The sequence below is a fragment of the Balaenoptera musculus genome, chromosome 5 (assembly GCF_009873245.2).
Source record: "Balaenoptera musculus isolate JJ_BM4_2016_0621 chromosome 5, mBalMus1.pri.v3, whole genome shotgun sequence".
Taxonomy (NCBI): Eukaryota; Metazoa; Chordata; class Mammalia; order Artiodactyla; family Balaenopteridae; genus Balaenoptera; species Balaenoptera musculus.
The window spans coordinates 67,509,208-67,653,386 of NC_045789.1; the positions used below are offsets into that span (position 1 = coordinate 67,509,208).

The 144,179-nt window shown below is 42.6% G+C and overlaps 1 protein-coding gene across 3 annotated transcripts; it reads left to right on the forward strand.

Annotated features, from left to right (window-relative positions):
* The first annotated feature begins 557 nt into the window (after nt 1–557).
* USP46 (ubiquitin specific peptidase 46) lies at nt 558–63,381 on the forward strand. Of its 3 annotated transcripts, XM_036852940.1 has the most exons (10): nt 9,316–9,346; nt 9,801–9,823; nt 27,055–27,135; nt 29,621–29,834; nt 31,256–31,485; nt 45,563–45,639; nt 53,169–53,252; nt 55,338–55,535; nt 58,800–58,878; nt 59,721–63,381. In XM_036852940.1, exons 1-10 carry the CDS (start codon nt 9,331–9,333, stop codon nt 59,820–59,822), a joined length of 1,104 nt encoding a protein of 367 aa, XP_036708835.1. In that variant the 5' UTR covers nt 9,316–9,330; the 3' UTR covers nt 59,823–63,381. The 3 variants fall into 3 exon arrangements, with proteins under 3 accessions (XP_036708836.1, XP_036708835.1, XP_036708837.1); XM_036852941.1 differs by lacking the exons at nt 9,316–9,346; nt 9,801–9,823 and adding an exon at nt 558–738; XM_036852942.1 differs by lacking the exons at nt 9,316–9,346; nt 9,801–9,823; nt 58,800–58,878.
* Nucleotides 63,382–144,179: the final 80,798 nt, after the last annotated feature.

Genomic DNA, 144,179 nt, shown 5'->3' on the forward strand with positions numbered 1-144,179 from the left:
CAGGAAAGAAGAACAAATGAAGACCGAAAGCGGCCCCCTATCCCCGGCGACGTGCCTCGCTTCCCCGGCCCGAGGGCAGCCCCTTCCGCCGGCCGACACCCCAGGCGGGCGCGGTCCCTGCTTCCCGGGCGGTGCCGCGGGCCGGAGGAGGCCGCCGACGCGTCGGGGTCCGCGCGGGGGACCTGCGGCAGCCGCGCGAGCGAGGGCCTGGCCGCGCATTCCAACCCGTTCAGAGTGAAGCAGGACATCAGAAGAGAAAAAGAAAAAGGCCGAGCCGGGGTGGCCGGGGGCGCGGGCGGGCGGAGGAGGGAGGAGGAGCCGCGTGGACCCGGGCCGGGGCTGGGGCCGGGGCCGGGTCGGGGCCGGGCGCGCGGCGGGAGCGCTCGGGGCGCGGGCTGCACGCGGCGCTCGGGCCGCCCCTCCTCCCGGCGCCGCCGGCCGCGGCCCAGGCTCCCTCGCTCCGCCACTCCCCGCCCCTCCGCTCTCCCTCCCGCCTCCCGCCTTCCCCGCCCTCCCCTCCTCCTCTCCTCCCTCCCGGCCTCCCTCTCCCAGCCAAACTGAAAGCCGGACCCCAGGCCGCCTCCCCGCCGCCGCCGCCGCCGCCGCCGCCGCGCCCGGCCTCCCCGCGAGCGCTCCACCATGGCCGGTCCTGTTTTCACCTTATAAAGATGGCGGTGCGGGATCGCTGTAACCTTTAGACTAATGACTGTCCGAAACATCGCCTCCATCTGTAATATGGTGAGTGGCCGCCGCCGCCGCCGCCGCCTCGGGGGTCGCGCCCCAGGCGCGGCGAGGCGAAGAAAGGGAAACCCGAGCCGCACGCCCGCCCGGCGGCCGGTGGGGGTGGGGGCGGCGGGGGCGGCGCGGCGCCGCCAGAAGTTCCCGGCCACCGGGCTGGGCGGGCCGGTCGCGGCCCCGAGCCCCCCGCCCCCTTCTCGGCCCCGGGACCGGGGACCCCGCTTGCCGGTCCCCGGGCCGAGCCGCTGCGCCTCCGCCCTCGGGTTGCGGTGGAAGCGTCTTGCGGGGGAGGCAGAACCCGGACGTCCCGGGGGACCGGGTTGGAGGAGAAGCTGGTGGGAGGGGGGGCACCCATCCTGTCCTTGCCACAGATAAAGCCCTGCCAGACTCCCTGACCGCCCTCATCTCATTTTTGAGTTAACTCCTTAAACTGTATTTAAGATTCACTTTGCAGAGGCAATAGGTGTATCTGGTGAGATCTGAAATGTGATAGAGCTGTAAAAAAGTGCAAAATTGTGGTTAGGGAAGTGAACTTCTACCTGGTTTAGGAAAGCACGACATTTGCTTTGGATGCCTCAGTTTTCCCATCTGTGAAAGGGGGACAAGGTTATAAGGTAGTAACAATTAGAGGCCCTAAGGGTGGGGCCGGCTGGGGGCGTGGAGGAGGTCTCCAGGATTATCCTGCCTGATCCACCGTAGACCCAAGCGCGGACTGGTGGGCGTGGACACAGCAAGGGGACCTTGCTGGGCTCCGATTTGGACTGGGTCCATGACGTGGTGATCACTTTAACTTGGGTTTCTCCCATTGCTTTCCCTTCGTTTTCATTTTCTGCAGGAACAGCCTCCAGCCCTTGAGTCCCCAGGGTGCATCCTGCTGGTACCTCTACTTGTCAGAGCCTTGGAGAGCACAGCTCGCCCCCTGGAGTAAGGCATTGCCTTCCTGTGCAGGATGAGAGAGTGTGTGCTTTGCCTTGGCTCTCCAGGGTTCCCCCGCCTCCCATCAAGTCTCCCCTCCCCCCGGCTGAATGGAACACATGCTCTTTTAATGACAGTTTGGGGGAACCTCCCTTGAAGCTAATAATACAGGCCACTAAAGGGAATCTGAGGAGGCTTGATTGAGAAGCCTGGGAGTAAGGTGATCTGGCTGCCCTTCCCCCATCACCAAGCTTTATAAATCTTCTGTCCCACATTCTGTTGCAAGATTAACACATGGGAAAGGAGCATTAAGGAGCCATGTGTTAGCTCAGGGGTGGAATCAGAACCCACTGGTGCTGGCTTCAGTTTTCAGCACCGTTGGACACGGCTACCGCTGTGGTCGGCAGAGCAGATGCTGGGCCTTCCCAGAGTGATAGCTGCAAAGGTATTGGTGCAGGACCAGATGTGGTGAGTGGTGAGTGGCACGTTTCCATTTCCTCTCTGCCTTCCTTCTCCACACAGAGACAGGTCTCCTGCTCCTTCCTGTCGAGTGGCATTAACGTTGCTTGGTGTAGTGAAAAGATGATGCCTTTCTTCTCCGTCTCTCTGTCTGCTAAGACCAGCTCCTGAGGGGAACTCTGAAACCAGAGCATCTCCAATACTCTCTTTTGTGCCTGCTGGGGTGGCCTCGGGCTTACAGGGCAGTGAAGCTCTTGGTGGTGTTCCTGTCCTGCTTGTGTGTGGCGACACCTCTCTGTATTGAAGCAGGCTGGAAACTTGAGAGCTAGCATGTCCCAAGATGAAGTCAGTCCCTTTTTTTTTTTTTTTTTTTGGCCCTCAGTGCAGTTGGGGCTTCTTGGCACACCTGAGTAGAATGTCACAACCTGTTTCCAGTAAAACTTGGCCAGGGAGGCAAGCTGTAGGGAGGACGTGAGAGGAGCGGGCTAGCACTGTGTCTGGAAAGTTGGCGCCTCTTATGGAGTCCCTAAAAAGGCACCAAATTTAGGGTCATCACCCAGGTGAGGTGAGGAACCAATAATTCATAACTAGGGGGGTCTTACGTTTCTGTATGGACACTGTGCCTGGAGTAAGTGATATGAAGAGCTTGGGCTCTAAAGTCAGACTTCCTGGGTTCAGTGACCTGCTTCTAACATATACTAGCTTTTTGTCCTTGAACAAGTTGCTCTCTCTGCTACTTTCCTTATCTATAAGAAGGGGATGATAATGGTTCCTACCTCATGGGACTCTTGTATTAAATGAGTTACTGAGCCTAGTATGTAGCAAGTACTCACTGAGTGTCAGTTGTTATCAACATCATCTTTCTCATTATTATGTCATCTTCAATGGTTTAAAGGACAATGGGTTTGATGTCTTCTTGTACCTGATGGAAGCAGCCACTAAGATAACCCACATGTTCATTTATGCAAACCAAGCTGACTGCAGTATAGGCAGGCTGGGATGGGAATCCTTAACTCCGCCCCTTATAAAAGGCTGCTCAGGTCATCCTGGCCCCTCCCAGTCTTGCTTCCCACAGAGGAGGCTCTGTGATGAGGAGACTGCTGTCTTTTCACTTGATCAAACATACATTTTCATTGGACCTCTCTTTAGATTCTTCACTTGATGATGAATTGTTTCCAGGTAGGTTTTCTATGGGTCTCTCCTCACTGTTTCTTTCATTTCTCTCTGGGGCTCTTACTGATCCTTCCCACTCCCAACTCCATTTGGTCCCAGCTGGTCTGAGTCATAGTAAGAATGAGTGGCAGTTTTTTTTTTTTTTTTTAAACAGGTCATTTGGCATATTTTAAACAGGCTGATGTGTGTCCAGAAAGAGTGTTAAAAGATATCATCCTTCTAGGTAAGACTTGTACAAACCAAGACCTAGCATTGAGAAGTGGATTTGTTTCATCCAGCCGACAAGAAAGGACCCAGCAGAGCAGGAAAAACCTTGTCGCAAATCCTTTGTGTGATTGAAAAATAAACACCTTCTCTTTTCCCCACACTTCTTGTGCCAGTTTTAGATACAGGGGTTGTGGAAAATATTCACATCCCTCCACTTGTCCCCTACCCCCCTGAAGTTTTATAGTCCACTCGCAGTTTAATGCGAGTTCCCATTTGTTTTAATTTCACTTCGTGTGAATTCCTGCCATAGTGATTCTTGATCAACCTGCTTAGGGCTTGTCAGCTTAGCCACACAGCATGTCTGGTTCAGAGATAGTAAAGCTTGTTTGGCTGGTGTGTTGTAATTTTTAAAATGTACTAGCTGCTACCAAGCATAAGGAAATGTTCCTTGTTGATAATCCTCTGATTTTTGTCCAGACCAATGGATTTAACTTCCTACATATTTTTATGGCCCTACAAATGGAAGGTTTTTTGGGGGTAGATTTTCTGTTTGAAGAGCCTGAGGAATTTTCTAAAGAGGAAGCATTTGTTAGGAGAAACCAAATGTGCCCTCTAGAAATGTGACTTGTACTGATGCAAACTGGCCTAAATCATCAAATCTTAATTTCACATGTTAATAGCGCTGTAAGATGTGCCATGGAAGAAATGCTGTGTGTCAAATAGATTACATTTTGTTCCTGAAAGTGGCCATCTGTTGAGGACCTTTATATTAGTGTTGGCACATATTATGTGCAGGTACTTAATTGAATGAGGTGAGCCCCTGTCCCCAAGGAGCTCAGTGGTTTCTTATCTTGTGGGTAAAACATTGGTAAAGATGAAACAATTTCAATACAGTGTGGTATCCGCAGGGATAAAGGTTGAACAAAATCTCAGAAGCGTTTCAGTGGACTGATGAACACAGCAGGATGTTTCTGTAATATAATTTGCATTTGACTCAAGTTTGACTATTTTTTTTATTTTATATGAGGACATGATTACAGTCAGCGTAACTTAGAACTGGAATCTGTGCCATTGAGTGTCTCTCCAGCTAAACCTGAGTCTAATGGTGCCTCTGGACAAATTGTTGTATTTCTTGGGACCTTAGTTGTTTTCCTCAGCTTGTAAAACTGATATATATATTTTTGGTTGTCAAAAACTTCTTAGTGAGTAGTAGTTTCTGGAGTCTTTACTTGAGTGGCTAACTACTTTGTTTAAAACTGTGTGTTGAATTTACCAGATATTACCATTTCAGCATTCATTGAACCACCCCAGGATATTATTGGACACCACTATGAGTGTCAGATTTGAATTCTTGTAAATAGATGAAGTCACCTTGATATGAAGGGGAAGTAAAATTAGTAAACATTTGTAACAAAGCTAGAGGATTTTTATAGAGATCACTTTATGTTGCTAAGTCAGTTACTTATTTGAGGCAAGTGTTTTGAGAATAGTTGAAAAAAATTTTTTAAGTTATTTAAAAATATGTAAATCTCAAAATTTGGAAGAGATAACTTGCTTCTTCCTCTATTACTGTTACTCCTTCCCGTTGTCAAAGATAATTGGACATCGTAAGTTGAGTTTAATATATCAGCTCGGAGAGGTTAAGGTCATGTGTGAGCGTCTCCACTGATACTTGTCAGATTTAGAAATTGCAGCCTGAGGTGGCATGGGTTAATGTTTAAAGAAAAATTCTGTTCTTCTGGCCTCTCAGATCTAATATGGAGGTTTGTGTTGGGTTAGGACCTAACAATTAGGTCTACAGATTCTTCTTTGTTTTTCTTGGAATCCTAAGGGAAAACAAAGCTGAATGACAATATTTAGTTAGAATTAATGTGATACCATTTTCTGGATATCAACTATGTGTGTTCCAGTTCACCCAAACAATAAAACCTGTTTATTTATTTTTCATTAATGTGGAATTTTGGTGTGTTTGGGTTGTAACTGAAAGTAATTTTCAGTTTTGATTCTCTTGAGCAATTAAGAGAAAATTGTCTAGTTCACGTCTTCCCCCTCCCCCTGCCCCCTGCCCCAGTCTGTCTAGTTAGTTTGAATGAGTTGAGGTTTTATGATGGTATTTAATTCTGTGGTATCATCAGAAAGGTATCTCTTGGTGGTTTTATCTCTGGCCTACCCGCGGAGCCAGCCCAAAGCAAATCGATTGGGAGAGATGTAAAAAAATAGTGTCGTTTAGTCTAGTTAACTTTTCTGGCCTAAATATTTTAATGTAACTTCTTACAATAAACCTTCAGTTGTGGTGGAACCAAATGCTAGTCTAAGGGTTTGAAAGGCCTTGCTGATCTTTTAAGAGAATAGGCCACCCCAAAATGAACCAGCAAAAACGTTTCTTGAGGCAAATAAATTCTGTGTCAGCAACCAGCCCCGGCACTAAAGGCTTTTTGGAATATTTCTGTTCTGGAATTGTGGCTTCGAATTTTGGGGACGTCGTAAGTCCTCTCCATGGAATTTTACCACAATTCTGAGCATGATTATTTGCCATGGATAGTTTGAAGAGTGAGAGGGGAACCCTGTTGGTTCTCTAAGCTTTCCATTTGTAGGTTCAACCTTCCTCCTGCCCATCAAGTTCCTTTTTTTAAAAAAAAATATTTAGGGCTTCCCTGGTGGCGCAGTGGTTGAGAATCTGCCTGCTAATGCAGGGGACACGGGTTCGAGCCCTGGTCTGGGAAGATCCCACATGCCGCAGAGCAACTGGGCCCGTGAGCCACAACTACTGAGCCTGCGCCCTGCAACGGGAGGGGCCGCGATAGTGAAAGGCCCGCGCACCGCGATGAGGAGTGGCCCCCGCTTGCCACAACTAGAGAAAGCCCTCGCACAGAAACGAAGACCCAACACAGCCATAAATAAATTAATTAATTAAATAAATAAAGTAGCTATTAATTAAAAAAAAAATTTATTTATTTGGCTGCGCCTGGTCTTGGTTGCGGCATGCGGGATCTAGTTCCCTGATCAGGGATTGAAGCCGGGCCCCCTGCGTTGGGAGTGTGGAGTCTCAGCCACCGGACCACCAGGGAAGTCCCCATCAAGTTCTGATTCCACTGTCAGAACCCCCCAAATGCTTTCAAGTAGCTCAGACTTGGGACCCTTTTTCTAGGTGGTGATAAATTTCAGGCATACAGAAAAATATGGAGACTGATAAGAGTGAACACCCAGTATCTTCCATCCTGTGAAGAAATAAAATACTACAAATACAAGTGAACCTTTCCCCATCTCATTCCCTTCCCACCAGACAATGACCACTATTCTGAATTTGGTGTTTATCACATGTTTTTATACCTTTACTAGATATGTAGGTATTCATAAACCAGATTTGAGTATTGCTTCCTCATGTTTGTAATGCTGAACAGTTCCTTCTCAGTTTGCTTTTGTTTAAATAATTTTGAGGTTTATCTATGCAAACACATGTAATTCTAGGTTATTTTAACTGCTGTATAATATTCCATCACATGAATGTGCTACAATATATTTATTCATTTTATTGTTGGATTTAGAATTTTGTGTGTGTGCCGTGACAGTTTTAAACATGTCTCCCTGTGCATCTGTTTAGAGTTTCTCTGTGGTGCACACCTAGAAGGGAAATGGCTGGGTCAAAGGAAATGGGCATCTTTGACTCTAATATATTGCCTTATTTCCCTCCAATTTGCATTCCAGCCAGCAGGTTTGGGAGTTTCAGTTGCTCCACATGCTTGCAGACACTCAATATTGTTAGATTTAATGTTTTGCCGGTCTGATGGGTGTGAAATGATATCTTTGTGGTTTAAAATTTGCAATTTCTTGTTTTCTAGTGAGGCTGAACATCTTTTCATGTGTTTATTGTGCTGGGTTGTTTTTTTTTTTTCTTTCTTTTATTATTAATTTTTTTTAACATCTTTATTGGAGTATAATTGCTTTACAATGGTGTGTTAGTTTCTGCTTTCTAACAAAGTGAATCAGCTATACATATACCTGTATCCCCATATCCCCTCCCTCTTGCGTCTCCCTCCCACCCTCCCTATCCCACCCCTCTAGGTGGTCACAAAGCACCGAGCTGATCTCCCTGTGTTATGCGGCTGCTTCCCACTAGCTATCTGTTTTACATTTGGTAGTGTATATATGTCAATGCCACTCTCTCCCTTCATCCCTGCTGGGTGGTTTTTATTTTTTAATTTTATTTAAAAAAACCTTTTTATTGAGATATAGTTGATTTACAATGTTGTGTCAGTTTCAGGTGTGCAGCAAAATGATTCAGTTATACACACATATATATATTGTTTTTTAGATTCTTTTCCATTATAGGTTGTTACAAGATATTGAGTAGAGTTCCCTGTGCTACACAGTAGGTCCTTCTTGGTGATCTATTTTATATACAGTAGTGTGTATATGTTAATCCCAAACTCCTCATTTATCCCCCCCTCCACCACCCTTTGTGCTGTTTTTTTTTTTTTTCTCTCTTTCTTCTTTTCTTTTTTCTTTTTCAGCTGCACCGCACGGCTTGTGGGATCTTAGTTCCCTGACCAGGGATTGAACCCGGGCTCCTGGCGGTGGGAACGCCGAGTCCTAACCAGTGGACCTCGAGAGACGTCCCTGTGCTGGGTTGTTTTATTATTATTATTTTTTTAATTTTATTTATTTATTTATTTATTATTGGCTGTGTTGGGTCTTTGTTGCTGCACGCGGGCTTTCTCTAGTTGCCGAGAGTGGGGACTACTCTTCGTTGCGGTGCACGGGCTTCTCATTGCGGTGGTTTCTCTTGTTGTGGAGCACGGGCTCTAGGTGTGCAGGCTTCAGTAGTTGTGGTGCTCGGGCTCAGTAGTTGTGGCACACGGGCTTAGTTGCTCCACAGCATGTGGGATCTTCCTGGACCAGGGCTCAAACCCCTGCATTGGCAGGCGGATTCTTAACCACTGCGCCACCAGGGAAGCCCTGGGTTGTTTTAAATCCAGGGGCTCCAGAGCAGTTTTCCAGGGCTTGAAAGTCAGAATTGCGGTGTTGGTTTCGTCTGCACGTAGGGAAAAGGAAAATGAAGGGGAGCATCAGGGAGACCAAAGAAAAAGTCAAGCAAGATAAGGATGGAATGGAAGATAGAGGCTGAGGACATGATAACAGGGTGGGGGAAACGTAGCAAAAGGATTATAGACTAGAATGGAGAAGATAGTCTTGAGTGTTGAGAGGAAATTTGGGATCTTTTACTGTGCTAGCCAGGCCTCAGTTCAAGTTACATCGTCCATGCCTTGTTTAATCGAATTTGGCTTTGGTGAAAATCGTGTCTGGGGCCTCTGCCGGTGAGAATAGCAGCAAGGCTGGACCTGTGGAGCTTTGTTTACCCAGTTGCTTTTTGAAGTTCTTTTAGAAAGGCAACGTGAAGTTATGTTCTTCTTCCTGAAATACATTTCTTTGTCCTTCAGGTTAGATACACTGTGCAGGAAACCAGTTTTTATCAGGATCTGCTTGAATGTACTTGTGGAATTATGATCTCAAGTATTTAGAAAACATTCCCTGTGCTTTATTTTAATTTTCAGAGTATGATGAATGTCACCTTATTGAACGCAGACACGTATGGTTTTAAAAATATGAGTAACATTAACTTAAAAAATATACTTGAGTGGTTCTTCGGTGTACGAAAGAATTGTGCCCACAGGTGCATTCTTTTATTAAAAATTCAGCCTCTGGGTTTCTGCCCTCAGAGATTTTGATTAAGTAGGTCTAAGGCAGGAAACCTGGAATCTGCATTTTAATAAATATTCCCTCCTCTTCTCACTCCCTCTTCCTTCTGTTGCAGGTGAGCTAAGGATCACAGTTTGAGAAATGTTGCTTTCCTTGGGTAATAACCTTGGCCTCCTAAAAAAAATATATAGCTTATAGAAATTATCTGCCATGTGAAAGGTTTTTTTAAATCTATATAAAATTATTTAAGGTAGTAATTTAACTTCAAGAGCTATAGATCATTGCCATTCTGTAGATGTATTTCCTGATATTAAATAGTAGAGTTTTATTGCTTTATGTTCCTATAACAGGGATTCCCAACCCTGGCTATATATCACACCCCCTGTGAAGCTTTTGAAAGAAATTTTAAAGAAGTTAAATCACAAAACATTAGCACCCAAAAAAGTATGGAAAAAAAGAATGTAATTTAATATATGTTATATACCCAAATGCCAACCTTCAGATTTAACAGACTTATACTTTAATCGTATTTGGTTAAGATCATTTTTTAGATATGCTACTTTAAAAACACCGCTAACCACCCCTATCTCTTTCCTATCCCCTTCTCCTAGAACTGACGATTTTCCTGAAGATGGTATGTGTTTACCATGCAGGTCTTTATACTTCTATTTATGAATCCATAAGCAGTATATCAGTGTGTGTAAAACTGTATAGCCTTTGTGACTATCTTTTTTCACTCAACAATTATATTCGAGAATATGTTGACACATGTACATCTATTTATTTTCTATTTATTCATTCTAAGGGCTCTTTAACAGTATTTTTTGACTTCACCATGGTTTACTTATTCATTCCCTTATTTAGGGACAGTTGGATAGTTTCCAGAATATTCTGTCTGGAAACAGTGCTGCAGTGAATGTTCTTGTTCCTGTCTTCTTTGCACACATGCCTCCATTTCTCCAGGATATAGTCCTGGAAGTGGAAATGCTGCTCTTAGGATACGCTCACCCGCAGCTTCCCTAGATATTGTCAAATCGTTCTCCAAGGTAGTTGCATGAATTGGAGCTTGTCTGATAGGCAGCACCTAGGGCTTCAGTCTCAGTTTCTGACTGTATGGAGGTGTAGGTAGGTCTGGAGTGGGTTTTAGGCACTTGCATTTTTTCCTTCAGTGCCACCCTTGATTCTGATCAGCACCCAAGGTTGAAAAAACCACTGTGTTACACTGGCAACCCCACGAGGGCAGGAGCTATGTTTATCTTATTCACTGGGAATTTCCCAGCATTCAGCACAGTGTGGTAGATTCACAGTAAATAATTATTGGATAAATGAATGAAGAGATGCAGCATGGGAGAATGGAAGGATTGCCTTGCAGTAAAGCAGTGCTCCTCAAATTGTCTTTTTTTTTTTTTTCCCCCTGTCATGCCGTGCAGCATGTGGGATCTTAGTTCCCTGGCCAGGGATCAAACCCGTGCCCCCTGCAGTGGAAGCATGGAGTCATAACTATTGGACCGCCAGGGAAATCCCTTCTCAAATTGTCTTGTCTGCAGGAGTTACCTGGGGGTCTTGTTAAAATGCAGATTCTGATTCAGTAGGTCAGGAGTGGGGCTCAGATTTTGCTTTTCTAGCATCCTCTCTCATGACCAGATGCTCCTGGTTTGGGGAGCACACTTAAGACCCTAGGGAGAGGGACTTCCCTGGTGGCACAGTGGTTAAGAATCCGCCTGCCAATGCAGGGGACACGGGTTCGAGCCCTGGTCCGGGAAGATCTCACATGCCACGGAGCAACTGAGCCTGTGCACCACAACTACTGAGCCTGCGCTCTAGAGCCCGCGAGCCACAACTACTGAAGCCCGCGCGCCTAGAGCCCGTGCTCTGCAACAAAGACAAGCCACCCCAATGAGAAGCCCGCGCACCACAACGAAGAGTAGCCCCTCCTCGCCCCAACTAGAGAAAGCCTGTGTTCAGCAACGAGGACCCAATGCAGCCAAAAATAAATAAATAAATAAATTAATAAAAAAAAAAAAAGACCCTAGGGAGAAAAGGAAAACAATTTCTTTTTTCCATACAGCTCTAAAGTGGAGCACTTTGGGGTTTAAAATCCTGCTTGGTAAATCTCAAGGCCTGTTTCCCCATCTCTTTCCAACACAAAATAGCGTGATGAAATACCCTCCTCACAGCTTTTTTTTTTGGAGAATCAAAGGATATCTTGCCTGCGGAAGCGTTTTGTGAGCTGTGATGCCCTCACGCGTATTACTTTTTCATAATTCTCTTTTAGCGAATGAACATTTTCCTTCAGTTTGTTCAAAGCACAGAGCTGTTGGTATTGCAGGAGCCCATGGGATCCTTTCATTTCGACCTGCCATCTACATTTAGTGGGCATTTTGGGAAACATAGGATTGGGGAAGGAGGTTGGGCAAGAGCAGAGGCAAAATTCATCAGATGGTGCCGTTCTGACTGCGGGTGCTGGGGAAGTGGGGGTCCCTTCTCACTGTTTCTTGAGTGTGAAGGGCTAGAAAGAGGTCATTATCTCTCCCAGTCAGCTCTCCAATTTCTTCCGCAGGTCAGACACTTAAAGTGAGAGGGGGCACGCTCAAACTAATTATTCGATACTAATTGATCTATAGGTGTAATCAGAGCTCTTCAGGGCAAACTAGGCCTGTGGTCAACCCAAGGTTAAGCCACCACAGGACACTGTCGTTTAGATACAAGTTTTCAGGATGCTTTGCTAACTGGGGTCCTGCCTCATCCATCTGAGAGAGGCCGGGTGGTGTGGAGAGTGGAGGGCGGATGAAAATAAAATAAATACAAATAAAGTGACATTTAGAACTCTTGTGTATTGTGTGCTGGGGTTTTCCCAAGCTTCTCTTCCTCTAGAGAAAAGCCACGGACTGGATCCACTCCCTTAGACCAGTGATTCTCAAGTGTCAGTTTGTTGCCCTTCACGTTTTCATTGTTATCTCAGAACCACCTGAACTTATTTATTTAGTAGCTGTCCTTAAATCTGTTCAGCTTCTTTTAATTTGGCCTCATTCTGTGCTATGACATCTGGGAAGGAACGGGTTTGATGCGCTGGTTATGTGCTTTTTTAATACATATCAAAAGCGTAGCTGCTAAAGTTAAAAATGTTCATATTCGTGCCACCTAAGATTGTCTCCCCTCCCTTGGGCATTCACGCTCTGTAGTTCCGGAGACGTCGGCTCAGATAAGAGGTTCTTTATGGTGGTTCACCTAACTGGCTCTTGGAGGAGCCCTGTTAAACTGGTTTGCGGACGGCAGGCTGGCGAGCTTCCTCCCGAGGCAGGTCAGCGTGTGGATGGGATCTGGCTGGTCGGGCGTGAGAGCTCACCATCATCCACCCTGTCGGAGACTCTGCTTCTCATCCGTGGCATGTGGGTGATGAGAGAACTTCCCTCCCTGGGGCATTGTGGGGCGTAAGTGGCATCATTTGTGTCTAGCGCTTAGCCCGGTGCCTGGCCATTTTATTGCAGTTTTCTTGTAGAGCCCCCTCCTTCCCACGAGCAAAGGAGTCCAGAGGCTGTAGTGGAAAGAGCCCTGATCTCGGGATCCGAGGTCCCGGGTTCCAATCCTGATCCTGCCACTTTGTCGCTTTTGTGGCATCGGGCAGGTGAGTTAGGTCTCTGGGTCTGTATGAGAGCCATTCCTCCTGGTGAGCAGTGCCGAGAAGATGAACTTAGCATGTTGTAAGCTCACTGTGGCTTCCAATCTGAGACAGGCCCGGGGAGGGGAAGTGCGTGGAGCAGACAAAAGGAGGAAGGAGCTGTGATTTCCGACTGACGTGCTGTTGGAAGACGCAGGACTGAGGGTGTGTGGCAAAGCTTCTGTAATCATCAGTCAGGATACTGTGTTTTTCCTTTCCTGGTAACGAGGGCACATCATGTAGTAAACGGTTTTCAGTCATCCGATAAGCATAAACATACCCTCTTGTGTTATCTGGTGTACAATTAGGTATTCCTAACAAAAACACGTGAGGCGGCTAAGCTCAGTTTCTTCCTTTTTAAAAAGAATTTTTAAAGAAAGTTTTTGAAAATGTGAATATGAGTTACATGGTAGAAATTTTAGATTGTACAAAAGGATGTATGTTGCAGTTATACCCAACATCCAATTCTTGTCTCTGGCATCCAGCAGTATTTGCTGTTTCTTCCACTTCTATTCAGAGGTATCTTATGCATACCCAAGCAAGAATGTTTATATTTCTCTCCTAGTTTTTTTTTTTTTTTTTTTAATTTTATTTATTTATTTTTGGCTGTGTTGGGTCTTCATTTCTGTGCGAGGGCTTTCTCTAGTTGCGGCAAGCGGGGGCCACTCTTCATCGTGGTGCGCGGGCCTTTCACTGTCACGACCTCTCTTGTTGCGGGGCACAGGCTCCAGACGCGCAGGCTCAGTAGTTGCGGCTCACGGGCCTAGTTGCTCCGCGGCATGTGGGATCTTCCCAGACCAGGGCTCGAACCCGTGTCCCCTGCATTGGCAGGCAGACTCTCAACCACTGCGCCACCAGGGAAGCCCTCTCCTAGTTTTTAAAAATGCAAATAGTGCTTGTAGCATATACTGAACAGTCTTGATCTGCCCTTTGCTTTTTGTATCTTGGAGTTGGGTCTGTGCTAGTATATAAAGAGCATCCTCATTCTTTTTTTATGGCTGCAGAGTGTTCAGTTGCCTGAACATATTGAATTCACTTAACTAGCCCCCAACTGATGGGCTTGAAGGTAGTGTTCCAGTCTTTGTTTTTTTACAAACAAGGCTGCAGGGAACAACTTTGTCCCTACGTCATTTTGCATACTTTGGGGTGTATCTTGTCAGCTGACTTCCTAGAAATGGATCTGCATTTGTAACTTTGATGCATTTGTAACTGCCAAATTGCCCTCCACTATCAAAATGTGTGACTCTTGTAGCCCACAGCCTTGCCAAAGTCGGGTGCTATCCAAAAGCTTTTTTATCTTTGCCAGTGGGGGAAAAAATGGTGTCTTGGTATATTTTTAGTTTGCATTTCTCATATTAGGAGTGAGCTTGAGCAGCTATTCACACATTTCAGAAAACAAGCTCAATTTCATTTAACTGTTTTGCTGTTGGCAATTATTTTCAAAGTCTGTAGGGAAGGACCAGTTTTATTTTTATTTTCAATCTGTCACAGACTGATACTTTTGTAAAATACAATAAAACATTAATTGCAAAATGGAATAGAAACCTCAAAGATGCTTAAAACACCAAGTCCAGTTGTTTTATTACTAAACTCGACAGGTGCAAACTTACCCGGTCCATTCATTGTACACGTTTTCAGTTTCTGAACTTTGCTCCCGGGCAGAGCAATAACGCTTTGAGCAGTACCGCTGTGAAGACCTCCTGCTCCCTCTCTTTTCTCCCCTTGCCATCCTGTCTGGGGAGGGGAGAAGAGAGCACAGAATTTTATATTTTATGTTTCATAATCAATACATTACAGGGTGGTTTCAGTACATTAGACTAAAATATCTCTGATAGTGCAGTACCGATGCAAGGGCAGGGATTCCACACTGTGAGGTGGGGATACTGCTGTCCTGGTTTTTCACTGATGAAGACCTTGAGCTCGAACTAGAGAGGGGGATGAGGGAAGTACTTGAAATCACCCTATTAGTTAAATTTGAGGACTTGGCCTCTTTGACCTGGGGCTTTGCCAGGACCCTGCGACACCAATGCTGCCTTTCAGGGAAACGATGAGAAGGGTCCCTTTGGGTAAAGTAGGAGCTTAAGAGACCTCATCGTCGAGGAGGCAGCTTGGTGCCTTTGCAGAACACTGGGTTGGGAGTGAGGTTCTTGGTTCCAGGTCACTGAATCCAGGGACTGGGTAAATACTTCCTCCTCTGCCTTCCGCTAGAAGACAGACCCAGCTCTTCGTTCTCCTTTTGAGTTGAAATGTCATCTCTGCCTGAGGACTTTGTTATGCTGCGTCTAGCCACAAAGAGAGTTGTTTTACAAGCCAGAGGCTCTAGCTGCTGTTTACTGTCCTTCCTATGGTGACTTGGGATCATTATGTGTCCCAGGGTCATCTTTCTTCAGTTGCAGGCATTTTTGCTTCTGCGTTACATCATCAAGTGAAGTCACGTTGAGGGTTTTTCCAGAGTTGTTTCTCTCTCCCGAGTATCGTATAAGGCATGGAAATGACGTGCTATCCTGGTACAGAATGAAAATGCCCTTTAACTGCCTTCCTGTGGAAGCCTGCAGGGAGGCAGAGGAGCACTGTTGAGCCAGGAGTTGGAGTCGTGATGGTATTAAGATTGCGGGTTCACAGCTGACCTCTGCCTCATACTAACACTTGACCTTGGCCAGTTACTTAACCTCCATTAACTTCATTTCCCTCACTTATGAAATGGGGATAGTGAGTGTGAGCGTGTGACTTACCTGGAGGGAGGGTGTCAGTGTTGCTCGATGGGACCAGGTGATGTGCGCTCTCTGAGCAGGACGGGTGGCATTCATAGCCCCTCTGGGTATTGCCCGCCCGTGGTTAGGTGATGTGTGATGGCCAGCAGCCGAAGAGGACACTCTCAGAAGCAGTGGCCCTCTGCCCTGTCTCTACGCCTGCAGCTAAGGAATTACTAAAATTTTGTATGAATGAGAAGACCATCTTCTCTGACTTGTGGTCAGGAGCTCAGGCTCTGGACCAGAGTGGCCTGGGATTGAGTCCTGGCGCTGCCTTTACGGGCTGAGTGAGCCCGAGCAGGTTCCCTCTGTTCTTGCATGAGTGGCATGGGGACAGTAAGTGGGACTGTCTTGGTTGGCAGACAGTGGAGTCGATGAATACAGAGACGTGAGGTTCTCTGAACAACGAGCGGCACATACTGCTTACCCTGTTTACCAAGTTTATTTAGTCAGCAAATTTAGTAAGTGCTTTTGTATGCCAGATGTTCTGCATGGTCCTAGGAGACCAGTCAGTCATAACCCTGTCCTCATAGAGTTTATGGTCTAGTGTAGGGGTTGACAAGCTTGTTGGTAAAGGGCTCAATGGTAAATATTTTAGGCTTCGTGGGCCATGGTATCTCTGTTGCAGCTATTCAACTCTGCTGTCGTACTGTGAAAGTAGCTACCATAAGTAAATGAGTGATCGCAGCTGTGTTCCAATAAAACTTTATTTACAAAAACAGTTGGTGGGCCACATTTGGCCCATGGACTGTCATTTGCCAACCTGTGGTCCAGTGGGAAGACAGGTGTTAAACAGTCACAAATAAGTAAGTTATTACAAATTGTGATTAGTTGTATGAAGAGACACACGGGATTCTGAGAGAGGGAAGGGTCAGGGAAGGTAGCTTTGAAGAAGTGACATTGAAGGCAAATGCTGAGTAGGAGATGGGGACGGCTCTGAGGGGCCAGAGAACTGGCCACACTAGTTCTGAGCCAAGAGGCTCAGAATTGCAATCTGCATTTCTGTCTCTGTAGAGGCACAACAGATGCTTTGCCAGTTTCTTTGGATAAGAAAATAATGGCAGTTTTTTCCCTGATATATAATTCATACTACTTCTCCCCACTCACCCTTCCCAAATAATCCCAGCACTGAGAGATGAACTGTATTAACACATTTTGTTCTGCATACTTCTGGTGGGTCCTTTCTCTTTCTGTTCCTTTTTTTTTTTTTTTTCTTCTATTGTCAGTATGTATCCAAAAATTTAGAAGTTAGGGAAGTGAGAGAGCACATTTTTCTAGTATTAGGTGTAAAATGGTTTACTTCTTAGAACTCATTTCTGCTTTTTCATCTTGTTTTCGCTTTCTCCTATTTTAAACAGTATTATTTTCTTTTCCTATTTGGCTGGATAAAAATCCACAGCCTGAAACCATTTTGAAAAAAAAAATCTATTTCCTCTTGACTACATCTCAAGTTTCTCCTGATTTTCAACCTCAATTTTATATTCTCTTTAAACAGGTTGCAGTGTTCTGTGGTGATTTTACAGAGAAGGACACCTGTGCTCCTCATTCTAGAATATTTTGAATGGTGCCTCAGAGGTAGGGGTTTACCTGTATAACTCTGTGACCCCTTCTATTCCCTCGGTTTTTCATTCCTGCAATTCTGGGGCTCTGAGGGGACCCTGCCACCTTGAGAGTCAATATTGTGTAGCGCTTGGGAGCATACACTCTGGAGTCAGATGGTGTGAGTTCAAACCTAGTTCCAGTACTTATTAGCTGTGTGAACTTGGATAAAGTTACTTACCCTCTCTGTGCCTCAGTTTTCCTATCTTCAAAATGGAGACAACAATGACATCCACCTCACAACATTATTGTGAGGATTAAAATGAGGAAAATATACATCAAACCCTCAGAGCAGTGACTGGACACAGTAAGTGTTATTTTTGTGATGTCTATTGTTATTACTAATCATGGCTGGAAGCCAGTGACTGTAATTCCTCCTTAACCACCCTTGAATTCTGGCGAGTGGCTCCTGACTCATCCTGAACTCTTGAGCTGCATTACTTCATTTTTGCTTCACTTTCTCCTTAAGGCTCTAGGAATGACCTTTTGTCATCAGCAGTCTGGGAATACTAGTGCTTTTGAGAATTAGTCCTCTATGTACTTTTGCACTTTGAAAACGTACTTGATAAGTAAAATAGCCTTTTTTGAATATAGACTTAAAACGTAGTTTTAGCAACAATATTCACCTCCCCTGTCATATATTTTAATTCATGGTTCATAATCAGTGACTTTTTCTCTGTGTACTTAGAAATCCTGACGTGTTATTTCGGGCCTTTCTCCACTTTGTACAAACTTGAAAGAGATCCTGCCTGCCTTAGGATGCAGAATTGGGGGAGGAGGTTTACGTTTCTGGGCCTTGGTTTTTTTCATCTGTGGAATGGAGCTGATCTCCAAGACCCCTTCCTGGTCTCTGTTTTTGGTTTAGGCTCCTGCATATAATACAGTGTTCTCATTGGTTTTCTTTTTTTTTAACATCTTTATTGGCGTATAACTGCTTTACAATGTTGTGTTCATTTCTGCTGTATAACAAAGTGAATCAACTATATGTAGGCATATATCCCCATATCTCCTCCCTCTTGCCTCTCCCTCCCACCCTCCCTATCCCACCCCTCTAGGTGGTCACAAAGCACCGAGCTGATCTCCCTGTGCGATGCAGCTGCTTCCCACTAGCTATCTATTTTACATTTGGTAGTGTATGTATGTCCATGCCACTCTCTCACTTCGTCCTAGCTTACCCTTCCCCCTCCCCGTGTCCTCAGGTCCATTCTCTACATCTGTGTCTTTATTCCTGTACTGACCCTAGGTTCTTCAGAACCATTTTTTTAGATTCCATATATATGTGTTAGCATACGGTATTTGTTTTTCTCTTTCTGACTTCCTTCACTCTATATGACAGACTCTAGGTCCATCCACCTCACTACAAATAACTCAATTTCATTTCTTTTTATGGTTGAGTAACATTCCATTGTATATATGTGCCACATCTTCTTTATCCATTCATCTGTCAATAGACACTTAGGTTGCTTCCATTTTTGGAAATAAATAGTGCTATTATAAATAGAGCTGCAATGAACATTGTGGTACATGACTCTTTTTGAATTATGGTTTTCTCAGGGTATATGCCCAGTAGTGGGATTGCTGGGTCGTATGGTAGTTCTATTTTTAGTTTTTTAAGGAACCTCCATACTGTTCTCCATAGTGGCTGTATCAATTTACATTCCCAGCAACAGTACAAGAGGGTTCCCTTTTCCCCACACCCTCTCCAGCATTTATTGTTTGTAGATTTTTTGATGATGGCCATTCTGACCGGTGTGAGGTGATACTCTCCTTGGTTTTTGTAGACCTAGCAGTGCCATCATTCTGATTATATCCTCCTGGGCAAGAATCTGTCTTCTTCCCCCCCTCCCCCGAAGGAAGACATTCTAACGTGTTTTCCTATAAACTGCTTTTAAAATTGCTTTAAAAGAAATGCCTTTCTATACCCGTCTTATACATTTATGATTCATCCTTCCCAAGTTGTTGTTATTGTTGGTTTTGTGTTTTTGTAGCACCCCCTTGGCAGTCACACAGTTGCTTTCAGAAGTGCTGTGAAGAGCTAGCATTACAGTCTTGTGGTTGGAACTTGTCCCAGCCCAGATTCTATTTTTTAATAAAGTGCGGTGCATTGTTTTCAAAGGTTACCAAATTTTTTACTGACGAAAATGAGAAGTGTGTTTCTTACACCTCCAGACCCTGTGATTTACTGCTGTAGATCAGTTTTTCGTTCAGCATCTGGTCAGTTATTCTCAGCGCCTCCCGTTTGCCTTACGTGTCGCTGTGCTTGGTGCCCGCAGTCGAACTGGAGGCTCTTGGGTTTGCAGCACACCTTGCAGTTTACATAGTGCTGATAATGGTCCCCGTTTTGTTTGATTCTCTCTGCCACCTGAGCCATAGGCAGGCTGAATACCCCACCTCTCAGCCAGGAAGCTCAGGCCAAGAGAGGGGAAAGCAAATTCATACTGGGGGGGAAAATGGCCAAATAAAGCTCTGAGTTGTGTGCTGTGGGCCTTAGATAATGGGTCTGCAGGATACTAGTTTGCTAACTTTCTTTTACATTTTTTATGACAAAAATAATACATGCTCATGGTAAAAAATTTGAACAGTTGAGAAAACAAAAAGCCCCCGGTGGCCTTGTCATCTGCCAGCCCCACTCCTAGACACTGGTGACAAGCGTTAATAATTGCTCAAGTGTTCATTGTAGAATTTCCATTAGAATGTAGGTGTTGAAGGCAGGCCCGAGCCGCTCTGTCCCTTTGTGTCCCTCAGAAGTAGAGTCGTGCTGGACACGAAGAGGGCTCAGCGTCTGCTGCTTGAAAGGAGGACATTTCCAGTAATTGTCCTGTGCACACACTTACTCTCTCACACGTTTTTATTGATACTTATCGCTGTATCTTGGACAAATTTTCATAGCCATACCTATAGAGTAGCTTTACTTTTTTAAGTAGCTACTTGGTATTCCATCCTATTTATTACTGTAATTATTTAACCAGTTATTTCCAACTTTTTCCTCTTGCAAACCTTGCCGGGGAGGACCATCTGAGATGTTGCCTGCTGATAGTTCCTTCAGTATCCTTTTTCCATCTCTAACTTTGGCTGGTTATAGAGCCCATTTGCCAGGCTCCCCTGGCAGCTAGGTGTGGCCGTGTGGCTGGGTGAGATTCTGGCCATCAGGATCATGGGCAAAGGTGATGCATGCGACTTCCAGGAACATTCTTGGAAGGGAAGGCGCGGTCTCTCCCTGTCTTGTCTGCTTCCCCCTGGCGGAGGTTGTTTGATGATAGGGGCTGGAGTGACCATGTTGGTCCCCAAGATACATTCTTGAGGATGACAGAGCAACAAGATAAAAGGAGCCTGAGTCCCCGGCCCTGCAGAGCTGCCGTATCAGGCCTGTGCTGCTTCCTCTTGAACTAAACTTCCGTCTTGTTTAAGCCAGGCCTGGATTATTTTGGTCCTTGCTGTAGTCTCTGTATCTTTTCTACCTGTGTGAGTATAGATGTGGAACAAATTGCTTCAAGAAGAATTGCAGGATTGAAGGATGTGCTCGTTTAAAATTTCGATTTATACTGTCTAGTTGATCTTTAAGCTCCCACCATCATCATCTCATGAAACATTCCCCATCATGTGTGTGTCCTTTTATCATACAGAGATTTACATTTAACGTAGAGAACTCCAAAATCTGTTAAAGATGCACAAAAATTCATGTTACCAATGGAAAATGCTAGCATGTGAAGCAAGAGTTTGGTTCCAAATGTCAGTATCAGTGACATTCTGTATCCATGGTAAGGAATTCCTAGGGTGTATATTTATAAAGGGGAAGGGAGAATGGGGAAATGGAAGAGGGCACCATGTAGGCCTCACTGAACAGTAGATCGGGAGAGCTCGCACACCTGTGTCCAAATGATCATGGACATGGAAGCAACTCGCACAGCCCTAACCATCCCCATCTATGCATGCATCCATCCAACCAACCATCCACTCATTCGTCCATCCATCCATCCACCCACCCACCCACCCACCCAGCAGGCCTGGGCCTAATCTGTGCTAGCCTCTGAGAGTGCAGTATTAAGCAGGTCAGACATAAGTCTTTGCTCCTGTGAGACATGTAGTTGAGGGGATAGGACAGATATTAATAATTACATAAATAAGAATTGGAGTAAACAGTGTAAGGGAGACAGTATGCTATGAGTGGAGAGTGGAGGTTGTTGGGGGAGGGGTGTGTTAGTTTCCTGTTGCTGCTGTAAAATAGGACCACAGACTTAGCAGCTTAAAATGACAGGAATTTATTCTCTTCAAACTCTGGAGGTCAGAAGTCCTAAAATCAAGGTGTCGGCAGGGCTGCACAGCTTCTGGAGGTTCTAGGGGAGCCTTTTCCATTTTCTAGGGTCTGCCTGCACTCCTTGGCTCTGGGCCCCTTCCATCATCAAGGCTGGCAGTGTAGCATCTTCCGGTCTCTCTCTGAACTGTGCTTCTGTCGTCACATCTCCTCGCTGACTCTGATACTCCTGCCTCCTTCTCATGAGGACCCTTGATGACACTGGGCCCATTGAGGTCATCCAGGATAACTGCCCCCCCCGCCCCCAATCTCAAGATTGTTAAATCAATCATACCTGTAGAGTCCCTTTTGCCACATAAGTTAACATATTCACAGGTTCCAGGGATTAGGGTGTGGACATCTTTGAGGGTCCATTATTCTGTCCATTACAGAGACTACCTGAATCTAGGGGTGGCCGGTAAAGAATTCCCTGAGAAGGATGATAGGGTACAGCCAGGTGAAGAAGCAGGGGAAGAGCATTCAGGTGATGGACGGGAGGGAACTTGAGGTATTTGAGGACCAGAACAAAGGCCATCCTAGTAGGCCAAGTGTATGAGAGAATGGGTGGCAGGAGGTGACACTGGAGACAGCAGTGGAAGTCACTGGAGCATTTTAAAGCAGATTTGTATTGAGAAAGAGCAGTTTTGCTGCCATGTTGATGGTGGGGTTAGAGGTGAGCAAGGCGGGTGTCGGAGGCCATTTAGGAGGCTGTTGTAATTCAGATGAGAGATGCTGGCGGCCTGGTCTCACTGGTGGCAGGAGGTTCAAGAGAAGCAAAGGGATTTGAGAGATTTAAGGAGAGAGAATCGGTCAGTAGTATGCTGTGGTGGATGGGTGTCGAGTGTGGAGGAGGACGTAAGGCGTGGCCCTCCGGTTTGGGGTAGAGTGATTTTGAGGGCCTGTGAGACAAGCAAGTGGAAATGGGTCTTCACCCCGCCTGAATGAGCTCAGAAGTGAGCTTTCTGGGATGAAGGTGAAGCGTTGGAAATGGTTGGCACGTAGCTGCTGATTGAAGCCTGGTTATTGCCTGGACTCTACAGAAAGAGGCATGGAGGGAGGGAAGAGGGCCTTAGATAGCACCTGGAGAAAGCCAACAGCTAAATGTGTCTTCCTGAGGTGACCATGTGTGGAGCTCATCAGGGGTAGAATCCAGAAGGGGTTATTTTGAGGAGAGTTGGGGAGGTGAGGAAATAGAGACAGGTCTTAGCGAGTATTATGGAAAACTTCAGATGTATTGTATTAGTTTCTATTGCTGCTGTAACAAGTTACCGTGAACTTAGCGGCTTAGACAGCACAAGTATATTACCTTATAGCCTGGAGGTCACAAGTCTGAACTAGGCCCGCCCGGGCTAAAATGAAGGCAGTGTGCGGCTGTGTTCTTCCTGGAGGCTCTAGCTGAAACTGGTTTTTTTGTTTTTGCCTTTTAAGCTTCTAGAGGCTGCCTGGTTCCTTGGCTCCTGGCCCCTTCCTCTGCCTACAGAGGCAGCGAAGGCAAGTTGAGTCCTTCACACATCATAGCGGTCCGGTCTGTTGTTCTGCTCTGTCTCCCACTTTTAAGGATGCTTGTGATTACGTTGGGCCCAACTGGATAATCCAGGGCAGTCCCCCTATTTTAAGGTCAAATTAAGTCCTGATTAGCAAATTAAGTCCTTCTACAATCTAAATTTACCTTTGCCATGTAAGGTGACATCATCACAGGTTCTGGGGATGAAGACCTGGGCATCTTTGGGAGAACAGTACTTTGCCTGTAAACATATATGTAAAAGTATAAATGGAATAGTATAATAAGCCCCACACGCCCACCTCCCACTTCTCCCCACTGGATCATTTGAAATAAATCTTAGAAATCATCTGATTCATTTGTAAATGTGTCAGAATAGACAATTGTTTAAAGAAGTTTAGCTATGAAGGGGAGGTGAGAAAGAGGGCGGGGACTGGAGAGGTGGGAAGAAGATGTGTATGTGTATTTTTAACATGAGAGACACGGAGGCATGTTAAATTCCGCCAGGCAGGATCTAATAGTGCGGGAGCAGTTGACCTGCACGAGAGCGAGGTCTCCGTCATTGAGAGAGGTAGGCGCATAGGTTTGAAGGTTTGAGAGTGTGAAATTAGGAGAGTTCCTCTCTGCTGGCTTAACGTGTTTCTTTTTCTTCTTTTTCCTGTTGAGTGGGAAGCCAGTGAGAGGGGCAGAGAGGTATAGAGTTTTGAGGCGCTTGGGGAAGTTTGGAAATGGTCGCTGTGGAGTGGAGAATGAGTGCATCAGAGAGAAAGGCTCTTGGAATGTGGGGACGTGGGCCGCTTGAACTTGGTGAGTTCGAGCGAATGCAGTCAGCCTGAGGTGCGACTTCTCCCCCCTAGCACTGCGCATCTGTCTGGGCGTATGTTCAGAGAAGGTGAATAATTTGGTTCCCATTGAGTGGGTTTTTTTGCCAGGTGGTGTGAGCAAAGGATAAGGTAAGGGGTGTTTATAAGAGCCACTGACATCATGATCCATGGGCTCTAAGCTGAATGAGAAAGGAGCGGAGCGACGGGTCCTGGCGGGTGTACGTGTGGCTGTGATGGGATGAGCCGGCAGACAGAGAGTCCAGCCTGGCTGGGTTTTGGGGTGGCGACCAGATCCGGGGTGCGTCTTTGGGAGTGGGTAGCTGGAGTGGAGTGAAATAAAAGACAGCTAGAAAAGAGAACATGAGTTGCTGAGAGAGCAGGGTATGGGAAGGCGCCGCCACGTGGATCCTGAAGCCACCCAGCACGATGGCAGGAGGCAGGGTGTAAAGGTAGGTTGTCGGGGCCTGGAGGGGTCAGGCGAGACGAGGAGAAAGGAAGGGGTTTGTACGGTGCTGGGAGGCACGGGCTGCAGAGGGTGGATGTTTTGACGAGATGGGTGACAGTACAAGGGTGTGGAAGCGACTCTGGGGATCAGAGCCCGGTTGACCTCCCCTCCTGACCCTTCCAGACCTTGTGTGTGCGGGGGCTGTGAGAGGGGATGAGCAGACCTGACCGGAGGGAGGGCCAGGTTTCACTGAAGACACGGCCAGCTCACTTTCTTCTCCCCCGAGCTGTGCTGTGGGTGCTCCTGCCCTGCTACCTCCATGGTATTATCATATTATTATAATAATAATTATTATTATCTTATTCCTCCCACTCAGGGTATTATTCCTCTTAAGCACAGCCCCTGGGTCACTGTACTTAGCCTGAGTCACAGCAAGCCACCCCCCACCAGCTCCCTCTCCAGTGGGAAAATATTAAGATAGAAAAAAGCACTCCATCCAAGAATTCCCAGATAACAGAAGTCATGGATTGAATCTTTAGATTTAATGAGATCTGTCTCCATGTGCTATACTTTTATATCTGACATTCCTCCTGGGCTCTAAGCCATATATTCTGATGTTGTTTCAAAAATGACTGTGGGTATATTTAATACACATTATTTACATCGATTTATGATTGAGATGTAGCTTTTTTTGGGGGGGGGTTATTTATTTTTATTTATTTATTTATTTTTGGCTGTGTTGGGTCTTCGTTTCTGCGCGAGGGCTTTCTCTAGTTGTGGCAAGCGGGGGCCACTCTTCATCGCGGTGTGCGGGCCTCTCACTGTCGCGGCCTCTCCTATTGTGGAGCACAGGCTCCAGACACGCAGGCTCAGTAGTTGTGGCTCACGGGCCCAGTTGCTCCGCAGCATGTGGGGTGTTCCCAGACCAGGGCTCGAACCCGTGTCCCCTGCATTGGCAGGCAGACTCTCAACCACTGCGCCACCAGGGAAGCCCCGAGATGTAGCTTTATTGAAAACTTTTAGTGATTTTTGTCTATACCATAAAATCCTGGCTTTAATATAAGTACTATTTTAAAAATTCAGCCTGTATATGGAGTCACATTGTTGTGAAGGCAATGAAACCCTGTCTCCCCCGCCCGCCGCCATGAAAAGATAGTGAAACTGTTGTGCACAAAGATGACCGCTAAACTCAAGGTCTCCGATGACGGGTAAAGGAATTTAGGTTGGTGGAACAGTATAGTGGACCTAGAAAACAAGTGGAAACAAAGGATATTATGATAAGGGGATGGAATGTACTATTTCTGCTGAGATTGTGTTTGCTTAGAATTGAGTTATTCTGCATTTCATGTTTGCTTGTTGACACGTGACCATTTTAACTGGTCCTCAGCCCACCTTTTGGCCATTTCTTTCTGTGATGGGAGATTCTAGTTATATGAACCCAGAATAAGTAGCAGCAGCAGATTTAGTTTTTACAAAACATAACAGTCTCTTTTTAAAATACCTGTCTCCCAAATCTCTGAGATTCTGTGAGCTGTGAGTCTTCCGTGATAGCCTGAGGACGTGAGAAGCTGTAGAATGATGTTAGAGCCACGGGTATACATGGGGCCTGTGGTCCTACCCACCCCCAAACTACTCACCTGATTGGACTGAACTTTGTTCGCTTTTCCTAATCCCAGCAGACTCCTCCAGGCCTTGCGGGGGGGCAGTGATAATCAGTGTGCTTTTGCCAATGACCCCTTGGCCCTTAACGGGGCTCAGTAAATGGTTTTGTCATAGGATTGCTCTGCATAGCATTTGGTTAAGACCGTGGGCTCCCAAGTCTGACTCCTGGCTTCAAGTCCTGGCTCTGCCACTTACTGATTGTGGTCTTCGGGCAGGTTCTTAACCATTCCAAGTCTTAAGTTCCTGTCTGTTAAATGGGGATTACGATAGTAAGTACTTACCTAATGGGATGTTGTGAGAATAAATAGTGCAGTTCCTGGCATATAGTGGGAGTACCCAGGAACTTATTATCATCATGTTGGAGTGTTGAACTTGAGTACACATGGCTTACCAATTTGATGCATTTGGGAACTGTTAGGTTTTAAATTGTATTTCTCCATTATTTACAATATTCCTTGGACATTTCACTTTCTCAGTAAGGCCCCCCCGACCACCCTATTTAAAGCTGCAATGATCTACCCTCCACTCCTTCCCCCTCCATGCCTCCCCTTCACCCCCTACTCCCTGGAGTCCCCACCCTCATTTCCTGCCTTGTTTTTCTTCACTGCACTTGTCACCTTCTGATGTACTGTCCAGTGTGTACTTGCTTTTTCTTTCAGCCTGTCTTTGTCCACTGTTCTGTTGTCAGAGCCTAGAATAGTACCTGGTGCATAGTGGGTGCACGGTAGATAAATCTTTATCAGGATGATGCTGTTGACTTTGAAAGTGGTGGTACGATTCTATACACCCGTAGTATGAAAGCTACTGCAGCTGGCTGAGCTTAGAATGTTTTATTCGGAAGTTCTGAGTGATGATTTGCTGATTTGCCTGTCCCAAACCTCCTTTCCTAATAGAAGATAATGAAGCCGGGTAGAACAGGTTTGAGGGGATGATGAGGTTGGATGAGGAGAGGAGTAGGCTGATGTCATTACCTCAGCTACGGTTTACTTCTGACACCTGTTCTTTCAGCGTGACCGTCACCAAACTCCAGGCCACCCGGGGAGATGCTGGTCTCAATAGTGGCCTCTCTCAAGTATCATTTTGCTTTCTTGTCTATTTTACACACAACAGAACTTTTGTTATTTTCCTCTTTTAGGGCACCAATGCCTCTGCTCTGGAAAAAGACATTGGTCCAGAGCAGTTTCCAATCAATGAACACTACTTCGGATTGGTCAATGTAAGTATTTTAAAATGTACTATCTTAATCAGATGTTTTAGAGTTCTTGAAGCAACTCCATTCCCATTTTCGTTATTATCAAGCTTTAAATAACCGTTCATACTCCTTGGTTACCATACGTGGCAAATATTGGGGTGGGGGAAATTTAGTCCAGTTTTTGAAAGTATGAGTTGCCCCAGAAGAAAGTGTTTAATTAGTGCATTATCGGGTCAGAGTCTCATTTTTTCCCCTGTGCTTTAAAAGATTTCTTTTGCACACATACATTTCACAGTGATATTATTAGCCTTCGTAGCAATATCTGCTTTTGTATGTTCTCCCTTCACCATCTGGGTGGGCTCCTTGGTAGCTTTGTTTCAGTATGCATCAGTTCAACCAGAGCATCGAAAGAGTTTCCAGCTCATCACCAGTAGCTACTTAACAGCACAACTTGGTATTTGAAGCATGGGTGGGGAGTCAGGGGAAAACTGGGGCCACTTTATCTCAAGATCCCTTGGCCTCATTTTGCTTGTGCTCAGCAATGGTTCCCTTGTAAATGGCCATACCTGCCAGGGCCTGTGTCCTAGACAAGTTGATTATGACCAAGTAGTAAGGCAGTATTGCCCACCACCCTCATGAGCTTTCTTCCCCACCTGATCCTTTCTCTCTGGGGTGGAGGATTTAAGTGACATCCGGTGTTAACTCATAAGCACCTGGTTTTCTGGAACAACTGCTCTGAGTGTGGTCTGTCAGTTCAGGTGTGATAGGTGGTAATTTCCACTGGGACTATTCTCTGAGTGAATGCCGCCTGTGGGATAATGGAGTGGACGTTGGCTTTGCGGTAGTACAGACCTAAGTCTGAATTCTGCCTATGCCGTTCACTAGCTGTGCGATCTTGGGCAAGTCACTTGACCTCTCTGTGTCTCCATTTCCCCCTCTGTAAAATGGAGATCATAATGGTTTCTCCCTCTTGGCCTATAATGAAGGATCCATGAGAACTCCTATTGAAGGTACTGACATGAGGCTGAGGCACACTGTGGACACTCGGTAAATGTTAGTTCCTTTTCTTTCCCAGACGTTGTCCACTGGCCCAGGGCCAAGTGTTACTAAAGGGTGTCCGGGTGAAGGTGAGGTACTGAGTAACAGAGAAAAGAATGGTAGGAGGAGGCCACAGTACTGGAATATAGGACATTGTGTTGATGACATACTGACTCCTAATTTTAATGCAGTTTTTTTAGGCATAGTGCAAAAGGCCTCTTGCTTAAGCTCTGTGAGGATAGTTATGCAAGTTGCTGGAATTCTACCTTGTGCAGGGAAAAGACAAGTGCAGACTATGGAGGAAAAAAGAACTAAGGCCATCTCCTAGTCTGTGGAAGCATTGTGCGACCTAAACTTATTAATAGTTTCATTTATGTTTATTTCGAATGGTAATTCATGGAAGTTACAGCTTCTCTTTAAAAAGAGGTTTGTCTCATTACGTAATTGTGTCAAAGTAGATTAAAATATATAAAAATAGGAAGTGTTCTATCTTAACATACGTAGAAATGTCACGTTAAGGATGGTGGTGCATCTGCCTTGCTCTTGGGCAGACGACACACAAGCCAACAACCAATCTTGAGATGTTCATATTCTATTTTAATCTTACACAGCAGTTAGTAATCTGTTATTAATCTTCTGATTTCCTTAGATCGTTTTCCTTTGCATTTTAATGTGCATGAAAAATTCTAAAGTGAATGTCTCAGCTACATGTTCACCCACAGAGTTGGTTACATAGTCAGTTGAAAACCAGGGAGATGATGACTTTTTCCCTCGTTAATCATAATCTTGAGTATCCGTGGCTTTTGAGAGGTCAGGATATTACTCTGTAGGCCCTAATCAGATTGCAGGAGACCAGGAACTAGGTGGTACTATTGTATTGAGACAATTGCTACTTTGGCAGAAATAAGATTGCTTTGGAGAAAGTGAGGAAATGTGGTCTGAAGCCAATGGCAGGCGTGCTGGAATCTTGAAAGAGAGAAACTAAAACAAGTTCCCATTCGGTGAAGACTGTTTTAGCTGAGCAAGTGGTTCCTAGTTCCTGGATTTCTTTCTGATTGGGATTTTTATTTTCCCTGTCATAGGAGTTTTGATGTGTTGCCTGTGACATCTTTTGTGTAGCCAGCTGCTTTTCTGCATCTCGACATCATGTCGATTTTTTTCTTCTTCAGTGTCTCTCTCTTTTTTAAGCACCAGAAAGTTTCATTAGATTTTTAAAAATCAAGGCCGAGTGCTTCTTATCATTTTAGAGACTTTTATGGGCTAGAGAGCTACCAGGCTTGCATATGCTAGCATTCATTTCCCTGGTGGTGTTCAGAGTGGCATACTGGTCTTCTACCACGGTGAGCAGGGCTGTGACACGCGGAATCTGGGCTGGTTCACACGGAGGGTGGCCCTCTCCCTCGCCCCACCTGGTTCGGAGGTGGTGCAGCCCCGGACCCTGATTTGAACCATCCCTGTTGTCCTTTGGCAGTTCGGAAACACATGCTACTGTAACTCCGTGCTTCAGGCCTTGTACTTCTGCCGGCCCTTCCGGGAGAATGTGCTGGCATACAAGGCCCAGCAAAAAAAGAAGGAAAACTTGTTGACGTGCCTGGCAGACCTTTTCCACAGCATCGCCACGCAGAAGAAGAAGGTTGGCGTGATCCCACCAAAGAAGTTCATTTCGAGGCTGAGAAAAGAAAATGGTGAGTAGCATGGAGACGCATGGGTTTCAGGCTCTGAAATAAGGAGAACTGACAGTTCTGTATATCCTCAAAACGAAACCTTTTTTTTTTTTTTAAATGGGAAAATAGTATGGCCAACTACTCAAATATCATTTGAAAAGATATTTCTCCTTTACCACCCAGTATATAAAACAAAACTGGATTAAAAATATACTTAAAAATTCAAATTTATCATTCCATTTTGGAATGACCTTTTCTTTTTGCTCCACGTTGGAAGGAGTTTTTTCTGGGTAGGATCATTGTAAGAGGAGAAATTGCCCAAGGCAGGACACTGATTGGAATACATAGGTTGATGCAATAATTGAATAAAATAGTACTATCTTATAAACTTGTCATAAGTGATTAAACTAAACGCAGATTGTCTAATCAGAGCCTCTGCTGTTTTAAAAATAATACCTTTGATTTTTACTTGCCTAACTAAGTTGAAGGATATCAAACTGATATTTTTCTGTGATAAAAAATGTCCTGCTGTCACCTGATTTTCTTCTTTTTTTTCTATATTCTTCTTTTTGTGTGTGAGAAGTGGTGGTAGAGATGAGGTTATTCCAGAAGTTTTGCATGGGTAATTTTTATGACTATAGAAATATTTGATATGGCAACTTGTGTTTAGCCTAGATTTCAGCCTTACTGCAACAGACTTGCACAGTTAATCAGATGTTTGTTTTATAAAGTCTCATTTAATTTGATTGCCGTCTTTTGAAGTTGTTGTAGTTTATACACACCAGAATAGAAATAATCTGAGAAGGAAGCAGAGCCCTCCCAAGTCTCCTTGTGAACATGATTAATAATGAAGTTTCACAGCTGCATTCATCTCTTGATTGTTTGTCCTTATGGCAGGGAACAGTAACAGGCTGCTGGAATCTTTTGTATTTGGTTTCAGAACACTATCAGATAGATACAGTCTCATGTATACCCCTCATCTCCCTTATGTGTTTCATTTAAGCTGCTTCCAGGTTGGTCCAGGGTTTAATATGATCTTTGGGAAGAGACCCTGTTGCTCTGGCTAAATTACGAAGTGAATAATTGATCATTGGTGGTCACATCATATTAAATACTGATATTTTATCAGGGAGTTTATCAAGTAATTCCTGTTCTTTTTCGTTTTCTTTTTTTTTTTGTAGAACAAATAAAAATGTTGGTAGCTTTTTATATATATGATGACTTCAGGAAGATATGGGAAATTTAGTTCTCGGTGGGTGGTAAAAAGTGGAAGTGAACAAAAATTTTTTAAAAACTTATCCATTGAAGTTGCAAAACAGAGGTGAATATATTCCATACCTGTCCACTCTTTCAATATAAAAATTGAAGTGTGGTTTGCAAAATTAGCATTTTCTTTGCTTTTCAAGAGCCGGAGATTGAAATACCGACCCTCTCCTTTCCAGATCTCTTTGATAACTACATGCAGCAGGATGCTCACGAATTTTTAAATTATTTGCTAAACACTATTGCGGACATCCTGCAGGAGGAGAAGAAACAGGAGAAACAAAACGGAAAATTAAAAAATGGCAACATGAACGAACCTGCGGAGAATAATAAACCGGAACTCACCTGGGTCCATGAGATTTTTCAGGGAACGCTCACCAATGAAACTCGATGCTTGAACTGTGAAACTGTAAGCATCAGGAGGGCTTTCATGTAATCTGCTTGTGTATAGTTGTACTAACTATCCTGTGCGTGAGTGTAATCTGCTTGTGTATAGTTGTACTACCTATCCTGTGCGTGAGCGTGGTGTGGTATCATAGCACCTAGCAGTTTTCTTCAGTATATGCAGACTGTTCTGTTTATGTGTATGAACCTCAGATGCAAACTTTTGGAAGCATGTCTCCATCTAAGACGTCTCAGCTGGCTGAAGCAGAGTGACGAGGGAAAATCTCAAAGACTAGTTTGCTATGCATCATGGGCTAATTTTAGGGTCTACCAATTGGAAGTATTGAACTGGACCTCCACTGGTTATCTTGAAATGAGTTTGGCCACGGGGAGGTCATGTGTGACTTAAAACAGACCACCTCCCCAACATAAAGGGAATCAGCTGTGTATGGTGAACTTGAAATCAGAAGACAGGCTTGACTTTTTTTTTTTGGCTGCTTTAGGTCTTCGTTGCTGTGCACGGGCTTTCTCTAGTTGCAGCGAGCGGGGACTACTCTTCCTTGTGGTGCATGGGCTTCTCATTGCGGTGGCTTCTCTTGTTGTGGAGCAGCACTAGGCGTGGGCTCAGTAGTTGCAGCACACAGGCCCTAGAGCACACGGGCTTCAGTAGTTGCGGCATGTGGGCTCAGTAGTTGTGGCACACGGGCTTAGTTGCTTCGCGGCATGTGGCATCTTCCCAGACCAGGGCTCGAACCCGTGTCCCCTGCATTGGCAGGTGGATTCTTAACCACTGCGCCACCAGGGAAGCCCCCAGGCTTGACTTCTGATTTTCCAGCAGTTAGCTGGGTGTATGGGACAAGTCCCTGACAGCACTGTTGCCAGGGCTGGGTTAGCTTATGTGTCTGGGTGAGTCTGGCACATGGTAGGTAGGCACTTAGTGTTAGTTGAATTTGAAGACATTTTCCAGGGCGTGATTCAGGATGTTGCCTTGGCTTTGTGTATTTGACTTAACTCTATGAATGGCCTCTTAATGTGGTAGTTAAATGCCCAGCTTTAACTAAAAAAAAAAAAAAGCTTTTTAAAGGCTTTAGGGCCAGGCTGCCGAGTTTGACTGGCTCTGCCAGTCAGCAGCTGTGGGACCTTGTGCAAATTATTCACCCTCTCTGACCTCACTCTCCTCGTCTGTAAATTGGGGGTGATGAGAGAGTGCCTGTCTCGTAGGGTTGCTAGGAGGATTAAATGAGTTAGCTTTTGGAAAGCACTTAGAACCATGCTTGGCACATACCAACTGTGCAATAAAAGCCAACTATTACTATTTATTATGACTACTAATAACATAGAAAGTATGGGTTCATCTGGGGTCTCAGAGTTTCTTAATAACGTCATATGAAAAATTCTGTAGGACTGTGCATCTTTCTGGGGAGAGAGACAGTAGTTTCATCAGATTCTGCAAAGGGACTGGCACCCAGAAATGGTTAAGAAATGTGGATTTAAGTGGGAGGCTCTTTGTTTTTTGGCAGTCTTCTATCCTTCTAAACAATTTTTGAAGCATTCTGGTTTGTTCATTGTAGAAACAATTAGAAAACATAGCTAAGCAAAAAGAGACTAAAAGTTACCAGTAACTCCCCACCCAGAAGTGATAAATTTGTAACATTTTCTAAAAATTGTGATCACGTTAGCCCAGAGATAACCATTTAAACATTTTGAAATATATCCTGCCAAAACATTTTCTACACATACTTATCTATCTAGAAATCTCTCCTCCTTCCCTTTCTCCTTCTGTTCTTTTATATTTTATATTCCAGTAAAATTCAAATGCATACAGAAATAGAATAGTATAATACATCCCATATGTGTATTACTGAGGATCAATGATTGTTAACACACTGGCCCATCTCAATCATCTTTCCTTTCACGCCCCCTCCCACTTCACTGAACTGGTCTATTTTTAAGCAAGTCCCAGGTAACATCATTTCATTTGTAATTTCTTCATTACTTTGTTATATATCTCCAAAAGGTAAGAAATCTTTTTTTAAAAAACATTGGTACAATGCCATTTTCACACCTAAGAAGAATTCCTTTAAATCATTGTTCACTCAGTGTTCGTTTCTCTGATTATGTCACTTTTTTTTTTAAAGCAGCTGGTTAATTCAAATCAGTATCCAAACATGGTCCACACATTGCATTTGGTCAGTATGTATCTTAATCTATGAGTTACCACCCCTCCTTTTTTTTCCTTGTAGTTTAGTTGTTGAAGAAATCAGGTTGTTTGTCTGAAAGAATTTCCCACATTCTGGAAACATCCTGTGGTGTTTAACTTGTACTGTGAAATGGCAGTATGTTTCTACCATCCTATTCTTTGTTTCTATTTAACCCACCTATTTTATATTCTTTTTTTTTTTCCTCTTGCCTTTCTTTGTATCAATGAAACATCTGTCTTCCTTCCTTTCTATTTTTTTTTTTTTTGTTGTTGTTAGTTTTAAATTCTTTTAGAGGTTACTCTAGAGACTACAATACACATCCTTAACTTGGTTTGTTTTTCTTTCCACTTTCCCAGCAATGCTAGAACCTTTGGAACCCTTCATCTCCTTTTCCTTCTTTTGCATTATAGTTTTGTGATGAACTCATGAGTTTTAACATTTTATGTGTTTTAATCCATTGCAGTTTTTTTATTCTTTTTGATACTAAATTTATTTTTAGAGTAAGTTCATGTCCTTTTTTAAACATCAAAATTAGGGCTATATTGTACATAGTATAATCTGCAGACTTGCAGTCTTTTTGCTTTCTTCCCTTCTTTTAATAAGGGAGTACTCCTTGGTACCATCCTCACCTTACCTCTTGTATCTATTCTGTCACCAAGTCCTGTCTTGTTGTGTCTCTCTTTAATCCTCTGCTTCTCTTTATCCCTCCTGCTCCCACACTGGCTCAGGCCACCCATTGCCACTTTCTCCTGTTAATGTCTCATGCCAATTTACTTTTTTAGAGCAGCCAGAAGAACCTAGAAGGGTAGAGGAACCCATCAGCTCTTGACTGGCAGTCTCAACTAAACTACAGCAGTAACTTCCTACTGGGTTTTCTTGCTTTTCTCTTGCCCTTTTCCATGTTACTCTCCTGCCCAAAGTAGAGTAGTAGCCTCCAGTTTCTTTATCTTCTTTGAGAGAGTATGTATACGTTTTGATTTATCTGTTCTTTGAATGTTTGGTAGAACTCAAAACTTACCTGTGCATCCCTAAAATAAATAGTTCAGTTTGGCTTTTTTTTTTTTGCTCTTTATATGAATGGAATCATGCAGTGTGTATTCTTTAGTGTCCTGTATTTGTTTTTGTTTTTTTCCTCACTATCCCATGTGAGATTTATTTGTGCTGTTGCATGATGCTTTAGTTCATTCATTTTCATTGTCATATGGTATTCCATTGCCTGAATATACCACAGTTCATGAATCCATTTTACTGTTGGTGGATATTTGGTTGTATCCAACTTGGGGCAACTATGAACAATGCTGCTGTGAACATTCTAATACATATATAATCTAGTGTACATAAATCTAGTTTCTCTAGGATATATACACAGAAGTAGATTTGTTAGGTCATAAGATGGGCTTATCATTAAACTCATTAGAAAATATCAAATTCCCCAAGTGGTTGTACCATTTTATACACCCAGTACATGAGCATTCTTATTCTCTGCATTCTTGTCTATACCCACTATTCTCAGATGTCTCTTCACTTTGGTAGTATAGTGGCTGTTGTATAGACGAGTATTCTTTTTTTTTTTATTATTTTTTTTAAATTTTTTTTAATTTTTATTTTTTTTGATGAGTATTCTTTTATTCAATAAATACTTCTTTTTTTCTTCCCACATCTGCTAAGTAAAGGTATAGACACTGAGGATGCAGTGAGAGCCTGGCCTTTCTGAAACTTTGAGCGTGGAAGACAGACATTAATAACAAAGTGAATAATTCATTTTGTGGTTACAATTGCAAAGTTCCGTGAAGGAGTACAGAGTATTCTGTGAGCTTAGATACAGGAACCAGAACAATGGGGCGTCACATCTCTACATTTAGCCAGGAAACCTGCCCCAGACTGTACAGCTGGTCTAATCCTTTTGGTTGTCTTTGAAATTAACAGTTACTACATCCGTCTTGTGATTCTCTGTGTGGATTTTCAGAAAGGCTCAGTCACATGTGTAGTTTCTTTTTTTGTCTAAGAACAGGTCAGCTGATCCCAACAAATGCAAATATTGCACCTGCAGATGATTGTATTGCAGAAGCTGTTACGGAGCCTGTTTTCTCGTGGAGGGTTACCATGGATTGGAAGCCTGTGCCCAAAGATTCCTCCAAAACTTTTGGATCATACCATAGAGTTTGTTTTAGTGGGATTCCAACCATTTATACTTCGTTTGTGGAAGAGAATGAGAGTGTGTGGGTGTGTCTTTGTGGAGGATGGTGCATTCTGAGAAACCTACATTTATTATCCCCTGAAATGATTAGATTTGAGGCAGGAGTGCTTCCCACCTTCCCCGCTCTGGAGTTACTTGGATAATCACCTCCGTTTTCTTAGATCCTTTAACTGGACGGGATCCTACGAGTCACCTAATCCTTCCCCTCCCAGTGCCCGAGTCCCTTCTGTGACGTCCTGGCCAGTTGGTCACCAGCATCTGCTGGATCCTGTCCAGAGATAGGGAACTCAATCTTCCCAGGCGATGCCTTCCATTTTTAGAAAGCTCTAATTGTTAGAAAGGCCTCTACTTTCTAAGAAAATGCATAGTCTGCAGGCTTTTTAGTTGTTGTTACTGTACAATGTTGAGAACTTAGTGTAAAAGAAGACCTAAAGTTAAAGTTTTCCTTCACAGGATGAGAAATATGGGGCCCCGTTTAAGTAACATCCTCTGCCCAGGGCAAGCAGCCTTTACAGAGCGCTTCCAGCAGAATTGCCAAGACCATTAGTGAACACTCACAGTGGGATTGAATGAACTGCACTAGATCCGGAGCAGCAAATTAGCCCCTGGGGGAGCCTCGCTGTAGGGGCGGCCTCAGCTGGTAGTTCCTCCAATTGTGCAAAACCCTTTGTGCCAGTCTTCATGCTTTCAGACAATAATTTTTTTCTTTTTCTGGGTCTCACCCTTTGTAAATGTTGCCTGTGATTGCAGTGCAGATGTCAGCTGAGGGGTTTATGGAGACAAACGGTTTCACTCTGCAGTAGACTTGGAGAGACAGTTTTAAGGGGGTCATTCAGTGCTGACTGTCCCAGATAACCTTAACCAAGGCACTCCAGAACCGAGGCGTGGGGATTTTCCAGTCTAGCCTCAGTGTCCTCAGCCTTGGTTGTCCTCTGCTTGGATCACACGATTTGCTGGGCCAGTTGGAGCTTAATTTTTTTGTTGTTGTTAATTTCCCCCCCCCCCCCCCCCCTTTTCTCTTTCAACTGAGTTTTTGCTTTGCAGATCTGTGGTTTTCAGTGCTTCTCAGTGGCTTTAAGACTGAGAAGCCGAAAGGTTGTCTAAAGAGCTGCTTTATTAAGTACCAACTGTATGCCCCTTCTTGCTTTGTTTGCAGAGGTTAAAATTGACTCAGTAGAGCTTCTGAGCCCTTCACAGAAGAGGAGTGGGGATGGACGCTGTGGTCAGGTGGAGTCACTCGCTGAGGGGTGGTTCTGAGTTCCCGGGACCCAGGTGGGCTGTGCTTGCCACTCTTCCTGAGCCCAACAATTTGGCACCGACTCTGAGCCAGCACATTTTCAGTCCCTGGCTGAACAGTGTGGAGCTGCCACCTGGTCACCTTTTCTGCTAAGCCCAGCAAAGGCTGGGTGGCTGGGGATTTAGAAGCACATTTGAATAGGATTTTAATTACTCAGGAGCTTAGCAAAGCTCATGATTTTTTTTTTTTTTTAAATTACTCAGGAACGTAGCAAAGCCTTGTATATTAATTTGTTCTATTAATTGATTTGTAATGAATTAAAACCAAGAGCAAGTAGGGTCTCTTGCACCCTTTTAAAACTAGTTTTGGGGGAACTCCATGCCCAAAATCGGGGGAGAAGAAAGGAGAATAAGATGTACCCTGTACCTGCTGAGAGTATCAGAGTCTTAGTGATACATATGTTTCCTTGGAGACAAGCTGTGTTTTCACTTAGACCAGAATGAGATCCTCGTGTGTGGGAAGAAAATGGTTTTACTTTCTGGCAGCTTTCTGGGAAGAGAGAAAAGGGAAAAAAAAAAAAAATTGCTTGATCACTCATTGCTTTTGACTATGTCAGTCTGAGACAGGGGGAGAGAGAAAAGTCCAAATGGAAGGGTTTAGTGCCATGTTTTGATGTCCCGGGTGGGGCGATCCACCTGAGCAGTGCTTCTCACTCTTAATTCTGGAAGCAGTTTGCACTGGGAATTGAGAAAGTTACAGTAACTTTATCCAGTTCTTTAATTAGATTTGCACCTTTCTTCCCTCTCCCTGAAACAAGTAGAGGAAAAGATTTGCATCTAAAGGGAGACAGTGTTTCTTTGTTTTCATCCCCCTTCAAGTACAAGACCTTTAGTAGAACTATCTAAATTATGTATGACTTCAGTTGGCTATAATCATTTTATTATCTCTCAGAGAAGGGCCATTTAGGTTTAAAAAAAGTTTTACTAATTAAAAAATATAATACCTGTGAATTATTTTTTAAAAACCAGGCACAGGAATGTATAAAAAGAAAATCATTCATAATTCTGCCACCCAGATGCCATTATTGGCGTTTAGATATCTTTTCATTTGTTCAGTCTTTTGTTCAGTTATATAGTCATTTATTTAGTAAATATTTATTGGGTACCTATTAAATACTGGGAATTATTTTATGTACTAGAGATATAGCAGTTAAAACAAACAGAAAAGCTAGTCCCTCCTCTTTTATTTACTAATATACACATTTAAAGCTATACATTTTCCTTTTAGCACTGTTTTAGCTGCATCTCTCAAATTTTGATATGTTTTCTTTGTCATTAGTTCAAATTATTTTCTAATTTCTCTTGTGACTTTTTTTCTTTGACCCATGTATTACTTAGAAGTATGTTGTTTAATTTTCAAATATTTGGTCTTTTCCTAGGTGTCTTAATGTTTTCCAATTTCATTCTGTTTTGGTTAGGGAATATATTCTGTATGATTTCAGTCTTTTACAATTTATCGTGACATGTTCTGTATCCTAACACACGGTCTATTTTGGTAAATGTACTTGAAAACAGGGTCTCTCAACCTTAGAACTATTAACCTTTCAGATCAGATCATTCTTTTTTGTGGGGTGCTGTGCTGTGCATGTTTAGCAACATCTCTGGCTTCTACCTACTAGATTCCAGTAACATCCCCCAAGATATGACAACAAAAATGTCTCTAGACATTGCCAAATATCCCCTGAAAGGCAAAGTTTCCCTTGTTAAGAACCACCGAGTTGAAAATAATTTATATTTTGTAGTTGTTGGGTATAGTATTCTATAGTTATCAGTAAGTCATGATGGTTGGTAGAGTTATTCAGATTTTCTATGTTTTTCTTGATTTTTTCCCCCATAGTTTTATATTATTTGCTGAGAAAGTAGCATTAAAATATCTAACTATAGTTGTGGGATTTGTCTTATTTCTCCCTCTAATTCTGTCAGTTTTTGCTTCATGAATTTTTTTACTTTTTAAAAACAACTTTGTTGAGGTGCAATTTAAATACCATGAAATTCATCCATTCAGTGATTTTTTTTTTTTTTTAGGTGATTTGCTGACTTGTGTAACTATGACCAAAATCCAGGTGTTTTTTTGGGGAGGGATTCTTACAGCCATTTATTGCTTTTTTTTTTTTAACGTCTTTATTGGAGTATAATTGCTTTACAATGTTGTGTTAGTTTCTGCTGTATAACAATGAATCAGCTATATGTATACATATATCCCCATATCCCCTCCCTCTTGCACCTCCCTCCCACCTTCCCTGTCCCACCTGTCTAGGTGGTCACAAAGAACCAAGCTGATCTCCCTGTGCTATGCAGCTGCTTCCCACTAGCTATCTATTTTACATTTGGTAGTGTATATATGTTAATGCTACTCTCTCACTTCGTCCCAGCTTACCCTTCCCTCTCCCTGTGTCCTCAAGTACATTCTCTATGTCTGTGTCTTTATTCCTGTCCTGCCCTTAGGTTCATCAGAACCACTTTTTTTTTTAGATTCCATGTATATGTGTTGGCATACGGTATTTGTTTCTCTTTCTGACTTCCTTCACTCTGTATGACAGACTCTAGATCCATCCACCTCACTACAAATAACTCAATTTCATTTCTTTTTATGGCTGAGTAATATTCCACTGTATATATGTGCCACATCTTCTTTATCCATTCATCTGTCGATGGACACTTCGGTTGCTTCCATGTCCTGGCTATTGTAAACAGAGCTGCAATGAACATTTTGGGACATGACTCTTTTTGAATTATGCTTTTCTCAGGGCATATGCCCAGTAGTGGGATTGCTGGGTCATATGCTAGTTCTATTTTTAGTTTTTTAAGTTACCTCCATACTGTTCTCCATAGTGGTTGTATCAATTTACATTCCCACCAACAGTGCAAGAGGGTTCCTTTTTCTCCACACCCTCTCCAGCACTTACTGTTTGTAGATTTTTGATGATGGCCATTCTGACTGGTGTGAGGTGATACCTCATTGTAGTTTTGATTTGCATTTCTCTAATGATTAGTGACATTGAGCATCCTTTCATTTGTTTGTTGGCAATCTGTATATCTTCTTTGGAGAAATGTCTGTTTAGGTCTTCTGCCCATTTTTCAATTGGGTTGTTTGTTTTTTTGATATTGAGTTGCATGAGCTGCTTGTATATTTTGGAGATTAATCCTTTGTCAGTTGCTTCGTTTGCAAATATTTTCTCCCATTCTGAGGGTTGTCTTTTCGTCTTGTTTATGGTTTCCTTTTCTGTGCAAAAGCTTTTAAGTTTCATTAGGTCCCATTTGTTTATTTTTGTTTTTATTTCCATTTCTCTAGGAGGTGGGTCAAAAAGGATCTTGCTGTGATTTATGTCAAAGAGTGTTCTTCTTATGTTTTCCTCTAAGAGTTTTATAGTGTTTGGCCTTACATTTAGGTCTTTAATCCATTTTGAGTTTATTTTTGTGTATGGTGTTAGGAAGTGTTCTAATTTCATTCTTTTACATGTAGCTGTCCAGTTTTCCCAGCACCACTTATTGAAGAGGCTGTCTTTTCTCCATTGTATATTCTTGCCTCCTTTATCAAAGATAAGGTGACCATATATGCGTGGGTTTATCTCTGGCCTTACTAGGCTGCTCCATTGATTTGTATTTCTGTTTTTGTGCCCACAATCCAGTTTCAAAACATTTCCATCACACCAATAAGATCCTTTGTATTGGGCAGTTAATCTCTGTTGCAAGCCTTAGGCCACCGCTAAGCTACTTTCTGTCTTTAGATATTTGCCTTTTTTGGACATTTCATATAGATGGAATCAAACAAGTTGTGGTCTTTTGTGTCTGATTTCTTTCACTTACATAACATTTTTGAGATTCATTTGTGTTGTAGCATGTGGTTCATTCCATTTTGTTGGTGAATACTGCTCCAGCTTCATATATTTTTGAGGCTCTGTTATGAGGTACTTCCATATTTTTGATTATGTTTTTCTAGTAAATTGACCCAAGTATTAGGAAATACCTTTTTTATTTCTCATAATTTTGTCTAAAATCTATTTTCTTATATTAAATAGCCCACTATATATGTATATTAACTCTTTACATAGTATATTTTTTTCCATCCATTTTTTTTTCAGCTTATCTGTTTCTTTATATTTAAAGTATAGCTCTTGTGGACAGTATGTAGCTGGTCTTGCTTTTTAACAAAAATTCAGCTCAATTTCTGACTTTTACTTGAGAAGTTTATTACATTAGTGTTTAATATAATTATTGATATGGTTGGATTTGAGGCTCCCATTTTATTATTTGTTTTCTATTTATTCCCCCAGAGCTTTTTGTTTCTCTATTCCTCCTTCTCTGCTTTTTAAACGTTTTTCCCTTTTTTTGGGTTATTTGTGTGTGTGTATATTACATTTAACAATTCCATTTTAATTTTCCTCTTAGTATATCTTTGTACATTGTTTTTTAGTGGTTGCTCTGGAGAGTACAGTATATTCTTCACTCTTCACAGTCCCCTTACGATTAATAATGTTCCATTTTGCATAAAACATAGTTAACTGATAACTGTGTAGGTGCATATTCCTTCCACCCCTGACCTACCTTGTCCTTTATGCTATAGTTGCTACATGTATTACATTTATGTATATTATAACCCCCACAGGACAATGTCATAATTCCCATTTTTGATGCTCTTCACTTTTTCTTGAGGATCTGGATTTCCATCTGGTAGCTTTTCCCTTTGGTTTAAAGAATTTCCTTTAACCTTTCTTGTAGTGCACGTCTGTTAATAATGAATTCTGTTCACTTTTATCTTCATTCTTGAAGGATATATTTATGGGATACAGGAATTCTGTTTTGATAGCTTTTTCTTTTAGCATACCAAAGACGTTCAGTGTCTTCTGGCCTCTGTAATTTTTGATGAGAGGCCAGCTTCCAACAGAATCATTCTCTTGTAATGTGTCATTTTTTTTTAAAATTGTTTACTTATTTATTTTTTAGCCATGCCATGCAGCTCGTGGGATCTCAGTTCCCCGACCAGGGATTGAACCCAGGCCACAGCAGTGAAAGCCTGGAATTCCAAACACTAGGACACCAGGAAGCTCGCCGTAATGTGTCATTTTTCTCTAGATGTTTTTAAGATTTGCTTTTTTACCTTTGGCTTTCAACAGTTTGACCTTGGCTGGCCTTCTTTGTATTTATCCTGCTTGGTGTTTGTTGAGTATCTTCAATTTATAAATGTATGTCTTTCACCAAATTTTGGGAATATTCAGCCATTATTTTTCAAATCGTTTTTCTGCCCTATTCTCTCTCCTCCCCGTCTGGGACTCCAATTATGTGTATGATATCTAACAGGTTTATTGAGTATCTGTTAATTTTTATTTCAATCTTTCTTTTTTCCCCTTTACTCTTCTCCTTGGATAATTTCCATTGTTCTGTCTTCAAGTCCACTGGCGTCTCCTCTGTCATCTCCAGTTCTCTGTGAAGTCCATCCAGTGTATTAATTTTTTAGTTCAGGAATTTCCATTTGATTCTTTTTTTGTTTGTTTCTGTTTCTCTGCTGAGATGTCTTATTTTTTGGTTCACTGTGAATATATTTCACTTTATTGAAGATATTTATAAAAACTTCTTTAAAATCATTGTTTGTTACTTCCAACATCTGGGTCATCCCAGGATTGGTCTCAGTTGCCTCCTTTTATTTTAAGAATATCTTCCATTTTCCTGGTTCTTCACATATTGTAAGTTTGGATCCTATCTAGGACATTGAGAATGTTCAGTTTGAGAGACTCTGGGTTCTGCTGTTTTTCTTCAATTAGTTTTGAGTTTCTTTAGTTTTAGCAGGTAGTTATCTTGGTTGGACTCATACTACAAACTGTTTCCTAGGCAGCAGTTTGACTCTTGGGTCATCCCTTTTGTCACCAGCCAAGTTGCTGTGAGTGTACTCTGTGCATGTGTGTGGCTCAGGGGTCAGCCAGAGATGTGAGTAGACAGAGTTGGGGATACCTTCTCAGATTCCTTCCCTTCTTCTCAGTGGACATGGTTTCCCAGATTGGTTTTTCTGGCTCCTAGACCAGAAAGACTGTATTTTCCCCCATGGATCCTGCTAAAGGCTTTGAGACCATGAACTCATTATTTGCAGCTCTTTTCCTCCACGTGTGGACTCCCCATCTGCCTCCATTGCCTTCAGGTAGTTGCTGTTAGTTTATAGTTATTTGAGTTTATGCTTTTCTGGAGGAGTGTTGGAAGGGCAGGATCTTAGTCATTACAGAAGCCAGTCTTTTGAACTTTCACTTTAGTAAGGGGGAAATAGACAATAAATGAATAAAAATAAAATATACATACAGACATACCTTGGAGATATTGTGGGTTTGGTTCCAGATCACTGCAATAAAGTGAATATCACAATGAAGCGAGTCACACAAATTTTTTGGTTTCCCAATACATATAAAAGTTATTTTTACACTATATTGTAGTTTATTAAGTGTGCAATAGTATTATGTCTAAAAAATGTGCATACCTTAATTGAAAAATACTTAAGGCTACAAAATGATAACCATCATTCAAACCTTCAGTGAGTCATAGTAGTAACATCAAAGATCACTGACTACAGATCACCATAAAGCACAATAATAATGAAGAAGGTTTTAAATATTGTGAAAATTACTGAAATGTGACACAGAAACACGAAGTGAGCAAATGCTCTTGCCAGTAGACTTGCTCGACACAGGGTTGCCGCAAAACTTCAAATCGTAAGAAACACACTATCTGCCAAGTTCAGTAAAAGGAGGAATGCCTGTCATGTTAAGTAGTTGTATTGGTTATTTGTTGCTTTGTTACAAACGTCCCTAAAACTCTGAGACTTAAATCCACTCTGATTTTTTTACTATAGTTCATGCAACCATGGGTTGGCGGGGGGTCGCCTGATCCAACTGGCCTTGGCTGAGCCCGTACGTCTGCATTTCAGCTGTCTCACGTATGTGTCTGAGGCCGGTGGGGATGGTGCTCCTGTCTGGGCTTGGCTGGGGCACCTTAGTGAGAACAGCTCTCCTCTGTGGGTCTCTCATCTTTTTCTGGGAAGCAGTGGGCTAGCCTGGGTTGCCCTTGTCATGGTGACGGTGGAAGTGCAGGAGAGCAGTCTCATGTTTCATTTAATATGATACTCACAATGTAGTAAACCATTCCCAACTTTTTGACCATTTTAGGCCATTTTAAATGTTTTTTCCATCCTTGATTTGTTGAGTGCTTACTTCTTAAAGCACCTTACATGTATTATCTTATTTCATCCTTACAACAACCTTATGAAATAGATACTCTTACTGCTCCCACTTTACAGATGAGGAAACTGAGGTACAGAGAGGCTAAGTACCTTGCCTAGTGTCATCCACTTTATAAGTGGCAGAGACAGGATATGGAGTTGGGCAGTCTGCCAATACCCATTCTTGGGTGGGCTAATAAAAGTATAAAGGACTGTGTCCACATCTCTGACTATTGGAGTATTGGGTCATAGGATAGTTGTCTCACTTACAGGAGTATTATTTTTGTTTTGCTGCCAATTGACTGGGCACCTCAAAGTTCCTGCTGGGCTAGTTTGTCCCTCCCACTCCAAGACAGTGAAATGCCAGGCTAGCTGGTGAGCTGCTGGAAGGCAAGCACCACTCGGTGAGCTTTGATAAGTACAGACCCAGAATTGGTGTGGTGTCAGCTGTGCAGGCCAAGAAACAGCCAGGGCTGGTGATGGGTGTGGCTGAAAACAGTCCAGTCTGCTGGGCCCGCGGGAGCCCAGGCTCCTGGCCAGCTCCAGGTCTGGGTGGTGCCACAGACAGCATGGGCGTGTTCTACAAAGGACAACACTTCCTGGGCCAGAGGACAGCTCTGTGTGTGTGTGTGAGTGTGTGTGTGTGTGTGTGTGTGTGTGTGTGTGTGAGAGAGAGAGAGAGAGAGAGGGAGAGAGAGACCCTCCAGCCCATAGCACATTCGGCTCCTGGGCCCCCCACACAGTTTGAATGACTAGGCACAGGAGGAAGGGAGTGATTTCAGGGCACTGGCAAGAAACACAGACAGCTGAATGGAGGGCGGTCATCTGAGCAGTAGGTTTTTTAAGGCTCTTGTCCTTTTTCCATTTCCATTGTTATCATTCTGCCAGGCTGAGCTATATGGATACCTGTTTGATGTTTCCTGCTTTGAAACAGTGGGGGAAATGAATGGACAGGAAGAGAAATCTGGTTGAGTTTTAATTATGAAAAGCCTGAATCAAAGCTGGACACAGATAAGGTTAAATGGAGAATTTAGGATTTTTTCTTGTTTTGGATTGTTTTCAAGGTAACTGGTAGCTAGAGAGTATACAAAGCCATACCTGACTTTTACTGCAGTTATGGTTTTTGGTTACCTGTAGGTGTTCAAAGTTTTATCTACTTGTCTATTACGTATTTTGTACCTAATAACTTTTTCTTCTTTTTTTGCTCCAGGTTAGTAGCAAAGATGAAGATTTTCTTGACCTTTCTGTTGATGTGGAGCAGAATACATCTATTACCCACTGTCTAAGGTAACCTCATGAATTCTGACAGTGGTCTGGGCTTTTGATCAGACTAGTAAGTACATGGGGGGAAGAATCTTGTGTTTCTTCAGGACGTAATCTTCCTTTCTGTTAAACCAATATAATCCTATTATTTTCTATTTCTTCTTTCCTAAGAGAGATTAAAAATAAGTGTATGTGGTCTGGAGAAGAGTCCTGCTGAGGAGAGAGAGGATCAAGTGGATGTCATTAGTCATTAAGTTTAAAAATAAGGTTTTAATCTTTAATACACATGTGTGCTTTGGGCTCTCATCAGCCTCTCTCCCTCTCACACACAGAGACACACACAGTCACAGAGTCACACAATTAAGTTAAAAAATGCTACAGATGCCTACCATTACTTTCTTTTTCTAAGCTAATCTATTCTATTATTTAAAACATTATGGGAATTCCCTGGCGATCCAGTGGTTAGGATTCGGAGCTTTCACTGCTGCGGCCGGGGTTCAGTGCCTCGTCGGGGAACTAAGAATCCCGCAAGCTGTGCAGCGTGGCCAAAAAAATATTTATGCACTTTTGAGCTGAGAACCAATGAGGGCATTACCTTTTCCTCCATCTTTCAGCATTGTATGGAGCTCATTTATGGAAAAAAACTTCCTCTTAATTAGGGTTGAGGAAAGGCAAGGAACCCAGAGTATAAGAGCAACACATGCCCAGGATTACTGGAGCTATTGTGCGTTGACTTGTGTGTTGAAAATGTGCTCAAAGTTGACATAGAGACACAGTTCCCTTCTCCTGTCCTCACTGTCTTCTCCTCCTTTCATGAGCACTTATAATTCGCCCAGCTCTGTTCTGGACACTGGAGGTCGGGGGTGAGCGGCAGGTATGCATCTCATGGCGCTTACAGTCTAGTGGGAATCCACGGACAGGGATCAGTGCTTTGAAGGACATTAAACACGTCTAGAGAGTGCCTGGTATTGGGGGAGCCAGTGTAGACCAGGTGGTCAGGTGGGCCTTCCCATTGCTTATGATACCTCAGCTCAGAGACGTTTTATAGTGTCACTACAAGACACTACTGATTTTTATTTTTTTGTTTATTTTTAAAAATTTATTTTATTCAAGTATAGTTGATTTACAGTGTTGTGTTAATTTCTGCTGTACAGCAAGGTGATTCAGTTATACATATATATACATTCTTTTCCATTATGGTTTATCACAGGATATTGAATATAGTTCCCTGTGCTATACAGTAAGACCTTGTGGTTTATCCAGTCTCTATACAATAGTTTGCATCTGCTCATCCCAAACCCCCAGTCCATCCCTCCCCACCTCCCCTCCCTCTTGGCAACCACAGGTCTGTTCTCTATGTCATTTGTGTCACATTTTAGATTCCACATATAAGTGATACCACATGGTATTTGTCTTTCTCTTTCAAGCCACTGTTGATCTTTATCAGTGGGAATTATGTAACAGAATTGTTCTATCAGGAGTTCAGGTTACTTAGAACTCTTTAAACTAGATTAAAGAGACTTGCTGTGGCCGTTTGGCTGTTAGAAAGTTGTTTTTCAGGGCAAAGGCACCAACTCCAACCTGGAAGAGCATCTTGGTCCATCTGAGCGTCATGTATTATGTGAGCTGGGGGCTAATTACTCTCCAGTTCCCAGAATTCTGAGCCTACCCTCACCCCCTAGAGTTACTGCAGCACCTCCTGTTGGTCTGACGTTTCATCCCTTGCCTCCAAATGCCTTGGGTCCAGGTGTCTAGGATACATTTGTTACCTCTTTGCAAAGCATTTTGTGGGCCTGGATGGCCTTTTTTTCTTCTGAATGGTTCAGTTTATGGCATGGGCTCCTAATATTCCTGTGAAAAACAGCCAGTTTTGATTTCCTCAGGGTTTTGTGTTCACAGGGAGTCGAAAAAGTTAAGGTTGTGCCAGCGCTGGTCGTAGGTGAGGGGGTGGGAGGAAAGGTATTACTTGCCCATTTCTGCTTCTTTGAGAAGGGGAGTTAGTTTGGGAGGCTATTCCCCTCCCCTCTAAGAAATTTCTGGGCTCTTCAAAAGGGCAGATGGCAGTGACTATAGCTTTGAGACCAACCAGGTAAAGGGCTAACTTTAGTTAGTTATAATTCCAAACTTTGGGAAACCTTGTTATAAACAAATGTAACCCAGAATTATGTTTCCCCCCCCCCTTTTTTTTTTCCTTGGAGAAACGTATATATTGGCAATGCATACCTGATGAAGGCAGGCTAGAGGCATGTGGAGGCGTTAAAGCAGGGTGGGTGGGTACAGAATAGCCTCAGAATACCTTTTAAACAACATCAGATTCTCATCTGACTGTCCAGGCTGATATTCCTGAAGTGCCTGCCCCACCCCATCTTACATCATCCTTAAAATAGACCTTGACTGACTTACCTAGACCTGCCTAAGGTCTCACCTCCCCAGCATAAAGAGAGGCCTGCCAGGTGTTGCCATTCACCGCTGAGAGTTCTGTGATGGGGGTGGCAGCTTTCCAGCCTTTCCCAAAAGAACAAAGTGCAGGAGAAAGTTCCAGGGAATAAATGATGCCAGCTGATCCATTAGCTTTCTCTATTTGAGACCAAAGAGAAAGAATGATTATGATCTTTTTTGGCCCCTTTCATGGTTTAATTTGCTTTGCATTCTTGAGGGTTTGTTTTTCAAACTAGAATTATGAGTTTTCTTCTTTAACATCATGCCTGCATAGCTCTTCCGATGTGATATTTTATCATTTGTTTTGATTTTGAAAAAAGTTAAAAATCAAGCTAACATTGTTGGATTTAAATGTAAGATCTCTGCCACCTCCTTCCTGAAGGGCTTTAGATGATCAATTACAATGTGTTTTCAGTGAACTTTTGTCCCAGAGAAATGATGGTATAAATGGTGGTTAATTCAGGCTACAGGTCTAGAGAAGGCACTAAAGCCATATTGTAGCTGAGCTGTGACGCTAATATTTCACACCTCAGCACTGTGTCTTAGGCAGAGTGAGCCATCTGTATCATAGGAGGATACTGAGAAAGTTTTTTTTTCTTTTAAAAAGTTCAGGGATGGCCTCAGGCGAAACCTTAAAATATGCGAAGTTTATCTTAATTATCCCCCCCATGTCCTTTTTGGTGTTTTTTGTCTTTCACTTCAGGGCCTTAGTCCCTCCCTGTGGTTCCTGCACAGAAGCGTACCTTTCTCCTCAAAGTGCTCCATGTTCTGAAACCACTCTCCCCTTCCTGTGTCCTCCTGTCATTAAAAATTCCCATTCTCCCAGGGCCAGGGAGGTCAGCCTTTTAGTTCTCCCAAAGCTCTATTTTTACAATTACTCTCTTTTTAAAGAAATGTCTTTTCTATTCATTTTGGAAACTTCCTCTGTGTGCTAAGTTCACACGCATCCTCATCACACATCCATTGCCATTTGCTCATCTATTAGTTTCTCTGTTTCCCTCACTTATGTCTTGGTTTTGGTTATTATTTATATATATGGTATTTGCTAATATCTGACATGTCTTTCTTTTGGATTTCTTTTTTTGACCTTCTTTAATACTCTAGTCAGTAGTTCTCAAACTTTGGTGCATATCAGAATCACCTGGGGAAGTTGGTAAAAATTGAGGCCCAGGCCATATTCGACTTTTGTGAGCCTGGGCATCTATTTTTAATTAATTTTTCTGGGTGGTTTTGATACCACCAAAGTTTGAGAACCTCTGCTCTAGATCTGTGCTACTCAAACAGGGGTCTGTGGCCTAGTGCCGTTGACATCACCTGGGATCTCGTTAGTACGGCAGCATCTCAGGTCTCCTCCAAGAGTGAGTGCATGACTCAGAGCCTGCGTCTTGACAGGATTTCCCGGTGACTCCAGTGCATGTTAATATTTGCTAAGCACTGGGGATAATGGCTCTCAGCCCAGGCAGCATACTGGAACCACCTAGGGAGCTTTAAGAACAATAGTGCCTGGGTTCTACCTGGAGAGATTCTGTTGTAATTAGGCTTGGGGGAGGGGCAGGGGGAGGGGGGATTGAGATTGTTTTTAAAGCTCGCCAGGTGATTCTGATGAGCAGCTGGGTGAACCACTGCTGCAGATTCTAGAACAAAGCTTCCCAGCTGGTGTGCCCCAGAAGATGGGTTACAGGTGCGTGTAGATCCCCTCAGCTTCTGGGAGGCTGGGCAGAGCCTGGAGCCGCCAGAGAAGCAGCCGTGTCGGTGTACCCCAGCTCATTTCTGTGTAGCACCATTATTTTATGTGGGTCATGACGTGAAAATTATTGGGAAGCCTAGCTTGAGAATTCTTTTCAATTCAATTTTTTAGCTGTTTATGTTGAGTGAAAAGTTAAGATTTTAATTAGAAATGTATCAAACATAGACATTAAACATGGACATGGTAGCTGTCTCTACAACCTATAGCCATCTTACCCAGGAACATAGTCTTTCTCCATTTTTTTCAAGTTTTCTTGTATACATTTCCATTAGGTTTCATAGTTTCCGTATGAAGGTATGTGTTTCATAGTAGATTTGTTCCCAAAGTGTATTTTTAAAAAGTGTTTCATTACCACTTCGACTCTTTTTTTTTTTAAATCTAAATACTCTTGATCCCATTTACTTTTTTTTTTTTAATTAATTTATTTATTTTTGGCTGTGTTGGGTCTTTGTTTCTGTACGAGGGCTTTCTCTAATTGCAGCAAGCGGGGCCCACTCTTCATCGCGGTGCGCGGGCCTCTCACTATCGCGGCCTCTCTTGTTGCGGAGCACAGGCTCCAGACGCGCAGGCTCAGTAATTGTGGCTCACGGGCCTAGTTGCTCCGCGGCACGTGGGATCTTCCCAGACCAGGGCTCGAACCCGTGCCCCCTGCATTGGCAGGCGGATTCTCAACCACTGCGCCACCAGGGGAGCCCCACACTTTGACTCTTTTAAAGAAATACAAAGAGTTTTGTGCTTTCCCAGTAACCTCTCCTCTGTGCTTTGTTGTAATTTATCCCAAGTGTCAAAAAGACCTCTCTACTCTCTCCTCTTCTCTTTGATTTTCTCATTGAAAAGTTTCCTCCACCTTTGTTGCCTGCTTTTGTTCCCACAACTGTATAGCATCACCTGACAGATCTGCTCTGCCTCAGTTTCTTGCCGGGGCCACTCTGTTTTCCTAACATAGGCGCATTTTCCAATTCTCAACTCACAGATGCTCCAAAAGCATCACGCTGTCTCTCCTGTGTCACTGAGCTTCCAGCCAGCTAGGGCTGGGCAGGATGGTGGTTATTTGTGAATCAGGTCTTTACATTAGGTACCAACTTCTGCTATATTTCTACATAGTGCGTCTACAAAAACTTCTGTTTTTTTGGCGGGGGGGGGGGAATAAGAGAGAGTAGGAAGTGTTTAATTCCTTATTTGTTGTTGTGCTTGCCTTAGTTATTCTGATTCTTTAGTTGGATAAAGAGATTTGTCTGTGGTAGACATTCCAAAAATGTGAATCTCCACCGTCACCCAGGCTCATCCCCCGCTTCTCCTTGGTTGTTCCGTTCCACCCCAATAAACCGTGTGTGGGCCAAGACGAGAGTTCACATCAGTTACTCCACGAAGAGCTGGCTAGTATGCATTCAGCTAAGTTTGAGTCTGTATTAGGCACCAAGCACTTGAAATCTGAGGGTTGAGTGTTAATTGCATTCTAGATTGTTTCCTTGTTTTTCGATCCCCTCCAGTCCTTCCCCCAGAGCGCTGCCAGAAGTGATCCAAAAAGCACTGTCTGATGCTGTCGCCCCTGCAGAGACCAGTTAGAGAGCCACACGGTCCACACAGCTTCTAAGAGGCGTGCTCTATACCTTGCATTCATGCCTTTGGGCCGCAGCCTTCACTCTGTCTGGGACCCTGGACTCTCATTCCCCTGGCTCACTTTCCCTTTTTGCGAACCTGACTCAGATATCACCCCTTGGGGAAACGTCCTGAATAATCCCAGTTCATTTCTCTGTCCTCTGTGCTTTCCCCTGGACTTTATACACACGATTCTCTCTTTGTTCCTTTGTTCAGCCAACACACATTATTGAGCGCCGTTATGGGTTGGGCCTGTGATGAGTGCTCAGAAGAAAACAAGACAGCAATAGAGTAGGGGCTGGATGGGTTTGGAGAGAGTGGCTGGGGAAGTCCCCTCCAAAGAGGTGACATTTAGGCTGAGCTCTGAGCAGTGAGCAGGGCCAGCCATGGAAGCATCTGGAAAGAAGCTGTCAGTGCAGGGGAAATAGCAGCAGCAAATGCCCCGAGGCAGGGAGAGCGTGGCACTCTGGAGCTACACAGAAGGCCAGCCGGCGGGGCTGGAGCAGAGTGAAGGAGATGGGGTGGGGTGGGAGGTGGGTCAGAAGAGCAGTCGGGGCTCTGAGGACAGACGGTCTGTTGGCCACGGTAAGAAATTTGGATTTTATTCCTGATTGCACCGAGAAACTGTTGGAGGATTTTAGGCAGGGGAGTCAATCGTGTGAAATGATTTATGTCTAGCCTGCAGTGAACAATAAGTGTTGTAAGTGGCTTCCTGCACGTGTCTCTGGTAGACTGTGAGCTGTGTGAGGGCAGGCATTCTCTGCGGATCCCCAGCACCTAGCCCAGGGTACTGTCAGTAGCCACTGGGGAAGTTAATGAATGAACAACCTATGTTTTCTCTTGATAAGCTCTGTTTAAGTGGTTGAGTCATTAACACCATGTAAATAACATTTTCTATTTAATAAATCTGATCATTCTGGCGCTAGGGCACTCCCTATGAATAAGGAAATGTCATGGACTTTTTCAAGACTCTGGGGTATTATGATATTCTGAATGTTCTATTCAGCCTTTGAAGCAGTACCACAGGAATGTTAAGTAGAATCTCAGTGACCAGAGAAGAATGAAAAGCCATGACATTTAAAAAATGAAAACTATAGGTAGTACAGTAAAACCTCGTGATAAGGTGAATACAGATATAACATCCCAGTGGCATTTGTTCTCAGGAGGCAGGCTGAAGTTACCTTCCAGCGTGTGGGGAGGTGGGGAGCAGGGGGTTGGTAGACATCTCCTGATTATTTGGGACTTTCTTAGTTCAATATAAGGGCCATTGAATATGGTTTAAATTTTTTTATCTTTACTTTTGTGCTCTTTGAAAATATAGACCACCTGAGATAGACCGTTTTTCATTAACCACATAATAATAACACCTTGCATTTTGTGTGATTGACATTTTTGGACTCGACTTTCACTGAAATGGTTGGCTTTTACTAGAGTTAGTATTTTTCCATTGTAATTTTATTTCCAATTTACAGGTACTCTCTGTTAAACCCTGAGTTTTTTTCCTGAATCAGTTGGAAATCCTAATTTAGATCTATCTGTGTCCCATTAAATAAAGCTGTACTTGAAAATCTCTCGTGGTGAAATCATAACCCAGCCCAGTGGACATGCTCTAATGCATTATAGCACCTGCTTCTAAGAAGGATCTTTTCTCATTACTTCTTTCCCCACATTCAATTAAAAATTACCCTACAGGTAATAGGGGGGTTAAAACATGGTAAACTGAGTGCATTTTGGACTTCTTTTAAGTTGAAAATGTTTTTCTCTGCAGAGACTTCAGCAACACAGAAACACTGTGTAGTGAACAGAAGTATTATTGTGAAACGTGTTGCAGCAAACAGGAAGCCCAGAAAAGGTATGTGAAGGGTTTAGCTCAGGGGGTGGCTTTGTGTCGTCAGAAGGAACCAGACTGTGGAGCCTGACAGATCTGATTTTTGAATCCCAGTTCCATGGGCTCGTAGCCAAGTAGCTTTGGAGAATTCAATTACCTTCCTCACTGGTAAAATAGGATAAGAACGCCTACCTGGGGAAGTCGCCCTTTCGTCTGATTGTTTGTTTATCTGTTCATTCATTCATTCAATGTGCCAGATACTCGTGCTGGGTAAACAAGTGGTGAGCAAGTATAAGCACTCTCCTCTTAGGATTAAAGGCAAATTATAAAACGGATTTAGCATAGTACATAACACATAGTGGTCATCTGATAATATTGTTAGTATTGCCTAAACATTGGAACTTCTTATTTAGAAGACAGAGAGGCAAAAAAAAAAGAAAAAAATCATTTAATAAGGAATCATGAGGAAATCAATGACATCAGTTTGTGGATAGGTGATAAGAAAGTTATCATATTCTGAGTTGATACAGGACCCAGGGTTGCCCATCTTTTTACCAGCACCAGCCAGTTCCAGCTCTTGGACAATGTGAAATAGCCAGTTCATCCCTGTGTTCTGTCCCCAGAAGCCAAGAAACTTGACATTTTAATTATCCTGTGAAGCCTTAACTGTGAGTTAAGTTTACCCTGCCTATGGTTGTGGTATATTCAGGGTAACTCACAGATGCCCATTCCTGCCACCTAAAACCCTCAGGGGTCTAGAGCTGAGGTCGAAATAGTTTCTCTGCCCAGTCTCCCGGCCCTCCATCCTCAGACATGCACATCTTTTCTTGGTGCATCAAAACTTAAGGTTTAGTCACCGTGGTGGCAGGCAGGAGTTAACACTTGCTAGTGGTCGAGGAACTCACCTCTGCTCCCACCCATGTAATCTAGGTCTTCCTAGGGCATGAAGGTGTTTTCTGTTTAGCCCTGGAGGTTTATACATTAAAATGTTGTGTTCCTGGAAAATATAGGGTTCACTATAAATCTTATGTTTCTGCTGATGTTGTTATTTTGCTTATTTTTATGAACAGGGTTTTTACTCCATAGATTTCTGGGCAATATTCTCTTAAAATTTGTCCTTTACAAATAATATGCATTGAAAATGTGCACAAGTTGAACAGCATTTACACTGATTCAGGACCTTCATAGAGGGGGTCCTGGAAGGCAACCAGAAAATCCTCTATTCTAGCAGAGTTATCCACGTAAACTGTGGTCTTTGTGACTTCCTACTGAGGAATATTAATGGTCATCTAGTGAAAAAAGCTTTCCGTGTTTATGTAAGTTGGCGAAATGCTGCATCAAACACAAAAGAAAATCCTTTTCTGCAGGATTTCTCAAATCCCTCAGTATGCTGATGTGCGAGGAGGAACTTCAGAATAGAAGGGAGCATTGTGCAGACTTGGCCCCAGAAACCCCACATCCGTTAGCATCTCCAGGGCTCTCGTGCGCCTGTTGGGGTAAATGTAGCCCTAAGCCAACCCTTGCGTTTACAAGCGAGGAACCTGAGAGCCAGAGAAGGGAAGTCACTTGCCCAGAAGCACAGGAGTAGGGAGGGAGAGTGGGCCCAGCATGCCGGGTTATCTGACGGCCCGCAGTGGGCAGTATCTGAGGCATCCCTGCTGGTCGGTCCTCAGAACCTGTGCGTCCAGACTGCACCTTTCCGCTTGTCCTCTCCCCAACCTCCTTCTCTCAGAGACTGTCCCCCTCGTCTCCATTATCTCAGGGTGGGGGGGTTTGTCCAAACACTGTTCTCCCTGGGAGGCAGAGGGCAGTGATGCAGAGCAATTGCACATATTTTCATTGGTACGGAAGTTCCGGGATGTCTCCTTTGACCAGAGACCAACCCCCGCCCCGTTGCGCTTTTCTCTGCTGGCTAAGCTCCAGCTAGCCGAGCCCGTAGAAGCCAGCTCTACATAAGCGAGCATCCTTTTATTCTTGCGAGTGGTTTGGCCGTTGGCTGGTTGGAAGTTTGTTGGACCCCTCCTGCTCTCCACTTGTGCAGGCGGCGGTGTATTCTCTTCCACCCATGGGGGTTGGCTACCACTGATTTTCTACGTCATGGTTTCTTAGGATGAGAGTCAAAAAGCTGCCCATGATTTTGGCCCTGCACCTCAAGCGATTCAAGTACATGGAGCAGCTCCACAGGTACACCAAGCTGTCTTACCGGGTGGTCTTCCCCCTGGAACTGCGGCTGTTCAACACCTCCAGCGACGCGGTGAACCTGGACCGCATGTACGACCTGGTTGCGGTGGTGGTTCACTGCGGCAGGTGAGGGCAGGTGGGGAGCGCGGCGTGGGAGAAGCGGGAGGGCTGTCCCCGGGCCAGGTAGACCCCGCTGCACCCTTCCCGGGCGGTGAGACTCAGCGGTAATGGTACTTCGGGGAGTCTCCTCCAAGCTCTGGTTTATCTGTCACCTCAAAGTGAACCTAAACGTACATACATAAAATAAGATAATAAAAAATAAATTAAAAAAGTAAAAAATAAAACAATTGCGTTATAATAAAAATAATCTAAATGTTCTCTCATAAGGGAAATACTAAGTCTCCATTGGATATAAATGACGCTTATGGAGTCTGAAATCACATGGAGAAAGAAATGTTTATGCTATGATTTTAATTAAGAAACCAGGTTGCATGTATAGTATGATCTCAAAAGTGGTTTAAGATGTGTGAATGAAGACTGGAAGCAGTAGATGGAATTTAAAAATTTTTTGGCATTTTGAATGATTAAAATGTACTCTTAACAAATATTCTTTATGCAGTTTTTAGTCTTTCCCCAATATTCTATAATAAGTACCTAATCAGAAAAAAGGAGGGAGTAAGAGAGAAGGCCCCTCGATGTAGAGAAGCAAAGTGTATTTGCTGGAAGTCTTTTGAGGAAGTATTTTTTATTCCATAATTTGGTGTAAGCCTGGAAAAGTCTGCCGAAAATTCACCTGTTTGCTATCCTTTGCTCGGCTGGGACGGGTTTGTGTCCCCTCCCTGGGATCTGCATGCCATCACCCGTATAGGTTTCAGATTAGGGCCTGTCACAGAGCAGGTGTCTTTTCCTCTCCATTCTCCTGGATTGGGTTGTGGTGCACGGACCATTACCAAGAGGATGCGTGGTTCCCTGTGGAGGGATGGATGGATTGATTTCTTGCCCTGTACTGAGTGGATGGTATCAGAAACTGTGACTTCACATCTGAAGCACCTCATGTTTTGTCCCACGCAGAGTAACTTTAAGTCACAGGTTATTGCCTTACGTTCTCAGAAAGTTGTCTTTGTTGGTCAGTTATAAGCCATCTTTCTGTTTCCCCTGAAGAATACTTCTAACAGTTAATTCTTTTAAAGAACATAGGGGTTCAGTGATCTGGAAACTAGCCATGAACACTGGGTTGGGCGGAGGTCTTGGGGGCAGGCAGAGCCTGGTACCTGGAGGGTCTCTGGTGGCCGAGATGGGCAGTGTGGACGGGAGGTGGAGAAGCAAAAGCAGTCAGGTGTGTGGGGTGCGCAGGGGTTTTCAGTGTGGATCTCTGTGGGTGCTGACTCCAGTCCCTGGGAACGCTGGTGAGGGCAAGGCAGAGACCCACTTATGAGAACTGGGGGACAAGTAGGAGGTTGGGTTCTAGAATAGTCAGTCTCTGTAACTGGGGCACAAGGTCAGAGCAACCCTGGCAGCAAGGCTGAGCTGGTGCCAAGTCACGCATGCTACTAATGAGGATTCTTTGAATTCCTCCCCACTAGCGGTGGAATTGTTCTCATACACGGAGCAGGTGGCTTCTGGCCGTGGGCTCTGGAAAGCTCTGAGGTTAGGGAGCTCAGCCCTTCCTTCTTGTGCCAGGACCCCCTGGCCCACAGTTGCCCCAGGTGCACAGCCTCATTCATTGATTTCTCCTGCACGCATTTTTAAACCCTTGTTTCCTGGGTTCCGTAGCAAGATCTGAAGTTATAGCAGTGAACAAGACACACAGGGGCCCTACCCTCATGAAGCTGAGCATCTAGTGGGAAAGATAGATAGTTAATAAGTAAACGCACCAGGCTGCTACCACCAAAACCAAACCACTGCAAAATCACTTTATGATTTTGATTAGTGATTAGTGCTATGAGGAACAATCGGGGCAATGACAGAGAGAGAGCAGTGGAGGCACCTCTTTAGGGAAGGTGGTCGGCAAAGGTTTATCTACCGAGGTGACATTTGAGCTGAGGCCTAAGGAATAAAAAGAGCCAAGGAGGCAAACATGGGTGAAGACCATTTCAGGCCAGCTCCAGCGGGCACAGAACCAAGATGGGAACGGTGATGTGTATGAAAACAGAGGAGGCCTGTGGGCTGGAGCTCGAAGGGAGGGGAGAGAGTGGCCTGACAAAGGTGGGAACAGACCCTTTGGGGCATGTTGTATTTAAAGAAAGCAAACTAAGGCAAATTCAGCTTTCCAATTTTGATGGTGCACTGAAAAAACAAAACAAAACTCTAGATTTAGAGTTAAAAATTCCCTCAGTTGTGCAGATCCAACTACATAGTAGCAGCTGTTTGGTTGTACTTTCTGCTTTGTGTAATGTATCTTCTTGTTTTCGTGCTTGTTATTATACGTTTTAGTGTCACATCTTTCTAAAACTTGAGCCAGATCACGTCATTCCTCAAAATTCCCCAGTGTCTTCCTGGCTCACTCACAGCAGAGTCCAGAATCTTAGCCACGATAGCCCATTCCCGTCCCTCCTTCACCCTGGGCTCCCTGGGCTCTGGCTGCCTTGCTGTTGGGTGAACACGCCAAGAACTATTCCCACTCCTACGCCTCCCCCAGACCTTTGCACTTGCTCTTTCCCATTCCCGACACTTCCATCACGTGGTCACATGGCTTCTCTCTTTCTCTGTCTCTCTCTCACACACACACAGACACACACAGACACACACACACACACAGACACACACACACACAGACACACACACACACAGACACACACACGCCCCTTCCCTTTCCTTCAGGGAATTTCCTTCTGCTCAAATCTCCTGTCATCAGAGAGGCCTTCTTTCACCACGTTATATCAAGTAGCACCTTCCCTCTATCGCTCACCATCCCGTTGCTCTGCTATATTCTTCACGGCACTTACCACCAATTGAAATATATTTGTATTTTAGTTTATTACCTCTCCAACCCTCATCTCAAGAAAGTGGGGGACTTTGTTTCGTTCACTGCTTTTTTGCCCGGCAGCCAGAATGGGTCTGGCACATAGTGGGTGTACCATAATTATTTGTTGAACTTGTTAATATTTGTTGAACTTGAATGTCTGTTTTCCCCAGTAGATTGCGAGTCCTGAGAAGACTCAGATGAGGTTTTTCTCATTTTTCTCTTATGCCCAGCACAGCTCCGGCCCCTGGGTGTCCCTCCGTGAGTTGTGGCCAAAGGAATGTGGAAATAGACATATATACCAAGTTCTCTGTCCTGAAGATAGAGGGTTTTATTTCCTAGTAAATCACTGCATGTAGAGAGCTACATAGAGTTTTATGGAGAAATAAATGTTAACTTGGTGACTTTCTTTGTCTGTTCTTTTCCAGTGGTCCTAATCGTGGGCATTATATTACTATTGTGAAAAGTCATGGCTTCTGGCTTTTGTTTGATGATGACATTGTAGAGGTTGGTATGCAGATGATTGTATCAGAGAGGAGTGGGGCAGAGACGGTGTTTTGGGATGTGTGTGTGTGGACATTTTCTAAAGTAGGCCTGTTTTCCCATAATCTGACTTGAAAGCAGCTTACCTTTCTCTCAAAACTAAATTCTGCTGCTCCGCATTCTCTCTGGAAGGGGAGAAGGGGTGTGATCACGGACTCATCAATACTGTGTTCTTGTTAATTGATTAGCCGTACACATGGGATCTCTTTGCTGCCCATGTGTTAAGTCCTGTTTCCTACAGTGACTAAAGCCCTCTCTGGGACCAAATAATAAACTTCAAAGTTCTATTAAAATTCTTTTATTATACCAAATTTTTCTTGTATTGATTATTATTTTAAAAAATATATTTTTTCAATCTATTAAACCTGGAAATCTTTATATGATACCAAAGTATTCCACACATTCATTTTGTTGTAAAGGAATACTAGCTGGAGAGAATTAAAGACATGGTCTATTTTAGCCCACTTAAGGTAGCACTAAAGGGAATAAACTCTGATGGCCTGGAAGAATTAAGGTTATTCCCAAGAGCTCCCCCAGTTGACCATTTGAAAGACAGAAGTCCTGGCTTCTTCAAAGGGCGCCCATCTATGGTTGCTAATAGATTAAAGCGTGGCTTTCTTCCCCAGCGATATGCAATGTATGTAATCATGTTCCTCTGTCAGGTCTGTGGAGCTATCCATTTGCTATTGAAAGTTCCCAATTTTATGACAGTGTTTCTTACATTTTCTTGTGCATTCCATTAGTGTTTCTTTCCTTCTCCCAGGAATCATGTTAAACCATTGTATTGTTTTCTCTTTTGCTTGCAGAAAATAGATGCCCAAGCTATTGAAGAATTCTATGGCCTGACATCAGATATATCAAAAAATTCAGAATCTGGATATATTTTATTCTATCAGTCAAGAGAATAACTTAAAGGACTGTGGGACTAATTCGAGTGGGGAAATGTTCAAAGCACTCTTACCTGGTTTCTCTGCAGACGTCCCTCTTCCCCAGCGGCCCACCAGCGGCGTGGCTCCGAGTTCAGGGGTCTGGCTGTGTGACTCTCCCCCTTCGTTTTTCTACATGCAGCACTACTCGTGGTTTTATGTTAGTCTGAGGTAGAGTTAACTGCAATCAGATTGTAGTAAGTTTTAGATGAATAACATTTGCTAATTTTAGGATCAGGTACATGCCATGCCACTGGCTGTGTCTGGCTGAATTAGAATGACATTTCCTATGAACGTCGACAGTCTTTTTGGGGTCTTTGCTCATCTTCCTAAATGGCTTCCGGGGACTCCTTTCAATGCATTCCTTTAACTTGTCCCTGGAAACACCGCTTCCCGTTTTTAGCTTCTCTGCCTCTTTTCTGACAGAAGGACAGAAGAATGGGTTAGATACTCACCTTTTAGAGCTGCAACTATAGCTTTAAGTTTTGCCAGTGAAAATGTTTAAAAGTGAGTAACCTCGAAACTGAATTCATCCTCCGGGTGGAACAGGGTGAACAGAAGCCGTTCGCGGTTGCTAGCGGCTGCCCCGGGCTGAGCTCACTCAGCCATGAGAATTCCAGAGGCTGAAGAGGTGTGGAGCTCAGGGCAGGCAAAGCCAAGAGGAGGAAGCTTTCGTGCACAGTGGAAAGTTGCTTTTCTTATCTTTCTACCAAAACCAAGTTTCAGGAAAATAGCTCTATGCTCTTTGTTTTTAGTGATGCTTTTCTTCTGTCCTGTGAGTTGTATCTCCTTTATCCGGCGCTGCTAAGCTTCCCAAGGTATCTTTCCGATCCTACTGGTGTTTCGCAGTCAGTGGTGGCAGGGCTGAGACACCACGGGGACTGCCCTTCCGCCCAGCTCTCCTTAGCTAGGCAGCACCAACACCGTCCTTTCCCAGGAAGAACGAAGGCTCTGCACCTTTCCTCCCATCAGCCACATTGTACAGCTGTTCACGTTTTAGCATTTCAGTCCGTGTACTGAGGCCCTGGCCAGTCCCAGGGCTAACATGGAACCTTCCCTACAGGAGATACTGGAGTTAGCTGGGGATGCAAGTGGGTCAAAGGAAGTGTCAGTGGGCGGGTGGAGGGATGAACAAAATGGTGGCGTTTCTTTGGCTCAGACTCCCAGGATGCTTGACAGTGGGAGTTTTTTGGAAGAACCTCATCTCACCGTAGTTACTTTTTGTTACATATGTATTTATTAAATCTTTTGCGTATTGGCACCTTTTATTAAAAGGGTCGATACAGTGTGTTGCTGTTGAGCTGGTTTTTGGTTTCCTACAAATGTTATGAGTTGTAGATCTTGGCTTCCTTTGGGAAGACAGTTGACTTCCATACACTATAATATACTGTGAACCTGTTATTTTGTTACCTAATAAATCAGCGAAGGAACATGCAAACTTGTGGCATAATGTGAACTCAAATTGAAATTGAAAATGTTACTGGCCATTTTGCAACAATTAAGAGCATAGCACTTTATCTAGATGAAAACTGGATTTCTTATCTTCGAAGTATCTTGAACTGTTTGTCGCTCACAACTTACATAAGCATGCCAACACTTCATCTGTTCATGCTTGAAGTGAAATGTTTTACTTTTCACTGGAGAAGACAAAAACAGGGTGATCTTCACGTTATTGTTTTATAAAAGTGATGAAAATATACCTTGCCTTGTTTAGAGGTGAATTCATATTTATAAATATTTTGTCTTTTTTTCTTCCACAAAACTTATGCAGTAATGGTGTACCTGGAAGGTGTGTTTTTATTCTTTTTTAAGGAGAGACACTTTCCAGTTGAAGGTGACTGATACAGGGAGCTCTTTGTACTATACATAAACCATATATTTGACTGCAGGTTGCAAAGTTTAAAAAAACGCTGATTGATCCCTCATTTATTTGGAACTGATACATGAGGAAAACTATTAAAATTATCTTTGAAATGACTCTTGAAGCTAACTTATTAGAAAAAAAAGTTTCAACTGGAAGCCTATGGAAGTAATATCTGAATGCTAAGTCATAGATTCAGTACTTTTTTTTTTTTTTGATGTGTAAAAAGTTCTTCCCAGTGACTTAACTGAAATAATGCCTTTTAGTAGAAAAGGTTAGTTAAAATTCAGTATTCACGGATAAATTTTTGGAATAAAAAAAAATAAGTATCGAAGATAATACAAAGACACTAAAATGGTTGTGTGTTGCAGGAAAAGAAGATTGAAAAAAAGACCAAAACACACTTCTCCGCCAACACTCCATCAGTTTTTTTAAACTTTAGAGCTCTCTGGGAACTTCTTCCCCCTTCCTCTTTAATGAACGAAAGAAACACGAGGCAGCTACATTTCCCCCTCAGTCATTTCACTTTGTGTGAAGACTAGAGCACATAAACACTTCTTTATTTTCCATCCCTCATTCGTTGTGTGAAGCAGAGATGGTGTGGGATGTGTGAGACCACTCTGAGGTCAACAATAGCACAAAGGCTCAGCAATATTCCCTCAAATGGCCAGGGTTTTTGTGTGTCATTTTCTGGCAGGAGTGAGCAGGCCTGCTGTATTTCTTTTAACTGCTGGGTGTTTTAAAATAAGTGGCAGTGTTTTCCACTTTTAAAAGAGAAGGAATATTTGCTTTATTGGTTACTTCTTGTTTAACATCTAGATTATGTTACAGTGTGATAAAACTTTCATTTGTTTGAAAGTCGATGTTGATAGAATGCTGACACCCAGTCCTGTTATTCTGAGGCATTTTCTGTTCCGAGGCAACACGAAGTGGGCTGGTTTGAAGAGAGCCAAGGAGCGGCACAAGAGGGTGGTGCTTTGACTAGGAAACCAGTCATATTGGTTTTATAGCCTGGTATATTTTGGATTTCAGATGAAATGGGGAAAAAAATGACGGAAATGGTCCCTATGCATTTATTTTCATGGATACCCTAAATTTTCATGGGCATGCCTAACAATGAAACTATGTTCTAACTGGAGCTTAGGGCTTATTTTAGATATTGGAGTGTAGCTTTATTACAGATGGATTTTATCTTTAAACATTGCATTTTGATCAACTTTGTATATTCATGTGTATTAAAATATTGTGCACTAAATGTTTTGCCCTCGTTTGCTATTATATGGTCAAGGCATTTATCAACACTAGTGTGATTAACTCATGTAAGTGGCATGGGTCAGGGAAAATGATTTCCTATGTTTCTGCCTAATTAAATTTGTTTTTCGGTATTGCATTAATTTATTTTTGGCTTCCATTTCTGTATAACCAAAATAGTTACTGTATTTGTGTGGCATTCATTTATTTGACTTTGTTGCTAAAAAAATTTTTTTTAGTTTTTATTTAAAATAACCTGTACCTTTTTTTTTTTTTTTTTAATGTAACCAACTCAAGCACTTTAAGCAATAATGTCAATCTTGTGAAACTTCAATCAGTTGAACACCCTGCCTCTAAAATTGTTGGCAAAAAATAAATAAATAAAAGAGGAATTCTCTTCCTAGAGAATTCTATCTTGGTAGCATTATACACATGGACTTAAAATCCTTTTTATAAAATGTGAGTCATTGGCAAGCCTCCTGTCCAGGTAATCATTCCAAACCCAATTTTGAAGCATTGTAAAGAATATTCTGGTCATTGTAATAATGGACGTGTAATAATAACGTACTGTCCACGTTCATAAAGTTAGTGTTCTGGAGATATCTCACCACTTTTTTGATTGAGAAAGATCAACACAATTAATCCAGAAACCTGTGTCTGGGGAAGAGAGCACATTGAGACTATCAGTGAGAAAAAGAATTAGGGTAGGTATATTAGGCATCACAGTGAATTGCTTAGCAACGATTTTGCATAGAAAATGCCCTTTAGCAGTTATGAAATAAAAGATCCATTCCCAAAATAAGGAAGTGGCTTCCAGCTCTTTGATCCCATCAGCATTTGGTTTTCAGGAAAGAGTAGGAGTGTGGCCCGGGCCCTGGTGTACTGCCAGCAGCCCCAGGCTTCTGGGCGGGGTCTGAGCTGCAGTGACCCCAGCGGGGTGCACACCGCTCCCTCCATTGGCCTGCCAGAAGCGGGGCAGTGCAGGCCCATGTGCTATGGTCTCAGAGTGTGGCCCTCCCAGGGCTGAGACTCAAGCTTGCTGTTAAAATGCGTAAGGCTCTTTTTTCCCCCCAACCAGTCACTTCAAGGGGTCCGTGTGTGGACAGGAGATTGTCATTTGAATACATTTTCCTGGGCCCAGTGATGGGAATAAAATCCCACGGACCAAGAGCAAGGCAATGTGCCTTGAAGTCCCCCGGTTTCCATCCATCTTCTCTCAGGGCAGCTCAGTTGGACCTGGCTGAGCTGGGACAGGCTTGCTGGGGAAGCGCGTGCATCCGCCATGACGGCCGTGGGAATGGAAGACGTCAGGAAAAAGGGTTTTTCTTTTCTCGGCCTCCTGTTGTCCATCTGTCCTATAGGGATTACAGGATAGGCCCGTCACCACCAGCACGACACAGTTTCTGGGGAATGAGAAGAGCTGCCCATTTCTCCAAATTTCCCTCCCTCTGTTCATTGGGACTTAAAACCCCTTGAACAGAGAAAGAAGTCTTCCATTTCCATGCCTTGTATCCCCATGAAGATAAAAAAGCTTGCTAAGTCATTCCCCACCCCCCATCCCCGAGGGAAGACTTTGATCGTGGGGATGGTACTCAAACCTCTTAGACTTGTCCTAGAGATGTCACAGGTGGAGAGATTTTTAATTAAGCCATTATTTAGCACCTGTTGTATGCTAGGCATCGGCACAGGAGTTGGGGGATAAAAAGGTGAAGCAGATAGGATCCCTCTTCTAGTTTCCTCCCTCAGAGAAAAAAAGGTTTGCGGGAAGGAAATTTAAATTGTGGAGATAACATGTGGGCGGCGAAATTCATCACAGTCTGGCTCATTTTGGTATTCAGCCTGGGTCTTCCTGAGCGGATGGACACTGCTCAGCTGGTGCTGTGGGTAAAGCAGCCCGCTTCCTTCTTGACCTTGGGTCCCCTTCTTGGTGTCCCACTTTCCTCCTTGCCTGCCCTCCATGTTGCCTTAGCCTGCCTTTAGCTTCTTCTAGTAGGGACGACACAATTTTTTAAAACAATGCTTAAATCCATTATGTTACAGTGATGGACTTGAGCATTTTGCCTCTTAATTCTCATGTTAAAAGAGCCAGTCTTAACAGAGGATTTTATGAATAAATTATCTAAACGATCTCTTTCCATGATTACCAAATAATTAGAGCCTATCCAAACTTAACCAAAATCAATCCAGCATGAGTTTTTAAGCTATGTGACTAATGATTTTATTGGCTTATCAACCTATGTTCCCTTTTTGGGTTCCCTTATGTTTTAATAGTGCTTTGAATAAAGCACATTAGGAGCTTACAAACAAAGGAAAAATAGCTTCGTTTTGGTTCTAAGACACCAGAGTCAGAAACACGTTAGATTTTGTAAAAAGGATTCCTAATTTTCTACTCATTTCCCACGTGATGATTCATAATAAAGTATTTATTAACAACCTTGGGGGTATCATATTCATGTTGTATGTTACATGGACGCATCTTTCACTTTTTTCCCCTCCCTCGAGTGAGCATACAGGTTGTATCAAGGTGGTGTGGAATTCCACAGAAACTCTGCACAGGGAGGTTGGGCATTTGTGTTGTCAGTGGAAATCCTGTTTTGTTCTTACCTCGTCCTGGTAGTTACAGATCTTGGAGAAGAAAACTAAGATGTAGATTTGACTTGGCAGGAAGAAAAATAATTTAATAGTTGAAACCACTATTTCTATATATTTAACCAAGTCCTCTTTCTATGATCCAACTCAACTGTATTTGTATTTCAGAGTATCTCTTTTTTTTTTTTTTTTTTAGAGTATCTCTTAATTGACCTTGCCTGAGAGAACATTCTGTGCTGAGATAACTGAAAATAAACACAAGAAAAATTTGAGAGTGAGTCTTCTGCAGAAAGCTAGGTCCCTTCACTGTAGAGCCCGTCTTGGGTTGAGAATTGCCTGTTTCCCAAGCGGAGGGGTAGAAAAATGTTTTTCAGTGGGTTATAAAACCTGTGTAAAGGAGAAACTCATTCTCTTGCCACCCCCCAACCCCATAGAATAGTTCGAAAACGCTGAAAAGAAGTTGTTTCTGCATATTTTCCCATCTTTGTTACCCCAAAGCCCAGAGAACCAGAAATAAGTATAAATTAGCCTAAATATGTTGTCTTTTTCAACTTTGACTTATGAGCCTCCAGCAGAAGTAGGGGTGAAGCTGCAGAATGGAGAGGGCCCCTCCTCCTGGACGTCCATTGATTGACCTGATCTTTGTGTCATTTGAGGAGTCTGCAAAGATCATGAAGAACAAACGCGCTGCAGAATCTGCCCTCAGATGGGAATTGGTAGAGAATGTGGAAGAATGAGGAGGTGGGGTGTGAATCTCAGGGGGTAAGAGGAGGGGAATAAGGTTGAGACCCTTCTAATGTGACTGCATAGCTTCTGGCCTCAGGTCTCACTGCAATGTCTGTCCCAATCTGTGCCTTTGCCCTGCAGAGTCAGGTGGGATTGCAGCAAGCCCCACAAGTGCCCCTATCTGATAGACAACCTACGGACTCTGCCCTTTCTGTCGTTGCCCTGACCTTGATCTCTAATAGGAGAATTTCAGACTCAAGTCAATAGTCTTGTGAGAAAGCCCTACTGGACTTGGAATTGCAAGTCCAGGTTCTAGCGTGGGCTGTCACTAGCTGGTGCCATCGTCATAGCATGTGCGGAAAGCAAAGGGTCAGGAAGCAGAAGGTCTGAGTTCAAGTCCTGTGGCTTCCTGGTTGGATGATGTTCGAGGTTTGTCACCTAAGTCAGATGTTGGCCATAATGTTGGGTTTGGGATGATAATGAGAGGTATTTGTCAGAAGGGCCCTTCTCAGGTCCTCAGGGAGGTAGAGACACAATTGCCAAAACAACAGAGCATGAAAGAGTTACTTAAATAGGAAGTTGTGGGGTATTGTGCTGTACTATTTCATTTAATCTAATCCCCATGACATCTTCCAGGCATAAAAGACAAGACTAAAGAGAGCTGAGGGGGAAAAAAAAAGCAGCCCTTGATAGCCAGGAAATAGCCAGCGATAGCTACACCTGGCATGTTGTCTGGAGCTGGCCCAGCAACTCCAGCTGGACCATGGTGTTTCCTGGTAGGACATAAACAATCTCACAGGACACCAACCTCAGACAAGGTCATGGTATGACCATGATGAAGTGAAACAATAAACAAGACCACTTTGTAATTTCACCTAAGCATGGACAAAAACAAGATCACTACAAATTGCAAAATACCAAACACCCCTCTCCCGCCAAGTCCCAGTCACTGCTGCTGCTGCACCAGTGACGGCTTTAGCACTGCTCCCATCTGTCCTAGATGAGATTTATTAAGGTACACGATCAAAGGATTAGCCCCCTTTCCTGACAGCACCCAGTCCAGAGTGAAACTCTGTTCCTTGAACCCTCCCGCAAGTCACCAAACCAAAGCCCCAATCCTGTAAGTTCTAACAGCCTCTTACTGAAATGCCCCACGCTTCCCCACGGTGTGTGGTCTCTCTGAGCTTTAAACACAATTTTGTTAAACACAGTTGTATTCCTGGAGGTCTGGCTGGAGAACATGGACAGAGGACTGTGCTGGACTGAGAGATCAGACGCTTCCTGGGGTCGGCCTGGGTCTGCTGATCTCATGGTTGCAAAGGAGAAAGGGCCACACATGCAAGGTTGTCATCAGTGTCCTGAGACCTAATTCATCTTCAGTGACTCCTGCCCAGAGGGGATGCTGGTGGTGGGCTGGATGCCAAGTAACTTTGGATGGATCTGGACCTCAGTTTTTCCTAACCTGTAAAATAAAGTTAGAGAGAACAGGGTTGTGGTGTGTAGAAACTGCTAGAAAGCACGAGAGGTATATAATGTGACTATGAGCAGGATATGGTAAGACTGACAAGCTTTGTTCTTTGTTTATCTATTCCTGGCACTCCCACACCTACCCTTAGAATCCCTCAGGCTCAGCTGTGTCTGTCTCTAGAGCCCTTGAATTCGCTGCAGTGTCAGAACCCCTATTTGAGGCAGGGTCTGAAGCCAATAAGATGAGGCCTGAGCTCCATCGGTAGGAGGGGTATAACATCTATTTCAGGAATTCCAACTTTCTACAACAGACAAGGTCCCAGTTCTGTACGGACCTTGTTGTGTATGTGGAAGAGGTTTTTAGAATCATACAGCTGGGGTGGGATACGGGGCAGTGAAGGGTGAAGGCAGGTGGCAGAAGAGGTGACTGAGGACTTGTGCTGGGTCTAGTGCTCTCTAGTGGGAATGGCCTAAAATACTTCCTGATTTTTCTCAAAAGAACTGCTAGACACGTCTCGCTTTTATTTTATATACATTATTTGTCCATGGGTTTTTGTTAGAAACAAACAAACCCAAAGCCTGACAACAATTACCTTGACTCCATGCCAAGGCTTAAGTTAAACAGGCCCTCACCTTTCAGCAAGATGGGGCACTGGAACACAGGAACCCAGGGTCAAAGGAGAGAAGAAAGTGACCTCTTTGAAGACAGTGTCCTGTTCACCTCTGAAGCTTCACGGCCAGAGAAGGGCATTGAGTGAAAAGAAGAGCATGAGATCAGGCAGGGGCTGGCGCGGAGGAACTAAGTCAGGAGGGTAGAGGACAATTGATTTCTGGTCCTACTTAGCTTGTTAATGTCACAAAGCCGGAAGGGAAGAAAGGATAAGGAAGGAAAGAAAAATGGCAGCTTTGAGAAATTGAGGTAAGGGTTTAAATCAAAGGTCTAAGAGCTTCTGTCTTATTTGGGGAAGTGTCAGGCGAGCTACCCACAGCAAGCCAGCTAAGGTGACAAGGCATCGTTTTACTCCCTACAGCCCAACCCAAGGGCAAATATACTGTTTTATTTTCTATGCACATTTTGGCTAAAATTCTTTATAAGCTATTGATTTTTGTGATGAAGATTGTGAGGCCTCACAGGGACTCAGTGGTTTTAGAATTTCTGGAAAATTCATTTGCATTTTGGAGCAGTCTTACATTGTTTTTGTATTGACCTTTATTTGTAATCACATCTGCTGACCCCGAACTTTAGGATATGTAATAGAACTTGAACTACATCAGGCTCAGGATTATTCTCTTCTCTGTTTGGATGTATAGGGAAGCGAAGTATTGGACAGAAAGTCTCTAGTGACGTCTGAAGAGTGTGAATAAGTGAATGTTAGAAGTGTGAGAACATTCAATAAAGAAAAATTGCAAAGCAGGGCCAAAGGGAACAGAGAGAAAGAACGTGTTATTCTTCGTAGGCGAGGCTGGTGACTTCTGTCACAGGAAGAGTTAGATGAAGCTGGCTGATAGAATCTATTTTAAAATAGATCTCAAGGAAGGCAGATACATTTTATTTTTAAAAACTTCATTATGGGAAATTTTTAAAACATGTACAAAAGTAGGATACAGAATAGAATACATTTCTGAACCTCCATGAACCCACAATTCAGCTTCACCAGTTAACTTTGGCTATTCCTGTTTCAGACAGATAGAATTCTCATATTGTACTGGAAAGTCACCAAACTAAGAAGCTTCCAACTTTTCAGAATCTCTAAACCTGTAGAGGATAACTATGAGAGGTGTAGTTCAATTCAGATTAACAACCACCTCTAAGGGATTATCTACTTAGTCATTCCTCTGACTTGAAATAATGTGTCATTCCTCTAACTTGAAATGTTTTGGCATAAATGCAGAATGCAGAAACTTTTTTGTGTGTGTGTGTGATATAGAGATGTTATGGTTGAAATAGGCTTACTTTGTATAGTGGCTAAATAATATGAAATATAGTGGAACTGAAGCTGCAGTGTTTGAACGTGACCACATTTACTTGGAAAATTATAACAAAAATAATGGCACTTTACTATAGAATATGGTCTTACGTATATTTTCTTACGTTTATTTATACAAAAGTGAAAAGGCCCACAGCTCTCCCACATGCTTTCTCTTGTAGGTTTTCACCTTTCCGTCTACCCCTTACTTCTGGAATTTTCCCAGAGAGATGACCAGGCTCAACGTTTCTGTTTGTCTCTACCTTTTCCTGTTGGTATTTTTCCTTATGGCGTGTCATTAGCAGTTTTCACTAATCAATGGATTAAACTGAAGAATGCCGGAGAGGGAAGGAAGTTCCTGGATAAGAGTGCAAACTTTCCATAGTTGTGTTGAGACCTGGAAGCCCTGAGATCTTAGCAAGACTGGCTTGCATTGTTTTCTAAGTCAGTATTACCTAGAGTAAGGAAGGAGGGGCTGGTGGAAGTTGCTGAGCGTTGAAGCAGGGTCACTATTCTGTGTAGTGGACCCGTGCAGCAGAAAAGGGTTGCAAGCTCCATTTCAGCTTTCTGAATCTCCGTCTCCTCCTGGTGCCTGCAGAGCCACAGGGGGTTGGACAGGAAAGAGAGAGAGGTGGTCTTGACATTCAGGGGTAGAGCAGGCAGCAGAGGGTCTTATGCATGGAACCGCACCCTCCCCGTCCCATTGTCCAAATGATCAAGGGCTGAAGTTTCCAAACTTTCCATTTAGTACCACAATCTTTTTGAAAAATAAAATCTTATGTAGAACCTTACTACATATGTATGTAGTATTTTATATGGTAGTTTATTAGTGTACAGTTCTTTTATAAGTTAATTTTATAAAGTTAACGAGAACAAAGCAGCTACTTGAAGAACATGAAATTTTGGACGTGGCAGTCTGCTATTGGTCTCGGCACCCAGTTTGTATCTGAATTTTGTTTTTGCTCACAGAGGATTAAGAAAATCCAAGTTCACACAAATACATGATTGAAAATACTGCTTTTGTTTTGTTTCTGTTGTTTTCTTTTTTTTTTTTAATTTTTTTTTCTTTTAATTAATTAATTAATTTATTTATTTATTTTTGGCTGCATTGGGTCTTCGTTTCTGTGCGAGGGGTTTTTTGACTTGCGGCGTGCGGGGGCCACTCTTCATCGCGGTGCGCGGGCCTCTCACTATCGCGGCCTCTCTTGTTGCGGAGCACAGGCTCCAGACGCGCAGGCTTAGTAGTTGTGGCTCACGGGCCCAGCTGCTCCGCGGCATGTGGGATCTTCCCAGACCAGGGCTCGAACCCGTGTCCCCTGCATTGGCAGGCAGATTCTCAACCACTGTGCCACCAGGGAAGCCCCTGTTTTTTAAACAGTTGTCTTGCATTATCCAAGATTCTTTTCAATAAAGAAAGGTAGTAGGAGAACATTTACTTTTGAGGTCTTCATAAAAATAAGTTAACCTCCCAAATTATCTCAGCTGGGGGTCTCTAATGAGTTTAAATTTGATTTATAACACTCTTAAGCATGTCTGTTGATTATTTAACCTAGTTATTTTTTAAAAGTGAAATCCTAATGAAAACATTTGTGGAACCCCTGAAGCAGGGTTCCATGGAACACAGTTTGAAAACCACCAATCTGATGTTAAAAAGGGAAGGCTTCCTTTTATTCCCTTACCCAAACATCTTTCGGCCTTTAATGCTGCCCTTTCATGGCTTTCCCCACTTTTAGAGAGGGCACTGAACTAATTTATTTTTTCAGCTTTACTGACATATAATTAACATATAACATTATGTATGTTTAAGGTATACAACATAAAGATTTGACATATGTATGTACTGCAAATAAATACCACTGGTAAGGTTAGTTAACACATCCATCACCTCCCATAGTTACAATGTTTTGTTTTGTTTTGTGGTGAGAACTGTCTTAGCAACTTTCAAATAGCATTGAGCTCATTGTACCTCAATTTCACTAAGATAGCCCTGTTGGTGGGAGGATGGAGAGGAACGTGCAGTAACCAGCTTGTTCTGCCTGGGTCCCTGTGTTCCCATCTCTCTTCCCTCCTCTCTGCTCCCCTGCCCGGCACCAAGGGGGTGGGTTCCAGTTCCAAGGAGCATTGTCTAGTACATGGACTTAATTCTCGTCACTTCTTCAGTCCTTCCATTAAGACTTCCCCTTTCAGTATCCCATGGCTTGGACCCTGCTTTCTTTGAGGTGTTTGCTGGCTGTATTGGTAAACTAATCCAGCTGATATATTTACTGGCACGCTTTTGAAGTGTTAGTTATTTTGATCACTTATTTATTGAACAATTGCTATGTGCCAGATACTAAACTAAGCCCTTTGTGTGAGTTTCCTCCTTGGGTTCTCACAACCCTGTGAGATAGGGTCTAGTATTACCATTCCCATCTAGAGATGAGAAAACTGAGGCTGGGACTTACGAAGCACACTGAGAGTCTTTTTTGGAGCATTTTGTTTTGGGACCTCTCAAGCTACCTGGTTTGAATTTCAGGTACAAATGATGAGGTAGTTTAGGATTTTTGTTCATCTGAAGAATAGATCTTTCCCCCAAATAACACAGCAGTTAAGAGCACAGGCTTTGAAATCAAATGAACACAAATTAGGATATAGGCTCTGCCACTTACCAGCTGTGTATTCTTGGTCAGTCTCAGTTTCCTCATCAGTCAAATGGGGATGATAATAATAACACCCAGGTCTGATGCTGTTGTAAGGATTAAATGAGATGAAGTATGTCAGGCATATAACACAACACCTGCCCACGTGTTCAGTGCGTGCAATACATTCAGTGCTGGACTGTAAGTGTTAGCTATTATTTTGTCATTGTTAATTCACTAATAGGCCTAGCTGAACAAAACAGTACCCATTAAATCTTCCACTTAAGCACATATTTAAAATAGGAATAAGTGACGTTGCCTGGATTAATTTAAGGAAAGAAGATGATGCTAAAACCATGTAGCTTAATTCTTTGCTTCTTTGGAGGTATGGTCGCCTCTCTGAGAGACATCAGCTCATATTGGGTCTCTGCCATGGCCTGGTTCTAAAGTTAATGTTTGGTATCTTCCTTTTGGGCAGGTCAGAGTCTCAGGCATAGGGGGATGCTGTTTGGGCCAGCCAATAAAAAAGAGCAGAGAGAGCTGAGATCATCAAGTTGTCACTCTTGTGTTTTGTGCAAACTTCTATAAGTCACTCTGGGAGCAGTTTGGCCCCCAGGAGCAGTTCCTGCTGCTGGCATCTAATGAAGTCAGCGTTGTCCCCTCAGGTGCTCTTTCTGTCCTTGCAGGACAGAGGCGCTTGCCGGCTACAGGCCTTTGTGGGGCGCACACCATGGGGCTCAGTGAGGGGCAGTCTGCTTGCAGTGGCCCAGACTCCCGGGTACTGTTGCCTCCTGGGCCCAAAGGCACAGGGAACAGGGCCAGGGGTGAAGGCTTCTCTATCCCTGTAGGTCCACAGAAGGTCGGCCCAGCAAACCAACTGCTCCACACTTGTAGCAACTTTGTGGCAAATTTGAAACAAATTTGGCAACCCTTTCCTGAACCATTTAGGGATCCCTTACTGGGCTTTTTTATTCAGAAACAGCCTGGTTTTCCCCAGCTCCAGTTAGAGAACATGATTATCTTTTCTTTTTAAAAACACTTTGTATTATTTTAAAAATAAAAGTAGTAAATGCTCATTGTCTGCAATTAGGAGAACACAGTAGAAATAGAATAATCTTCACAAAGCTTTTTTGCTATTTATTTTCTGTACATTTGACTTACATACAAGTTTTTGGAAAATTACAGAAGTGAAGTGCAAATCATGATTATAATTAAAAATCCCACAAGACCCGGTTAAATAGAGTAAAAATGAAAGTTTCCCCTTGCTTTCTGCCAACTCCATTTCCTTCTCCAAAGGTAAATGCTAATGAAAGTTTGTAGAAGGCCCTTCAAGACCTTTTCTTGCATTAGCACACATATATATGCACAGAGATAATATTAACATGTGCATATGTATTTAGTTTTGATTTTTTAAACGTAAATGTTTTAAAATGTTATTCTGTATATCTTCTTTGGAGAAATGTCTATTTAGGTCTTCTGCCAATTTTTGGATTGGGTTGTTTGTTTTTTTAATATTGAGCTGCATGAGCTGCTTGTATATTTTGTAGATCAATCCTTTGTCAGTTGCTTCGTTTGCAAATATTTTCTCCCATTCTGAGGGTTGTCTTTTCGTCTTGTTTATAGTTTCCTTTGCTGTGCAAAAGCTTTTAAGCTTCATTAGGTCTCATTTGTTTATTTTTGTTTTTATTTCCATTTCTCTAGGAGGTGGGTCAAAAAGGATCTTGCTGTGATTTATGTCATAGAGTGTTCTGCCTATGTTTTCCTCTAAGAGTTTTATAGTGCCTGGCCTTACATTTAGGTCTTTAATCCATTTTGACTGTCATACAGAGTGAAGTAAGTCAGAAAGAGAAAAACAAATACCATATGCTAACACATATATATGGAATAAAAAAAAAAAAAAAAAGGTTCTGAAGAACCTAGGGACAGGACAGGAATAAAGACACAGATGTAGAGAATGGACTTGAGGACATGGGGAGGGGGAAGGTTAAGCTGGGACAAAGTGGGAGAGTGGCATGGACATATATACACTACCAAATGTAAAATAGAAAGCTAGTGGGAAGCAGCCACATGGCACAGGGAGATCAGCTGCATGCTTTGTGTCCATCTAGAGGGGTGGGATAGGGAGGAGAAATGGGGATAAATGTATATGTATAGCTGATTCACTTTGTTATACAGCAGAAACTAACACAACATTGTAAAGCAATTATACGCCAATAAAGATGTTTAAAAAAATAAAAAATGTTATTCTGCAACTTGCTTTCCCCCCCAGCCTAATAGTCTTAAAGATCTTTCTGTACCAGAGCTACTTCATTAAAAAGAAAAAAAAATTACTGCATATAATTCCATAATATGGATATACCGTAACTTATTTAAAGAACATTTAGGTTCTTTTTTGCTGTTATAAGCAACCCTGCAGTGAGTGTCTTTGTACGTATATCTTTGTGCAAACAGCATTTTTCATTTAAACTTAAAACTTTTCCTCTTAGGGCAGGAAGGATTTACACCGGTAGGCTTGGAAGAGTTAGCTGTATCTATGTGCACATGTTGAATTAGTCCAGGGAAGCACTTGGGGAAATCAGAGGATCTCTAAATCTCGGACAAGAATGAACACTGGGGCTTCCCTGGTGGCGCAGTGGTTGAGAGTCTGCCTGCTAATGCAGGGAATACGGGTTCGAGCCCTGGTCTGGGAAGATCCCACATGCCGCGGAGCAACTGGGCCCGTGAGCCACAATTACTGAGCCTGCGCGTCTGGAGCCTGTGCTCTGCAACAAGAGAGGCCGCGATAGTCAGAGGCCCGCGCACCGCGATGAAGAGTGGCCCCCGCTTGCCACAGCTAGAGAAAGCCCTCGCACAGAAACGAAGACCCAACACAGCCATAAATAAATAAATAAATTAATTAAAAAAAAAAAAAAAAAAAAAAAAAAGAATGAACACTGAACTTCAGAACTAGCTGGTTTTATGAATGCCAAAAGAGATTTCTTAGATTCACATTGGTTGAATGTATGCAGAACCTGGAGCCATCATCTAAGGAGCCATCATTACATTGTAATGGACTTGATGTCTGTCCTCATCTGGTGTCTGGAATCCTTGCAAGTGTCCGAGAGCCGAGAGAGGCTTGAAAGTTGATAGTGTGTGTTTTTCCATTGCTTCGCTTTCACCAGGGTTTGGAATTTCCAGCGGGTCCCGTTGTGAAACTTGTCTTCTTGCTGCAATGTTTTTCCTTGATTTGGGGTTGTTTTGTAACTGTTGCCAAAGTCACATGATTTAAATTGTAAATGCCACAACATGTATTCTTATTCCGCTACCCTTGAGATAAAATTTAGAAAACAGAAAGTTGAGGAGTAGGACTTGGAGAGAGAATTTAAGAAGCTACTCTTTCAAAGTCCTTAATGAGAATGATGATATCTTCCCCTGCTTTGACTTCAACTTCTCTTGAATAATCTTGTTTGTCTGTTGGACAACCCCTGCAACAGTGATTAATAAACCCACTTAGCCTGAGGGTGGGCTTCCTCTGAAACACTGAGAGGCAACAGGATGAGAGACTGGAATCCAAACCCAGACTAGAACGGATTTGGGTTTCTAGAGCAGTGGCTCTGTGACCTGACTACATCAGAACCAGCAGGAAGCTTTCAACGTAATTTCCCGGGTCTCCCTCCAACACCAACTGGATCATAGACTTCAGCCTGTGGTTACAGTTCATCCATGAGCATTTATTATCTCAATGGAAACAAATTATTAGTATGCAGTTTGTAATAATAACATTCACAATAACACTTATTACATTTATGCTTACGGTGATTTTAATGATTATTGTAACATGTTGAAAGGTAATATTTTGCTGATACACCAGTCCGAAAGCAACTGAGGTGTAGACTTGTCACATGTCAAGTGTAAACATAATACCTCCTTCCTTTCATTCCTTCACATCCCAGATGTACGTCAACCATACATGCATCACTTCATGTCCATTGCCAAATGCTTAGTCCAGGCCACCTTTCTGTCTTACCTGGACCAACCTTCTTTATTGCTCCCTCCAATCCATTCACGGTACAATAGCCTGAGGGATTTCCTTTACCTTTTTATTTTGAAAAATTGCAAACCTACAGAAAAGTTGCAGGAACAGAGTAATAAGCACCTGTCTACCCTTTCCCTGGATTTACCGATCGCAATATTTTGCCATATCTGCTTTATCGCTTTCAATATATATGTCTTATTATTATTATTACTATTATTATTTGTATATGATTTTTGCTGATCCACTTGAGGGTACACTGGAGACATCATGGCCCTTCACTTCTAAATATTTCAGCCTGTATCCTCTAAGAACAAGGGCATCCTCTTAACATAGGACCTACAGTACGATGATCGAATTTGGAAATTTGACATTGATTCAATACTATTATTTAATATACAGTCCATATTGAAATTTCACAAATTGTCCCCAAAATGCCCTTTATAAAATTCTTTTTTCTTCAGGGATCCAGTCCCCAGCAGACATTTAGTTGTTATGTCTTGAGCCTTTTTTAATCTCAGACTTTGTCTTTTGTAACATGAGACTCTTTTGAAGAGTGCAGACCTGTCATTTATACAACACTCCTCCGCTTGGGTTCGTCTGAGGTTTCCTCATGAGTAAATAAATGTGGGTGATTCATTTTGGATAGGTTCCTTCTCCGAGCATCACATCAGGGGTCAGAGGGACCATGGAAAGTCATCAGCCTGTGGTTCTGCTGGGTTAATCTCCCTCCAGAGGCATGTCATTGAATTAGTCTCGCCACACCACCTCTACTGGGCTTCCTCCAGTTCCTTGAGCCGATCAATCCGTCTCTGTGGAAAGCTCTTCCCCCCTCCATTCTCACAGTTGGCCGGTCTGCACATTCCAGGAGTTTACCCAAGGAAGAGAGTGAGGAATTGCCATTCCCTTGAAATGGAAGTCACTGCAAGATGATTTGTGTTCAAAATATTTTTCCCTCCCTAAGTCTACCTGTCTTTTGTTTTCTTTGCTTCGTTGCTTTCATGCTGCATTACTCAAAAGGCAGCATAACGCCCCCAGCGCACTCCGAAGTGTAACCCTTCTCCTATGCGGCACGTTTAGGGTTTGTTTTTGTTTCTGAAAGCTTTTTGCAATAAGAGAATCTAAAAGGCAGCACTTAAAAAAATAAACTTTGGGGCTTCCCTGGTGGCGCAGTGCTTGAGAATCTGCCTGCCAATGCAGGGGACACGGGCTCGAGCCCTGGTCTGGGAAGATCCCACATGCCGCGGAGCAACTCGGCCCGTGAGCCACAACTACTGAGCCTGCGCGTCTGGAGCCCGTGCTCCCAACAAGAGAGGCCGCAATAGTGAGAGGCCCGCGCACCGCGATGAAGAGTGGCCCCTGCTTGCCACAACTAGAGAAAGCCCTCGCACAGAAACGAAGACCCAACACAGCCATAAATAAATAAAAATTTAAAAAAATTAAAAATAAATAAAAAATAAAAATAAATAAATAAACTTTTAGAGCTTCCCTGGTGGCGCAGAGGTTAAGAATCCTCCTGCCAATGCAGGGGACACAGGTTCAAGCCCTTGTCCGGGAAGATCCCACATGCTGCGGACCAACTAAGCCCAAGCACCACAACTACTGAGCCTGCGCTCTAGAGCCCGCGAGCTACAACTACTGAGCCCGCGCACCTACAGACTGCGCTCTGAAACAAGAGAAGTCACCACAATGAGAAGCCCGCGCACCACAATGAAGACCCAACGCAGCCAAAGATAAAATAAATAAATTTAAAAGTAATAATGTCGGGGGCTTCCCTGGTGGCGCAGTGGTTGAGAATCTGCCTGCCAATGCAGGGGACACGGGTTCGAGCCCTGGTCTGGGAAGATCCCACATGCCACGGAGCAACTGGGCCCGTGAGCCACAATTACTGAGCCTGCGCGTCTGGAGCCTGTGCTCCGCAACAAGAGAGGCCGCGATAGTGAGAGGCCCGCGCACCGCGATGAAGAGTGGCCCCCACTTGCCGCAATTAGAGAAAGCCCTCGCACAGAAATGAGACCCAACACAGCCATAAATAAATAAATAAATAAAATTAAAAAAAAAAAAAAGTAATAATGTCAGTGAATGGATCTTAGGCTGTATAAACTTGTGCACCTTCACATGCACTAAGACTTAGTAAAAACAGGATTTCAAGGTTAAAAAAAAAAAAAAACCTTTACTTTTAGAATAATTTAGATTTACAGAAAAGTTGCAAAGATATTACAGTGAGCTCCTGTATCAGCCCTCACCCCTTTCCCCTAATGTTCACATCTTACATCACCTTGGTACATTTGTCAGAAGTAAGAAACCAAGATTGTACGTTATTATTAACTAAACTCTGGACTTTCTTCAGATTTTACCAGTCTTTACACTACTGTTCTCGTTCTGTCCCAGTATCCAATCCAGGATACGACAGACATCACATTTAGTTGTCATGTGCCACAGTCTAGTGTGGGACAGTTTTGCATTCTTTCCTTGTTTTTCATGATTTTGTTTTCATTCAGCAAACTTTTATTTTTTCTAAAGGTGTACAGTGTGATGATTTTATATATGTGTGTATATATATATATATATATATATATATATATATATATATACTGTGAAATGATTACCACGATCAAATTAATTACCATGTTTTTTCATGATCTTGACAGTTTTGGCAGATATTTTATAGAATGTCCTTCAATTTTGACTTTCTCATGATTGGATTGAAGTTGTGAATCTGGGGAAAGAATTCCACAGAGAGGAGGCGTCCAGCCTTCTCATTGCTAGCCATCAACAGGACTTATCACTGTAGATGTTAATCTTGGTCCCTGGGTTAAGGTGGTATCTCAGACTTGGCCACTGTAATGTTATTATTTTTCCTCTTCCTATTCCATTCTTTGGAAACAAGTCATTAAGTCCAGCCCACATTTAGGGATGTGGTGGGGAGGTGCAAAATGCAGCTTAAAAAATTTTAATATATTGGGAATTCCCTTGCAGTCCAGTGGTTAGGACTCTGCACTTTTACTGCTGAGGGTGTGGGTTCAATCCCAGGTTGGGGAACTAAGATCCCGCCAGCCACGGGGCGTGGCCAAAAAAAAATTTTTTTTTTAGTATACATGTTACTTTTGCAATTTAGAGTTCAATATTGTTTTTTATTCAACTATTTCTGGGGGCAGAGAGGCTTTATTCCTCTGAACTATTTTCATCGAACCCTGCTTCAATACCTCCCTCACACTAATTATAAATGCCTTAATATGATGTGGCATTTCCGAGCTGGCTCACAGCCAGAACTAGCAAGGATTTGCTAGGAAGCTTATGTTGAAAATACGTTGAATTATATAAAGAGACCCCTATATTCACTTATCCAGTCAGTAAGTAGATACATATTGAGTGCATACTACGTGCCAGGCAGTGCTGGGGTTCCATGGACACATTTCTCCATCCCTCAGTTTGGCATGGGAGAAGGAATAGAATCCCCATCATTTACTGTGTGCCTCCTAAGAGCTAGGCACTGGGCTGGGTGCTCCGTATTCATCATGAAATCCTTTTGACAGTCCCTCAGGTAAGCTTTTACTATACCTAGTTTATATTATTTTTAAGATTAATTAATTTTTTTAATCAGAAAGACTCAGCCTCAAAAGATTTACAATGAAATATAGGAGTTCATCACCCCTAAGCCATACAACCCCCTAGAAGGAACTACCCTCTCCTGTTTTAGCCGTTTCTCCTGATTACCTCTGTATTTGTAAATCATATGCTTAAATTATTCTTAAATGATAAAACCTGTTTAAGGTAAAATGAGACAGACACAGAACACCACATAAAGCCAATGAATGGTTTAATGGGACATGGAGAGCATATTGAACTCCCTGTAACCATCACCCAAGATAAGAGATAGAACTTGGGGAGACACCCAGAAGCCCCTCCACATGCCCCATCCTAATCACCACCCCGTCTTTCCCCAGAGGTAACCACTCTGCTGACTTAACTGCTATCACTTTCTTGTGTTTTTAAAAATAGTTTTATTAGCCGGTGTGCATCTTCGGACACTGTGGTTTGTTTAGACTTGATCATTTAAAAAATTGTTATATCTTTTAAGTCTCTTTTAATCAGCAGGTTTCTTCTCATCCTTTTTTTTTTTTTTTTTTAAAAACAAAATCCACAGTCTGAGTTTTCTCGGTTTTAATCTTGAAGGGTGTCCTTTATGTGACCTTGCCCCAATGTCTGAAGTCCTTTATATACTGGCTAGATATGCAAACAGTGACCGACCGCCTGCCCTAAAAAACAGTTTTACGCTTAACATTTTCTGTAGAAAGACATTAAGTACAGTCAAATGATCATTTTGGAAGGTAGGAAGATGAAGGTTGATTAGAAGTTTGGGAGCTTGGTAGAGACTGGCAGGAATTTATCCAACATTTTTGCCTTAAGCAGAAAAAAAAAATAGTGGTTATTATATAGTTTTGAAATAAAGAAGACTTTAAACATTGCATACTGATTTAAAGTAGGTGCTCTGATGTCTGCCTGAGTCCAAATCTTGGCCTCTCTAGTTCTTAGTGGCTTTGTGACCTTGAGCAAGTTTCTTATTGCCTCAATATTCTCTTCTGCAAAATGGGGGTGATAATTGTCATAGCGTTGCTGTGAGGATCACATAAGATAATATATGTAGAGTGCTTTTAACAGTAGTTGGCAAGCACAAAGTAAATGTTCAATATTGTAAGCTGTTATTATTATTATTCTTTGCAATGGGGAATAGATTGGAAATGATCAGCTTAAGTCTGATGTACATGACTAGGATTTTCAATTCATTTATTTGCTTTTCCTCCTGGTACATTTCCAGCTCTCAGCCATGTGATTGGGGATGCAATTAATTCATCCACAGCTGTTCTTTAATCTCTGGTTATTTTCTTACTCTTAGGCACATAAATTACCAACCTTAAAACTAAACAATTAGTCTTAGCTTGAAATAATTTGTATAAATCTCCAGGGCCATGTACGACGAAACAAATCTTTTGTTTCCTCTGTTTATATATAAACTGTGAGATAGAACTATGGAAATCTCATCTCTCCTCTAAGGCACTTCGGGAAGAAGAAGAAAAAAAAAAAAGACTATGGTAATTAATGTTTAGCAACAAAGAGAAAACTGGTGCATTTCTATGCACATCCTTGAAACCCAGAAATGTCTCTCTCCGAGTCTGTTTCCTGCAATCATATTTCCTAATATTTGTGGTTATTTCCTTGTAATGAGTTGAAGGGTATCTCCCCAAAAGGCATGTCCAAGTCCTAACCCCATGAATGTGAACTTATTCGGAAATAGGGTTTTAGCAGATGTACTTAAGTTAGGGAGCTTGAGATGAAATCATCCTGGATGTAGGGTGGGTCCTTATAAGAGACCTTATGAGGGGGAAAGCCAGTGAAGACTGAGGTCGAGATTAGAGTTTCGCATCTACAAGTCAGGGAAGGCCAAGGATTGCCGCTAGTGACCAGAAACTAGGAGGGGGGGCACATGGGGTGGATTCCCTCTCAGAGCCTCCAGAAAGAACCAACCCTGCCAACACCTTGATTTCAGACTTCTGGCTTCTGTAACTGTGAGCAAATACGCTTCTGTTGTTTCAGGCTGCCATGTTTGTGGTTATTTGTTATGGCAGCCCTAGGAAACTAATATAACCCTCATGATGATTAAGGACATTCTGAACATTTTTTTTTTTATCAGCAAGGATACTTCTGCCAATACAAATAACACCCCCTCCTCACACGCACCTTTCATTTATCCTAAGCTAAACATAGATGAGAAAAGGGTGAGTTCTGGTTAACTATGGTGTCCCATACCAGTGTCCACGGTTTTAGGAATCCAAATATTTACACTACCTTGCCACAAAGTATTCATTCTTAGGTTATTCAGAAGGCACTGCATATCTTCAGGGACCTGGACGTTACCTGTGGTGTCTCTATCACCGTCACCCTGACATCCAATGAATCACCAAGTGCTATAACCGTTTCCTTCTAAATGTCTCTGGAATGTGTCTACTTCTTTCTATGTCCTCTGTCACTCTCTGGGCCAAGCTGCTGTTGGCTCTCACCCTGACCACCGGGCTGCCTTCCAGATGGGCTCTGCACCCTTCACCGCGCTGCCACAGCCCAGTCTCTCATACAGGTCTGATTTTGTTACCTCCTGCCTAAAATTCTTCCTTGGGGCTTCCAGGGCTCTGGACAAAGATCAAACTCCTTGAGAGAAGAGACTTTATTTTCTTCTCTATTTCAATACCTAAAACAGTGCATGGCACACAGTAGGTGCTCAATAAGTGTCCATGGAATGAATGACTTAAACCTATAATGCTCTGCATCATCCAGCTCAGGATCCAGTCCAGTCCCCCAATGTCCTGGTTGTGTGACCTCGGGACAGGTCATTGAAATTCTCAGGCTTCACCGGCGTCCCATGCTCCTCACTTACGGTGCCTTAGTCATATGGGCCTCAGGTCTCGGCACATAGTGGGTTTCTTCCTGCTCTAGGGTTTTACCAGGCAGTCCCCGTCTCCTCCTCATACCTCTTGCCTTAGTTAGCCTCTGCATACCAAATGCCACTTCCACAGCAAACCTGCCCAGGTGAGGCTCTTGTACGTGTCCTTCACCTTGTGTATGACTCTGTAAATATGTATTTGTTTGGTGATTACTTGTTTACTATCTGCCTCTCCTACTAGGCTTCAAGTTCCATGAGAGGAGAGACAGGTTCTACCTTATTTGCCACTGTCTCCCCACAAGCGGGCACACTGCCGGCTACGTGACAGTGGCTCAGTAAAGGCTTGTGGGAGGAGTGAATCAGCCTGGGTGTCTCAGCACTGTCATTATGACTGTCAATGCAGAGCGTGTTTCTGGCTTTGGGGGATATATGAGTGTTCACAGTAACATTCACTGGGACCCAAGATGAGTAGGAGATTCCACGTGAGGCGAGTTTTCTCATGTGAGGCGAGTTTTCGCAGTACAGCTGGGGTACTCTGCTGAGGAACAGTGCTGGGGTCCACTGCTGGGGTACATTGCCAGGGTCCACTGCTGGCATCCACTGCTGGGGTACAATGCCAGGGTCCACTGCTGGGGTCCACTGCTGGCGTCCACTGCTGGGGTCCACTGCTGGCATACACTGCTGGGGTATATTGCCAGGGTCCACTGCTGGGGTACATTGCTGGGGTCCACTGCTGGAGTCCACTGCTGGGGTCCACTGCTGGGGTCCACTGCTAGGGTAAGGTGGGAGATGGGAGAGGAGGGAGGTGAGCAGAGGTGGTGCACGGCAGGCAGGACATAAAAGGAAAGGTGCAGAAAGCAGGAAGAAAATTGGAGCTTTTGCCTAGCCCTTGTCCTTTGCACCTGGGGGTCCTGGGTCGAAAAAGCACCAGTCCAGGTGGGAGAAGGAACCACAGGATGAAGGCAGGGGGAGGAGAGAGGGCAAGTCCACCCAATGCTTGACAGACCACAGCTAGAGAGACATTGAGGCTCTTTTTTAGGGAAACACTTTTTAAACTTTATACTCTGTGGCTCGCCTGAGAAATGAAACAATATTTATCAGGGTTTAAAGGTTTCATTTTCTCCTGGTTCAGCTATTATAACATAGTATACCACCCGGCCAGGAACCAGAAGGCAGGATGAGAACCAGCACTTTCTGAGAGCCTTCAGTGGACCAGGTACTTGACATCATCCCTTCCTTTCTTCCTTCCTTTTCTTTCTTTCTGTCTCTCTTTTCTCTCTCTCCACCCCCACTTTCCTTACTTCTATCTTTCCCTCCACTCATTCATTCATTCCCAAGCACTGTGTTAAATGCTGGGAATACATTGATGATTACAACACGCATGGTCCCTGCTGTCATGGGCGCTTACACTTTAGTTTTTCTATTTTTGATCCTCCCCCGAATCCACTGCAATATATATTATCCCTATTTTACAGGTGGAGAAATAGGCTCTAAGAGGTTAAGGTGATTTACCCAAGGAAATGGCAGAGCTGGATTCAATCTACATCCCTATCATCAGCTATTTCCAATCCCGTCTCTCTCAGGAAACATGTGGGAAAATCCCGTCTCCATTATGGACCCCCTGTAGAGATTGTCAGTGGGAATAGGTTGGGGGCTAAGGAGGGGGCACTGGCAGGAGGCCTCTGGTCCCACACTGAGCCCGGCAGATGCTGTGGGTGTCCCACCCATTTCCCCTTCACACCCCCCCGTCCGGGCTCATGTCAGAAGCATCCTACTGCAGGCCCCAGGGTTCTCCACACAGAGACTTGCTCTCAGCCTGGGTATGAGGTAGACTGAACGGGCCCAGGAGTTAATGTCCCTGGGACTCCCCTGGCCAATGACATATGGGGGTTACAGGACAAGCATCCCTGGGGTGGCATGTTCTACACCATCTTCCAGAGCTCCCCAGCAGGATGAACTGCACAGTTGCCTACAGGGGACACACTGGCTCCTTCCCTTTCTTCTTTCCTTTCTCCACTTCCTGGGATCGTCTCTAAAATGAACTACTTGCCTTCAAATCCTTATCCAGAGTCTGCTTCTGAGGACTCCATACTAAGAAAGGCAGTCACACTTTATATTCTAGCAAGGTTCTAGTACTGACCCTGCTATTTAATAACCATACAACCTTGGAAAGTTCATCTAAATGAAGTTCAGTTTCCTTAGTCTTAGAAATGGCCAGTAATAACATCTTCCATGTCTCCCTCGTGGGGGAAGTGTGGGACAGTCAAGTGGGGAATGTCTTTGTAAATTACTGAGTCTACGGAAACTTGGTGGGGTCTTGGTATCATTCGTGATTACCCATGGTGTTGAAATGAAATAGTCCAAGTGTTTGTGAGTCCCCAGTTTGAAGGCCACCTTAGGCTGGGTCCCTGGGCATGGGTCCTCGTCATGGGACCCTCAGAAGTTGTTTCCAGTCTGGGTTGAGCACATCCTGTCAATTAATGAAGGGCTGTCATGACGGAAGCCAGGAGAGAGAATACTAACTCCACGGGTCCCTCACCAAGAGACCAGAGGGCACACCTCTGTGGTGATGAAAAGTGAAAATGCAGTCAGAAGGGCTTTTTCTCTGCATGGAAATGAAATTTATGAAAATGTTATTCAATAGCAAACCCTGGAGCTCTAAGCAGGGGCCCTACAAGAGTCTGGATGTTTTCTTAGTCTTCTTCCCCTGGCTGCTGTTAGCAATCACTGAGGATGTTTGTTAGAAGCCAGGTGCTTTGCAGGCGCCTTGGACATCACCAGCTGGAATTTCATCAGTGGCCCTACGAGGGCTGTTTTCCAATTGCCCCACGTTGTAAACTGGTGCTGGAGAGTCAACAAGTGCCATAGATCATGTGGTCAACCAGTGGCCGTGCTCAGATTGCAGCCCGGTAGTCTGGTGCCAGAGCCAGGTCCCTTGGCCACCTCACTACCCTGTCCCTCTGGGGAAGTGGAGCAGTTGGAGCCACAAGCCCTGGGTTCCAGACCCGGCTCTGTTGTTCATTCACTCTTGCCTCAATTTGCTCATCATTAAAGTGGGGATTAATCATTGACATTAATCACCGTCTCTTAAAATGGTTGGGAGGATTAGTAAAATAGTGCACAGGCAAGGGCTTTACAAACTGCAAAATATGATGCAAATATTGTGATTTTGATAAGAACTACATAGAAGACAGAAGAGAAGCCTGTATGCTGACTTAGAGTGATGGGCAGAGCGGAGGTGACAGAGTCCAGCTAGAGGGCCCATGCCCTCCTCTCCCTGGGGACAGAGTGGGACTGCATTTCTCAGCCTCCCTTGCAGTTAGCAGGGACTCCTGCCCCTGAATCCTCCTGCGTGTTCCTCCTCTTCTCCCTCCTGCCCTCATCTGCTGGCCAGGAGCAGAGGGTGTAGCGACAACCCCAGGGCTCAGCTGGAAGACGGTAGCCCCACTAGACTGTCCGCCTTACAGCCAACTGAGCTTTGCATAAGCAAGAAAGAAAATTGACTAATGTTAAGTCACTAAGATTGGGGTTGTTTGTTGCAATAGTGAGTGTACTCTAATAGAGAAGATGAGAATCTCTGCCTAGTTTTCTTCTCTTTTATTTTACTTTTTGGCTTGCACCAGGTGGAAATCACACTCTGGAATTTAAGGATACATCACTAGGTAGAGAATGCTTTGTTCAAGCTGACCAAAGATGGAATTTTTGCTCCATGTTGTTTTAATTAACAAACAAGCCAATGAGTAATTTGCTGTCCCTTTAACTTCGTTTTCTAACAAAATGAAAAACAGGATTTAAAGAATAGTAATTCTTTGAAACTTTGGGAATACATACTCTGGTGTTCATCCTATTCCCAAATCTCATTATCCCATGGAGAATCCTGACAGAATTTACAGGAGTTTGAGCTCTACTTAATAGACAAAAAGTGCAGTCATCTTCTTAGAACGGAGGGTTCTCCGGGGGTGGTGTGATTTGTGGAATGTGGTTTAAGTTAAGCTTTTCCAGCAGGGGTCTTTCATATGAACAAAGCTTACTCTCTTGGCTAAGCCCCTTTAGCAGGTCACCATGATCAGCAGCCAAGGGCAGCATACCAATTTAGAAAACAGGGCCAAACTTGGAACTGAAGGAAGGAAGGAAAACGCGGAGGAAACCTGCCGACCCCATGAGAAAGGGGCACGTTGGTTTGGGGTGCTAGGTCGAAACTGAGGGTCTGGAATCTCAAAATCGCCACAGCAGCCTCTGAAAAACCAGAAGGGGTTTGTAATAGTATGAAATTTAAATAGCTGCACCAGCCAGGAATCTTCTGAATATCTGCAGCATCTTGGTGATTGTTATGGATTGAACATTTGTGTTCCCTGCCTCCCCTCTCCCCCCAGTTCATATGTTGAAGCCCTAACCTCCAATGTGATGGTATTAGGAGGTGGAGCCTTTGGAAGGTAATTAGGTTTGGATGAGGTCGTGAGGGTGTAGCCCTCGTGTTGGGATTAGTGCCCTTATAAGAAAAGAAAGAGACACTGGAGCTTCCTCTCTCCCTGCCATGAGGGGACACAGCAAGAAGGCAGCGGTCTGCAAGCCAGGAAGAGGGTTCTCACCAGAATCTCACCATGCTGGCACCCTGATCTCAGACTTCCCAGCCTCCAGACTGAGAGAAATAAATGTCTGTTGTTTAAGCCACCTGTTTAATGTTTGTTATAGCAGCCTGAGCTAAGACAGTGGTTTACTTTGTACCTCACATTAAAAAGAGTTTCTGGGGTTTAGAATGTGGGAACTGGGTTCTTTCCTTTGACCCAGTGATCTTTTGATGAATCCATGTGTTAGAACCCTGTGAGAATCATTTCCTTTCTGGAATCTGAGAGACTTAGGAAATCTACCTATGAAGCACTTTGTTATTATCCTAATTGCAATCTCTCAAATCACATGTCCTCTCCAAATTTATAGCCATATAGGCTCAGTGTTACTTGACACAAACAGTGTATCCTCTTTCCAAGCTCTCAGCAGTCCCAGGTCCTGTAGGATGACCAGGAGGGTCTGATGTGTGCACTTCTCTCCCATCAGGTCAGCTGGTCCTGGACTTGGTGTCCTTCAAGTCACATCCGTGAGGCATCCTTTCCTCCTCATTCTGCTGGTAGCCGCAACAGCTTATCAAGTAAGCTTCTTTCTTGGCAAATGACAATCAGTGTAATGCAAATTGGTTTAAGTGGAAATGGGAGATGATTGCTTCACATAATTGAAAAGTCCAGGGCTCTCTCTCCAGCCTCCAGCACAGGTCGATCCAGGGCTCATATAACGTCAACAGGATCCAATCTCTCTTTCCTCTTTCCTTTTATATCCTTTGTCTCTCCTATTTTCTCTCACCCTTTCAGCTCTATTTCCTCAATTTTAGCTCTATTCTCAGTGTCCTCCTGGTTCAAGATGTCTGTGGCCCTAGGTCTTCCAATGTCTGAGGTTCAGGTTCATCAGGAAAGAGCACTGGTTTCTATCCTAGCATTTCCACAGAAGGTCTCATTGCATTTCCGTAGTTCTGATTAGAACGTGTGTTGGTACCTTAGGTCAGTCACTGTGTGTGGGGAGTTTGAATGAGCTGCTTAGCTGAGTTCACATGCTTCACCCTTTGTGCTTTAGCAGGGGTGATGGTGTCATGGGGAGAAGAGGGGTGGTGTACATCTGATCTACTTGGTATAAGAATAAGGGAGTGTGGATTCCCCAAAGAAAATGAGAACAGGGCCTATTAGTGGAAGTAGGGTGAATGGATACTGGATGACCCCAAATCAACAAATGTCCTTTACCAGAACTGCCTAAACCTGATCTCTGCATTAAGATAACAAAAGAAGTCAACACCCTAAACAGTCAAAGGAGACCGCAATATTCCAAATGTTTTTGTATGGGGTTAAATGAGAAATTTTATCTAGAGCATAAATCCAAGTGCTTTAAGGGAACAAAGTTTCAGATAAGAGGAGTGTGTCTGGAAACGTATGTGTACACAGTAAGACTTAAATAAGGGATAGAAGCAGGACAGTTCATTACAGTGGCTGTAATAGCAGCATTTATCCTTTGAGCATTGTGTACAGCACTTTACCTGTGTTTCAGTATCCAATAGAGAAAGTGCAGATGTGAAAAATTAAAATGTTAGATCACCAGCTCAGCAATGGATGGAGAGGAACATCCAGTCCAGACCTCACAGGGGCTCAGGGAGCATTGCTGACTCACTGCTGACCCGCTAACCTGCCATTCTGCTCCCCTGTGGCCACCGCCTTCACTCTTTGAGTTTATAAAGACCTGTGTTTCCTAAGATTTAGAAGCCTATATGCACCACTTGTATTTATTTTTCTTACCAAATTAGAATGAGTGGGTAGGTTTTTCCTAAAATTGGTCTTGCTCCCTTTAAATTTAAGCTCTCTTTCATCCCCCTGAGAATGTAAGCTCCACCAGGGCAGGATTTTTTCCTATGTTCTTCCCTGTTGTATCCCTGGTATGTAGAACTGTGCCTCGTACGACGTGGGCAGCCTCCCCACATTCTCCCAGCTTCCCAGAGCTTCCTGGGTTTGAGTTTGCTTGGGGGTCACCTGAGGACACTAGGACTCTCTAGAGTTGATAATTACAGAGAAGGAGACTAGGCACCCCTAGCAGGACCTTAGCCTGGAATCTAATCTGGAGCACCCTTTTTGAGGAAGTGGACCAGGACGGTCCTGGTGTGTACCCAAACCTCTCTCAATAATGGTTCCAAAGACCATGGGGTCCCTAGTGATTGTGAGGCAGGAGATAGATGGGCTCCAGGCTGAGCAGCTGGAGTTTGTCCCCTGTGGACAGATACCCCAAGATGAAGATAATGGCAGGAGGATAATAGGAGAGGCTGGGCCCTGCCCAGATAAAAGAGAAACCACATATTTCTCATTCTCAAGGTCAGTGAGACCTTCCCGACTATGCATGCGCAGAAAGGCTCCTTGGAGGTCAAAAAGGGAGTGATGTCAACCTACTCATAGGCCTCTTTGCTGGAACCCATCTTGGCTAAGAGATGTGCACGCACACAGGGGAGGACCCTGAGACAAATCAAATACGGACTCAGAACCAGGCAAAGCAAGATGATTGGCCAAAGGAAACCTGGAAGAAATGCCCCACATAAGTGATTCAAACTACCACAAGGGCACAACTCTGTCTCTGAGCCCACCTGTGTGAGTCTGTTCACACGTACCCTTTTTCCTCCTAATAAACTCTTGTTTCACTACTTTCTGTCTCTTTGTGGGAATTCATTTCTACAAAGACAACAGGCCAGGGGCCTTGTCACTGGCCACTGGACTAGTGGCTAGGGTTCAGCGCTCTCACTGCTGCGGCCGGATTTCAATCTCCAGCCGAGGATCCAAAATCCTGCTTCAAGTCATTGCAGGCTGAGGCCACCCCAGATCAGTTGGGGGTGGCTTAGAACCTACATAGCAGACAGTGTCTGGCCCTTTTCTGGAACTTTCACTGATGGATCTTTTAAGTCCCCCAGGAATATACTAGGTTAGTATGGTCCAAGGAATGGTAGGTAACCTGAAGAATAGCAGCTCTGTTTCCAAAGAGAAATTTCAGCTGAGTGTTCTCCAGATCATACTTGATACTTGATACAGGTCGTACTTGATGTTCCTGCTCATGCAATCACTTACAGGGCCCCACTGTGCCCTGGCATCCCTGGAAGGACTTGCAATTTATCATGGTAGGTTGAAGACACATGCTTACCTCAGTCCACCACCCTTCCCCCATCACTAATATCTAGTAAAGGGACAACCAAAGGGGAAATCACAAGAGGACATCAACTGAAGAGTGACTACCCTCTTCCCTAGTTCCCCTTCCCCACTGGGTTCTGAATGCACATGCAGACAGGGAAAGAGGCTTTAAGTCCCTCTCTGCTCCTAGGCAGGAAATCAGAAGATGCCTCTCTGGTAAAACCAATTGGCCCAAGAGAAAAGAATTAGTGGTATTTAGCCCAAGCATGCAAAGAATTAGTGATCTCTAGCCTACTGTCCCACCAGAGAAGCCCACCAGGCAACAAGCCCTGTGTACAGAGAGTTTCCACTATTTCTGACTTTGTTCCCAAACTAATTTATGAGGACTGATAAAGATAAGGTAGACAAGTAAGATAGTTCAGCAAAGAGGTTGTACACAGAATGTAAATTCACACTTCCTAAGGGTGGACCACAGATTTGGCTCACTCAACAGCCAACTGCAAAAGGGAAATGGACAGTTACATGCTTTGCAATAGCCATAAGATAAAAGCTCATCTGTTGTTCCCAATTCTCTCTTACTAACCCCACATCTCCTAACGATGGTTGCCATGGAATTTGTCTGGACTTCACTTTTGTAAATTTGAGTGTCTGTCCTTGGGGGCATCTCAATGAAATTCTAGTACCCTCTGGTTCTTTTTGAACTGAAGTCTCCCTGACCCGTCACTTCCATGCTACACACATATTTCCGATTTCATAGCAGCTGTGAGGATACCTCTTGGGAAAAGCTTTTCATGGCTATTGACTTCTAACCCACCAATCCATTAGGTCCCTAAAGAAGATTAAAGTGACTATAGAGATTCATTTTTAAAAAAGAAAGAAAGAAATTTCATTGTAAGGGTTGACTCCCAGGGGGGAGTCTTGTCTTGGATTGCTGTCTCCCACAGAGGTTTCCTTAAAGGAGCAAGGACATTTTCTGCACTCTCCAGGCATCATGTTTTGGAACATCAGAGTGTCCTCAATGAAGTGTCATGCCATTAAACTCAGCTCAGGGTGTAGCCTGTGCTCTGCAAATTTACTACACGGAAGCATAAAAAATATATACCTTTTCTTCTGAAAACCTGCAAAGACTCCCTTTTGAGAGCCCGCAAACATCTGAACATTATACCTACAATATAGGTACAGTCATCTTTTCTTGCCCCCAAATGGCCCAGCAAAGCAGAACTTTATCCCTTTATTCAAAATGGATAAGACAAGGCATCCTGTGTACAAATAAGGTATTTTTAGCTTAGATACTCTATGGCACTTACTTGCAACATATATTGACTATCTATGATGTACCAGGCACTGTGCTAGGTAATGTGATACAATAACAAATAAGACCCTGCCCTCCTCAAGGGGTTCATGGTCTAGTGTGGAAATAGACACATACAGGAAACTTCATGATAATCTATTGTGATCAGGACTCTTACATAGGTTTGTACAAAGGTCTGTGAAAGTACCTGAAGGATCAATGAATTCTTTCCAACAGGGCTGGGGGTGGGCATGAGGAGGGACAATGTAGGGGAAGACTTCGTGGAGCCATGCTTGTCTTTTCACATTTATACAATAAAAGAAAAAGAATAGCCAAAATAGTTGAATTTGAACGTCTATTGAGCCCTGGGAAGTAGATATAAAGAAAAGCAACATGCAATTGCTGGCCTTAAGAAATGTCTTACCTCTTTTGGGTCTGAAGTCTATTTGGTTTCCTATAAACAGTATTCACTAGGAAATCACACACTTCACACGTGTTGATAAGTATCCAGATGCTTGATCTAAAGACTAAAGAGAAGGAGCTTTGCCCAGTCTGGGAAGGGAGGCTGTGGCTCCAAACGCTCAAGGATTGATTGATGGAATAGGTACTGGGCTTCTTCTGTGTAGCTTAGGAAGGCAGAACTGGAGCCAGTGGGTGGAAACAATTACAGGAAGGCAGCTGGAAGCCCATTTTAAGGAAGACTTATTTTTCTGATATCTAGAACTTTCTAAATCTGGAGCAAGCTGTCTTGTGGGGCGGGGAGTGCCTTGTTCCCACCTAGTAAAGCAAACATGATAAAATGATATTGGGGCATGGTAAAGGATTGGGCCAGATTCATTAAACTCAACAGTTATCTAGCATGTGCTCAGCATTCTGCCAAGATCTAGGCATTTAATCAAGAGTAAGTCATGGATATTGCTCTCAGGGAAACAGACAGGTATACAGGCAAGTACATGCAGTATCATGTGTGGCAGTAAAATTAACATGCTGGAGGGGATTACTTCTAAGCTAAGATCCAAAGGACAAGAATATAATTAGGCCAAGGTAGTGGAGGGGAAAAGGGGGAGTGCTAGGAGAGCTCTTCTAAGAGCCCATGCAAATTTATTGGCCAACATACTAAAAATAATAAATAAAACTATGCTTCCCCTTTTACCTGGAATAGGAGATAAATAAGATCATGTTGATTGGACATCCTTTAAAAATTCTGAGTAGCCTAATCATATAGCTTTAGTAACTCTAGTGCAAATTAAAAAAGAAATTCACAGAGGTTTCGATGTGCCCTTTCACTCTCCCTGACACCCAGTTTTACTACTATCTAACAGCCGGCACCACCTACTCCCACAAAACTTTCCTTGTCCCTGAACCTTGGGAAGAGGTGGTGGGGCTGGCAGCATGGGTAACTGGAGAGGAGCTGTGAGAGGTCCAGAGCTGACTTGCACCTTCTCTGCAGTGTCCAGTGGCATCAGGTGAATTTTTTAGGTGGTGAAATTTTGCCTTATCCAGTAGAGGGTTGATAGGGACTGCTTGGTCTTCATCTGGCTTTAATTAAGAATCTAGTTATGGGCAATTCCCTGGTGGTCCAGTGGTTAGGACTCTGCGATTTCACTGCCGAGGGCCCGGGTTCAATCCCTGGTGGGGGAACTAAGATCCCACAAGCCTTGCGGCATAGCCAAAATAAAAAAGATTCTAGTTATGTTCAGTGGGCTGGCCCCACTGTAGGGACCAAAGAACAGAGAGCGTCCAGGCCTGGACATTATAGACACAAGAATCCACAAATCTTGCTAGATAAAATAAAGCATTGATGGAGCACCAGTTGCATGTAGGATACTCAGTGTTCACATCACAGGCACTTAACGTACAGTTCAGTGTCAACTTGAAAAGCATGAGTGTAGACCTGCCCTAATGAGATTAATGTCCTTATAAGAGGTGGAAGACACCATTCCCTCCCCCCACTTTCCCTCCCATGTGAGGATACAACAAGGAGACCCTCTGTAAACCAGGAAGAAGCCTCTCACCAGACACTGAATCTTCTGGCACCTTGATCTTGAACTTCCCATCCTCCAGAACCGTGAGAAATCCATGTTTGTTATTTAAGCTCCCCAGTCTACGACATTTTGTTATAGCAACTCAAATCAGCTAAGAAACTCAGAGAAGCCTCTGATGACCAGCCAGTGAGGAACTAAGTCCTTCAACCCAACAGTTCCTTGAACTCCTTTAGGGTCTTAGTAGCAAAAAATAGACTCTGCCCTAGTTGGCTTAGGCACGTGTAAAAAAGATATATTAGAGGATTCTAACTCAAACAGAATCTCCAGAAAGGGCAGAGAAGCAGATTTGGAAGCTCATAGTGAGGGAAAATATCCACCAACACTGTCAGATTGCCCCAGGGGAGAGGAGTTGCTGAGGCTTCTAGCAGGGGCACTGCCATTCTCACCATGATGCCAGGCATGGCTCTTATCACTGGGAACTCCATGTCTACTGCCTCTGAAAGGCCAGCGTCATGTGGTTCCCCCTTGCCAGAATCATTTCCACTCTATTCTCTTCTAAATCATAGGTTCACATGAGTGTATCTAAATGGTGAAGCCTGGGTCATATTCCTATGCTTTAGCAGTAAGGGGGGCTGAGAAAGAGGCAGCACGAGGTTCTGCCCCGTGGAGATGGAGTTAAAGGTGGGAAATCCCTCAAATGGAGGACAGTTTTCAAAGGGTATTTGGTGGCTAAAAAGCATAATAAATGTTTACCACAATACCCAGGATTAGAATTTCTGGTTCGAAGGCTTGTCTGCCCTACTAGATGTTGCCGAATTGCCCTCCAAGTGGTTGTACTTTCTTCAGCAGTGTATTAGTTATCTATTGCTGTGTAACAAATTACTCCAAAACTTAGCAGCTTAAAACAACAAATATCCAGTATTTCAGTTTCTATGAGTCAGGAGTTTGGGTGTCACTCAGCTGAGAGCCTCTTGCTCAGGATCTCTGATGAGGTTGCATTCAAGCTGGGGCTGCTGAAGGCTTGACTACAAGATGATCTGCTTCTAAGCTCACTCAGGTCACCATTGGCAGACTACAGAATATTCATTTCCAAGCTAAGTCCTATGGCTGTTGACAAGTCTCAGAACTTCACTGGATATTGGCTGGGGATAGCAGTTCCTAGTCTCATGGTGTTCTCTGTTGGGCTGGTCATACATGGCAGCTTGCTTCCCTCCAGCATGACAGAGAGAGAAAAAAAGAGGAAAAATTGTAAGGAATTGGTTCGCACAATAGTCAACAGTGAAGTCTGGCAAGTTCAAAATCTGTAGGGTAGGCTGGCAGGCTGGAGACCCAGGAAGGAATTGCAGCTTGAGTCCAAAGGAGGTCTGTTGGCGGAATTCCCTCTTCTTCAGGGGAGGTCAGTCTTTGTTCTATTAAGATCTTCAACTGATTGGATTAGGCCCACCCACATTATGGAGGGTAATCTGCTTTACTCAAAGTCTGCTGTCTTAAACGGTAATCTGAAAATATCTTCACAGAAACATCTGGAACAATGTTTGACCAAATATCTGAGTAGGGTGGCTTAGCCAAGCTGACACATGAACCACCACTATGCATACATGTGAGAGAGGGCGGGAGGGTTAGACCTTGGGGTGGAGGAGGTGCAGTTTCCTGGCCACTCCTCTCTCCCATCTCCCTTATTCCTCAACCAAACAGGTCACTCTCTAACATGTGCCACCACCCTGCCCCGGCTGAGTGGCTCCTTCCTTCGAGGGGCATGGCTTGAATGCAGGGGATGACTGGGGAGCCTGCAGGAGGGGCAGAGTGTGGTTCCAGTGGCTTCTGCAGGACACCAAGAACCCTGGGCAGCCGGGTCGATGCTTACTTGCCTGTCTTAGGTGGGCCCCACATTGCTGTGCTGGAGTCACCCAGAGCTACACCTGGCTGGGGCAACTCAGGGACAAGAGCAGCTGGCGGGGAGATTTCACTTCTTATGTACAATCCACCTCCTTCTCCACCCTCAGCAAAAAGCTGTGCCCATTCCCTTCCATCCGTATACACCCAGCACTCACACACGTTCCTTTTGCATCCCTGTAGATACTTCCAATCTCCTGGTTGAACACCGATTTGGGAGAAAAGCAAGACCTAGCAGTCAGATTCATTTTTCAGCAAAAAGGTAACTTTTCCTAGAAGAATGAGCCAGTTTACTTTTATGTTTAGTCTAGCCTTCCAGTGTAATTACACTCTCAATATGCCCTTTGAACACCAACGCTCAGAAGCCTTTGGGTAATTGTGTCTATTTCTTATCCGCAGAAAAATGATTAGAGACCCTTTTGGCTAGAGCAATTGTGTATGCAGCTTAATTACTATTTTAGAACATCTCAGAGCCATTTCTTATTAGAACACTTTCTGTCTATCAAGCTCAGGACTGAGCTTGGCGGAGAGAAAATGTGCTTTGGCAGTTCAGTGAAAAATGAGTTGCATTTTGCCCTCCTGTGCTGGGGGAAGGTGAGCAGTTGGTACAGGAGGGGGCGCGCATCCTCTCTGGAGCTGACACTCTTTGTGTTACAAAGTTCCTTTGTTCCTTTTTAATGCACTGGAAAGTTGTTTGAATCTAAAGAAATTTACTTCTGCCTCTTTCTCTGTTGCTTTGGTTATAGAAAACATTTAAATCGAAAGGAATTCTGGAGAAGGCAATTTTTATGCTTCTGTAGATCATATAATAATGAACTAGGTTCTTCAAACTTGGCTTCAAATTTGCTTTAAAACTAAGGTGGATTTTTTGTGTTTTTAAAAATTTTTTTATTGAAATATAGTTGACTTACAATGTTGTGTTATTTTCAGGTGTACAGGAAAGTGATTCAGCTATACATACATATGTATATACATATATATATGTATATTCTTTTTCAGATTCTTTTCCCTATAGGTTATTACAAGATATTGAGTATAGTTTCCTCTGCTATACAGTAGGTCCTTTTTGGTTATCTACTCCATGTATAGTAGTGTGTATATTTCAATCCTAAACTCCTAAACTTGTCCCTCCCCCCTTCCCCCTTTGGTAACCATAAATTTGTTTTCTATGTCTGTGAGTCTATTTCTGTCTTGTAAATAAGTTCATTTGTATCATTTTTTTTGTATCATTTTTTTTTAGATTTCATATAATATTTGTCTTTCTCTGTCTGACTTACTTCTCTTAGTATGATAATCTCTGGGTCCATCCATGTTGCTGCAAATGGCATTATTTCATTCTTTTCCTTGGCTGAGTAATATTCCATTGTGTATCTATACCACATCTTCTTTATCCATTCATCTGTTGATGGACATTTAGGTTGCTTCCATGTCTTGGCTATTGTAAATAGAGCTGCTATGAATATTGAGGTGCATGTAGCTTTTCGAATTATGGTTTTCTCCAGATATATGCTCAGGATTGGGATCGCTGGATCATATGGTAACTCTACTTTTAGTTTTTCAAGGAACCTCCATACTCTTTTCCACAATGGCTGTACCAATTTACATTCTTACCAGCAGTGTAGGAGGGTTCTCTTTTCTCAACACCCTCTCCAGCAGTTACTTATAGACTTTTTAATGATGGCCATTCTGACCAGTGTGAGCTGATACCTCATTGTAGTTTTGATTTGCATTTCTCTAATAATTAGTGATGTTGAGCATCTTTTCATGTGCCTCTTGGCCATCTGTATGTCTTCTTTGGAGAAATATCTATTTAAGGTGGATTTTTTTTGACAAGTCTAGTCTTCCTGCTTCTGACTTAGTCCCAGCCAATCCATCTACCATACTGCACCAGAGTTTTCTAATGTGTCCTATTATTCTTATTGAATTAAATAATAACTATATGATTGTGTGTGTGTATGTGTGTGTGTGTGTGTGTATGTGTGTGTGTAAGAGTGACTGTTGTGAAGGTGTGATGTGGAAATTACTATACTCTGCTTCCCCTTCTTTCCCTCTCCTTTGTTTCCCATTGTGTTCCTGAAAAAAATCAGTGTGCTGCCTGCAACCTTTCCATGTCTTTCCGTGGCTCTGCATTGCATTACCTGCCTTGGCAACCTCTGATTTTCTCATTAAGTAAACAATAGTTCCTTAGTGTTGAAACCACTTTTTTGGAGGGGGGATTTGCAGTCAAAAGCAATCCTCAGTGATAACATGAGTTGGGTACCAGACACCATGGGCTCAATATGTATTTATTGGATGAATGAATAAGGGAATGAATGAATGAAACTCCTACCTCGAGGACAGCTTCCCACACTCCAGCTGTACCTGACTGTTAACAGTTTGCAGACCTGCTCTCTGGCTTCTGCATTTTGCACAATTTATTCTGTGTCTGGAAGAATATCCCTTTATCGTTCATCCAGGGAATTCCTTGTGCATCCTCCTTCAGGATTGAGCTCAATTATCAGCAGCTCTGGACAATCTTATTTGACTTCCCTAAATAGAGTGAAGAATTTCATTCTCCCAGAGTGGCTGTTTCACTTAGTATATCTGTGTAACAATCTACCAAAACTTAGTGGTGAAAATAACCGTTTATTATATTCCTGGATTCCGTGGAATTTGTACATGGCACAGCAGGGTGGCTTGTCCCTGCCTCAGTTGGAAGGCTTGATGGTGGGGCTGGGATCATCCGATGACTTGTTCACTCACCTGGCTGGGGGTTGATGGAAAGGGCCAAACATCTGTGGGGTGGAACAGTGGGGCTTCCTTGGCATCTTTTTCTATATCTCTGCTGTTTCCCCATATTGCAAGTTCAAGGTGTCTGGACTTTTTACAAGGTGGTTCAGGGCTCCAGAGGTGTACAGAGAGAGAGAGAGAGAGCCAGGAAGAAGCTGTATTGTTTATATGATCTAGCAGCCTTGGAAGTCACATAGCATCACTTCTGCCATACTGTATCCTGCAGTCATGAGCCCACCTAGGTTGCAGGGGGTGGGGAAATTGATTCTGCCTCTTGATGGGGGAGAGAGGGTTCTGGAAAGGCATGTGGAACTGAAAATACTGCCGTGGCTGTTTTTAGAAAAACCATCTGTTACAGTGCCTTATACACACCTCTATTATAATATTTACCAACTTGATACAATTAGTTTCTTTCATGTCCATTCTTCTGACTTAGATGTGAGCATCTAGAGGTTTTGGACTGTGTTTTATTCACTTCAGTGTCTCTGGCATCTTTATAAATATATGTTCAATAAGTGGCTTAAACTAACCTCCCAGGGCCTCATTTGTTAAAAAAAAAAAAGCTTTAGGAGCAGTAAGAAGAATTTCGACCTAGGTTGCCAAGGTCCTTGCCAACTACAACATTATGAGTCTGCCTCTCTTTAGGGGGATAAGAGAATAATAGGTCAAGCTGGTATAGGTATTGACATGTATTTGCTTTTTCACTATCAAGCTCTATAGCAGTGCTGCCCTAGAGAACTTTCTGGAGTGATGGAAACGATCACTATCTGCACTATGCTATGTCACGTGTGGCAACTGAGCCCTTGAAATGTGGCTAATGTGACTGAGAAACTAAATTTTAAATTTTATTTCATCTCCATTAATTTTAGTTAATTCTAAATAGCACATGTGGCTGGGGGCTACCTTACTGGACTGAGCTCTAGAGGACCGGGTTTGTTATAATTCTGTCCCAGGTTTGCAGGACCACATACAACTGGCCTTTCTTTCTTCAGCAAAAGAAACAAAAGCTGCAAAGGTTTTTTTGTGTGTGTGTGTTCCTCTCTGCTCCCACCCTCCCACCAAAACACTCCTTTAAATTCCTGAGACAGCCCTTCGTTGCTGGTTTCAGCATCTTTCCTCTTCTATTCATATCTTCTCTTTTTTTCCTCTGGTTTTCTGCCCAGTTGGTTTCCACATATAATGCTTTTTGTTCCCATTTTGTTTTCTACCTGGAAAAATACTTCCTCATGTCTAATCTGTATCACATACACTAATGTAATTATCTCTGTTGAAAGGTCATGGATGTTACTTAAGCGAGTTACCATTTTCATGCACTTTAATGAAAACCCGCCTTAAAACATTCCTGTTGTCGACATGCTCACTAAGAATCTTTAATCTGGCCTCTCTGGCCCCCTTGTTTAATTCCAGTTGTCAGTCTCTGTATGCTTCCTTTTGGCATGCCCTGTTTTTTATTAAACTGTCACTGGAATGTTCTTGCCTTTAATGTGGCTTTTTGGGGAGGAACGGGCATTGTCTTTTTCATAGTTTGGAAAGGGACGGGTGATAATCTTAACTTTATTGACAAAAGAGTGTAGCTTTGTAACCCTGTTTTGAATGATTTGAGAGTAAAAACAAGCAGGTTTTCTTCCTTAAGCCCAGAAGTACTGCCACGCAGAGAGTTCAGGAAGCAGGGCTGGGGCTCTGGAACATTTTACATTTGAAGGGCAAACTCTATTTTCCTAAGAACAAGTGTGAAATTAGAATCTGGAGTGACCTAGAGGATGTAGGTTTTGCAGCCAAGGCACTTAGGCTTCTCTGGAAAGGAGAAGCCACAGATTGCCTGGGGCATCTGCAGAAAACAGCGGAAAGTTCAGGACCATGTGTTAAATCCATCATTGCTAGATTAAACCCAGCGAATCGCAACTCTCTGCATGGATGGAGAGAGTGGAGCAGCTGGGTAAGTTTGCAGAAGGCAGAGAATTGAGTCTGTTCTATTCACTCTTGTACCCCCAGGCCTCGTTCTGTTCACTCACCAACTATTCAGTACCTATTATGAGCCGGGCCCTGTATCAGTGAACAAAACGGATTAAGATTCCTGCTTTCCGGAGCTGAACTTCCAGCATGGAGTCAGGGTGGGGGAGAAAGATACAAATAAAAAGCAATAAAGACGTAAATTATAAGGGGAGAAGGGGGAGGGGGAGGGATAGATTGGGAGTTTGGGATTGACATGTACACACTGCTATATTTAAAATAGATAACCAACAAGGACCTACTGTATAGCACAGGGAACTCTGCTCAATATTCTGTAATAACCTCAATGGGAAAAGAACTTGAAAAAGAATAGATACATGGATATGTATAACTGAATCACTTGGCTGTACACCTGAAACTAACACAACATTGTTAATCAACCATAGTCCAATATAAAATTTTAAAAAAGTAAATTATAGTATGTTAGCAGGTAGCACGTGTTACGAAACAAGAAAGCATAGAGCAGAGTAAAGGATACAAGAAGTCTGCAATTTAAATTGCAATTTAAAATATAACAGTCAGGCTAGTCTTCACTGAAAGGAGATTTGAGCAAAGACTGGAAGTGAGAGAGAGTAACCTGGCACCTAGAACAATGTGTGGCTAAGAGAAGATTTGTTAAATGAACAGATAAGTAAACTCTATCTTTCCACTCAATGCATGTGTTCTTCAGGTGAGCTTGAGATGGGGTGCGGGAATCTGCTGCATCTTAGGGAGATCTAGACATTGATTATCTCCCCACAATGAACTTTCCTAGTGTTAAGGATTTCCATACGCCTCAACTCCTAGTTGTAAGCCAATGATTTTATCAGATGCTCAACTTTGATTGAGTGATGTGTTTCAAAGCCAGGGGAAGAATTGGTCTTATTGAATTTACTAAAATGTGCAGTGATATAGTTTTATGATTTCTAACTGGTTCTTTCTCAAGCAAACCCTGCAAAATACATGTCTGTCCATGGAGCTGGATATTGCATGTGTTAGTTAGGTAACGGTGGTGGGTGGAGGGTTTGTGGAGATTTGTAGAATTGGGGTAGAAAAGCCAAGTTCCTCTTGCTTCACAATTTTGCCCGGGGCTGGCCCTGTGGGAGAATTTTAATAGTGAACATTCTTCATGGCTCTAAAATTATTTAATTTCATGGTGATTTTACAACCCCCGTTTTAAGACTTGAGACGCAATGAAAGCAGATCATTTGTCTGAGCTCCTCCAGAGTGAAAACACAAAAGCCAATAAAAAGTTTCATGCTGCCAGAAGCCTGAGCTCTCATGCTAAACACTAGATCCAAATGGACTGAGTTTAGAGGACTTGGAGTTGATTAAATCATTCATTCATTTATTTGAAAAATATATTTGAACACTGTGTTTCAGTCTCCGAGATGGCTGTCCTGTTATTTATGTTCTTATGTGGTAGTTTCCTTCTATAATCCTTGGGGCCAACCTGGGTGACCAAGGGGACTTTGTGGAAATGACAGGGTATGACTTAGGAGGCTAAGACAGAAAACACATGATCGCTTTCATCTTGCTTTCTTGGGGTACGTTTGCTGTGGGGGAAGCCATCATGTCCTGAGCAGCCCCCAGGAGAGGCCCCAGAGGTGAGGAATCAAGTCCTCCTGCCCACAGCCAGCACCAACTTGGCAGTCATGTGAGTGGGCTGCTTTGGAAGTAAATCTTCCTGGCCCACTCACTCAAGCCTTCTGATGACTGTAGCCTTCCGAGACTTCTTGACTGCCACCTCCCAGAAAGACTCCAACCTAGAACCATCCAGTGAAGCTGCTCCCAAATTCCTTATTCACAGAAAATGTGAGATAATAAAATTTGCTAGAAGAGCTCACAGAACTTAGGAAACACTTTACTTCTCTTTACCAGTTTATTGCAAAGAATACAACTCAGGAGCAGCCAGCTGGAAGAGATGCACAGGGCAAGATATGGAAGAAGCGGGTGGAGCTCCCATGCCCTCACTGGGGGCACCACCCTCCCAGCACCTTGATGTGTTCACCAAGCCGGAACCGTTCTGAACCTCCTTGTTTAGGGTTTTGACAAAGGTAACATTACATAAGAATGCTGGATCAAATCATTTGTTGTTAGTGATTGAACTCAACCTCCAGCCCCTCTCCCCTGTGAGGGCCAGGGAGGGGCTGGGAAATGATTGAGGGGGTGGGGCTGAAATTTCCAACCCTCTAACCATGCCTTGGTCTTTCTGGCCACCAGCCCCACCCTGAAGCTACCTAGGGGTCCCAGGCCACCAGGCATCTCATTAGCATATAAAAGACACTCTTGGGGAATTCCCTGTCAGTCCAGACTTGGTGCCCTCACTGCGGTCGCCCAGGTTCAATCCTTGGTTGGAGAACTAAGATCCCGAAAGCAGCAGAAATTCCAGGGGTCTTAGAAGCTGTGTGCCAGGAACTGTGGATAAAGACGACTCTATATATTTTCCATTATTCCACAATTGTTTTAAGCCAAACTAAGCTCTGAGATATTATTTTACTCAGTAGTTGATAACTAATCCAGATGTGGGGTGCTGCCATAACAAAATCCTGAACCTATGAGTGTGACTTTGAAATGGGGTAATGGACAGAAGGACTTTGAGAAGCGTGAGAGTGAAAGCCTAAACAACGTAGAGACAGCTGAAGTCAAGCTCTACCGAACTGGGCTGTAACTTTACATTTTATTTATTTATTTATTTATTTATATTTTTAACATCATTATTGGAATATAATTGCTTTACAATGGTGTGTTAGTTTCTGCTTTATAACAAAGTGAATCAATTATACATATACATATATCCCCATATCTCCTCCCTCTTGCATCTCCCTCCCACCCTCCCTATCCCACCCCTCTATGTGGTCACAAAGCACCCAGCTGATCTCCCCGTGCTATGCGGCTGCTTCCCACTAGCTATCTATTTCATATTTGGTAGTGTATATATGTCCATGACACTCTCTCACTTCGTCCCAGCTTACCCTTCCCCCTCCCCATGTCCTCAAGTCCATTCACTATGTCTGCGTCTTTATTCCTGCCCTGCCCCTATGTTCATCAGAACCTTTTTTTTTTTTTACATTCCATATATATATGTGTTAGCATACAGTATTTGTTTTTCTCTTTCTGACATACTTCACTCTGTATGACAGACTCTAGGTCCAGCCACCTCACACAAAAACTCAATTTCATTTCTTTTTATGGCTCAGTAATATTCCACTGTATATATGTGCCACATTTTCTTTACCCATTCATCTGTCAATGGACACTTACATTGCTTCCATGTCCTGGCTATTGTAAATAGTGCTGCAATGAACATTGTGGTACATGACTCTTTTTGAATTATGGTTTTCTCAGGGTATATGCCCAGTAAGGGGATTGCTGGGTCCTATGGTAGTTCTAGTTTTAGTTTTTTAAGGAACCTTCATCCTGTTCTCCATAGTGGCTGTATCAATGTACATTCCCACCAACAGTGCAAGAGGGTTCCCTTTTCTCCACACCCTCTCCAGCATTTATTGTTTGTAGATTTTTTGATGATGGCTATTCTGACCGGTGTGAGGTAATACCTCATTGTAGTTTTGATTTGTATTTCTCTGATTAGTGATGTTGAACATCTTTCATGTGTTTGTTTGCAATCTGTATATCTTCTTTGGAGAAATGTCTGTTTAGGCCTTCTGCCCATTTTTGGATTGAGTTGTTTGTTTTTTTGATACTGAGCTGCATGAGCTGCTTGTATATTTTGGAGATTACTCTTTGTCAGTTGCTGCGTTTGCAAATATGTTCTCCCATTCTGAGGGTTGTCTTTTTGTCTTGTTTATGGTTTCTTTTGCTGTGCAAAAGCTTTGAAATTTCATTAGGTCCCATTTATTTATTTTTGTTTTTATTTCCATTTCTCTAGGAGGTGGGTCATAAAGGATCTTGCTGTGATTTATGTCAAAGAGTGTTCTTCCTATGTTTTCCTCTAAGTTTTATAGTGTCTGGCCTTTCATGTAGGTTTTTAATCCATTTTGAGTTTATTTTTGTATAGGGTGTTAGGGCGTGTTCTAATTTCATTCTTTTACATGCAGCTGTCGAGTTTTCCCAGCACCACTTATTGAAGAGGGTGTCTTTTCTCCATTGTGTATTCTTGCCTCCTTTATCAGAGATAAGGTGACCATATGTGCGTGGGTTTATCTCTGGGCTTTCTATCCTGTTTCATTGATCTATATTTCTATTTTTGTGCCCGCACCATACTTTCTTGATTACTGTAGCTTTGTAGTATAGTCTGAAGCCAGGGAGCCTGATTCCTCCAGCTCTGTTTTTCTTTCTCAATATTGCTTTGTCTTTTCTGGGTCCTTTGTGTTTCCATAGAAATTGTGAAATTTTTTGTTCTAGTTCTGTGAAAAATGCTATTGGTAGTTTGATAGGGATTGCATTGAATCTGTAGATTGCTTTGGGTAGTATAGTCATTTTCACAATGTTGATTCTTCCAATCCAAGAACATGGTATATCTCTCCATCTGTTGGTATCATCTTTAATTTCTTTCATCAGTGTCTTATAGTTTTCTGCATACAGGTCTTTTGTCTCCTTAGGTAGGTTTATTCCTAGGTATTTTATTCTTTTTGTTGCAGTGGTAAATGGGAGTGTTTCCTTAATTTCTCTTTCAGATTTTTCATCATTAGTGTGTAGGAATGCAAGAGATTTCTGTGCATTAATTTTGTATCCTGCTACTTTACCAAATTCATTGATTAGTCCTAGAAGTTTTCTGGTGGCATCTTTAGGATTCTCTATGAATAGTATCATGTCATCTGCAAACAGTGACAGTTTTACTTCTTCTTTTCCGATTTGGATTCCTTTTATTTCTATAGTGGTGAGAGTGAGCAATCTTGTCTTGTTCCTGATCTTAGTGGAAATGGTTTCAATTTTTCACTATTGAGAACGATGTTGGCTGTCGGTTTGTCATATATGGCCTTTATTATGTTGAGGTAAGTTCCCTCTATGCTTACTTTCTGGAAGGTTTTTATCATAAATGGGTGTTGAATTTTGTCAAAAGCTTTTTCTGCATCTATTGAGGTGATCATATGTTTTTTTCTCTTTCAGTTTGTTAATATGGTGTATCACCCTGATTGATTTCCTTATGTTGAAGAATCCTTGCATTCCTGGGATAAACCCCACTTGATCATGGTGTATGATCCTTTTAATGTGCTGTTGGATTCTGTTTGCTAGTATTTTGTTGAGGATTTTTGCATCTATGTTCATCAGTGATATTGTCCTGTAATTTTCTTTTTTTGTGACATCTTTGTCTGGTTTTGGTATCAGGGTGATGCTAGCCTCGCAGAATGAGTTTGGGAGTGTTCCTCCCTCCACTATATTTTGGAAGAGTTGGAGAAGGATAGGTGTTAACTCTTCTCTAAATGTTTGATAGAATTTGCCTGTGAAGCCATCTGGTCCTGGGCTTTTGTTTGTTGGAAGATTTTTAATCACAGTCTCAGTTTCAGTGCTTGTGATTGGTCTGTTTATATTTTCTATATCTTCCTGGTTCAGTCTCAGAAGGTTGTGCATTTCTAAGAATTTGTCCATTTCTTCCAGGTTGTCCATTTTATTGGCATATAGTTGCTTGTAGTAATCTCTCATGATCCTTTGTATTTCTGCAGTGTCAGTTGTTACTTCCCCTTTTTCATGTCTAATTCTATTGATTTGAGTCTTCTCCCTTTTTTTCTTGATGAGTCTGGCTGATAGTTTACCAATTTTGTGTAAACCATTACACAAACCAAAAATTGTGTACCAAGTTTTTCAAAGAACCAGCTTTTAGTTTTATTAATCTTTGCTATTGTTTCTTTCATTTCCTTTTCATTTATTTCTGATCTGATCTTTATGATTTCTTTACTTCTGCTAACTTTGGGGTTTTTTTGTTCTTCTTTCTCTAACTGCTTTAGATGTAAGGTTAGGTGGGTTTTTTTTCCTATTAAATTAAATTAATTAATTAATTTAATTTTTAATTTAATTTTATTTATTTTTTTTATACAGCAGGTTCTTCTTAGTTATCTATTTTATACATATTAGTGTATATATATGTCAATCCCAATCTCCCAATTCATCCCACCACCACCACTCCCCCCCACCAGTTTCCCCCCTTGGTGTCCATACGTTTGTTCTCTACATCTGTGTCTCTATTTCTGCCCTGCAAACTGGTTCATCTGTACCATATTTCTACGTTCCACATATATTCGTTAATATACGATATTTGTTTTCCTCTTTCTGATTTACTTCACTCTGTATGACAGTCTCTAGATCCACCCACATCTCTACAAATGACCCAATTTTGTTCCTTTTTATGGCTGAGTAATATTCCATTGTATATATGTACTACATCTTCTTTATCCATTCGTCTGTTGATGGGCTAGGTTATTTGAGATTTTTCTTCTTTCTTGAGGTGAGATTGAATTGCTATAAACTTCCCTCTTAGAACTGCTTTTGCTGTATCCCATAGGTTTTGGGTCATCGTGTTTTCATTGTCATTTGTTTCTAGATATTTTTTGATTTCCTCTTTGATTTCTTCAGTGATTTCTTGGTTATTTAGTAGGTATTGTTTAGCCTCCATGTATTTGTATTTTTTTACAGTTTTTTTCCTGGAATTGATGTCTAGTCTCATAGCATTGTGGTCGGAAAAGATACTTGATACAATTTCAATTTTCTCCAATTTACCAAGGCTTGATTTGTGACCCAAGATATGATCTATTCTGGAGAATATTCCATGAGCACTTGAGAAGAAAATGTTTTCTGTGGTTTTTGGATGGAATGTCCTATAAATATCAATTAAGTCCATCTTATTTAATGTGTCATTTAAAGCTTGTGTTTCCTTATTTATTTTCATTTTGGATGATCTGTCCATTGGTGAAAGTAGGGTGTTAAAGTCCCCTACTCTGATTGTGTTACTGTTGATTTCCCCTTTTATGGCTGTTAGCATTTGCCTTATGTATTGAGGTGTTTCTATGTTGGGTGCATAAATATTTACAATTGTTCTATCTTCTTCTTGGATTGATCTCTTGATCATTATGTAGTGTCCTTCTTTGTCTCTTGTAATAGTCTTTATTTTAAAATCATTTTGTCTGATGTGAGAATTGCTACTCCAGCTTTCTTTTGATTTCCATTTGCATGGAATATCTTTTTCCATCCCCTCACTTTCAGTCTGTATGTGTCCCTAGGTCTGAAGTGGGTCTCTTATAGACAGCATATATATGGGTCTTGTTTTTGTATCCATTCCACCATTCTATGTCTTTTGGTTGGAGCATTTAATCCATTTACATTTAAGGTAGTTATTGATATGTATGTTCCTATTACCATTTTCTTAATTGTTTTGTGTTTGTTATTGTAGGTCTTTTCCTTCTCTTGTGTTTCCTGCCTAGAGAAGTTCCTTCAGCATTTGTTGTAAAGCTGGTTTGGTGGTGCTGAATTCTCTTAACTTTTTCTTGTCTGTAAAGTTTTTAATTTCTCCATTGAATCTGAATGAGATCCTTGCTGGGTAGAGTAATCTTGGTTGTGGGTTTTTCCCTTTCATCACTTTAAATATGTCCTGCCACTCCCTTCTGGCTTGCAGAGTTTCTGTCAAAAGATCAGCTGTTAACCTTATGTGGATTCCCTTGTATGTTGTTTTTCCCTTGCTGTTCTTAATATTTTTTCTTTGTATTTAATTTTTGATAGTTTGACTAATATGTGTCTTGGCATGTTTCTCCTTGGAATTATCCTGTATGGGACTCTCTGCGCTTCCTGGACTGGATTAATTATTTCCTTTCCCATATTAGGGAAGTTTTCAACTATAATCTCTTCAGATATTCTCTCAGTCCCTTTCTTTTTCTCTTCTTCTGGTACCCCTATAATTCGAATGTTGGTGCGTTTAATATTGTCCCAGAGGTCTCTGAGACTGTCCTCAATTCTTTTCATTCTTTTTTCTTTATTCTGCTCTGTGGTAGTTATTTTCACTGTTTTATCTTCCAGGTCACTTATCCGTTCTTCTGCCTCAGTGATTCTGCTATTGATTCCTTCTAGAGAATTTTTAATTTCATGTATTGTGTTGTTCATCATTGTTTCCTCTTTAGTTCTTCTAGGTCCTTGTTAAACATTTCTTGTATTTTCTCCATTCTATTTCCAAGATTTTGGATAATCTTTACTATCATTACTCTGAATTCTTTTTCAGGTAGACTGCCTATCTCCTCTTCATTTATTTGGTCTGGTGTATTTTTACCTTGCTCCTTCATCTGCTGTGTATTTCTCTATCTTCTCATTTTGCTTAACTTACCGTGTTTGGGGTCTCCTTTCCGCAGGCTGCAGGTTTGTAGTTCCCCTTGTTTTTGGTGTCTGCCCCTAGTGGGTAAGGTTGGTTCAGTGGGTTGTGTAGGCTTCCTGGTGGAGGAGACTGGTGCCTGTGTTCTGGTGGGTGAGGCTGGATCTTGTCTTTATGGTCGGCAGGACCATGTCCAGTGTGTGTTTTGGGGTGTCTGTGAACTTATGATGATTTTAGACAGCCTCTCTGCTAATGGGTGGTGTTGTGTTCCTGTCTTGCTAGTTTTTTGGCATAGGGTGTCCAGCACTGTAGCTTGCTGGTCGTTGAGTGGAGCTGCATCTTAGCATTGAGATGGAGATCTCTGGGAGAGATTTCACTGATTGATATTACATGGAGCCAGGAGGTCTCTGGTGGACCAATATCCTGAACTCGGCTCTCCCACCTCAGAGGCTCAGGCCTGACACCTGACCGGAGCACCAAGACCCTGTCATCCACATGGCTGATAGCACAGGGAACTCTCCTCAACAGTCTGTAATAACCTACCTGGGTGTATGACCGTTGTCTCCTTTTCTTCACATCCCAGGGCTCTTTGCTCAAAAAAGGTGACCCGGTTCAGCTTAGAGACAGCAACTCCATTTCTTCCCCTTCCTCCTCCGCTTCCAGGTTTCTTTCTCAGGCAATATTATGTAGCTATGTCACACCTTTACATCTTTGAAGACATCAGCACAGCACCTTCACCTGCTACCCCTACACTCAGAGGCAGGAGGCTCTTGAAATCAAACTTTACATTTTAAGAGAGTTTTCCACTGAACCCCAGGTGGCTGTTCCTTTCTCGATGACCCTCTTATCTGTATGGAAAAAGCTTTCTTAGGTAATTTCCAGAAGCATTTCCAAAATGAATGACTCCTAAACACCAGGAATGGTATGAAGCTGAAAGTCACCTTCATTTTGTTTTATTTATTCATGTATTCAACAAATAACCATTGAGCATCTATCGCAGGCCAAGACCTATTTTAGGCACTGGAGATACAGCTGTGAACAAGAAAGGTGAAGGTTCTGCTCTCATGGGGTGTACATTCCAGTGGGAGGAGAAGGAGAATAAATAAACTAATGGGCATGAACATTTCAGGAGGTGATGTAAGTGCTCTGAAGAAACTCAAGTCTATGATAAGAGTCACCCCAATAAGGGTCCCCTTTGATCTCTGATGACCCATTCATCTCATACTGTTGCCACTTCTAGATTCCAAGACTTCTGCCTATATCCTACTTTCTATCCTACAATACCGTAATTGCCAAAACTTGGAAGCAACCAAGATGTCCTTGGACATAAAAGAAAACTTTGACCCTGCCATCTGGGAATGGAGCTCTTGCATTAGCTGATTGTTACAGAAGTGGTACACTTCTGCAGAGAGAGAAATGTGGCCCTAGGTCATGAAGCTGATGGATAGGTGGGCACCAGGGACAAATCACCTAAATGATTTTACAAGTAGCCTTTTGTGCTGAACCCCAATGTTATTGCAAAGGTTACCTCATTAAAAACAAATTTAAATGTGTTGATTTTTAAAAAAAGGTTTTATTTTTTGCAGCAGCTTTAAGTTCACAGCAGAAGTGAGCAGAAGGTACAGAGATTTCCCATATACCTCCTGCCCCACACATGCAGAGCCTCCCCCATTATCTGCATCCCCCACCAGAGCGGTGTTGTGTGTTATAATTGATAAACCCACACAGACACATCATTACCACGCAAAGTCCATAACTGTGCATTCTGTGGTTTTGACAAATATATAATTCCACGTACTCACCATTATAGTATCAGACGGAGTGGTTTTATTACTGCCCTAAAAACCCTCTGTGCTCTGCCTATTCATCCCCCCCGCTCACCCTTTCCGCCACAACCCCTGGCAACCACTGACCTTTTTATTGTCTCCATAGCATTGCCTTTTCCAGAAGGTCAAATAGTCGGAATCATATAGTATGTAGCCTTTTCAGATTGGCTTCTTTCACTTAGAAATATGCATTTAAGTTTCCTCTATGCCTTTCCATGGCTTGATAGCTCATTTCATTTTAGTGCTGAATAATATTCCCTTATCTGGATGTAACACAGTTTATTTATCCATTCACCTACTGAAGGACATCTTGGGGGCTTTCAAGTTCTGGCAATTATGAATAAAGCTGCTATAGACATCTGTGTGCAGGTTTTTGTATGGACATAAGTTTTCATCTCCTTTGGGTAAATACCAAAAGTACGATTGATGGATTTTATGGTAAGAATATGTTTAGCTTTATAATGCCAAGCTGTCTTCCAAAGTGGCTGTACTGTTCTGCATTCCCACCAGCAATGAATGAGAGTTCCTATTGCTCCTCATCCTCATCAGCACTTGGTGTTGTCCGTGTTCAGGATTTTGGCCACTCTAGTAAGTGCATAGTAGTATCTCATGGTTCTTTTAATCACCTTAACTTAAAAAAATTAATATAAGCTACTTTTTAGTAGACCTTAACTTTTAATTCACCCCCTACACGTTTGAGTGCCTATAATGTGTAAGTCACTCGTGTTTAGCTTAGTAGGAAGATAAAAGGATTCCACAGGGCAAAATAGACATTTAAAAATTTAACTGGTTCTGTAGGCTGTATGTAGGCTATTGTGTGGGCCATCTCACTTAAAAACAGAACAAAGAGGGGCTCTGTCACATACCAGGCATGCCCTGCCCAGCGGGTTTAATTCATGCTGGATGATGGCTGCTTCCTGGGATTAGTACACTAATGCATGGATGGAGACTTGCTTTTTTCTGCTTAGAACTCTTTCATTAAATGAGTCCTGCCTCCTGCCCCTCTGTTGACAATCTCTAATGGATATGAATAAGTTTCAAGAAAAAAAAGCAACATGCAGAACAGTATATATAGCAAGTTACCACGTGTTTAAAATGGGAGAAAATATTTATACATAGCTCTTTGTTCATTATTATTATTATCATTGAATACTGCTAAGTAATAGGCATTTTGCTAGGTGCTCAGGATACAGAAGTAAACAAAACAGATGAAATCAATGCCCTCGGGGAGCTTTTACACTAAGGGTGTAAATAAATTTGATTTATTTTAGACACTATTATTTAGAGTATGGTGTGTCGTTTGTAAGAACTAAATAAAGGACACTTCTTTAAATTGGGAGATGATCTTTTAGAATCAATGAAATAAAAGGTAGTGATACGACTTTTATGAGTATACAGGACTCAAGCCAAGCGTACTGAAAAGACAACTCAAGCGCTCTTCACTAACAATTACAAGTAGCCATGTTGGGCTAGGGGAATTCAATGGATTCCTCTCAGAATTCAAGGAGGAGTTGAACAGCCAGTCCTGAGGGCCATGTGGACCCCAACTGTGACATTAATGAGACTCAGCTCTCAACTCCTAGTTTCTGTGTCTCTTCACTTATTTCTTTTAGAGAAAAATCATTACAGTATGACTCAAAGCAAGACTGGCTTGCTTGCTCAGGAGCCAGGCTCCCCCATTTCTTCATAAGTGAGTATGGTGAGACCCGCTTTCTTCCAGGAATGAAGAAGGAATAAGGGGAGATCTGTGGGACTCTTTCAACAGCCCGAATCCTTTTACTCCCCATCCCACTTATATTTTAAGCAAAGCAGCCCAGAATGGCCCTGTCCATCCTCTTCCTGTTCCATGGCAGAGCCTGGGGTGGTTCAGGGCAGTGCTGGGATAGGGGCTCAAGCACTTGCAAACCTCCAAGGTCCCTTTACCCTTTCTTGATACTCACCTGGTTCCACTGGTACAAAATATCATCACGGTTCCTTTCCAAGCACTAATATGATACATAACCACCCACACCAAAACATTGTGCAGACTTTGGAAAGTGTGAAATGGTAAGCTAGCCTTTCCTGAGTTCTGGGAAGTCTTATTTTATTTTAGAGAAGTTGTATAGCTGAGTGGTCAACAACTTGGATACTGGAGCCAAGTAGCAGTGGGTTCAAGTTCCAGCTCTACCAATGACTAGCTGTAACCCGGGGTGGGATTTGTGACCCTTGCATGCTTTTGTTTCCTCAAGTGTTAAGTTCAAGATGGTAATAACAGTACTTATCTCAGGGTTGTACAGCAGACTTGCACTTATCATGTGACCTTGGCAAGTCATTTCCTCTCTCTGTGCTTCGGGTGCCCTCCTCTGCAAACGGGGGAGAAACTATCAAAGAACATGTCTCAGAGGGCAGTTGAGAAGACTAAATGAGTTAATGTATGAGTTATAGGTTGGATTGTGCCCCTAAATAAGATATGTTGAAGTCCTAACCCCTAGTACCTCAGAAATTGACCTTATTAGGAAATAGGGTCATTGTAGATGTAATTAGTTAAGATGAGGTCCTTAGGGTGGGCCCTAATCTAGGATGACTGGTGACCTTATAAAAAGAGGAAGTTTGGACACAGATATACACGGGGACAATGGCATGTGAAGATGAAGGCAGAGATCGGGGCGATGCTTCTACAAGCTAAGGAACACCAAAGATTGCCAGCAAACATCCAGGAACTGGGGGACAGGCATGGAACTGACTCTCTCTCAAAACCCTTAGGAGGAATCAGGCCTGCCAACACCTTGATCTTGGACTTCTAGCCTTCAGAACAATGAGAAAACAAACCCCTGTTGTTTAGTCTGCCCAGTCTGTGGTACATTGTTACAGCAGCCCTAGCGGTATGTAAAGCACTTAGATTGAGTTGGAATTAGTATTATTAGAAAGGGCATTAAATGAGTTACTACAAGAAACCAGTGCGGAATGTAGTTAGTGGTCAGTAGCTGTCAGTCATTATTTTTAGAACAAAAGATTGAGAGGCTCTGAATGACAAATATCCTCATCACAGTCTTCTGGGGAAGGGCGGGCGCACTCCCTATAAAGGGAAGACTCTGCCTCCTTTTAGGACAGATGCTTATTTTACTTCAATGCAGTGAGGATGAGCCCGGGTCAAGGTTGCCTGAAGCTCTGCTCACTGGGTGGTGAGAAACCCTCAACCTCAGAGGCCACTGTAAGGATGACAGAAATGCAGCCGCCTCTAGGGGAGGTGGTTAGGGGGTGCGCAGACGTGGGCCCTGTAACCGTGCCAGGCAACAATAACAACAAATCTCCAAGTCTGCTGAGGAGAACAGAGTGCACACCACCCACTCTCCCCAAAAGACACTGACGTGCGCCCCCATCCCCACTGCGGAAGGCGGGGCTCGGGGGCCTCTTAACCCACTCCTTGCTGGCATCCAGGCTGACCTTGACTCTTCTCCATTCTGACGCTGGGTTTGGAAACGCTATCCATCCCTGAGCATGTGAAAGTGTCTGGAAATCCTGAAAGCTATTTTGCTTATTTGGCTTTTGTCAAAAGGAGCAATCTGCCCGAGGTGTTCTGTTTGTCCTCATAACACACTCTGATGACAGCTCCCTCTCCCACCAGCCCCTATTAAGAAAGGGCGGCTCTGTGAAAGTTGTCCCCGGTGTTTTCAGCACATTTGTTCTCAGCAGGCTTGCTGATAGTGAATGAATCCCTCCTGCGGCATGGAGTGTGGCGTCCCTCTGGGAGAGAGCAGGACAGCCTCTTCCATCCAACTCCCGTGGACGTTGACCTGACCGTGTCCACTCTAGCTCATTGTTGAAGAATAACAAGGATGAGATTATCATGTGTCCTTCTGGACTTCATCTGAGGAGGAGAGGTGGAGTTAAAAGTAGGTTATTTTGAAACAGGAAGCTCCTTTTGATCAAAGGTTATCAGTCCATTATACTCCATATGGATAAAACATTTCTCAGAAGGGCTCTGGGTGAGCACAGGTGTCTGTGCAGTGTGTCCTGAAGGCTTTGCAAGGTCCGGAATGAACCTGGTGTTCCGTCCCGCACTGTCCAATACAGGAACCACCAGCACGTGGCTACTGAGTATTTGAAATGTGACTGATCCCAACTGAGAGGTGCTCTGAGGGTAAAATACACACCAGCTTTCAAAGACTTAGTACAGAAAAAAAATGGGAAAGATCCCATTCATAATGTTTTATTGATTACATGGTAAAATAATATATTTGATATGTGGGTTAAATATTAAAGTATTATTAAAATTAATTTCACCTGTTTCTTTTTACCTTTCAAAAATTTTCTGGCAGCCACTTTAAAATTATGTCTATGACAACCTTTGTGGCTCAAATGATATTTCTAGTTCACAGTGCTTGTCCAAATTATTGTACAAGTGTTTCTTCTTCAAGGTTACTTGGGTGTTTTTTATAAGTTGTCTTTCTATTAAAAGTTTAGTTCCTACCTTCTAGAAACTGAGAACCGATACCTCATTTAGCTATTTTTCTCTCTCCTTGATTGCTTTATATTTGGTTCAGATGACTTAGCGATTTGCTGCCAAATACTAAAATATATATTTGAATCTCTTTGCCTCTCTTCATGTATTTCTATTTCTTTATTTTTTCTATTTCTTCATCTTTAAACCAGAGTGTTGGAAGTGATATAATTCCAAAGGCTTCTTCTGTTTTATGATTCCATTTTAAAATTTGAGACCTTAAAAGGAGGAGGGAAATCTAAATTACTCTTGGAGAGTCTTGACATTTGAGGGGTGAGAGAGTTTCCTGAAGATAAAAAAATCTTCTTTTCCAATTCTATTCCTGCTGAGACGGAACCCTGGAATCACAGCCTGTGGAGAGGCCCGGGCTGAGCAGACAAGGAGAGACAATGCTGCCTCCTACTGGGATAGAGGGGAGCTGCAAGTCTACAGTGGGGTGTCCCGGGCAGTGGCGGTTATGCTGGTCGCATCCGGAGCCAGGCCCACAGCTCATGTGGCAGACACTCTGTGTGTGTGTGTGGATCCCAGCAACTCCCCTATCGTGCTTGCCTGGTCTGCCCCAAAACTTTTTCAAGGCTCTCACATGTGATGCAAATAGGACAGCTCCATTCTGGTTACAGCACTCACTCTAAGGGTCTCTGTGGTCTGGGCCGGTGAAGCTGCAGGATGTGGATGCAGGAGACGCCCCCTCATGGTCCCAACCCCAAGGAGATAGCAGGTCCATGGGAAGGTGACTGACAGGCCAGGAGAAGCCAGAGGTTGGTCCAAACTGGGCTTCTTCCCCCTTTGAGCAGGAGTCCTGACCAGTACGGTCTACAAAGCAGCTCTTTAGAAGAAGATGAACTGACTTTCTGAGTAAATACAACGATGGATCAGTAATGTAAATAGAAGGGATATGTACCCTCTTCTCTGCCTATGTGATATATTTAAGAGAAAGGGAATCTGAGGGACACAGGAAGCCAAGGCTCTGGTGCCAGACAAATGTGTCAAGAAGCCGGAATGATGAGTTTGTCCATTTCCGTTACTCCACTGGCCAGACTCTCCTACCCTATCACCTCCCTGTCATCCCAATCTCATCACCGCTTTGCTGCCCTCTATGCCGTTTCACTTCTCACCTCATCTTCCCAACACAGGACACACTCTACAAACACACACACTCCACTCCTGGGTAGTAAAGAACGCAAAGGAGTACACTTACCTGTGTTACTTCAAGTAAGGCGGGTTTTGCTAGTATGTATATGGAAATAAGGAAAACATACTCTCAAGCTCTTGGCCAGGCCCCTTTGGAATCAAGGGAAAGCCACACAACCTCCAGAGAAGAATAAGAACCACAGGACAGCAGAGCAGGTCAGAGTCCAGAATGAATTCTGGCCCGAGGAAGGTCATTTTGTACCCGCGCTGGCCTAGAGACGGGTTATCTTGTTGCCTTGCCTGGTCTCCTGCTTTCCCTTCCTCCCAGATGCTGGAATGTGTTGATCTTCAAGGGGTCGACCCTTAAGGGACACCTTTCCTTTTTGTGTGTGTCTCTAACACACTCCAAACAACAGCTTCCGGGAATTCCCTGGTGGTCCAGTGGTTAGGACTTGGCGCTTTCACTGCCAGGGCCCGGGTTCAATCCCTGGTCGGGGAACTAAGATCCCGCAAGCCAAAAAACAAACAGAACCCCCCACCACCCAAAAAAAACCCCAACAACTTCATTCTCTACTTGCCACGACTTTCACTGCTACCTGCCCACACAATACATACATTGATGTCGCTCTGCCCAGCCTTGATTCCTTATCTGAGTTCTGGATTTATATTTCCAACTATCTATTTATCATGTCGCCTTAGATGTCCTGTTGGTCCCCAACCAGAGCCCGCCATCCTCCTCCTCTAATCCATCTCACCTCCTTTCTTCCCAAGCACACTTGGGGTCACTCTCCCAAGGTAGAAACTATAAAGATACCCACAGTCCCTCATACCCCACCTCCAAGCCCTGGGATCCACAGATGTGTCCTGACTCCAGCCCTGGCCCAGTGCCTGCCACGGCCTTGGTCCTGGTCCTCCTGAGTGCACCCGGGAAGAAGGAGACAGCCTCCTGTCTGCTGCCTGTTTGCCTCACATGCTGTCTCCCATGACCAGTCATCTCTGGTCCCCATTCAATGGATCTGCTTCAAAAGAAAACCTAGGGTTACAGAGATACTCTCTGAATGTGGGAGAAAGGGGACATCTCCACAGATACTTAACAGTAAAACGTTGGGAGCATAAACATCAAGTTCAAGAAGCAAAAATGATACCTAATAATATCATGATTATTCAACACGGTTCTGGTTTTTCTTATTTAACATGGTTAAACCACTCCCCCAGTAGAATTAGTTGCTCTGTCCTCTAGGCCCCTACAGGCCATCCTCCACGCTCCACAGAGACCTGGAAAGCCTCGTGCTAAACCTGTCAGAGCCACGAGATGAAGAAGACTGGGTCCTCAAATTTCTGCTTGGATGAGGCACCCACTTGTGAGCAATGCCCACTGTGAACTGTATGTGAAGGGGAAATCAACATCCGTCATGTTTGAGCCATTGCACATGCTTGAGTGTGTTACACGTTCTAGAATTCCCTTAACAAATACATCTGTCTTGACTATCAGGAACCTATGGCTCCTATAGCAGTGCTTGGAGCATGGTAGGAACTTATGCCCTTGGAACCCTGGATTTTACTAGAAAACAGAGCCTGGTGTTTAAACAGCAGAGTGAGGGTCACCCCCGACATGCAGGAGTCAGACTCTGGAACTTTGCAGAGAAGTGTAGTTGTTCACATCACTGGAATAATGAGAACGCTACCAAGAGGAAGAAAATGTAAGGTATTTTTTCCCCCCTATTTCAGTTCTCCTCAGATTCCTCAAATCCGATCGTCCAGAATTACCTGAAGTTACTTCATTCACAGACAATAGGAACTGTGGCATTTCAGTGTAAGGGTCAGCAGTTACACTCTGAGAAGAGTCTTGTTTTTTTTTAAATTTTATTTATTTATTTATTTATTTATGGCTGTGTTGGGTCTTCGTTTCTGTGCGAGGGCTTTCTCTAGTTGCGACAAGTGGGAGCCACTCTTCATCGCGGTGCGCGGGCCTCTCACTATTGCGGCCTCTCTTGTTGCGGAGCACAGGCTCCAGACGCACAGGCTCAGTAGTTGTGGCTCACGGGCCTAGTTGCTCCGCGGCATGTGGGATCCTCCCAGACCAGGGCTCGAACCCGTGTCCCCTGCATTGGCAGGCAGATTCTCAACCACTGCGCCACCAGGGAAGCCCTGAGAAGAGTCTTCTTTGCACAATCCCTGACAGCTATTTAAAGCAAATGGAAGATTGAGACTATAAGTCGGGGGCGGGGGGGCGTGCAGGGAGGGATCTCAGGTCTGTGCTCAAGACTAAATAAAAAGGCTGAGTGAGTCGTGTGGTCCCACGGCTGGCACTGTCCCAGGATGTGAAGTCTGGACAGTTGGAGGACCAGCAGTCTTGAAGGAAAAAAGACAGTGATTCCTGAGGTTACTCTCCAAGCACCTCCCACCTCACCCTGCCTCTCCTCCTTCCTCGGAAACTCTTCCCAAGGGAAGAGTCCCCACCGACTGCATTTGCATGAGGCGTGTGTGCTGTTACACATCACCATGAAGCACTGCCTTCTCCTCGAGGTCTTTTTTGATTGAAGAAGCAAAATTATACGGGCTCTCCCCACTCTCAGTTTTACTCTCAGTTAGAGAGAAAAGACTAGTCCTCTGTCCAAGTAGGGCAGGGGGCCACCTACAACATGCGATCTTTGATCAAGACAATGAGCAATTGACAAGAAAAACCTTTGTAGGTGGGAGTTGGAGGAGGTCAGCAGATGTACACGGGATAGGAGAGGCCTCGGAACCCACCACCCCGATCCACTCCCATAAAGGGCTATAGTCAGGGTGATGCACTGCACGAAGCTTCTGGTCCCTGCACACAAATAGCCAGGTTCTGTGCCATGTGAAGCCGCCTCCAGGGCCACAGCTTGTTGAACCAGAGACGGAGTCCAACCCAAGGGTAGCTAACTTAGGCTTGTGCTGCCAGCTTGAGGATCAGCGTGTTGGACACTCCATCTGTCCTGCGCCTGTGGTTGGGCCTCCATCTCAGGGAGAAACCCGGGACAAAGCCCCCATGAGGAGCGCGGCCAGGTTGTATCATCAGGTGGTCGCATAAGGGAGGCTGTCAATGATGCAAAGATACCGAAATGTTTCCATAGCCGCTACCTGGGCCCCTCAATGTCCTTCTGCTGCCCCCAGCTACCCAGACCACCTTCTTCAGGAACCCTATGAACCAGCAACCAAATGAGTAGTACCTGCACGTCTGGCGCCCCCGAGACCTTGCTCCAGTACCTGGCACAGACAGTTTGGTGCCCATGAGCAGGGCAGAAAAGGCTGGGGTGCTGAGACTTGTCCCAGGTCAGGGAGGTGCCTGGACAGGGAACAGGGGGCTGACACTGCCCAGCTCTGCTGTAGACAGTTGTGAGCAGGCAGGGGTGGCATCAACACTCCCCCAGGTGGCCTCCCTCCTCTGCCCCTCACTGAGTCTCTCAGCCCTGGACCACAATCATTGTCACTCACTGGAGAGGCGGTCTGCTCCCTGGGATATGGTCACCCCCGCAAACCAGAGTGGTAGCTTGTTGTGTTACTTTTCTGCTGCTGCCAGTAACAAATTACCACAGACTTAGTGGCTTAAAACAATACAAATGTATTATCTCACAGGGCTGGGGTTCAGACGTCTAAAATCAAGGTGTTGGCACAGTCGTGTTCTTTCCAGAGGCTTCAGGGAAGAATCTGTTTGCTTGGCTTTTCTCAGCTTGCTTAAATTGCCAGCATCCCTTGGCTCGTGGCCCCTTTTTCACACGACTCCTAATTTTTGCCGCCATCATCACATCCCCTACTCCTCACTCTGACCCTCCTGCTTCCCTCTTTTAAGGACGCCTAGGACGACATTGTGCCCACCTGGATAATCTCCCTATTTCAAGATCCTTAATTAATCACACCTGCAAGATACCTTTTTCCATATTTATAAGGATTAGGACGTGGACGTCTTTGAGGGACTGTTATACCCCAGGCCTGCCAGGTAATAGAGGGACCCCCATATGTGGCTTCTCTGTGGGAGCCTCACACTTGCTACAGGGAGGGAGACCAGAGTATGAATCAAAACTCATACAGAGAACTGGCGAAGATTTCTCCCTCCATATTCATAGAGTTGTTCGTACTTGTGTGAAAGTATGAAGATGACATGTTAGCTGTGCATTAAATATTTTTACTGAACATAGCAAAAGTTATGTGAAATGGGGGCACTGCTGAAAAATAGCAGCATATTTGTGAGGTGTGGTTTGTGCATGACAAAATCTTCTTTTGCCCAAGTGCTTCCTTCCTGTATTAGTTGACTAGGGCTGCTATAACAAAATCCCACAGACTGGGTGGCTTAAAGAGCACAATTTATTTTCTCACAGTTCTCGAGGCTGGAAGTCCAAGATGAAGGTGTCAACAATATTGGTATCTGCCGAGATCTCTCTCCTTAGCTTGCAGAGGGCAGTCTTCTCTATGTGCCCTCACACGACTGTCCTTCTGTGCACGCACCACTGGTATCTCTTCTTCTTCTTATAAGGACACCAATCATATTGGATTAGGGTTCCACCCAAAGGCCTCATTTTAATTTAATACTGCCTCTGCCCAAATTCCCATCATTGATCCCTCTTAATGGTCTTTTTCAGGAGATTCATGTTTTAATTGAGTTTAGACATTGGGTAAACCCAGGGAAGGTTATCACATTAGGAACAAGGATTCATTAATCTGATTAATGAATGTATTACATACTTTCTTTAAAAAAATAGAGTGCATAAAATACCTGTAGTAGTGTAATAAACAATAATACACATTATCTTAACTGTCATTTAACAAATATATTATGTGCCTTGCATTGCACAGTATCTGATTTAATTCTTCTAACAACTCCTTGAGACAGGTTTATTGTACAGATGAAGAAACCAAAGCCCCAAGAGATTATGGGATTCATTCAAAGTCCCACAACTGGAAAGTTGAACTTTGGAGCCTGATGGAGTTCTCCATCATCCATACTGATGCTGCACTTTATAGCTCAGAGTGTTTTTACTTTTCTTCTCATCTGATTCTCCCAACAGCTCAGAGGATTAGGCATCAGGAGTGTACCCATTTTACAGATGAAGAAACTGAGGCACAGCTTATTAAATTTTCTGCCCAACGTCATACACAAGAAATAGGTGACGAAAGTGGGACATGAAGCCAAAACTGATAACTCCCAAATGCTAATCACTATTTTTAGAATACTGTCAACACCTGGAAGGGCTGTTCCCAAGTCAACTACCATAATGTTCCAGATGCAGACATGTTGACAACAATGCCAGAGACCAGATCCCTTAGTTATGAGACGGATGCACAGCTCCAGAGCGGATCTCAAAGTTCTACACCCTTCCTGCTCAAAGCGTGGTCCGTGAATCAGCAGCACCAGGATCACCCAGGAGCTTGTGGGAAGTGTAGAACACGACGACCCACCTTAGATCCACTGAATCAGAATCTGTATTTTAACCAGATCCTCTGGTGAGCCTTGAGCACATAAAAAACACTTTAAAAAATGATACCCCCTATTATAGAACCAAAGCTATGGTGATTTAAACTTCTAACCTCCCATCTTTTTTTTTAGTTGCTGTTAAAATTTAACAGTGAAGCCTCAGTTTTGTTCAGGCTGGGAAGCTGTATAAACGGTTCTCAAATTCACTGTGTTTTAGAATCACTCAGGATGTTTTTCAAAAGCACACAGTGCCAGGCCCCATATCCACAGATTCTGACTCAGAAACTCTGGGGCTAGGCCCAGGAATCTGCATGTTCACGAGGACCGCATCCCCCACCTCCCCACCCAGTGGTTTTGTGATGCTGGCTGTCCGTGGATCATGTTTGGGGGAATCATATTTTTTTAAATGCTGTTTTGTGACTGTGGTTGAGGATTTTAAATACAAATTCCAGAAGCAGAAAACGGTTAAAAGATAAGAGCAGAGTGTCAGATATAGGAATGTTAGAAGAGAGTGTGAGGTTGAATCTGCCCTTCTCCTTCATATTGATGAGCTCTGTTGAAGGTTGTGATCATTGGCCATTGAGACCAGCCACCACCTTCAAGGTCAACTGTGGTCAAAACATTTAACCTTATGTCTTCCTGCTGGTCCCCAGCTAAAACAAAAAAGGTGTTATGATGAAAAGATTTTTTAAAAACTTGCTCAGCCTAGCAAATTGTGTCAAATGTCTTCCTGGCCTACTTGAATCATGAAGTACAGCTAGTGGTACTATCTTCAGCTGACTTGTCTAGGAGAAAAGGCAATTTCATCCGAAAAAAAAAAAAAATATATATATATATATATATCTTGAGTCAGAAACTTGGTGGATTTATCCAAAGTTCAATACCTTTTGTATTGAATTCACAAACTGTGAATTGTTTCTGTTTCAGAGATGTTTTACAGATTTGATCTAAACTTTAGGGCAGCAAAGTCTCTTGAGGTCCAGAAAAGTTGGGGAACTCACACAAGGCCATATAACCCATTCATGGTAGAACCAGGCCTTCAGGAAATATTTGGAAAGTTCTTTCTATTTCATCCTGCCACTCTATTCTTTTCCTCTTTATAGTCTTATTATTTTCTCATCTAATACTATTAAAAAAATAAATTATGGCTAAGGAAACTTATGCGGACTTTTCCCTCAGATGCAAATCTAATTTTCTGGGAGGTCAGTACGAGGGCACTAAGGATGAAGGCAAGCTGTCATTCAGACCCAAGTGTTTCCATCTGCTCCAGTTTATTTCTGCTTTTCTGTACGTTGCTTTCAGATATAGCCTCACGCTTCCTAGACTTTATCTCAATGTATACAACACCCCTCGTCTCCCCTTCAGTCTGGTGGCTGCTTCTATTGCCCTTTTGTCTGGAGCAGCGTTCCGTGCAAGATTTATCTTCCTAATGTCAACGTTGTTTCCTGTTTTCCTAACAAGCAGGAGGCCAAGTGTGGGAAGTGTTTGTATTATGGTTGCTTTGCCCTCCAGAGGCGCATTGCACACAGGGCTAACTATATATCGATAGCATTAACAATTCCTTTCTATTCTTTATAGAAATCCAATTGGTCTGTCTTTTTCAGATTAGATAAGATAAAAACTGTTTCCCTGCTTCACTTTTCCTGATCTAACAGATTTCCAGAATGTTTTAAGGGTAGAGAGTGTGCTGTGTGTTTAATTGTTAAAACTAGTAGATTGTGAAGAAAATTAAGACCCCAGAACACTGAAAAAGGAACAGTATTTTCCATTTCCCTATGAGAGAATATACGGATTTTTGTACATGTGATTGTCAATGCCACCATTATTTTAAAGACTATTCATGATTCATTACTGTATCAATACTATTAATTTCTACCCCCTTATTTCATTATGTCTTCAAATACAGTCTAGAAAAGACCAACACTGAGAAGAATCATTGTTTCCACCATTTAGTCTTTTACTTAGAATTTATGTATTTTCTTATTGAGGTACAAAATTTAAGTTAACATTGAAGTGCAGAAAATGTACAATCCTAAGTGTAAAGCTCAGTACTTTTTACTTACATGTATACACTCATGTAACTACCATTCAGATCAAGATATAAAAATCTACAGCACCTCAGAAAGTTCCTTCACCCCTTGCCTGTCCATACCTAGCCCTCTACTGGAGTTTACCACTAATATGATTTTTTACCACAATTCACAGCTTTGCGTCCTTATGGACCTCATATCAATGGAATCGAACACTATTTCTCTTTTGTGTGTAGCTTCTTCTGCTCCGCATGGCTGTGAGATTCATTCATGTTGTTGCCTGCATCAGTAGATTTTTCTTTTTTTAAACTGGGTATAGCGTTCCTTATGTGACTATATCAGAATGGATCCATTCTCTAGTTGATGGACATGTGGGTTGTGTTCAATACTGGGTCATTATAAATAAAGCTGCTAGGAACACATTGGCATTTATCTTTTAGTTGCCAAAGCACTCTCTTGTCTTCGTTATATACTCAGGAGTGGAATTGCTGTCTTCTAGGGTAGGTGTAAGTTTAACTTCAGTGGTTATTGCCAAACAGTTGTCTAAAATGGCTGAGATTCCATCAGCCATGTGTAAGAGTTCCAGTTGTTCAATATCCTTACCAGTGTTTGGTGTCTCAGTCTTTAATTGTAGCCATTCTGGTGGGTATGTAGTGGTAACTCATTGTGGTTTTTATTTTTTCTTTTCCATTATAGTTTATTACAAGATACTGAATATAGTTCCCTGTGCTATATGGTACGACCTTGTTGCTTATTTATTTTATTTATAGTAGTTTGTATCTGCTAATCCCAAAGTCCTAATTTATCCTCCCTTTCCCCTTTGGTAACCATAAATATGTTTTCTAAGTCTGTGAGTCTGTTTCTGCTTTGTAAATAAGTTCATTTGTATAATTTTTTTTAGATTCCACATATAAATGATATCATATGATATTTGTCTTTCTCTTTCTGATCATTGTGGTTTTAATTTGCATTTCCTTGGTGAATAATAATGTTGACCAAGCTTTTCATAAGCTTATAGGCCAACTGGATACTTTTTTTTTTTTGAGAAGTACCTTTCTTTTACCAATTTTTATTTTGGGTTGATTGTCTTTTTCTTACTGATTTGTAGGAGTTCTTTATATATTCTTGATATGAGTCCTTCATTATATTATGTATTACAAATATTTTCTCCCATTCTATGGCTTGTCTATTTTCTATCTTGATGGTGAAGAACAGAAGTTCTTAATTTATTGAGACCCAAATTACCAAACAAATTTTTTTTAACTGTCACATTTGGTGCTTTTTTGTGTACTGTTGAAGAAATCTTTGCCTAGCCTAAGTCAAGAAAATATTCTCCTATGTGTCTTCTAGAAGATTTATCATTGTACCTTTCACATTTATATCTATGACATGTCTCAAATTAGCTTTTAAGTGTGATATGAGGAAGTGGTCAAGGTTTATCCTCCCCCTCCCTGCCCCCAATATGGATATCCAATTGCTCCAGTACTATTTATTGGAAAGGCCATCCTTTCCCACTGCAGTATGGCGGCACTTCTGTTGTAAATGAAATGACAACATCTATGTGGATCTATTTCTGGATGGAGAAACTCTACTTTTAGTATGCTCACTATAAATATTCCAGTGGATGTGGCATTGGATTGGGCATCAGAAGCCCTGGCTTTCAGGGCTGTTTTATTTCAGGGACGCTGGGAGACTTAGGAGCAGAGGACATATTGATCTGCTTGCTGCCATGTCCAACGCTCCCTCCTGGCTTCTTGTGCCTCATCCTCTACAGCTAGCAAGTGGTCACCTTCTTTCTTCAGTCACTGCTGATCACATCATGGGTGGATGCCTGACCCAGACCTACTCAGCTGCTGGGTGGCCTGCAACCAATCAGATTCTCCCTCTTGGGAGAATCTTCACCTGAGATTTACAGAGACTGCTAATGTGCACTGAAAGATCATACGGAATAAGTACTGAGGCTAAATAAATGGATGCTACAGCCATGTGCCAAGTTAAACTTAAGGAAGAAGGTGTAGTTGAGAACGCAAGCCGATGGAGACAGTGTGTGAGGGAAAAGCATGGCCGAGAGGCACAGAGAGGATGAAGATGAAAGACCAGAGGAGAGCAACGTAGACCTAGAGAGAGAGACTCCTTGAATGAGCTCTCAAGAGACTCTCACGAATCCATCTGCTGACAGCTGTTTGAAAAAGAGCAGGAGACATGAACAGAGGGGGGTCTGTGCAGTCAAACATACTACTTCACCAGGAGGCAAAGCAGAGTGCTTTTTATAATTAAAAAAATAGCCACATAAAATAGATATTTTAACAATTTTCTTTTCTCCCTAGGCCACCAAGTAACTTTGAAGTTTGTTTTACACAAGCTCTCACGGAAGCTGTGGTCTATCAGCTGCAGTCCTGGGAGGGCCCCTGCTTGTCTCACCATCCTCCACTCCTCCCTCTGGGACACTGGAGCCAAACTGGGGCTGCTTTGCCCGGGTGAGCTTTGGGTCTAATACCTTCAAGTTCCCGAAGGCTGTGTACCTATGTAAGAAGTCCTATTTTTATTCAAGCTAGTTTGGGTATTTCTGGCAACCAAACAAATCTTGACCAGAACACCTGGAGTTTCTGTGACTTCTGTTGCCCTGTGCGCTAAGAGGGATGCGGGGTGCCATGAGTGGAACTTGCCCCAGAAGCAGAGCACAGACACGACTGGGCATGAAAGTTAAAGAGCAGCAAGGAGCAACCTCAGCTTGGGAATTATTGAAGGGGGACACAATAGACAATGGTGCCTAGGACATTTTTTTTCCTACTGAAAACCAGGTATTATTGTCCATTCATGAGATCCTAGTAATGTGCTCCCTAAACCCTGGAAAAATGGCTGTCCTCAGTGTTCATCTGATAAAATCCACATCCGATCGGTATGATTGATGTCTTCACGAGTAAAGCAGGAAACTGTGTGTAAACGAGGACTCCAAGAATTTGGGAACAGCTAAAACTCCAACCCGAACGTGATTTATCATTAGAAAAAGAAAGTCTAATCAACTGAATTGTCTCCTTTTTGGATAAAGAGTAGGCGAACAGAAAGGGCAGGGTCAGCTTGGAGCATGCAAAGTGGGAAGTGTATACCTGGCACTCTCCAGGTGAGAGAGGTGCTTCTCTGGAGAGCATCAGTTTTCTGGTGCCTGGTGAGGAACGCTCTGCTGGCACAGGGACCACGCCCTGGAAAAACACCTTTACCACTGTCCATCCACCACTTTCCTTTGATCTGATGCCACACTCCCAAGTCTGATCGCCAGTTGTCAGTACGTCTTCCCCAGTATTTGTGAGTGGGACAATGCTTCATAAAGGAGTAGCAGTATTTTAGCCATTAGAAAGAAGCAACTCTCACTGTAAAGTAATGTATTTGTGCTTTGCTTTATATATTTCAATGAGCTTAAATGACAAGAATCAGCGTTCTTGGTTTTCAACCAACTTCGTACACTAACAAATTAAGAGCAAGGTTCTGATCAGATTTCTCCTGCAAATCAACTTCATGGTTTTCCCTACTCACCATGGAAGTTTATTTTTAAGACCATCTCATCATTGCCATAGGAATTGGTTGTGGGCTGTAATTTATCAAGGCATTTACAAGAACTTTGCAGCAGGTACTTAAGAAGTGCTTTTGCATGGGAAGGCACACACATCTTCAGAATTTTCAACACTTCATGATGTGTGGTAAAGTAGATAGGAACAGGAGAAATAATTCATGTATTCATTTGCTAGGGCTGCCATAATAAAATCACATTGACTGGGTGGCTTTAACAACAGAAATTAATTTTCTCACTGTTCTAGAGGATGGAAGTCCAAGATCAAGGTGCCTGCAGGGTTGGTTCCCTCTGAGGTCTCTCTCCTTGGCTTGCAGATGTCCTCTTTCTCCCTGCGTCCTCACGTGGTTATCTCTCTGTGCACTCACCCCTTCTTCTTCTTACAAAGACACCAGTCATATTGGATTAGGTGCTCCATCTTAAGCACCTATTTAAGGACCCTATCTCCAAATACAGTTACATTTTGGGATATTGGCATTGGGACTTCAACAGATGACATTTGAGGGGTTACAATTCAGTTTGTAACAGGTAGTGAGATCTGTCTGTCAAGGCAACAAGGCTTCTTGCCTAATCTTCCTATTGTTTTGGTGAGTCAGAGTAAAGAAGAGTTGCTGGGGATTGGGTTGGTCTACCCAGTGTTAGCACCCAGATTGGGCAGGCAAGGTTAGCTTACCCATTGCAGAATGCCCCCCACGGAGACCATTTCTACAGAAAGCATTACAAAAAGCCAAGTTATAATTATTGTGTTTCATGGACAGAGGCAAGGCCAATCTAAAATATCATGGTTTTAATCTCAGAACCAAAGGATAAGCAATGAACATAAGTATCCCAAGCAATGCAGGGACATTGGTCTGGTTTTGGCATAAAGGTTGTTGCTGTTTATGGAGAAGGACTTTTCTGTGGGGAATGGCGAGTTAGCAGGCCCAGAAGAGGAGGATTTGTGCTTCCTGTGTTGAGGCAGAGCTTCCCAGAATTCTGGGGGTTTTGCCAGAGTCCAGTTGGTTTTCAGATAGGGTCATTGGACTCCTCAGGGGGGCCTATCAAAGGCACCTTCTAACTGCTGTGCAGCCTGGGTCAACTTGTTCTCTGCCAGTCTCTGCTCTAGATTTATGAGTGATGAGAGGAAACTAGCTAAAAACATAATCTCTGTTGCCCTAGCAATGCCTCTAGGGCTTCTGAGAGGGACTGTGTTTTTCCAGGCACAATTTACTTCACATGTCACTATCCGCTTCCAAGATAGGGCTGGTGTTAAGAGGGTTATAAATAAATTGAGATGTGCAAGGAACAATGGCCTCAAAACAGAGTTAGAATGACCAATGCATTAATTCATTTATTTATTGAGCACCTACTACAGGGTCAGGTACTGTTAGTGGAGCTAGGGATACACTTCTGATAAACTAGACAAAAATCCCTGCCCCTATGAGGCTTTCACTCTATTGGGCAGAGACAGACAATAAATAAACCCATTAAGTGAAATACACCTTGTGTCAGACAGTGATGTCTATTTAGAAAAAAATGAGGCAGGGAAGAGGAATAGGAAGTGTCCCAGGAGGTGGGCAGTTTTGCAGTTGTAAAGGGTGGCCAGAGAAGGCTTCATGGAGAAAGTGACATTTGAGCAGAGTATTGAGGAAAGTGAGGGAGCAGGCCACACATCTCTTTGGAGGAAGAATGTTCCAGGCAGCAGGAATGTCTAGTGTAATGTCCTGAGATGCAGCAGGAAAAGCCAGGAAGCCAGGCTGAAGGGAAGAGAACAGTGGGACAATAGTAGGAGATAAGGTGAATGGACAGGGGGAGGGTAGGCACATTACTTAGGGCTTTGTAAGCCATAAAGGACTTTACTGAGGTATAATTGACAACATTATAAGATATTTAAAGTGTACAGGGTGATGATTTGCTACACATATACTCTGTGAGAAGATTTCCCCCACTGAGTTAATTAACACATCCATCAATGTCAACTGGTACAACCACTATGGAGAACAGTATGGGGGTCCCCTCAAGAAATTAAAAATAGAAATATCATACGATTCAGCAATCCCACTTCTAGATATATATCCAAAGGAAAAAAATCATTATCTCAAAGAGATATCTACACTCCTGTATTCATAGCAGCATTATTTACAATAGCTAAGGTATAGAAACAACCGGTAAAGTTTTTGAGCGGGAGTGGCATGACCTAACAACTTTTAAAAGAGTTGAGAAGATTCCAAGAAAGGCAAGTATGAAAGCAGGGAGACCAGTGAAGAGGCTCCAGCAATAACCCAGCAAGAGATAGTGGTGGCTTGGACGAGGGAGTTAGCAGTGGGCTGGTGAGAAGTGGTTAGATGACAGATATTTTTGTTTGTTTGTTTTTTGGGTTTTTTTGCCACACTGCATGGATCTTAGTTATCCCAACCAGGGATCGAACCCGGGCCCACGGCAGTGAAAGCGCCAAGTCCTAACCACTGGACCGCCAGGGAATTCCCTCTAGATACGTTCTGAAGGCAGACTCATTAGGATCTACTGACAGCTCGGAGGCGGGTTATGAGAGGAAGAGAGGAGACAAGGTTGGCCTCAATGTTTCAGGCTCATAATAACTAGAAATCTAGGGCTAAAGTACAAGAAGTACTATCAAGATGTATTTCTAGTCAAATGGGGAGACTTTGGAGTATCTGATACTCAGACATCACTCTTCTAGACCATTCTATAAGAATTGAAGTATATAAAATTCTAAAATTCTCCAGTCTAGCTTCATAGTACCTGATGCCATCATTCATTCATTCATTCCCTCTTGCCCTCATTCATTCCATTCATTCAATGTTATCTCAGATGTCAGCCAGGAACTCCCTATTCTTTGAGATCTAAATGAGATTTATTTGAACACCACCATTCCACGGTATGTGAATGTCCAAAGATCTTCCAGGGATTTCCATCAAATGTCAGGGGAACTCGGGTTCTTCTGGCCTCCTCTGTATCCTGGACACCAGCTACCAGCAATGCTGCCGTGGTTGTGCCCTCATCACCAAGCATCCATGGGTACTGGGCACTCTACTGATGATTTGGGATGGGGCACCTATTTCTTCACTCTTCTCCTCCGTCTTATCTAGGAGTCAATTAATTCCCCTCATTGTCCTCTGCATAGCAGTTTAGTGTACATGTTTGTTTGTGACTTAAGCTTGGTCTCCATCCCAAGATCTTACCATAGATAAACTGTGTCCTTATAGCAATCTGAAGGGTTCTAGGCAGAGGTTGTTTGTTTGATTGTTTTGTAAAGGTTCCTCTGGCTGCTGGTTGGAGAACAGACTGAAGGTAAGGGAAAGTGGATGGAGACCCATGCCCTTCCGCCACCTCTCACTATGTGGTTGTCTGCATTTCCGTTGTGCCGCACTCTGTTAATGGTGCCCTGTACTAGTGCTGCTTAGGCTCCAATCACATAGTTTAGCCAAATAGCTATTACAGTTTTTACTGTCCTCTTCTTAACCCTAGGACCCAGCTATGGGGTTGGACCAGAGAGGGAGCCGAGTTACAATCACCATGCTTGAAACAGAGCCACACCTCCTCTCCAGTCACTACAGATGCTTTCTTGAACTTAGCTGTTTTTATCCAGCATCTTCTTTTCCCAGAACGAGTTCTCCTGGGAGGCCTCCCATTCTCCTGCCAGTCAATACTTGGCAGACACACCCAGCCAATTTGCCAAATGTGCCCAGACGTATCTGGCTCTCATTTAGACTACAGCTGGAACCTATAGATCTGGTGAATAAGTTTCTTCATTACACTTTGACCTCAGTCAATGACATTTATATGGGTCGTGAGTCTAACTACTTTTGCATGGAAAAAATATCCATACTCTGAGATGGGTGTGGTCATAGTTAAATAAAACATGTGTGATAATTGGTTTGTTTATTTAGTCTCCATACTCAAATCAATATCCTTTGAAAAATAGTTTCTGAGTGTCCTGGCATTGCCTGTAAAAGAAGCCAAGATATCCCTGTGACTGTGCAGTACTCAGTATTAATTTAGGCAGGCACCCGAAGATAAAGTCCTGATCCAGTCACTGCCCTGTTGGTTTGTGGACCATGTGGAGAGTCTGAAGTATGCTGAAGAGTACCCTGAGATCCAGCAACAACTTTGTCAGGTTTTTTTGTCAGACAAGCGCTCTTTGTTAAAAAACTAGGGGAAAAGTTCTGTTAATGTTACTAAAACAGAAAATTTTTTCTGTGAAAAACATTTTATTACTTATAAAATTTAATAGAGGTAAGAGTGATACATGAGTAACAAAAACTTGCAAACTGAAAAAAAAATTTAGTGCTGTATTTTTACGTAAAGTAACACATAATACTTGATTAATGTGATGTCTTGATTGATCGTAAGATTTTTCTGGCTCACATATCTGAAAATTCATTTATTAGTTCATTTGATATAATTGAAAGAGATATCAGTTGCTCTTGGCAAATGCAAGATTGCAAACATACATATATATATATATATATATATATTTATTTTTATTTTTTTTTATTTTGTATTTTTTTTTGGCTGTGCCATGCAGCTTGCAGGATCTTAGTTCCCCAACCAGGGATTGAACCCGGGCCCCAGCAGTGAAAGTGCCGAGTCCTAACCACTGGACCTCCAGGGAATTCCTGCAAATAATTTTCGATCATCTTTAATTTTGAAAATGATCTTACTGCTGACACAACTGTTACTGGATTTAGTAAGATTATTTCATAGTTTGTAACAAAACTGGGATACATTTTGATAAGTTATTTCAAAATATAAATTTTCATACATCTAGAGTTGATGATTCTCACAGAACAATTTTTCTAAAAAGATTTAACTCTTCAAAGAAGTCTGCTTCATGTAATTCTGAATTTAATTTTAAGTATAAATTTATACAATAACATTTTGATGTTTCCTCTGACAGTTCTTGTAACTTGTAGAAATAGTACAAGAAACTGAACATGGCTTCATGATATGTTTATAATTCAAAATGCCTGTTTATGTACTTTATTGCTATATTTTTAACACAAGGAAATTAATTTTAAAATCTTCCTTATTAATGAGTGGTTCATCTGAAGTTTCACGTGAAAAACAGTGCTCTTTTCCACCAAAGGTGATGGTGGTAAAAATTTAATTCCTAAGCTTGTAGATATTTGCTGTGCAATGCTGCATCAGTTTTCAAAACTGGACGTTCTTCTTCAAAGAATTATACAGTATTAACTCCCCGATTCTTTACTGCCATGCCCATGTGTATGCTTCTATTTTGTAATAATTTACGGCACAGTTAGCTCTTTCACTTCTTTTAGGATTTAACTCAGATATCCTATCAGTGAGGCTTTCCCTGACACCCTATTCAAAAAAGCTGCCCTCCATCCCCTAAATGTGTTTACTTTTTCTACATAACACTTGTCACCATGAGGCATCCTAAATATTTACTTTTTGCTTATTCTTGCTACTTTTTTGTTTGTTGTCTGTCGCTTTTAGAATGTAAGAGCTAAGGGAGTGAGTCTTAGGTTGCATTCACTATTCTCAGCACCTAGGATTGGACCTGGCCCAGAGAAAGCACTCAGTAAATTCTTAAGCGATGAGTGAGGTAGGCTTCTTCAAGCTTGGCTAGTCTTGTTAAGGGCGCAATGATTTCTAGAAAGGATGATGTGGGTCAAGCACAAACAGTTGTGTTTTCAGGCTAAGGCAGCATTTTTTAAAGTGTGGTCTCTGGACCCAAGGGGGTCCTAGAGACTTTTTTTTCACTTTGTTACTATTTGGACTGAGAAGTTCAAAACAATGCTGAGTAAAACTGCTGATGATGTAGCAAAAATTAATGCAGTGGCACCAGACTGTACCATTAGCATTGCATCTAATGCCTAATTTACCATCATACGCTTGTAGGAAAAAGAATTACCAGTTTCACTTAAGAATGTTCTTGATGTAAAAACTAACTATATTCAATCTCAACCCTTAAGTAAATAACTTTTTGACATTTGGTGTTAGGAAATGAGAAGTATGTTTGCTGCCTACCAAGGTATAATGATTGTCTCAAGGAAAAGCCCCTGTGAGATTGTCCAAGCTTCAGGCTGAACTAGCCACTTTCTTTAGGGGAAACCATTTTTTAAAGGAATGACTGACATAGAAATTGTGGTTATTTAGATTTGAATGTTCGGTAGACATTTTCTAGAAAATAAATGAAATGAGACTGTTATTTCAAGAAAAACAACTAACAGCATCTGTTACCATTTACAAAATTTGAGTTTTCAAGTGAAAATTAGAATTTGACAGCTTTCCAATACTTGAAGACTTTATGATAAGGTCAGTGGTATGTTATTGAAATATATATACACACATACATACACACAGAGATCTTTCAGATGTTGACACATTTCATTATATATATAATATCAATTAAAATGATATTATATATAAAATGAAAAGTGTCAACATCTGAAAGAGCTGCATAACTCAGTGAACCAATATTTTCTAAGTGACCAATGCATGCTGCTATACAACCATGCATGGGAAAAGATCCATCCAAACTATAAAATGGATCAAAAGATTTTAATATAACAGAGTATGGAAAATTCATTAACCTGGTTTAATCCACACTGAAGTTAACATTTAAGAAACTACCACTTGTCAAGTTTTGATGTGGTATCAAGGAAGAATATCCACAATTATCTGAAAAATATCTCCCTTTTCCAACCATATATTTGTATGAAGATGGGTTTTCTTTATATATGTAAACTAAAACAACGTAATGCAACATACTGAATGCAGCAAGCATATATGAGAATCCAGCTGTCTTTTATTAAGCATGACATAAAACAGATGTGCAAAAATGTCAAACAATGACACTTTTCTCACTAATTTGTTTTGGAAAATATAGTTATTTCTTTAAACAGCTTTATTAAGGCATAACTGAAATACAATAAACTACCCATGTTTAAAGTGTACAATTTGATAAATTTTGACATATAAACACATCTATGACACCATCACTCCCATCAAGATAATGAACATATCCATCACTGTCAAAAGTTTCCTTGTGTTCCTTTTTAATTCCTCCTTCCTTCCCTGTCTTGCCTCTCTCATTTCTAGGCAACCACTGATCTTCTGTCATTCTGTTTACATTTGCATTTTTCTAGAATTTTATATAAATGCAATCACAGAGTATGTACACTTTTTTGTCTGCCTTGAGGTTCACCTGTGTTTTTGCATGTATCAAAAGCTTATTCATTTTTTTTGGAATTTATTAATGGATTTATTTTATTATTTTTTTCTTTAACATTTTTATTGGAGTATAATTGCTTTACATTGTTGTGTTAGTTTCTGCTGTATAACAAAGTGAATCAGCTATATGTATACAAATATCCCCATATCCCTTCCCTCTTGCGTCTCCCTCTACCCTCCCTATCCCACCCCTCTAGGTGGTCACAAAGCACTGAGCTGATCTCCCTGTGCTATGCAGCTGCTTCCCACTAGCTATCTATTTTACATTTGGTAGTATATAGAAGTCCATGCCACTCTTTCACTTCGTCCCAGCTTTCCCTTCTCCCTCCCCATGTCCTCAAGTCCATTCACTACGTCTGCGTCTTTATTCCTTCCCCGCCCCTACATTCATCAGAACCTTTTTTTTTTTAGATTCCATATATATGTGTTAGCATACAGTATTTGTTTTTATCTTTCTGAATTACTTCACTCTGTATGACAGACTCTAAGTCCATACACCTCACACAAATTACTCAATTTCATTTCTTTTTATGGCTGAGTAATATTCCACTGTATATATGTGCTACATCTTTTTTATCCATTCATTTGTCAATGGACACTTAGGTTGCTTCCATGTCCTGGCTACTATAAATAGCGCTGCAATGAACATTGTGGTACATGACTCTTTTTGAATTATGGTTTTCTCAGGGTATATGCCCAGTAGGGGGATTGCTGGGTCATATGGTAGTTCTATTTTTAGTTTTTTAAGGAACCTCCATACTGTTCTCCATAGTGGCTGTATCAATTTACACTCCCACCAACAGTGCAAGAGGGTTCCCTTTTCTCCACACCCTCTCCAGCATTTATTGTTTGTAGATTTTTTGATGATGTCCATTCTGACTTGTGTGAGGTGATACCTCATTGTAGTTTTGATTTGCATTTCTCTAATGATTAGTGATGTTGAGCATCCTTTCATGTGTTTGTTTCATGTGTTGGCAATCTGTATATCTTCTTTGGAGAAATGTCTATTTAGGTCTTCTGCCCATTTTTGGATTGGGTTGTTTGTTTTTTGATATTGAGCTGTATGGGCTGATTGTATACTTTGGAGATTAATCCTTTGTCAGTTGCTTCATTTACAAATATTTTCTCCCATTCTGAGGGTTGTCTCTTCGTCTTGTTTATGGTTTCCTTTGCTGTGCAAAAGCTTTGAAATTTCATTAGGTCCCATTTTTTAATTTTTGTTTTTATTTCCATTTCTGTAGGAGGTGGGTCAAAAAGGATCTTGCTGTGATTTGTGTCATAGAGTGTTCTGCCTATGTTTTCCTCTAAGAGTTTTATAGTGTCTGGCCTTACATTTAGGTCTTTAATCCATTTTGAGTTTATTTTTGTGTATGGTGTTAGGGAGTGTTCTAATTTCATTCTTTCACATGTAGCTGTTTAGTTTTCCCAGCACCCCCTATTGAAGAGGCTGTCATTTCTCCATTGTATATTCTTGCCTCCTTTATCAAAGATAAGGTGACCATATGTACCTGGGTTTATCTCTGGGCTTTCTATCCTGTTCCATTAATCTATATTTCTGTTTTTGTGTCAGTACCATACTGTCTTGATTACTGTAGCTCTGTAGTGTAGTCTGAAGTCAGGGAGCCTGATTCCTCCAGCTGCATTTTTATTTCTCAAAATTGCTTTGGCTATTCGGGGTATTTTGTGTGTCCATACAAATTGTGAAATTTTTTGTTGTAGTTCTGTGAAAAATGCCAGTGGTAGTTTGATAGGGATTGCATTGAATCTGTAGATTGCTTTGGGTAGTATAGTCATTTTCACAAGGTTGATTCTTCCAATCCAAGAACATGGTATATCTCTCCATCTCTTGGTATCATCTTTAATTTCTTTCATCAGTGTCTTATAGTTTTCTGCATACAGGTCTTTTGTCTCCTTAGGTAGGTTTATTCCTAGGTATTTTATTCTTTTTGTTGCAGTGGTAAATGGGAGTGTTTCCTTAATTTCTCTTTCAGATTTTTCATCATTAGTGTATAGGAATGCAAGAGATTTCTGTGCATTAATTTTGTATCCTGCTACTCTACCAAATTCATTGATTAGCTCTAGGAGTTTTCTGGTAGCATCTTTAGGATTCTCTGTGTATACTATTATGTCATCTGCAAACAGTGACAGTTTTACTTCTTCTTTTCTGATTTGGATTCCTTTTATTTCTTTTTCTTCTCTGATTGCTGTGGCTAAAACTTCCAAAACTATGTTGAATAATAGAGGTGAGAGTGGGCAACCTTGTCTTGTTCCTGATCTTAGAGGAAATGGTTTCAGTTTTCCACTATTGAGAACGATGTTAGTTGTGGGTTTCTCATATATGGCCTTTATTATGTTGGGGTAGGTTCCCTCTATGCCTACTTTCTGGAGAGTTTTTATCATAAATGGGTGTTGAATTTTGTCAAAAGCTTTCTCTGCATCTATTGAGATGATCATATGGTTTTTCTCCTTCAACTTGTTAATATGGTGTATCACATTGATTGATTTGCGTATATTGAAGAATCCTTGCATTCCTGGGATAAACCCCACTTGATAATGGTGTATGATCCTTTTAATGTGATGTTGGATTCTGTTTGCTAGTCTTTTGTTGAGGATTTTTGCATCTATGCTCAACAGTGATATTGGCCTGTAGTTTTCTTTTTTTGTGACATCTTTGTCTGGTTTTGATATCAGGGTGATGGTGGCCTCGTAGAATGAGTTTGGGAGTGTTCCTCCCTCTGCTATATTTTGGAAAAGTTTGAGAAGGGTAGGTGTTAGCTCTTCTCTAAATGTTTGACACAATACGCCTGTGAAGCCATCTTGTCCTGGGCTTTTGTTTGTGGGAAGATTTTTTAAAAATTAATTAATTAATTAATTAGTTTGTTTTTACCTTTGCCTGTATTGGGTCTTCGTTTCTGTGTGCAGGCTTTCTCTAGTTGTGGTGAGTTGGGGCTACTCTTCTTTGTGGTGCACTGGCTTCTCATTGTCATGGCTTCTCTTGTTGCAGAGCACAGGCTCTAGGCACTCGGGCTTCAGTAGTTGTGGCACACAGGCTCTAGAGCGCAGGCTCAGTAGTTGTGGTGCATGGGCTTAGTTGCTCTGCGGGATGTGGGATCTTCCCAGGCCAGGGATTGAACCCCTGTCCCCTGCATTGGTAGGCAGATTCTTAACCACTGCTCCACCAGGGAAGCCCAGTTAGAATATTTTTAAGCACAGTTTCAATTTCAATGCCTGTGATTGGTCTGTTTATATTTTCTATTTCTTCCTCCTTCAGTCTCAGAAGGTTGTGCTTTTGTAAGAATTTGTCCATTTCTTCCAGGTTGTCCATCTTATTGGCATATAGTTGCATGTAGTAATCTCTCAGGATCCATTGTATTTCTGCAGTGTCAGTTGTTGCTTCTTTTTCATTTCTAATTCTGTTGATTTGAGTCTTCTCCCTTTTGTTCTTGATGAATCTGGCTAATGGTTTACCAATTTTGTGTATCTTCTCAAAGAACCAGCTTTTAGTTTTATTAATCTTTGCTATTGTTTCCTTCATTTCTTTTTCATTTATTTCTGAGCTGATCTTTATGATTTCTTTCCTTCTGCCAACTTTGGGTTTTCTTTTGTTCTTCTTTCTCTAATTGCTTTAGGTGTAAGTTTAGGGTTTTTTTTTCTATTTTATTTTATTTATTTTAAATTTTAGTTTAATTTATTTTTCATACAGCAGGTTCTTATTAGTTATCTATTTTATACATATTAGTGTATATATGTCAATCCCAATCTCCCAATTCATCCCACCACCACCACTCCCCCCACCAGTTTCCCCCCTTGGTGTCCATACATTTGTTCTCTACATCTGTGTCTCTATTTCTGCCCTGCAAACTGGTTCATCTGTACCATTTTCCTAGGTTCCACATATATGCGTTAATATACGATATTTGTTTTTCTCTTTCTGATTTACTTCACTCTGTATGACAATCTCTAGATCCACCCACATCTCTACAAACGACCCAATTTTGTTTCTTTTTATGGCTGAGTAATATTCCATTGTATATATGTACTACATCTTCTTTATCCATTCGTCTGTCAATGGGCTAGGTTGTTTATTTGAGATTTTTCTTCTTTCTTGAGGTGAGATTGAATTGCTATAAACTTCCCTCTTAGAACTGCTTTTGCTGCATCCCATAGGTTTTGGGTCATCGTGTTTTCATTGTCATTTGTTTCTAGATATTTTTCGATTTCCTCTTTGATTTCTTCAGTGATTTCTTGGTTATTTAGTAGGTATTGTTTAGCCTCCATGTATTTGTATTTATTACAGTTTTTTTCCTGGAATTGATGTCTAGTCTCATAGCATTGTGGTCGGAAAAGATACTTGATACTATTTCAATTTTCTCAAATTTACCAAGGTTTGATTTGGGACCCAAGATATGATCTATTCTGGAGAATATTCCATGAGCACTTGAGAAGAAAGTGTATTCTGTTGTTTTTGGATGGAATGTCCTATCATTATCAATTAAGTCCATCTTATTTAATGTGTCATTTAAAGCTTGTTTCCTTATTTATTTTCATTTTGGATGATCTGTCCATTGGTGAAAGTGGGGTGTTAAAGTCCCCTACTCTGATTGTGTTACTGTCGATTTCCCCTTTTATGGCTGTTAGCTTTTGCCTTATGTATTGAGGTGCTCCTATGTCGCGTGCATAAATATTTACAATTATTATATCTTCCTCTTGGATTGATCCCTTGATCATTATGTAGTGTCCTTGTAGTAGTCTCTTGTAGTAGTCTTTATTTTAAAGTCGATTTTGTCTGAGAATTGCTACTCCAGCTTCCTTTTGATTTCCATTTGCATGGAATATCTTTTTCCATCCCCTCACTTTCAGTTTGTATGTGTCCCTAGGTCTGAAGTGGGTCTCTTGTTGACAGCATATATATGGGTCTTGTTTTTGTATCCATTCAGCCAGTCTATGTCTTTTGGTTGGAGCATTTAATCCATTTACATTTAAGGTAGTTATTGATATGTATGTTCCTATTACCATTATCTTAGTTGTTTTGGGTTTCTTTTTGTAGGTCTTTTCCTTCTTTGTGTTTCCTGCCTAGAGAAGTTCCTTTAGCATTTGTTGTAAAGCTGGTTTGGTGGTGCTGAACTCTCTTAACTTTTGCTTGTCTGTAAAGGTTTTAATTTCTCCGTCGAATCTGAATGAGATCCTTGCTGGGTAGAGTAATCTTGGTTGTAGGTTTTTCCCTTTCATCACTTTAAATATGTCCTGCCACTCCCTTCTGGTTTGCAGAGTTTCTGTTGAAGATTAGTTGTTAACCTTATGGGGATTCCCTTGTATGTTATTTGTTGCTTTTCCCTTGCTGCTTTTAATATTTTTCCTTTGTATTTAATTTTTGATGGTTGGATTAATATGTGTCTTGGCATGTTTCTCCTTGGATTTATCCTGTATGGGACTCTCTGGGCTTCCTGGGCTTGATTAACTATTTCCTTTCCCATATTAGGGAAGTTTTCAACTACAATCTCTTCAAATATTTTCTCAGTCCCTTTCTTTTTCTCTTCTTCTTCTGGGACCCCTATAATTCAAATGTTGGTGTGTTTAATGTTGTCCCAGAGGTCTCTGAGGCTGTCTTCAATTCTTTTCATCCTTTTTTCTTTATTCTGCTCTGCAGTAGCTATTTCCACTATTTTATCTTCCAGGTCACTTATATGTTCTTCTGCTCAGTTATTTTGCTATTGATTCCTTCTAGAGAATTTTTAATTTCATTTATTGTGTTGTTCATCATTGTTTGTTTGCTCTTTAGTTCTTCTAGGTCCTTGTTAAACGTTTCTTGTATTTTCTCCATTTTTTCCCCAAGATTTTGGATCATGTTTCCTATCATTACTCTGAATTCTTTTTCAGGTAGACTGCCTATTTCCTCTTCATCTGTTTGGTCTGGTGGGTTTTTACCTTGCTCCTTCATCTGCTGTGTATTTCTCTGCTTCTCATTTTGCTTAACTTACTGTGTTTGGGGTCTCCTTTTTGCAGGCTGCAGGTTTGCAGTTCCCATCGTTTTTGGTATCTGCCCCCAGTGGGTAATGTTTGTTCAGTGGGTTGTGTAGGCTTCCTGGTGGAGGGGACTGGTGCCCATGTTCTGGTGGGCGGGACTGGATCTTGTCTTTCTGATGGGCAGGGCCACGTCCAGTGGTGTGTTTTGGGGTGTCTGTGAAGTTAGTATGATTTTAGGCAGCCTCTCTGCTAATGGGTGGGGTTCTGTTCCTGTCTTGCTAGTTGTTTGGCATGGGGTGTCCAGCACTGGAGCTTGCTGGCCATTTGGTGGAGCTGGGTATTAGCATTGAAATGGAGATCTCTGTGGGAGCTCTTGCCGATTGATATTACATGGGGCTCGGAGGTTTCTGGTCATCCAATGTCCTGAACTCAGTTCTCCCACCTCAGAGGCTCAGGCCTGACACCTGACCAGAGCACCAAGACCCTGTCAGTCACACTGCTCAGAAGAAAAGGGAGAAAAAAAATAAATAATAAAAAATAAATAAAATTATTAAAATAAAAAAACTGAAAAAGTAATAATAATAATAAAAAAAGAAGAGAGCAACCAAACCAATAAACAAATCCACCAGTGATAACAAGTGCTAAAAGCTATACTAAGACAAACATAAAAATCAGAAAGAAGTCAGTCACAGACAGCAAACCCCAAGTCTACAGTTGCTCCCAAAGTCCACCGTCTCAATTTTGGGACGATTCATTGTCTATTCAGGTATTCCACAGAGGCAGGGTACATCAAGTTGAATGTGGGCATTTAATCTTCTGCTCCTGGGGCTGCTGGGAGAGATTTCCCTTTCTCTTCTTTGTTTGCACAGCTCCCGGGGTTCAGCTTTGGTTTTGGCCCCACCTCTGCGTGTAGGTCGCCCTCAGGCATCTCTTCCCTGTCCAGACAGGACGGGGTTAAAGCAGCAGCTGATTCAAGGGCTCTTGCTCACTCAAGCGGGGGGGGGGGGAGGGGTATGGTAGTTATAGCTGGAATGCGGGGCAAGTGTGCGGCGGCAGAGGCCAGCGTGACGTTGCAACAGCCTGAGGCACGCCATGTGTTTGCCCACGGAAGTTGTCCCTGGATCATGGCACCCTGGCAGTGGCAGGCTGCAGAGGCACCTGGGGGAGTGCGGGGGGGAGTGTGGATAGTGACCTGTGCTTACACACAGGATTCTTGGTGGCTGCAGCAGCAGCCTTAGCGTTTCATGCCTGTCTCTCGTGTCCGAGCTGATGGCCGTGGCTCATGCCCATCTCTGAAGCTCGTTTAGGTGGTGCTCTGCCTTCTGTGGGCAGACAGGGAAGGAATCCCCTCACCTTGCACACCCTGAAACAATGGTCTCTTGCCTCTTAGGCAGGTCCAGACTTTTTCCTGGACTCCCTCCCGGCTAGCTGTGGTGCACTAGCCCCTTCAGGCTGTCTTCACGCCGCCAGCCCCAGTCCTCTCCCTGGGATCTGACCTCCGAAGCCTGCGCCTCAGCTCCCAGCCACCACCTGTCCCGCTCTGGCAGGTGAGCAGACAAGCCTCTCGGGCTGGTGAGTGCTGGTCGGCACCGATCCTCCGTGCGGGAATCTCTCCGCTTTGCCCTCTGCACCCTTGTTGCTGTGCTCTCCTCTGTGGCTCCTAAGCTTCCCCCCCGCCACCCCCCATCTCTGCCAGTGAAGGGGCTTCCTAGTGTGTACAAACTTTTCCTCCTTCACAGCTCCCTCCCAGAGGTACAGGTCCCATCCCTATTCTTTTGTCTGTTTTTTCTTTTGCCCTACCCAGGTACGTGAGCATTTTCTTGCCTTTTGGGAAGTCTGAGGTCTTCTGCCAGCGTTCAGTAGGTGTTCTGTAGGAGTTGTTCCACATGTAGATGTATTTTTGATGTATTTGTGGGGAGGAAGGTGATCTCCACGTCTTACTCCTCCGTCATCTTGAAGGTCCCCCCTCATTCACTTTTATTGTTGATTATTCTTCCACTGTATGGATATAGCATAATTTGTTTTTCTACTCACCCATTTCTATGGTCTGAATGTTTGTGTTCCCCCCAAATTTATATGTTGTAAAGGTAAAGCCCAAGGTGATGGTATTAGGAGGTGGGGCCTTGGAGAAGTGATTAGGTCATGAAGAAGGAGCCCTCATGAATGGAATTAGTACATTTATAAAAGAGGTCCCAGAGAGCTTGCTTGCCTCTTCAGCCATGTGAGGATACAGTAGGAAGTCAGTAGCCCAGAAGAGGGCTCTTATCCGACCAGGCTGGCATCCTGATCTCAGACTTCCAGCCTCCAGAACTGTGAGAAATAAATTTCTGTTGCTTATAAGTTACTCAGTCTGTTGAATTTTGTTATAGCAGCCTGAACAGACAAAGACACTTGTTAATGGGCGTCTGGATTGTTTCAGGTTTTGGTTATTATAAATACAAATAAAGCTGCTGTGAACATTTGCATATAAGACTTTATATGGACATAATCTTTCATTTCTCTTTCCTAAATACCTAGGAGAGAAATAGATGGGTCATGGGCTAGGTGTATATTTAACACTTTTAGAAACTGCCAAAGTACTTGTACCATTTTGCACTCCCACCAGCAGGGCATGAGAGTTCATATTCCTCCACGTCCTCACAAAGACTTAGAATGGTTATTCAGTTTTGGCCATTCTAACAGAGATGTGTTGACATCTTACTGTCATTTAATTGAATGACTAAGAATGTTGAGCATTTCATTCATTTCATTTCATTTCAAATACCCATTTCATCTAGGTCATCAAATTTGTTGGTGTATAATTGTTTAGAGTATTCACTTGTAATCATTTTTACTTCTGTTGCTCTGGGTTTAGTTTGCCTTTTTTTCTAGTTCTTTCAGGCTGAAGTTTATGTTAGAGATTTGAGATTTTTTTTTAGTGTAAGTGTTTGCAGCTATAAATTTCCCTTTTTTTGCTGCATCCCATAAATTTTGGTATGTTGTGTTTTAGTTTTCATTCATCTCAAATTATCTTCTAATTTCCCTTGTGTTTTCTTCTTTGTTTAAGAGTATGTTGTTTAGACTCACAGATATAGAGAATAGACTTGTGATTACCAATGGGGGGGGGGGGTGGTGGAGGGAGGGAAGGATTGGGAGTTGGATTGGCAGAGCGGCAACTATTATATATAGGGTGGATAAACAACAAGGTCCTACTGTATAGCACAAGGAACTATATTCAATATCCTCTGACAACCATAATGGAAAAGAATATGAAAAAGAATATATGTATAAACTGTGTATAACTGAGTCATTTGCTTGTACAGAAGAATGATACACAACACTTGTAAATCAACTATATTTCAATAAAACTTAAAAAATAAAAATAAAATAGAATATTGGGTAGAGGGGAAAAAAAAGGGTGTGTTGTTTAATTTCCACATATTAGTGAGTAGTCCAGATTTCCTTCTATATTGATTTTAATTTCATTCCCTAGTGGTTGGAGACGATACTTTATATGATATCAGTCTTCTACATGTACTGAGACATTTTTTGTGGTCTGACATATGGTCTACTCCTAGAGAATAGGAAAGAGAGGTATATAGGTGTCAAGGGAACTGTAATGGAGGTTTGACGGGCTGGAGTTAGAGAAGTCAGAGAAGGTCTCCCTGTAAAACCGCTAATTACACCAAAAGCTGAAAGATGGTGAAGTGTTAAACTTGGAGAAGAAGCCGGGAAGAAATAGGAGTCAACAAGAAGTTTTCTTCACTACTCCATTTGGCATATCAGAGGCTGATTTGCTAGTCTTTTGTCCTCTTCCTCCTTCCCCTTCAATTTTTCCTCATTTTCTTCCTTTTTTTCTTTCTCCTCCCTCTCCCTTTTCTCTCTCCCCCTCTTTTGGTCTTTATTTATTTGGATGAACAATCATTAG

Coding starts and splice junctions, on each gene's coding strand:
- USP46 (XM_036852940.1), top strand. Junction 27,136..29,620: donor ACTACTTCGGATTGGTCAAT/GTAAGTATTTTA, acceptor GTCCTTTGGCAG/TTCGGAAACACATGCTACTG. Junction 29,835..31,255: donor GAGGCTGAGAAAAGAAAATG/GTGAGTAGCATG, acceptor TCTCCTTTCCAG/ATCTCTTTGATAACTACATG.